Raw genomic sequence first — 123,683 nt, 5'->3', positions numbered from 1 at the left:
ATAACAATACATTTGTAGCCTTACAGAGCATTTGTTTTTTATATGGGGTCAGTGACCCCCTATTTGAAAGCTGGAAAGAGTCAGAAGAAGAAGAAGGCAAATCATTCCAAAATTGTAAAAAATAAAAATAATGAAGACCAATTGAAAAGCTGATTAGAATTAGCCATTCCATAATATACTTAAATGTCAACCACCTCTTTAAATCTCCCCATGGGGCAAGTAGTGAGCCTGGGGGGCTAGATTGGGGGCCAATGGGTTTTCATCTGGTGTCCAGCTGCTCTGATGCTGATTGGGTCCCATTTTACTATAGGCTCCTCCCCAGCAGTAGGGTTTTCCAGATAAGGAGTCTTTCTGTCATTTGGATCTTCATTCCTTTACAGCCCCCCCCCCATGCTAAATATGTTACTTGCAACTTGCAGGTATGGGACCTGTTATCCAGATTGCTCAGGACCTGGGGTTTTCCAGATAACTGATCCTTCTGTAATTTGGATCTTCATACCTTAAGTCTACTAGAAAATCATATAAACATGAAATAAACCCAATCGGCTGGTTTTGTCTCCAATATAATATCTTAGTTGGGTTCAAGTACAGGTATAGGACCTGTTATACAGAATACCTGGGACCTGTGGTTTTCTGGATAATGGATCTTTCTGTAATTTGGATCTTCATACCTTAATCTACTAGAAAATCATATAAACATGAAATAAACCCAATAGTCTGGTTTTGCTTCCAATACGGATTAATTATATCTTAGTTGGGATCAAGTACAAGCGACTGTTTTATTATTACAAAGAAAAATCAGTTTTAAAAAAAATTGGGATTATTTCTTTCTAATGGAGTCTATGAGAGACGACCATGCTGTAATTCTGAGCTTTCTGGATAACTGGTTTCCGGATAACGGATCCGACACCTGTACAAGGTACTGTTTTATTACAGAGAAAAATAAAAGATTCTTTAACATTTTTAATTATTTGATTAAAATGGAGTTTATGGGAGATGGCCTTTCCTTTAATTCAGAGCTTTCTAGATAATGGATCCCTGTGTTTGCACCAAACTGCTCCTGTTCAGCTAATGGGTCACGTCTCCTAGTTTGCTTTAAATATTCCACCCAGACCAGAGATCAGGCAAATGAGTAATAGGTGAGTGTTCAGTTAGTGAGACTTACTCTCCTAATAACTGACAGTTGTACATTAGCCCAGATCAGAGTCATCACTGCTTGTTAGTGTATCAGGCACGTGTGAGTCTCACTGATTGGACAGCAGATGGTGCTGTTTAGTTACTGTTCCCACATTAAAAGGGGTCGTTCCCCTTTAAATTAACTGTTAGTATGATGTAGAGAGGGATATTCTGAGACAATTTGCAATTGGTTTTCATTTTCTATTGTTTGTGGTTTTTGACTTATTTAGCTTTTTATTCCAGTTTACAAGTTCAGCCACCTGGTTGCTAGGGTCCAAATTCCCCTAGCAACCATGCACTGATGTGAATAAGAGACAGGAATATGAATAGGAGAGGCCTGAATAGAAAGGTGAGTAATAAAAAGTAGCAATCATTTTTTTGTCATTTAATTAAGTGGTAGCTGAAGAGGAGGATTTGTCTAGCAATACAAGAAACAATAGGAACTAGTGGGATGTTGTCCCCTTTACATGCCCTCAGTTTGCAGCAGGCGTCTACAAATGGGCCACAAAAGACTCTTCCACTTATTATACAGACATTTAATGCACCCAAAATGCATAAAAAATGGTGCAATTCTAGGACTATTGAGCTGTATTCATGAGGATTTGCGATTTTATACCATGTTTCCCCCCATTATACACCAAAATGTGCTACAGTAACAAAGTAGGGGGGCTGTTACTGACCCTATTCTCAACTGACCAATGGGAGTGACAGGCTCGAGAACAGCAGACAGGGAGTTCTCCTGATTGGCCAGTGGCACACTGGTTTGTGATTAGCTGACCTGTACACAAGCCCATTGAACTATGGTCATTAGTTGCTGCTTATCATTAATGTTTATATATATATATATATTTTTTTTTTTAAATAATGTACCCTCTGTTGTAAAGTATATAGGGAATAATGTAATAACGTGACATGTTGAAAATCATAATTTCTAACAAAAGGGGTACATTATGTTTTATAATACGCAAGCGTTGATGAGTCACGTGACACAAATTATTGTTGGTATCACTAAGCACCGTTTATATAGTGAATAAAGTACCCCCTCTTGTAAAATATAAGGATATTATAAGTTACCGAGGAGTTTCATGACCATATAAAAGTACGAGGCCGAAGGCCGAGTGTTTTTATACAGGTCATGGAACTACATGGTAACTTATAATATCCTTATATTTTACAAGAGGGGGTACTTTATTTATAATACACAAGTTTCAGTGAGTCATGTGACAGAAATGACATCAGAACTCACCGTTTATAACTGATGACATCAGAACTCACCGTTTATAAGGATATAATTTAGAAGATATTCATGACTTTTATGTATTATAAGGATATAACTGAGGAAATAAATTTCTTCGTGTATTATAAGGAGATTATTAGACTTCTGTGGCCTATATGTGACCAATGAAATGGTTTGTGCACAGCAGCTCCCGCCTTTGTTGTTAGGAGGCCATTGTCAGTGGCACTGCACATGCTCAGTGTGAACTCATGAGAAGTTCAGCAGGGGGTTTGAGCTGCTGTTTATTGTTGATGTTGTCTCTTCATTGTTGTCCACTGTTTGCCCTTTCTCACCATTCTCTAATATTTATCACTTCTCTCTCCCCCTCCTTCACGGCTGATCTTCTCACCTCCCTTATACAGTGTGTGAATCATCCCTGCTGCCCTGTCTCCCCCCGTCTCCCCACCCAGTGTGGTTTGTTCCCCCCACTCACCAGCTCACATGTATCTGCACTCTGTGAACCCTTTAATAGAACCACTGGCATATCTGAAAGGATATTTTTATCCCATAACATTTACATTTTCTTTATCAATGTATCATTATCTTTACCCGAAACTATTTTTTTTTAAAGGGGAGGTTGACCTCTAAGTTAACTTTTTAGCAAATTCTTAGCAACTCCTTTTTGATACGTTTTGAATGATTTTCTTTCTTCTGCCCCCTATGGATACCACTAGGAGCCTTGGTTTGATACTTGCACAACTTGTGTGATAAGCTGGTATGGAATGTTGGTGGTTCCTGGATCGTTATTTAATTCTTCTTCCTCTATAGAAATGATTTTTTAGGTTGTCCAGTTGGCAGCCACCATTTGACCTGCAAATATTACTCCTGTGGCCCTGTTGTCCCCTTTCTCTATAGGTTCTTCTAAAGACAATTATTAAGAAGATCAGACAAAGGAGCTTTGTGGGGATCGGGGAGATTAAAAGGCTGGAGATCCAAACAGTTGTCAAGTAGACCCGGTTCCTTTGCGGTTCTGTTCTTGCTAATCTTATACAGACACAGGAGAGCTTAGGGAAGAGCAGAAACGTGTGGGGAACAAAAGTAGGAGAGAATATAATAGACAGAGGGTCTATGGTGGGCTCTGGTTCTTACCGTGCTTATATAAACTGAAAGTTGCTGCCTAGTTGGTATTTATGTTAACAAATCACATCTCCACTCAGTAAATTATACTCATCTCTCTGTAGAACTTGTTTGCCTTCTCTTTCTATAGTTCCTCCAAACCCTTGCCTCTAACCAATACCTCTAACCAACGCCTGCAAACCCTTGTCTCCAACCAACACTTCCAACCCCTTGCCTCCAATAAATACCTCCAACCCCTTGTCTCTAACCAACGCCTGCAAACCCTTGTCTCCAAGCAACACCTCCAACCCGTTGCCTCCAAGCAACACCTCCAAACCATTATCTCTAACCAAGGCATCTAAATCCTTGCCTCCATCCTTACCTCCAAACAATACCTCCAAGCCTTACATCCAACCAATACCCTTGCCTCCAATCCTTACTTCCAACCCTTGCCTCCAAACAATACCTCAAACCCTTGCCTCCAAACAATACCTCCAATCCTTACCTTCAACCAATACCCTTGCCCTCCATCCTTACCTCCAAACAATAATCCAAGCCTTACATCCAACCAATACCCTTGCCTCCAATCCTTACTTCCAACCCTTGCCTCCAAACAATAGCTCCAACCCTTGCCTCTTAACAATACCTCCAACACTTGCCCTCCATCCTATTCCTTACCTCCAATCCTTACCTCCAACTAATACCACCAACCCTTAACTCCAAACAATCCCACCAATCTGAGTATATCCAACCAATACCTCCAAACCTTACCTCTAACCAATACCTCCAACCAGTATTCAGATATTCATAAAACACATACGGATCCTCTTATGCATTTATTAGTAGTCTGTCAATAATGGAAATCTCGCGAACTAGGACCCCTCAGGAGAACCCACTGGAGCAGCTTCTATGCAGCCAGTTGCGCACTGTGCTACAGGATTGCAAAATGGTGGCTGTTTCAGCGCAGTGCAGCGGGGGATGAAGACTTGTTACATTTGAGGCACAGACTCCTGAAACATGACATTCACATGAAGCATTTCCCCATCCAGGTACTACATAGGGGAGGTGTAAGTAGGGTGTGCTGAGGCTTACAGAGAGGGCTGTGGAGATAAAGGAACTGGATCTCATAAGTCATAAATGTCTCACTGGTCTTGCTCTCACTTTACAGGTTGTGAGAAAACCCTTATCCAATTCCCATCTAAGTGCTATGTTGCCTCTCTTTATGGGCCAAACCTTCCTGATAGTGAGCCATAAAGTGTAGGTGAAGGGAATGTTGCAGTGTGTTCGGAGCCTGCCCCATGTGCAGCTTTTGACTAAATATCAAAATCCAGCTGACATATGATATCTTTCTTGTTTAGAAAAGAAACCCTTTCTCACTTCTCTATTTACTCTCCTACCTCAGGTGCCTGCGTTGAGAACAGACTTCTCAGTCGACAGGGAATGATAAACTATTCCCGACTGCCAAGCTTAGAGGTTCTGCAGGGGCAGGTACTGGGAGGATGGTCACTGATTGTATCACCCACCTCTTCAATACTTACACAGCACTCTGTCAAGCTCAGCGCTTTGTTGGATCATTATATAAAGGAGAAGAACACAGACCAGAAGGAAGAACCTTGAGAAGCCGGAATACGTTTGGAAACTGTTCACAAGGCAGTAAAATGAGCTGTACATAAAGCAGCACTTGATTTGATGAAGGTTTTATTAATGCGTTTTCTTAAGGCACAGATAGCTATTCTATTTACAGGGACAGGTTTGGAGTCCTGTGGATCAGAGGCAGTACCTCTCCCTGGTTTAGCAGCAGTGGCCTTTCCCTGAGATCTCACTGTCTGCTTTCTCCTTGATTCTTTGGCAGTCTCTTGCAGTCTCGGGAGTCACTGTTTCATACCAAGCAGTGGTTTTAGGCATAAAATATCAGTGGTCCCACAGCAGTTCAACTAGCACCAGTGCCCTTCCTGCTCGATGCCTTTGGGCAGTGCAAGGCTCTCTTAGCTTTTGTCACTGAGACACCCAGTTGGGTCATTGGCCGTAGAAACTGCAATAAGCCATATCTATGTCCCTTTCAGTCATTTGTGGAGAACCATCAGAGCTATAGGGTGATAATCTCCTTCGTTTGCTGTCTTCATATCCAGTATAAGTTGTGGGATCTCCCCAAAAACAAGATTCTTCCTCCTTCTTTTGCACCTCCAACAGTGGGCGGAGCCAGCCTAGAGGTGCAGGACTGGGTTTGGGGTGATACTGAGCAGGCCCAGCCCATGCTGATGCCAGTGTGTGCTCAGGATAATAACTCAAGGGCGATGGCTGAGGGTAACATTTCATGGCATATGGCGCTGCCATCTTGCCTGCAGGCTCATAGGAGGCATACTCAAGCTGCGGAGCAATGTTCTGTGATGAAAGGTACCATGATGGGGGCTCTTTTTGTTCCACAGAATACAGGCGGCCAGAAGGCAAAGGTTCTTGCAGGAAGTTTGAATAACGGATGGGTGAAGATGGGGTCACACGCTCACCACTAGGTGTAATGCACATCCTGCAGAAAGAAGAAGTTCAGCAATGAGCCCACAATTATGTTGTGCTTCCCTGTGTGACTATTAATGGCCAAATACACTGAATGGCCAGTAACAGATTTATTTTGCAGCCGTGAGATCTTGTCAGTTTTTATGGAGGTGCTTTCAAAAGGTGGGCCCTGGCATAGGCCTCCCATTTATTAAAACTGCCGTGCAATAAGGGTTTTCTTATGACCCTCAACTTTCCCAAGGTCGGCAGAGGCGACTCTCATTCTTTCAATTCTATTCAATCCTAAACTCTCTTATTTAGATCAGGGACGTTTCCCATCCAGGATTCAGTTCAAGGATTGAGCCAAACTGAGTCTGAACACTTGAACTCCAAATGATGTCTTTGGTGCATCTGTAGTTGTGATTCATATAACTGCTCATTTACCTTTCTTATATATTCATGTCAGTGGCGTAACTAGATATTACTGGGCCCCACAGCAAATTATTTTTCAGGCCCCCAAAATGTTTAGAGGTTGACTTGTTTCTCCAATATTTATTGAAATTGTATATGAATTAGGGCCTCATGGGGCCCCTATACCTCCTGAGCCCCCTGCAGCCGCAGGGTCTGCTTCCTCTATAGTTACGCCCCTGATTCATGTGCACAAGGCTTTCCCTCTCTTTCTAATATAGAAGTGATTGTGCTGTTATGGGTCTCTCCTCTATTCATAATTTCATATACCCCCTGATTATTGCCTTGTGCCTAACCACCAGCCCATACCATTCCATGGACACTTACAGGTCACAGTGATCTCGAAATCCTTTGGCGAATGGATTATGATCGATCTTCAACTGCGTGATCTGTATGGAAGATACACCAATCACATATAGTCTATAGTCATCAATTCACATGACATTATACTGTAAATACAGTGCTTATTTAACTCTCCGTACTCACATCTGCATTTTGATAGGCTGTTACAGCAATAAACTGGGTTTCCGGGAAGATAAACGAGTGACTTTGGCTTTCTGGACCCCCAGGGTCCTCTACGCACGTCACATGAAACCGTGGCTGGTACTTGTGCAGGGACTGAAGGACCACCATCTGGGGTGGAACACAGGACAAAAGTCAATAAACAACCCTCCCTCGTGCCTCATTATTTAAGAGCCTAATTTAGGTGTCTGGCACAGTGCTGACAATCAGAACCATGTGAACTGAAATCAGAACCAACGCAGAACTGAATCCTTTGCGGATGCAGGAATCTTCCTGTTCATTTGGATCTCCTTCTTAAGTCTCATTCAAACCTTAAATAAAGCCAATAGGATTGTTTTGCCACTAATGTGGATTCATGCATCTTAGTTACCGTCAAGTACATTATTACAGAAAAAGGAAATCATTTTTTTAAAAATTAGAACTATTTCAGCTCTCTGGAGAGTGGATTTACGGATAATGATTTAAGTAAATGTTAGAAGAGCTGGTTCTTTAGGTTTCTGTCCTACAACCTCCCACTGCTCCTAATTCCTTGTGTCTATAACGTGGCAGATTATGGTAATGAGAGAAACCCATTCAATCCATATAATATATATTTATAATCAATTACTTATTGCTCATTTGTTGCCAAGGGTAACTGCACAATGCGATAGCATGTATTTTATTCAATGAGACTTATCCATACACTATATTTAGGGTGCACTATGGTAGCAAAAGTGTCCAGGCACCCCCATCTTATTACTGGAATTGGTTATTTAAAACTAATCATTTCTAACCCGACCCTAACTCACTCTATTTATCTGCACCTGACCTGCCCCTTCTCTGACATCATCGAAGGCAAAAACAAGTATCTAAACAGTCGCTTCCCTCTTGTTAGTGGTGTTGGAACCGCACGTAGAGAGTTTGGGGAGCAAATATGTGTCGTAGAATCGACCCTGCCCCTCACCTGCGACCTACATTTGGGGACAATTGGTTGCCTAAAGCCCAGACCAATAATCACTAGCCACTATTTGCCACAATGATATTTTCTGACCAAGGAACAGTAACATCAAAAAATGAAATAGTTTTAAAGTAATAAAAATATAATGCAGTGTTGCCCTGCACTAGTAAAACTGGTTTGTTTGCTTCAGAAACACTACTATAGTTTATATAAACAAGCTGCTGTGTAGCCATGGGGGCAGCCATTCAAGCACAGGATACACAGTAGATAACAGATAAGTACTACTATAGTTTATATAAACAAGCTGCTGTGTAGCCATGGGGGCAGCCATTCAAGCACAGTATACACAGTAGATAACAGATAAGTACTACTATAGTTTATATAAACAAGCTGCTGTGTAGCCATGGGGACAGCCATTCAAGCACAGGATACACAGTAGATAACAGATAAGTACTACTATAGTTTATATAAACAAGCTGCTGTGTAGCCATGGGGGCAGCCATTCAAGCACAGGATACACAGTAGATAACAGATAAGTACTACTATAGTTTATATAAACAAGCTGCTGTGTAGCCATGGGGGCAGCCATTCAAGCACAGGATACACAGTAGATAACAGATAAGTACTACTATAGTTTATATAAACAAGCTGCTGTGTAGCCATGGGGGCAGCCCTTCAAGCACAGGATACACCATAGATAACAGATAAGTACTACTATAGTTTATAGAAACAAGCTGCTGTGTAGCCATGGGGGCAGCCATTCAAGCACAGGATACACAGTAGTTAGATAAGTACTACTATAGTTTATATAAATAAGCTGCTGTGTAGCCACGGGGGCAGCCATTCAAAGGAGAAAAGGCTCAGGTTACACAGTAGATAGCAGATAAGCTCTGCAGAACATAATGGTGTTATCTGTTATCCACTATTTAACCTGTACCATATAGCCGTTTTTCAATTTCCGCCATTGCTACTCAGCAGCTTGTTTATATGAACTATAGTAGTGTTTCTAAAGCAAACAGATCCGTTTAACAGTGCAGAGCAACACTACATGATATTTTCATTACTTTAAAATACTTATTTTTTTGGTGTTACTGATCCTTTAAGGAAGGCCCTTTCCTGTTCCAGCACAATAATGATCCCATGAGTATAGCTGGGTCCATACAGAATGGGTTTGCTGAGATGTTGAACACTCAGTATTGACCCAATTGTTTACTTTGTGGTCATTTTTATTCTGCATATTTGACTTTTTTATGCTGTTTTCCGCACTAATTTGAGAGGAGACACTTTATATAAGCTGGCCCAAATGACACACCCTGCAGGTACCTGCCTCACATCAATGCACGCACTTGGGTACCTGTGACACGTTATTGGACGCCCCCTTGTTGTTGGTGAGCTTGAGTTTGCTGAAGGTCACCTCCTGTCGCATCCAGTGGGCGCCTGTGTTTGGGGAGTCGGGGTGTTGGTAGCTCCGGTTACCTGGTTAGGCAGAGGTAAGTGTGTGAGGTTATTGCAACATGTAGTGTATGGTACTGATACATGGTACCTGCCCTAATGGAACATATTAATATCACAGGGTGCAGGTTATTGAAAGTGCTTCCATTCCAACCTGTGGCTACTCCATTCTCCCTTTTTAAGTGATGCCTTTGATTTGATGACATCACTACACCCATATGTAGAGGATTAATGGTCGGCTCTGTGGTCGCCGCATTTCTGCCCCCTTTTTAATGATTCCCCCACGTTTACTAACGCAATGGTCACTCTATGTCATTACCCAGTTTCTACCTGGCATGTTGCCCTCCGCTTTCCCACACTGGATCCATTTTCCTCCCTGGTATCTCCAGTGATTCTGATCGGCCAACACCACATCAACGTGCAGATTGTATTGAGCTACGGGGTCGAGGCCCATCACGCGGAAAGAAAGGAACGGAAACATACGTCTGAAATTCAAAATAAATATAGCGTTGTAAGGATTATGTAATGGTAAAATAGAACTTTGTGTGTATATCCAGTATGAACTGGCATCTTGTAAAATGCACTTTTTTATATAGATGTATATATATAAAATATATATATATATATATATATATATAAAGGGTTAAATATATATATACACACATGCATAGAATAAAAAAGACCTTTTATTCTAATAATATACGTATAGACTATATCCGCAGACATATTAAAACAGAGGGAGACATGCTGTGACCATATATAGACACAAAGCAGAGCTCCAGCATTGTCCACAATGCGTTGTCGAGCGGGTGGGTCTAAACCGCAGGCTTTTTTTTTTATAAAGACATCATCATCTCATCTTCATAAGATACAGTATTTCAGTGGAGGATACAGATATCAGTCGGGCACATGCAACATCTTGTATGTACCTTTCCATAGCAATTACATAGCAAATGTCTTTCAAATGACTGAGGCAGAGTTGCTTAGACTTATAATAGAGGTATGGGACCTGTTATCCAGAATGCTCGGGACCTGGAGTTTTTGGGATAACAGATCTTTCCAATCAATCTTTGTACTAGGTTTAAAAGGCAAAAAGTAGATTTTCTGTGGGTGGCAGCCAGAAGATCCCATCAGTACAACATGGCTTCTCTGGGTGGCAATCAGAAGATCCCATCAGTACAACATGGCTTCTCTGGGTGGCAATCAGAAGATCCCATCAGTACAACATGGCTTCTCTGGGTGGCAATCAGAAGTTCCCGTCAGTACAACATGGCTTCTCTGGGTGGCAATCAGAAGTTCCCGTCAGTACAACATGGCTTCTCTGGGTGGCAATCAGAAGTTCCCGTCAGTACAACATGGCTTCTCTGGGTGGCAGCCAGAAGATCCCATCAGTACAACATGGCTTCTCTGGGTGGCAATCAGAAGATCCCATCAGTACAACATGGCTTCTCTGGGTGCCAGTCAGAAGATCCCATCAATACAGTACAGCATAGCGTCTCGGGTGACAGTGAAAAGTTCCCATCAGTACAACATGGCTTCTCTGGGTGGCAACCAGAAGATCCCATCAGTACAGCATGGCTTCTCTGGGTGCCAGTGAGAAGTTCCCATCAGTACAGCATGGCTTCTCTGGGTGGCAGCCAGAAGATCCCATCAGTACAACATGGCTTCTCTGGGTGGCAGCCAGAAGATCCCATCAGTACAGCATGGCTTATCTGGGTGCAAGTGAGAAGTTCCCATTAGTCAAACATGGCTTCTCTGGGTGGCAGCCAGAACTTCCCACCAGTACAGCATTGCTGCTGAGCATAAAGGCCTGCCAACCACATTGAGGCTGAGATTAAGAGCAATAAGTAGCAAATATACTGCAAATATAAACACAAGGTGTCAGGATGCTCAAAAAATACCTCCTGAAAAGCAAGGTTCTGGCACATAGCACTACAGCGATTGCACATCAAGCTCACTACAAAAGCAAAAGCCTTAAACAGTCCTACAGCAGATGCTTTCATTAGCCCATACTGCTGACGATCACCACTATTATGGTTGATGTTACACTTCTATCATAAACATGTATATAAAAAGATCTATATCTTATATATATATATATTTTTTATGCTCTAATTTTGTTTTAGGAATTATTTTGTGCTTTGAGCAGAACTGCATTAACAAAGCCACCCTCATATGCAAATGAGAAATAATTCTTGTTCTGCTTTTTGCTTTCTTTTCAAAGCTTGTAAGCCACCGCTTTTGGAATGTCAGTTTAGGCAAAGAATTTGACCCCCGTGTAGTTCTGTTCTTTTTCTTACAGATCAGTAGGTTTGATACTTCAAGAGCTTCTTGGTTATGTTCTAGCTTATAAATCGGAGCACACACTGACTCTGTATATATTTGTATGATGAGGGATCGGAGCTTATCCCAAAAATATCTGTTATTTAGTAATGTAATTAAAAGTCCTGCTGGTACTGATTCTAATTACGAAATTCCATTCAATAAGTAACAATATAAAGTAATGCTGCTGAATAAACTCACACCCAATAAAGCACATACAGAGGTTTCGTTTCTCGTACACTCTCAGATGATTATAAACAATCCCAACCCAAGTAAAGTCACTGGCTTTTAACTAGTTTGTTACAAGTTCAAGACTTTTGACTGCCGATAATGCTGGGCTTTGTATCATTTTATATAGTTTGATGATTGACAGATGATAGATAGATAGATGACAGACAGATGATAGAGATAGATAGAGATATAGATGGATGATAGAGAGACATATTGACAGAGAGAGAGATAGTTATAGATGATAGAGCAATATCGATAAATAATAGAGATATAGATAGAGAGATATAGATGAATGATAGAGAGAGATATTGACAGATATATATAGCTATAGACAGATGATAGAGAGAAAGATATAGAGAGCAATATAGATAGATAACAGAGATATAAATAGAGAGTTATAGATAATAGAGCAATAGATAGAGATATAGATGGACGATAGAGAGAGATATTCATAGTTATATAGCTATAGACAGATGGTAGATAGATATAGATCATAGAGAAAGCACCAGGGAGAGATAGAGATATAGAGGAATGATAGAGATATAGATGTATATATAGATAGATAATAGCAAGAGCTAGATTGATATAGATACAGTATATGATGAGAGAGATAGTTATAGAGATAGATGATAGAGATCGATAGGTGATAGAGAGAGAAAGACAGATGATAGAGAGTGATAGATAAAGATACAGATAGATTGGTTTATCTAACTATAGGCAGGTCCAGACTGGCATTCAAAATAGGCCCTGGCTCAGCATGAAGAATATAATATATATATTGTGTGCATTGGTGGGTAATGGGACCTCTTATCAGTGAAGCTTTAAAAAATAGACAATAAACATAATCTTGTTGAGCTAAAACTCCCAGCACCTGAACTTAGGGAGCTGTAGTTCAACAACAGAAAGAGGGGGGGGGGCAAAGGTCAGACATCCCTGATTTATGATTTTTGTTTTTATTTTGGGGCCTGAGTCTTCCTGCATAATCTATGGTCCCCTTCTTCTCTAATTTCAGCCCTGCCGTCGGAGTTGTGCTACAGGGTAAGTGTGAAACCTGTGTGTTTTTTTTTTTTATTATAGAATAAAATGAAAAACCTAATTGTTATACTCGATACTGCTGATAGCATTTTGGTATAGGTTAGATGCTGATTCATTCATAGATGTAATGGTGTTTATATGGCAGTTTGTGATTTAATCTCTTTATTCTATATTAATGCCGTTACGGCAGCAGCATACTGTGTGTCCCCATGTAGTGTCACTGTGTGTGCGTGTGTGTATATATATATATATATTGCTGTGTCACTATTAATTTTATCGCTTCCTTTTAGTCTACTTTTTGTCTGATTGTAACCCAGTCTGCCGTCCACTTTGGTTTTTGTCTCCTGATCTTAGTGTTGCAGAATACAAATCCACAGCAAGGGTTTCTTCATGAAAGTTACAAATGCCAAATCAAATCGGTTTTATTCAGCAAAGGGAATGTACCAGAATTTCTAAAATTAGAAATTGGAAAATGAAACGAAGGCTGAAAATCATCTAAGCGATAGGAAATGAATATATTGTGGCTTGACGTTCGTCTGATTGGAATTAAGAAAAGAAAAACTTTGCGTCAGGCAAGTCATTTCGACAACACTTAGTAAGGATACAATTTCTTTAAAACAGTTGATTCCCTGCTATGGGGAATACATATCTAAGGGTTAAAATTGATCATTTTGTTCCTAATAAATCCTATACAGCTGCGGAGTTATCTTCTGTTTTCACTCTGTGTTCCCCGTGTGTAATTATTATTTAAACAAATGCTGAATATTAGTAGTGAATGACGAAAAAATATACAATAATAAGAAATTGAGATGGTAATATTAGTAACAAGTTATTGTGGAATTATATAATAAATATAATGAAATAGGGGAACAGGATAAAGTAAGGTATCATTTTTAATTTAATGAATAAATATATATATAAATAGTGTGTGTGTGTGTAGTAATGGATTTGTGTGAGTCAATGTAATTTGCAGCTGTGTAGTTCTGCCTTTCTGTGCGACATTGTGAAAATTTGCATTATCGGTTTGATGTGTCGCACTACAAAGTTGTGTGTATATTTGTGTGTACGTGCCGCACATTACAAGGGGACAACAACTGGACTGTGTGGGGTAATAAGGGCAGAAGGGTCTTGTTGTTAAGGTAAATGTACTGTGTGTAATTGTGTGTCAGTGTAGTTGTGTGTTGCACGTATCACTTACCTCCCCTGCTTGGTGATGATCATTTCGGTCTGGTGCTTGTGAAACTTGTCCCATAGCGAGTAGTTAGTGAGGGTGATCTGGATTTTGCCTGATCGCTGACACTCGGGGGCACTACTGGGGTTAGTGGTGGGCAGTATCTGCTGTAGGGACGATGGGTAAGAGTAATTAACGGGTTCTGCCCCTTCTGGTGGGTATTCCTGGTTGTAGGAGCAGCTGCTGGTGGGCAAGAGGCGGATCCTGGGGGGGAATGGGAAAGTGGGGTTCAGGTTGTCCTCTCCTGAGTTGGACTGGCAGTACTTGTGGGGTTCTGTAGGCAGGCTCTCCCCATCTGCTCTGCTCTGCAACTCTTCTCTGCTCTGCATTGCCCCATTGTGCATCTCCGCGGTGTTGTTCTTACTAATGGGACGATGCAAATCTGCTCTGTTTTGTGTTTCTGTTCCGCCATGCAGCTCCACTGCGCTCTGCACATCCTTTGTGTTCTGCATTGCCATTTTGCTCTGCATCTTGAGGATGCTCTGCATGTCTGCAATCTGCAGCCTGACTGCGCTGGGCAGCCTTAATGCGTTCCGCAGCTCCCCTGCACTTTCCATGGGGGCCACTGTAGGCGGGCGAGTTCCTCGGTGCATTCTCAAACTGCTCTGCAGGTAGCACTCCGCTGCACCCATGAAACAAACCCAGAGCTATTGCTCGGCTGGAACTCTCAGTGCTACGCAAGGTGGGTGTCACTTGGGGTCACGTGTGTTTTGGGGGGGGTTGGAATCAACCCCTCCTCCTCCTCTCTGCACCTGTCACTTTCTCCCCATCACTGTGGCACTTGTCACTCAGTCTTTGTGCCCACCTTTCATTCAGCTGTCCCTGCTCCGTCACACTATACCCGCTCACTTTATGCTCCGCACCTTGATACCTTGTCTGTGTCTTGTTCTGCCCCTTACTCCTATGCTACTCTAGTTACTAAAACTTTCTTACTTGGTATCCGACGGCTTTCCCTTTAGCCCCTACTACCTTATTTGTGACCCTATCAGTGACCCTATAACTCTACTCCTGCCACTCAGCCTCTCTCTATTTCAGTCCCGTTCCTGTATGAGGTCTCTATTTCTGCGTGGCTCACTCGCTTAGCCTGCCCGTCCCCAATGACTGTCACTCAGAGTCCCTGTAGAATATGAGAACTTTGTCGCCTCTGATTGGATCTTTTCACCCCCTCGGTGCTGCCCACAGTGACAAGCGAGAGAATCTTGAAGGTAGAAACCACGGTGACTCACTCTTACATGCGCTCTTTTCTTTCTACTCCTTTAATGCATTCAGAGAATAAAAGGAAAAAACAAATATAATTCAAAGTGGCACAGACAGATTTGCTATAGACTGGACCATAATAAACAGAGAATTATTTAATCCTTATGTATAAATTAGCAGCCAGGCACCCAGCATTAGTTACTTACACTCTCAAGGGTTTCAGCCCCTGCGTTGAGCTGTTGTACATTCAGCCTATAGATCAGCTACTGGATCCCCCTACGCTCCACTGTTTTGTACCCACTCCATGCCCACATTCAGAGTTAGTCCCCTTTTCAAGTGCTGGGGTTTATTGCAGATTGAGGTTAAAGGGCAACCTAACGGGATACTGTCATGGAATTTTCTTTTCAAAACACATCAGTTAATAGTGCTGCTCCAGCAGAATTCTGCACTGAAATCCATTTCTCAAAAGAGCAAACAGATTTTTTTACATTTAATTTTGAAATCTGACATGGGGCTAGACATATTGTCAATTTCCCAGCTGCCCCAAGTCATGTGACTTGTGCTCTGATAAACTTCAATCACTCTTTACTGTTGTACTGCAAATTGGAGTGATTTCACCCCTTCCCTTTCCCCCCCAGCAGCCAAACAAAAGAACAATGGGAAAGTAACCAGATAGCAGCTCCCTAACACAAGATAACAGCTGCCTGGTAGATCTAAGAACAGCACTCAATAGTAAAATCCAGGTCCCACTGAGACACATTCAGTTACATTGAGTAGGAGAAACAACAGCCTGCCAGAAAGCAGTTCCATCCTAAAGTGCTGGCTCTTTCTGAAATCACATGACCAGGCAAAATGACCTGAGATGCACCTACACACCAATATTACAACTAAATACACTTGTTGGTTCAGGAATGACATTTTATATTGTACAGTGAATTATTTGCAGTGTAAACAGTGTCATTTAGAAATAAAAACATCATTAAAATCATGACAGAATCCCTTTAAGCAATGCCTTACTTGAGTAAGCCAGCCAAAGACTGAACGGGGGTGCACTTCTAATGGTACACCCACCACCTCTGCTTCACCATGTTTAGCTCGCACTTTGGTGGGTTCAACCCTGGTCATTAGGGAATTAAAGTGTAACAGTGATCAATCATATCAGGGGCCCAGAAAATCAATATTTCATGGAGGTGGGCGGAGGGTTTATTCAATTATTATCACATTATTCATTATTTATTAATAGTCCTGGCCATGTGCCATCATATGCGATACTATTAGAAGCACAAAACAGGAAACTGTGAGTAGGTTTTTCCTAGGGGCTGGAGATGCTTTTCATTTAGCTGGTGCTCATCTGGGTGCATACACTAGCTTTCTGGGGTTGTTTGTGGCACCCCTTTTATACAGGAGGTCTACCAGGATTGCATGTCTTGTTGAGGCTCCCATGCAATAGGGATTGATTATGTAGTATACTGTATATAGCTTGTGGCTGTAGCGGCTTAGAAATGCCCGTAGAGGCTGGAAATGGCTTTGTTTTTGTGCAGTTGGGTATGTGCCATTTTTATGGGCAGCCTACACTTTCACAATCTCTGATTCAGGCCTTCAAAGCTGTTCACAGGCGGAAGGGGTCACCAGCTCGGATTTTGTTGAGGTGTCAGTGACTCTGCACATGCTCAGTGTGGTCTAAGGCATCATGAACCTAAGCTTAGGGGTCATCACTGTTTTTTAGCTGCCATGTCCTGAGAGTTGGAATTAATTACTAATCCGCCTTGTGTTGTGACATTTATATTATCTCTCTCTCTATATACTATTGAAATGCCGGCACTCAAAAAAGCTGTAACTGACTGCCTGGGTGCAATCCTTTAAAAATAGTATCTACATAGTCCTCAAGAAGGAGCACTCACAGGTCTTACAAATAAGTAAAAAAAGTTTAATATAGGCACAAAAACTGACGTCAAAGTGAGAAAGGCTGGTGTTCCAGCCGAAACGTCAGTTTTTGTGCCTATATTAAACTTTTTTGTTTATTCGTAAGACCAGCGAGTGCTCCTTCTTGAGGACTATGTGTGTGTATATATATATATATATATATATATATATATATATATATAAAATACACAAAAGCCATGAATATCTTGTAAATGATATCCTTATAAACGGTGAGTTCTGATGTCATCAGTTATAAACGGTGAGTTCTGATGTCATTTCAGTCACATGACTCATTGAAATTTGTGTATTATAATAAATAAAATACCCCCAGTTGTAAAATATGAGGATATTAGAAGTTACCTCGGAGTTCCATGACCTGTATAAAAACACTCGGCCTTCGGCCTCGTGCTTTTATATGGTCATGAAACTCCTCGGTAACTTATAATATCCTTATATTTTACAAAAGGGGGTACTTTATTCACTATATACATATATATTGTGAGTCAGCCCCTAAGCTCATGTAAGTAACAGCAGCCCAGGGAAAGAAGATGGGGGCTACTAGCGGCTGTGGTTGCCTTGGGTCGGCACTAAACCGCAAAACATAACATGTGCAATATCTCTACTGTTTTACTATTTCTTCCTTAAATTTTAGTTCTTATTTAAAAGCGTTAGATACCTCTCGAATATAAAAAAGATAATCATATGGCTAAAGTGGAAGGTGCTTCATTCCTTTTTCCGTGTGTATGTTTCAGCTGAGAGTGTGCTGTTGTCGGTCGGGTTATGAGAATGATGGCAGTGCCGGCTGTTATGTGGGTCCTACGGCATGTGCAGGAAATAACTACTCCGATTACCGGCGGCTTCCAGAATCTGCTGGTAACATGAGGAGCAGCAGACGGAGGTATACAAGGTCAGTATATTCATCTATAAATATCTATGGGTGCCTGTCAATATCTCCCCACCTTAAAAGAACCTACAGGAAATAGAGATAAATAAATGTGTGTCTTTATGGATATTTATATAGTTACACATCAGAGACATCCGTGCACTTTCATGATGATGGAAACGCATTAAGTCTTAAAGGCTCACCTGTTGCCATGGATGGGCTGATCTGTCGATAGTCTTCAGATTAGAAAGTGAAAGCAAAGTTCCGATTGGTTGCTTTGGATACCTGCAGAGGCACAATTTTTACACGTGTTAGTAAATCAGCCCCTTCTTGTCTCGAGATTCAAGACAACGCTGCGCAATATGTTGGCACTCTAAAAATACATGTTATTAATAATAAAAATAATAATGCACCAGATCACAGACTCAGAAGACAATTTGGAGCATTTTACTGTCACTGATTTCCATCAGCTTTTCCATGAGTGCATTTATTTTAACTTAAAGTGTCTTTACCCCTCAGCTGTCATTACTATTCCTCGCAGCCCAGGAGGTATGTGACCATTCTTCCAGAAAATTTCTTAACTTGTCTTGTGTTTTTTTATGGCAGCTTTTGATATATCGCCAGCCTTGGAGGATGCCAGGTTATATCCAGATGCCCATTGGTCTCCGACTCCAACCTTTGCCCCGAGGATCAGTCTGAGGCACAAGAACTTTTTGTCCTACTCGTGCCATCAGGAAATCTCTGTGACTGTCACCATCCTGAGTAAAAGAAGCCTTTGCTCAGTCATTAGCTTTAACAGCACTAATTAGACATGTTGCCCTACTTCAGCCATGCTTAGTGCAATGAGCACTAGAGATGTGTGGGCTGGACCGATACCCATGGGACCTGTGGGTTTGGGCTGAGCTTGCTGTGCCGTTTGCTGATCATGGGTGGGTTCATGTTGGGCTTTTCTGCCTGCTCTCCCCGCCCTCGACCTTAGACTTCTGCCTTCCAATTTTATAGGCGCGTGCCTACCCGTCCTGCCCTTTTGTGATGTCATCAGCAGGGTGGTTCTATAAAAGGAGGAGGAAAGTCAGGAGTAGGTCCGGGTCCGGATCCGCATATAACTAGGGTTGCCACCCGGCCGGTATTTTACCGGCCTATCCGGTTGTAATATGATCAAAAGGAGCCCTCGGCCTGCCCCCAATCCCCTGCAACTTACCTTTTTTTTGCCTCTTCTAGCGTCCGCGGGTCTCTTTCGCGTGGCCCCACCCCTTTTGACGTCACGCCCCCCAGCAGTCGGTAAAAAAACAATATAAAAGGTGGCAACCCTACATATAACTAGTGAGCACCCTTTTAAAACCCTCCTTATCTGACCCACTGGACTGGTGAGTTTGGATATCAAAGTGGGGTTACTGGTGTGGGTTTGTACGACAGATCCAGTTTGCAGTATTGAGAATGAGGAAGTCACGATAGCCACCAAAAGCGTCTGCATGTGCGATTCATGTTGTTTTACAAAATAATGAAATCATTTTAAAAGGCTCCGCTCGGTGCACAGCAGGTGAGTCATACGGATCGTGAGGGCCCCCTTTTCTATTAAGTTGCCAGTTTGCAATTTTGCCAGACCTTGAAACACTGCACATCACTGTGGCTGTGGTCTGATGAAGTCTTCCTCTTGGTCCCGCCCCTTCTCGAAAATTTCACTAGTGAGTAGGGTTGACACCTTTTCTGGAAAAAAAATACCGGCCTTCCTATATATTTATCTTTATTCCCTATTAATAACATTGGGATCACTGGCCTTCCTATATATTTATCTTTTTTCCCTATTAATAACATTGGGATCACTGACCTTCCTATATATTTATCTTTATTCCCTATTAATAACATTGGGATCACTGACCTTCCTATATATTTATCTTTATTCCCTATTAATAACATTGGGATCACTGGCCTTCCTATATATTTATCTTTATTCCCTATTAATAACATTGGGATCACTGACCTTTCTATATATTTATCTTTATTCCCTATTAATAACATTGGGATCACTGACCTTCCTATATATTTATCTTTATTCCCTATTAATAACATTGGGATCACTGGCCTTCCTATATATTTATCTTTTTTCCCTATTAATAACATTGGGATCACTGACCTTCCTATATATTTATCTTTATTCCCTATTAATAACATTGGGATCACTGACCTTCCTATATATTTATCTTTATTCCCTATTAATAACATTGGGATCACTGACCTTCCTATATATTTATCTTTATTCCCTATTAATAACATTGGGATCACTGGCCTTCCTATATATTTATCTTTTTTCCCTATTAATAACATTGGGATCACTGACCTTCCTATATATTTATCTTTATTCCCTATTAATAACATTGGGATCACTGACCTTCCTATATATTTATCTTTATTCCCTATTAATAACATTGGGATCACTGGCCTTCCTATATATTTATCTTTTTTCCCTATTAATAACATTGGGATCACTGACCTTCCTATATATTTATCTTTATTCCCTATTAATAACATTGGGATCACTGGCCTTCCTATATATTTATCTTTATTCCCTATTAATAACATTGGGATCACTGACCTTCCTATATATTTATCTTTATTCCCTATTAATAACATTGGGATCACTGACCTTCCTATATATTTATCTTTATTCCCTATTAATAACATTGGGATCACTGACCTTCCTATATATTTATCTTTATTCCCTATTAATAACATTGGGATCACTGACCTTCCTATATATTTATCTTTATTCCCTATTAATAACATTGGGATCACTGACCTTCCTATATATTTATCTTTATTCCCTATTAATAACATTGGGATCACTGGCCTTCCTATATAATTATCTTTATTCCCTATTAATAACATTGGGATCACTGACCTTCCTATATATTTATCTTTATTCCCTATTAATAACATTGGGATCACTGACCTTCCTATATATTTATCTTTATTCCCTATTAATAACATTGGGATCACTGACCTTCCTATATAATTATCTCTATTCCCTATTAATAACATTGGGATCACTGACCTTCCTATATATTTATCTTTATTCCCTATTAATAACATTGGGATCACTGACCTTCCTATATAATTATCTCTATTCCCTATTAATAACATTGGGATCACTGACCTTCCTATATATTAATCTTTATTCCTATTAATAACATTGGGATCATACATGATTTTTACTGGCCAGGCTGGTAGAATACCAGCCAGGTGGCAACCCTACTAGTGAGTTTAGCTTAAAGTAAATGTAAGGGCTTGAGTCTGAACCAATAATATTGTACTAATAAAGATTACTGATATGGTGGCCCAACTTATCCCGACAAACAACAATGTACCAGTCTATGCTCATCATCCATTTGAACCATTGGTGGGTTGCGCGGAAATCGGCCTAAGGATTTAGATCACAAGAAACACATGAGAGGAAAAGGTTTTCATTTGTGGTGGGATTTTGGAGGCTTGGTAACTTGAATCATAATTAGGTTTTTTTGATGATTTTCTTAAAGGAATTCTGCCATGATTTTTATGGGGTAGTTTTTTTTATTTCTAAATTACACTGCAAATAATTCACTGTACAATATAAAATGTCATTCCTGAAGCAGCAAGTGTATTTAGTTGTAATATTGGTGTGTAGGTGCATCTCAGCTCATTTTGCCTGGTCATGTGCTTTCAGAAAGAGCCAGCACTTTAGGATGGAACTGCTTTCTGGCAGCCTGTTGTTTCTCCTACTTAATGTAACTTAATATGTTGCAGTGGGACCTGGATTTTTACTATTGAGTGATGATCTACCAGGCAGCTGTTATCTTGTGTTAGGGATCTGCTATCTGGTTACCTTCCCATTGTTCTCTTGTTAGGCTGCTGGGGAGGAAAGGGAGGGGCTGATATAACTCTAACTTGTAGTACAGCAGTTAAGAAGTTTATCAGAGCACAAGTCACACGACTTGGGGCAGCTAGGAAACTGACAATATGTCTAGCCCCATGTCAGATTTAAAATTAAATATAAAAAAATCTGCTTGCTCTTTCGAGAAATGGATTTCAGTGCGGAATTCTGCTGGAGCAGCACTATTAACTGATGTGTTTTGGAAAAAAACAAAACATTTTTTTCATATGAATCCCTTTAAGGATACAAAATCTCGGCTATTTTAGTGAATATGAAGAAATTCATCTGACCGGTGCTCTTTCACTGATTCGTTGATGTGCCAAAAAAACGTAGGGCTGTAGTGGTTTGCTGTGGAAAAGATAGGTTGCCTAAATGAGATGTTAATCTCGTCTCTGCCGAGGTTGCTAAGCGCTGGCAGGATGTGGTGTGCGTAAGGATGAGGGGATTTCGAGCGAGATGGATTGCTGCAACATGACCAGTTCTTAGAAGTCCCAGTAAGAAAGAGAGAGAGAGCGGGCAGCATCATTACTGCTAGCGAAGGGTTACTGGCAATTCCCCCCTAGCAACCATGCATCAATTTGAATAAGAGACTGGAATATGAATAGGAGAGGCCTGAATAGAAAGAGGAGGAATAAAAAGTAGCAATAACAATACATTTGTTGCCTTACAGAGCATTCGTGTTTTTAGATGGGGTCAGTGACCCCCCCCCACTTGAAATCTGAAAAGAGTCAGAGAAGAAGGCACATAATTCAAAAACTATAAAAAAAACGAAGACCAATTTAAGTTGTTTAGAATTAGCCATTCTATAAAATACTAAAAGTTAACTTAAAGGTGAACCATCCCATTAAAGGGAACATTCACGAGCGGCACTGTAGATAAATTAACTTGTAGTATGTTATAGAATGGACAATTCTAAGCAACTTTTCAGTTGGTCTTCATTATTTATTTTTTATAGTGTTTGGATTATTTGCCTTCTTCTTCGGACACTTTCCAGCTTTCAAATAGGGGGGTCACTGACCCCATCTAAAACCAAATACTCTGTAAGGCTACAAATGTATAGTTTTTGCTACTTTTTATTACTTATCTTTCTATTCAGGCCTCTCCTATTCATATTCAAATCAGTGCATGGTTGCTAGGATAGTTTAAACCCTAGCAAACAGATTGGTGAAAGTGCAAACTGGGGAGCTGCTAAATAACTGAAAAACACAAGTAATAAAAAATGAAGACCAATTGCAAATTGTCTCAGAATTTCACTTTCTACATTATACTAAAATTTAACTCAAAGGTAAACAAGCCCTTTAAATAAGAGCTGAGATGTGGACTGACTGGTGATTTTAGAGGTGAAGCATTGCACCCACACTGAGATTCCTATGACTAATAGCACCCTAGATATTGCTTAATTACAACATAGGCAGAACATATTGTCAGCACAAGTCCTGTTCTTTGCTAAGCATTAGGTTTGCTAGGCCTCTCTTATACGGAGACGTCATATACAAATGGTAAAAGTGCTGCTTGCAGGACCCCTGGACTAGCCCCCAATACCATTTCCCAAGGATTTTAGCAGTTCTCTAGGTTAGAGTCCTGCAGCGGGTCGGGTACCTGCGGGTTACCCGCAAAAACCCGTGGTGCCCTGCTGGTTGCGGGTAGAAGCTCCGGGTGCGGGTATAGACGCAGGTTGGCGGTTCTGCAGGTTTACGGGTCGGGCCGCGGATTTTCTCAATAGCAATTTTTACTTTTTCTTATCACGTCTACTTCCGATGATGCCACTTCCGGTTTACAATGACAGCACTTCCTGTTCCTTGATGGTCAGTGGGTCACGGGTCCGGGTTGCGGATAAGGTACTCGTGGGTCGGGTAGCGGGTAAGAATGCAGGTTGCGGATTTCAGGTTGCTGGTACAGGTTCCAAAAAATGGACCCACGCAGCACTCTACTCTAGGTTATTAACTTTCACTGCATTCTCCACCTTGTAATAAAAAAAGGCAGAAAGAATTATTATTCTTTCTGTCTTTTTTATATTTTTTATTATTTTTTGTGCCCCTGATGAAGACCTTTGTAGGTCGAAACGCGTAGGGCGACATGCTGTTGCCATGTGGGGTAACTAGCATGCAATAAATTTTCCTTTTTTTGATTTAACAGAGTGTACTTTCCTTATTTTTTTGTTTCATGCATGATTTATTGGAGACTACCGATGGGCAGCTTCCTTTAGGATTAGCACCTCGCATATATTTGATTTTTTGTATTTTCCGATTTATAATTAAGGAGTGTGCGCCTTCTGCTTTTGATGTTTTGTATGTATTTCTCCACCTTGTGGCTGGATTTATAGGCAATTATTTATAAGAAAAAAACCCCAGTAAAATATAACAATTTGATGTCCTTGATGCTTAGACAACAAGAAATAGCAAGCAAGCTTATTTGTATATTTCGTTTGAAAAAAGACAAACGGTCATCAAGTTCAACATTTGTCTAAATGAAACCTTCCTGGCTGTGAGCTGATCCAGAAAAACCCCAAAAAAAACCCGGGTTCTTTACCTGTGCTTATACAGTTGTTCTATGCCAGAGTACTGTGATTTGTAAAGTGTAAACCACATTCGGTGGTATCACTGTGCTTGAAACTCTATATGGTTTGTAAGTTCACATGCATCCCATATATATAGCAGTGCACTTATCTTGTTTATTAAAGCTGTACATGAGAACACTGAGAACTGCTAGTTAAAGGGATCCTGTCATCAGAAAACATGTTTTTTTCAAAACGCATCAGTTAATAGTGCTGCTCCAGCAGAATTCTGCACTGAAATCCATTTCTCAAAAGAGCAAACAGATTTTTTTATATTTAATTTTGAAATCTGACATGGGGCTAGACATTTTGTCAATTTCCCAGCTGCCCCAAGTCATGTGACTTGTGCCTGCACTTTAGGAGAGAAATGCTTTCTGGCAGGCTGCTGTTTTTCCTTCTCAATGTAACTGAATGTGTCTCAGTGGGACCTGGATTTTACTATTGAGTGTTGTTCTTAGATCTACCAGGCTGCTGTTATCTTGTGTTAGGGAGCTGCTATCTGGTTACCCATTGTTCTTTTGTTTGGCTGCTGGGGGGGGAAGGGAGGGGGGTGATATCACTCCAACTTGCAGTACAGCAGTAAAGAGTGATTGAAGTTTATCAGAGCACAAGTCACATGACTTGGGGCAGCTGGGAAATTGACAATATGTCTAGCCCCATGTCAGATTTCAAAATTGAATATAAAAAAATCTGTTTGCTCTTTTGAGAAATGGATTTCAGTGCAGAATTCTGCTGGAGCAGCACTATTAACCGATTCATTTTGGAAAAAATTTTTTTCCCCATGACAGTATCCCTTTAATATTTGAGATATAACTTCATACCCCCATTTGCCTTTTTCCCCCCTTTTCTTTCTACCCCTGCTCCCGCAGCACAGGTATATGCCAAGTATCTTTTAGAAACTGGGGCCCTGAATCTGGCGTTTTTAGGTGGCAGTTGTAGGTGCACATTCATTCCAATGTGTTTCCCACACACTGTTCACCTTTGACAGTTGCACATGCCATTGAGTTCAGTCACTAGGACTTCCCACCCCCTGAAAATGAAATGGTAGAAAGAGACGTTGTCAATGTGAGATGAGCCTGAGTCATAGAGGGAGCCGCATGTATCAGACCACAGGCCACGCAACGTGCAGCTTCCAACCTTACCCAGCCACCTACTGGAAATCCCTATGAGGAACTGCTCTGTAAGTACAATAATAACAACTAATGCTCTAAAGAAGAACACTCGGTGGTGGTTCTGACAGGCCCACATGTATCAGCTCACAATTGCTTTGCATGTTATGCTTTTCACCAGAATGAGGAAAGGGATTTTGGTTTTGCTTTCTCATCACGGATTCTTTGCATATAAATCTGGTGGATAAATGGTAGAGCCCCCATCAGCTGAAACAATAAAGTCTTCTTCCTTCAGAAGGGGAACATTGCTCCTTACATAGCAGAGTGCAGTTCATTCTAGCAGAGACCGTAGCCCACTGAATGCAGAAGATTATGTTGAGGTCAGGATTCCAGTCTGAGCCTTAAACTAGGCCTAAAGGTTAAAACACTAGGGTGGCAGTAGGTTGGGCAGCTCCAAGAGAGGCAAATCTCTGGGGCTGGCGAGTGCCTTTCATAAAAATCACACCAGCCTGGGTAACTTTCTTCTGCGCCAAAATGTTGCAACCCAAGTATCCCCTGCACTGCCCTGGTTCAACCATAGGGGTTATCTCGAAAAACGAGAGAGGTGTATGGGATACTTGGGGAAACACACAACATGGCCAGGGAGTATATTGAAGAGTTAAGGAAGCTTAGCCTCCCCAAGAAGAGATCATCTAATATAGAATACAATCTATATTCTCCAATGGAAACCCACAGGGGCTCATTTATAAACTGCACAGTGGATTTATTTGCCCTGCGCATGGCTATATTTATAAAGCTGAATAAGAGTGTGCAAACAGAATTGCGATTTTTTTTTTCAAAATAAGAGCTTTTTAAATTACGCCACAACTTTGGTGGAGGATAAAATATTCGCGAAATGGTTAGCAAATTGCAAATTGACGTTACTGTCAACAACAACCTCGCACAGCGGGCGCACTCACGCAAACACCCGTCTCATTTGCAAGCCATTCGAGAAAACGTATTCACAATGCGAATTCAGAAAGATGGGCAGAGCAGTGCAATTTATTGGTGTTCAGGAAAAAGCAGGGGTAAAACTACCATTTGCGAATAAATATGCGCTGCGCGAACTTTATAAATGATCCCCGGAGAGTTTGAATCTATAATTCTCCATTCATTTTTCCATGTTAAGTTATTGTGTTGCGGAGTTGACTGTGATCACGGTTGAGATCTCCAATCTTTTTCCTTTAGTCTCCGCAGTTCACTGGTTGTTCTCCTGTTCCTTCAGCGCTGGTCCTCTCCATGTCAACCTTGTCTGTTTTGCATTGCTGCTCGCTCATCTCTCTGCCAACTTCCTAGCACTCTGCCATCTGCTTCTCAGCTGTTCTGAATTGCCTCCCTGCCATATCAATCAAGCTACAGATCTCCAGTTTGCTCAGCTCCTATTCTTGTGCCTACTCCCTGCCCCAGTCTTACAGCCGCTCCACTCCAGTGTCTGCAAAACCCTACTTAATGTGCTGCGTGATCACCTGTCCTGGTATAACTTGGCCTGTCCTTTGATCTGCTTATGCTTTTCCATTGACTACTTGGCTTGACCTGGCTAAGGACTGCTTTTGTATTAAACCTCCTAATTTGGCTACTTACCTTGCTACATGCCAAATCTTCAATACACTCATGGCCCAGGGGGCGCCTGAAAAAACATTTTATTGCTTGTTAGAAAATCAAGTAGATCAGAACTTACCTTCACAGCTGTCTTCAGCATCTGCAAGATAACAGCTTATTGTCTACTTCTCAAATCTCAGGAACCTATCTTTATGTCCATGCAGTCTTCAACCTTCATCTTCTGGGAAACCTGTGGAAACAGAAAGAGCTGTAACTTTCTTGAGTACTGCTGTATCACAAGCCATTGGATCAGTACCACTTTAGCTGGGACCTCCCCTGCATTATTGCCTTGTAACACATAATGGTATTTTGGCTCCAAGGTATTTTGCCAAGGACAACCCTAGGAATAATTATGTATCTTCTAACAAGCAAACCTATCTGAATATTTTGTAGAATGGGTGCTTCATGCAATGAGCTATTTCCTCTGACTTTTACGTTATCTTTTTCTCCATTTCCTGTTTTTCCACCATGATTCAGCGCTATATTTCTGTCTTCCTCTCACTTTGTTCTCTGACACCTTCCTTATCTTCCTTTATGCTATGCATTATGGTGGTGATGATTCTAAATAATTATCCAGTGTAATGATGAGTAGCAGCACATAATACTTCTGGAGTATTGAGGGCTGTGTCAGTAGGACACTAGAAGTTATGATGGTGGTCTGGAGGAGACATAATAATTTAATATATGTAACTCCTGCCCAAACCAGTATTCTTCTTTCTGTCATACCATTTTAATTGGCTGAGCTTTAATCTGTTGCTGGAATAGAACATAAATGCATCAACAAAATAAAAAACACAACAGAAAATGAGCCTGAATTGGCAGTAAAAAGAAACTAATCAGTGCAAGTAGAGAACCAACAAGCATTTCTCAGAAAGGCCAAAAAGGATAAATACTCCCACTACAAAGACCAACACAACCACATTTCATGAAAGTTAAAAAAAAAATCAAATTTTCCAGGTGTGTGCTTTTTTTCGTATTGTGAGTAATATCCATTTTCATGAGCAGGGTCATTAAGTGAGTCACAGCTCAGTATGGGGAGGGGGGGAATAGCGTCAAGCACACGCGTTTCATACTGACACTTATTCTCATATGTTTCAGCGGCAAAGGAAAACTACAGTTACTAGAATAGGACTAAACTGAAACCCTGCTCATATACATGGAAAGTGAAAGTCAGTCTTTAATAGTATGAAACAGTATTTGTTATCATTTTATACAACAGTTATCAGTGTAGTTTTGTATGTGTCCGTCAGGCTGTTCTCTCCATATCAAACAGTATAGCCCAATATCATATGTCTTCTATTGGTATCTGTAAACAGGGCAGGATTTATAATTAGGCATGGGCCTAGAGGCATATGACAGTGATGGAAGTGGCCCATGACTCCAGGTAAAGATGGTGGGCAGCTCCAGTTTGTGGTCAGTATAGGGCCGCATCAGGGGGGCACAGGGGGTACTGTTGTACCGGGCCATAAAGTGCCCCCATAGACAGTGCCGAACCTCTGATGTCCCAAATAGCCGAAGTCCTGAAGAGCTGAAGTCCTGAACGGAGTTGAAGCCGCACAAAGACCAGGAGTTAAAGTCTCGAAGCTGCGAAAAGACCCAAAGCCACAAAAGGAGTCCACGTTCAAGTCTCGAAGCCACGAAAAGAGTCAAAGCTAAAGACCCAAAGCCACGAGTTTAGTTCAACTGAACACCAATGTGTTTTTTTTTTTATTTTAGTAAACTCTTGGCCACCACTGTATTATTTTAATACTCCATAGGCCCCTTCCACAAATGTTTTCTTAAAAAACATTCTCTGGGGCCCCAATGTTTCTTTTTAACTTGTATGCGGGGCATGGCCACCATTGCTTTTTTAAAAACTTTTATGGGGGGCCCAGAAATTTTTTTTGTATGGGGGCTTGTATGGGGGCCCGCAATTTCTAATGGCGGCCCTGGGTCAGTATGTTAGATAGTGAGGGATGCTACGTCATTGATGCTCTGGGTCATTTGATGTTGGAGGTCTCTGCCATTGTGATGCTGTGGGTTGTTGTGCCATTTGGTGAATTTGGTCACTGTATGGGGTGGTCGTGAAATTGTGGGCATGACTTAGGGTAGGAGTGGTATAAGGAGCTTCAGTGTCTGTGCATACTGACTCCTGAGATGTAAAATAGTTGTGTTTGTACCCAATAACCAACATTAGGAAAGCTTTACAATCACGAAGTTTGGAGAAGAAAGACATATTTGCCCATTCTGAATTGTTCCAAATAGTACTTTCCAATATAGGATTTTGGCTTATTCTGGTAGGGTTTAGTGAACTATAAGAAATAAGATGTATTCCCAATGACATGGACAAAAGGAAGTCGGGCTTTGTTGTGTTCATTCCTAGAATGTTGGTGCAACAAAACTAGACTTTATACATTTAGCCAATTACTAAAGTATTTACAACAGAAGTATCTGCATTTTGAGCAGGCGCCTAAATTGAATACTAAAACAACATATTACTATATAAACACATTTGTCTTATCAGCGGTCCTTTTTTACCAGCAGAGATTTGACTGAATCCTGAATTTGTGGCAGTTCTGATATTTTACTAGTGGTTTTAAGGTTCTGGATTGTTTTCAAAGAGTAATTTAATGCAGCGTGGGGCTCTGGTTATTTTGGAAGAATGAGATCAGAACTGCCAGTGTTGGACTGGGACACCAAGGGCCCACCCAATAAACTTTGACCAGGGGCCACTCTTAGTACTATTAGTCTTCCTTTCCTCATTCAACCTCTTTTCTCCTAGTCACTTTTCTTTACATACTATAATACTATAAGCTATTATTCCATCTATTTTGCCATAGAAATAGGGGATGGCCATGCCAAATGTTTAGCAGTATGAGGGCCCACTGACACATGGGCCCACCGGGACTTTTCCTGGTATCCCTGTGGGCCAGTCCGACACTGAGAAGTGGAAAAAAGAAGGAAGGGGAAGTTTAGAATAAAACAGTAGGGGAAGGAAGGATGGAGAAATTTGAGATTACAAGGAAAATCAGAGCAGAAAAGAGAATGGAATAGGGCTGCTGAGGCTCACAATTGGCCTCTCTGCACTAAAAGAGTTTAAAAACCTGAAAATTTGGTCCTTAAAGGAGAAGGAATACTATTTTCTACTTGGGGGTGACAAGAGGTGGGCACCCCCAAGTGATTACTTTTACTTACCTGACAGCCCAGCAGAAAACCACACTGGCCCGGGGTTCTTGTAGTGAGCACCGCTGAGCGATCCTCCTCCTGCTTTTTCGGTTTTTCAGTTTCCCAGGGCAGACGCAGTAGGATGAAATAGCGGCTTTTTCGTTAAAGTTCGGCTTTTCTCTCTACTGAGGATGCGCAGCTGCGAGAAGACCCGAAGAAGCTGCAAGAGAATCACTCCATAGGGAAAGGCAGAAGAAAAGAGGAGGGAAAAGCCCTCTGATGGGGCACCTAAACCCCTAGTTATGATCAGAATATCATACCCCTATGTTATATTCATTTGTGAACTTAAAAAAAACCTTTGATAACGTTGTAGATTATTGTTTTTTTTATAATGTAAACGAGAAGCCTGATTTTACATTTCCCAGAATTGGCACCGGTTTTATCGGTTTCAGGTGAGCCGCGGTTTTGTTTTTCCCTGGAATTGACCCCGTTATGATTTTACGTTTCCCCACGGTTTCTTGTGCATTTGAATTGATTTATTTTCATACAAAACGGTGAGAGTTAAGGAGAGTCTCTCCTTTGATCGTCATTTGAAAGGAGCATTTGTCTGTTCTATTTGAAATGGATGCTAAAAACTGAACTGCCTTTCATCCTGACTTGAATTTGGCTTTTTCTTTCTGATTTGATATGAATTTTCTGTAAGTTCGGCAGCTCCACCCCCTCCCTTACTATAGTGCGGGGAAGAAACCAAGCCTGGAAACAGCCGCTAGTTGATGACATCACCTCCCACGGTGGAAGCAGAAACCACACGGCCCCCCGAGATGAGTAAGGAGTCCGAGCCACATTTCATGATTATCACGTGATTTCAACAAGCAGGCACAGTAAATAGGAGAGAGCTGATGTCACTCGCACAATGATCCCACTACTGTCACCAATGTCCCGGGGAACTACTGGGACAGACCAACAATAGCCCCTCTTCATTATTTCCACATAACTTCTGTTGTCTTGCATGAATAGTTCATACCCATAATATCAATTTGGAAATTCATTGGCATAAAAGTCCTGCAGAGAAAGTGCTAAATATATATATATATATACATGCAAAAAACAGGGCACATTTACCAAAACACCAGGGTCAGACCGGGCTGGTGGGACACCAGGAAAAAACCCGTTGGACCCCGGCCTCGATCTGCTGATTCAGTCCCACTCCCTGTCCTGGTGCTGCACCCTAACCTCCACCCTGGGACCCCACGACCCGGATAGGGGTAGCAGGGTCTTGACGGTGCGGAGGAGTAGCCCCCTTTTTTCATTGCAGGCTGTGATTGGCTGGAGGGGCCCTGGGCTCGCGGTTACTGTAGAAGCAGCGGTAATACTTACCATTAGGCGTCGGGACGTGGAGGCAGCATCCCGCCCTCCCTCCCTGTAGATGGGTGGTTTAAGTCGCAGTTGGCGGAGGGTACCTTTACAAGGACCCCCAGGGGAAGTTAAAAGGGGGTATTTCATAGTGAGTTGAAGTAGCCTGGGTCCTCATGGGAAGGTAGGCAGCCTGGTTTAGGGCTTGGGAGAAATGGAACAGGAACTATCTTGACAGTTGGGGTACAGCCACCCCACCCCCATTCCCCCGGGTGGGGGAATAATGTTATAAAGGTTTGTTATATAAACGGTTGGTAAAAGGTTAAAATGTTTTACATGTTAATTATTCTTATTACTGTGTCAAAATCAACAACTGAGGCCATCTCTTTCCAAACCAGTGGTGTGTGTATGTATTATTTATGTATTATGTATTATTTGGGGGTAGAAGGTATGTGGTTGGGGCGGAAGGGAAAGGTGCAGAATCGACACTGCACCCGTCATGGCCCTGACAGAGGCTGCAACAAGATAAAATATGGTATGTGCGGGGATACGGCTGGGGCCCCTGAGACGGCAGCCCTGGTGGGCTCTGACCTCCAGTCCGATGCTGCAAACCACACACATTTTGGGGAATGTTTACTAAAAATTATCTTAGGTTAAAACAAAGTCGGCCTAACTCCCACCCACAAATGTAACTCGTTTATCAAAAAAAAACAAGCAGCAAGAAAAAGTCGCAGCAACAAATTCGCGCGTCAGTTCCAATTGTCCGGCTTTTTCTCATTGATGAAAACCAGCACGGATCACGATGTCGAGAAACATCTTGAAGGACATCTGGCGATGGTTACCTGGAATGGTTTGAGATGGAGCATTTTCGGATTCTTATTTTTAGCAGCTTTGAGGAAGGGGATCCCTTATCCAGAAAGCTCCGAATCTTGGAAAGGCCATCTCCCACAGATTACATTTTATCCAAATTTTAAAAAAAGACTTCCTTCTTTTGTGTAATAATAAAACAGTAGCTTGTACTTGATCCCAACTAAGATATAATTAATCCTTATTGGAGGCAAAACCAGCCTATTGGCTTTATTTAATATTTATATGATTTTCTAGTAGATTTAAGGTATGAAGATCCAAATTATGGAAAAAACCCAGGTCCCGAGCATTCTGGATAACAGGTCCCATACCGGTCATTGATCCCAACTAAGATATAATTATTCCTTATTAGAAGCAAAACCAGCCTATTGGCTTTATTTCAGGTTTACATGATTTTCTAGTAGACTTAAGGAATGAAGATCCAAATTATGGAAAGATACGTTATTCGGAACACCCCAGGTCCTGAGCTTTCTGGATAACAGGTCCCATACCTGTATAATAAATCTCTAAAAATTCGAGTTTGCACCCTTTAAAATCTTGACCAGAAAAATTGGAGTATTAGTAAATAGGCCCCTATATATATACATAGAGGAGTAGATGGTGCAACAAAATATACATTTTGACATATAAGAGTATTTTATTTTATGTGTTTAAAGAACAAAGAAACCTAAAATCATGGCAGGGATTCTAGTCAGTCACCCTCATATTCTACTGCCATTACCAAGTACAAGATTACTAAAGATATTTGTGTCCTTGCAGCACAAGGATAATCTGGGAGGTAAAAAAAATGGCTGCAGTTTTTTGGAGGAAGAGGAACCCGGCATGGGGTAAAAGTTGAGCATGTAGAATCACTCTGGGGTGGCAATAATTTGACCCCCAGTTGTCTTTAGCCTTTTACTCCTTTATGCTCGACCTATATTTCCTATTTATGGCATCCTTATTGCTTTGTGTTGGTTTTTAGGGCAGTCAGACCGGGACAGGCTCAGTCATAGGCAGCACATTTAGTGGTTATTTGAAGGGGAAGTAGCTGCAGGCAGGAAAGAGAGTTTTCATCGCGGAATTTCTTCTTAAGAGTTCCAAGTTGATCACAGTGCTCCGTGTGACATTTGCCTAGGGGCATCTACGAATTGACAAGTTTTATCCGTTACGCATCTTTTCCCCCTAAAATTCCAGTGTAAACGCGGCAATGGAAGTTGAGTCCACTGCGAATGCACCCAGCAGTGATGTGCAGGCCAGCCCGATACCCGCAGGTTTACCCACAGGTCGGGTGGGTTCAAGCCGACCTCACTCCCCCCGGGTTTGGGTTGAGCTCTTCTACCTGCTCTCCCCACCCGTAACCTTACACTGCCGGCTTCTGACTTTTATAGGTGCATGCCTGTCCGCCCCAGCTCTTTTGTGACATCATCGGCGGGGTGGGTCTATTAAAGGAAGGTGGGAGTTGGGCAGAGCCGGTCCAACCCAGCGAGGCACCCTAGGCAACCTGGCCGGCCACGGCGTTGGCTTAGTGTGTGCTCAATCACGCATGTGTGAAACTAAACGCATGCGCGCAAACGGAAATTACCAGTGGTAGTCAGGGAGACACAGGACCGGACATGGGGTAGGCGACAGAGCAGGTACGTGCCTGGCGCCCCCTAAGCTTTGCACACTAGACATGTGCCTACTCTGCCTACCCCTAGTTCCGGCCCTGAAGTTGGGTGTGGGAGGGCGCTGATATTTATCAGTAGGTCACCCATTCCGATTAGAAGAAAAGAGGTTCTAGCTAAATATTGGGAAGGGGTTTGTTACAGTGAGAGCTGTGAAGATGTGGAACTGTCTCCCTGAATCAGTGGTACAGGCTGATACATTAGATAGGTACAAGGAAGGGTCGGATGCTTTATTCACCAGTAGCTCCTCCCAGCAGACAGGAGGGAGCCAATGAGATTAGAGGAGGGAAAGGGGTGTTACAGGGAGAGCTGGGAAGTGAATCAGGGGTACAGGCTGATACATTAGATAGGTACAAGGAAGGGTCAGATGCTTTATTCACCAGTAGCTCCTTCCAGCAGACAGGAGGGAGCCAATGAGATTAGAGGAGGGAAAGGGGTGTTACAGGGAGAGCTGGGAAGTGAATCAGTGGTACAGGCTGATACATTAGATAGGTACAAGGAAGGGTCGGATGCTTTATTCACCAGTAGCTCCTCCCAGCAGACAGGAGGGAGCCAATGAGATTAGAGGAGGGAAAGGGGTGTTACAGGGAGAGCTGGGAAGTGAATCAGGGGTACAGGCTGATACATTAGATAGGTATAAGAAGGGGTTGGATGGTGTTTAGCAAGTGAGGGAATACAGGGATATGGGAGATAGCTCATAGTACAAGTTGATCAGGAAGGAATTTTTCCCCCTCTGTGGAACATTGGAGAGGCTTCAAATTGTTGTTTTTTTTTTTGCCTTCTTCTGGATCAACTGGCAGTTAGGCAGTTTAAAATAGAGTTCAAAGGTTGAACTTGATGAACGTGTATCTTTTTTTCAACCTAACTTACTATGATCTGGGGCACGTGAGATTTCGTAGATGCCCCTAGGCAAATGTCACACGGAGCACTGTGATCAACTTGGAACTCTTAAGAAGAAATTCCACTATGAAAGCTCTTTCCGTGAGATAGGGTCGGGTGCAAATTGTGTTTTTCTTGACCCCCACATCTCTCGCACCCAGTATGTCAAAGCAGACACAAATAAGGAGCAAGTTGCTTCTGGCGTTTTCTGTTGCTTCCCTTCCAACGCGCATGTTCAAAATGGTGTTGACATCCGTTTCACAGGTCGCAAGTCTGCTATGCCAGTTGGCATAACTCGCTATTGGAACTCTGGGGCTTCCACCAGATGTAGGGTGGTAGAAGAATCTCAGTATCATTAGGTGCAGTGGCAAATTAGACACATTGGCAGCGATGTGGAAGTTTGGGTGCAAATACCATAATGCAACGTGTCAATTTGTGATCTCCGTTGCTTGTTTAAAGCACCTGCACTAACCCACTCCAGACCAAGTTAGCAGCTTGTTGGCCCATGTATTGGACTAAAATGATGGACTTATATCAGGACGGAGAGTTTTGCATATGGGCGTTAATACGAGCAGTCTACATAGGCCCCTGTTGTGATCCAGTCTTTGATCCACCGTACCGTTTGTCAGAAACACCAGAACCATTCATGGGGCACTATTCCAGTGGCATCTTAAGTTAAATTCACTAGGAAACGTGGTTTTCTTCAAAATAAACCAGGAGAACCACGGCTTTCAATGAAGCCAAAGCAGACCCGTTGAATCCATCTGCAGCGAGTACAGGAGCAAATGACCTTCATTTGGCACACTGAGTGGTTTGCCCGGGGGGTCGGTGCTGTGGGGAAACGTATTTTGATCTGCTAATAGAGAGAACAGGAAGATGGGCAGTCAGCAAAAGTGTGTTCTACCAAGGGTGCCCGTCGAAATGCAGCAGGGAAAGAGTTAAAGATGATGTTTGATAAGCCCTTCTCTAATGATTCTCTGCCTTAAGGTGAGGAAACAGCACAAACCACACACACCACACGCTGTCATCTCAGCCCTGTCCCCTTCCTTTACTCGGCACCCGCTCTCTTCTACTCCCTCTCGGCCCCAGGTCCCAAATATACACCACATGCTCTCGCCCCTTCTACAAATTCACATATACCACTAATTCTCTTAGAAATGATCCATCACACCCCCCTAGAATGCCAATACTAATGGACTAGTCAGTCTCTCTATAACCTTGCCATGGCTCCAGCTCCCACAGCTGCGGATGCCCCTGCATTTGAATTCTTACATCCATAATATAATATAATATATATATACTGTATATATGGGATATATTATATATCCCATAAGTCAGAGCAATCCACATCATCAGTCCCATAGCATAAGGACAGTTTGCATGAATGTATATTGTTTGGATAGACAGGAGAATGGACAGACTGGACTCTATAGAAGTGGTTCCAAAGGGGGACCCAGAGCAGCGGCTGGAGAGGTCCAGCTTGTAGACCAGAGATTTGGGAGAATCTCTGCAACTCTAGATACTCCTGCAAGTCCAGCTTGAGGGTTAATGAGAATGAGGTTTGTGGTGAACATTTTTTTTTTCTGCCCTAAATATTTAATCTGTGGTTGCATCATAGAAACAGCAAAGCTTTCATACAGCTGTAACCTGGGGGCCTTGACCAAATGCTAAACTTCAAAGGGGGGTCCACAACCCGAAAAAAAAGTCTGGAGACCGTTGCTCTTAAGGGATCCATTTTTCTATCTTAATACTGCAAAAATATTATAATAAATAAGGTTTATTTGGAAGGGCGCCAAATGATGGAGTTTAATTTTTTTTAACCCAAATTAACGAAGTAATTATGTAATTTGGGATTAAAGATTTGGACAGATGAGCGGACACCCCATAATTTCAAACAATACAATCTTGCTTAAATGAAAGTGTCGTTACTTTCCTCTATAGTTAGGAGAGTGTTGAGTCGCTGCCTTTAAATTCAGACCTCCAGGTTCCAATAATTTCAATCTGACCCCTTTTTTGATGCATTCAATGCCCCTCTACGTCTCATTTCTTTGTAAGGCTACACATTTATTGTTATATAGGTGTCTCCAGATATATAGGGGCCGATTTATTAAAGTTTGTGTTTGTTTTTTGTTTCCCAGAATAAAACGTTTTAGTTCTAAAAACAGCGTATTCGAATAATTACGCTACACTAGGGATCCACCAAATCTTCTATTTTAGGATTCAGCCGAATCCTGAGTGAAAGAGAAACAGAACCCTAATTTGCATATGTAAATAAGGAGGGAAAGAGAACAGCGAGTGGCTTCCTTGTTTGTGTGACAAAAATATCACATGATTTTTTTGGCTTCGGATTTGGTTTGGCCAGGCACTTGGATTCAGCCGAATTCAAATCCAGCTGAAAAGGGCAGAATCCCGAACTTAAACCTGGATTTGCTGCATCCCTACTCTAAACCATGAAAATGCCAATGGTAGTGGTCCTTATCAAACTGTAAAATCTTTATTTATATCAAGGTTTTTGGGATTTTTTTTTTTAGTCTCTGCCCTAAAATTCTGACTGCCAGGTTACAATAATTTAAATCTGGCGCTTTTTTGATGTATTTAATGCTCCTCTACGTCTCCGGTGTCTCTGGCAAAAATAATCTAAATGCAAGTTCTACACTAAATGGCAGTGTGTTGGGAGTTTCCTTAAATGAGAAGGATCTTGGGGTCTTTGTAGATAACACGTTGTCTAATTCTGGGCAGTGTCATTCTGTGGCTACTAAAGCAAATAAAGTTCTTGTATAAAAAAGGGCATTAACTCAAGGGATGAAACATAATTGTGTCTCTTTATAGGTCCCTGGTGAGGCCTCATCTGGAGTATGGGGGCAGTTTTGGACTCCAGTCCTTAAGAGGGATATAAATGAGCTGGAGAGAGTGCAGAGACTAAGTGCAACTAAACTGGTTAGAGGGAGGGAAGAGTTAAATTATGAGGGGAGACTGACAAGGTTGGGGTTGTTTTCTCTGGGGGAAAAAAGGCGCTTGTGAGGGGACATGATTAGACTTTACAAGTACATTAGAGGACATTATAGACAAATAGCAGGGGACCTTTTTACCCATAAAGAGAATCACGTACCAGAGGCCTCCCCTTCAGACTAGAGGAAAAGAAGTTTCATTTAAAGGAACAGAGTAGGGGGTTCATCACAGTGAGGACAGTGAGGTTGGGGAATGCACTGCCGGGTGATGATTCAGTTAATGACTATAAGAGGGACTTGGATGATTTCTTGGACAGACATAATACAAAGGCTATTGTGATACTAAACTCTATAGTTAGTATAGATATGGGGATATATCATTTATGTGACAGTAGGGAGGGGTGTGTGTATGGGGCTGGGTTTTCATTTGGAGGGGTTGGACTTGATGGTCTTTGTCTTTATTCAACCCAATTTAACTAAGTAACTATGTAACTATGGACTTCCTGTTCCTCACATTTTCTCAACCTTCTAATGAAACTTTGTGGGCTCGGGTCACCCTGCAAAAGAAAATTTTCAGGGCCCCCTTGCATGAAACTGCAGGTCCCCCCACCTGCCTCTTCTTGCAGGCCCACCTCTCCCCTGCGGTCTCAGGGTCTGCACCTTCTACAGTTAGACCACTGCCCCTATTTCTTACTTTCATAGACAGCCAAGCAGTGTTTGCTCCGATTTCTTTTTTTGGTGGAGTGTGAAAAAATCCCTTCTGTGGCCAAGACTGTACCTGCTCTGCCAGGGAATATGATGCTGACATGTTGCTGATAGCTGTGTGCTGGGGGTAAGAGAACCCTGCATATTTCACATTTTGGGTGGCTTCCCAAAAGCCACCCAAGCTTACACAGACGCAAGCTAAATGAATATGTGAAACCCACATCTCTCCCACAGTTCAGTGCTCACAAAGGCTCCCGGGGGCGATAAGTCACACACACACACAGAACCACAGGTGTGACCCGCACTGTGGGCCCATGGTACAGAAACACCTCTCTTTTAAACACAAATTAAGCTAAATATAGAAAATGGCAATCATTTTCCCGACAGGTTATTTAAAAAAATGAGGCGTTAAAGATACAGGATAGTCAGGTGTAAAGGTCCCCATTTTTCTTTGATGAACGGCGATTTTAGTGCAATCCAACCAATCCGTTAAATTATCGCGAGGTGAGTGGGAATCGAACAATCGTGCATGTAACGATTTTTCGTCAATGACAATTGATCGGCCAGGTTAAAAATTTTTCATCGGTCACAGTGAAGTCTATCTATGTTTGCAGGGCCAAGCAGCCAGCTCCCCTCAGTTTTCCTGGCTTCAACGAGACAATATCGCTTGAAATGGTCTTTTTAGTTGATGGACAAATCGTACAAGATAAGCTTGGTCTAAAGCTCCCCACAGACGCGACGTTTCTTCTTGCCGAACTAACAATTTTAGAGAAGTCCGACCAATCCTTCGAAATTATCGTGCGTTTAGTGGGATTCGAACGATCGTACAGCTTACGATTTTTCGGCCGACATCTGTCAGGAAATTGATCGGCCAGGTCAAAAAATCTTTGTCGGTCCCAGTACAATGTATGTATGTCTGCAGGGCCAAGCAGCTCCCCTTTGTTTTCCTGCCAAATTGGTCTTTTTAGTTGATGGTCAATTCGTACGATTGTTCCGAGAAAATCGTGGTCTCACGATGAGGATCGGACATTTAAAAATCTCAACATCTATGACCAGCTTAACGATAACGAAAAGATCTTTTAAAAATCTTTATGGCCAGCTTTAAGAATTGGAGTCCGACCAATAGCATTGATGCTTCTAACAGCTTTTGTATCATAAGAAGGTAGAGCGGGTCCGATTTACAAATGCAAATGCTCAGATCACGCCAACGTTTCCCATTTCTCGAGTGGAATGTTGCAGTTCAAGTCCATTTCCACGGCATTTCTGTTTCAGCCTCCTGAGCAGAAAGAAGACCATGGCATTTACTTCCATTACTTGGATGGCATTTCCATTACAACATTGATATCTACTGCTCCACATTGATTGTAATTTGCACAAGTACAAAAACAATGAATTATAGAGGTGGTTCACCTTTAATGTGTTATAAAATGGCTAATTCTAAGCAACTTTTCAAATTGTCTTCATTTTTAAATTTTTACAGTTTTTGAGTTACTTGTCTTCTTCTTCGTACTCTTTCCAACTGTTAAATGGGGGTCACTGACCCCATCTAAAAAAACAAAGGCATTGTAAGGCTACACATTTATTGTTATTGATGTCTCTGCAGATATACAGGTATAGAGGCATACTTATATAAAAAGTTTGTATTTTTGTTTTTGTTTACTTGAATAAAACTTTTTAGTGCTAAAAATAGTGAATTCAAAAAATTACTCTCAACTAGGGATGCACTTAGGGGCCCATTTACTTAGCTCGAGTGAAGGAATAGAATAAAAAAATCTTTGAATTTCGAATGTTTTTTTTGGCTACTTCGACCATCAAATTGGCTACTTCGACCTTCGACTTCAAATCGAACTAAAAATCGTTAGAATATTTGACCATTCGATAATTGAAGTACTGTCTCTTTAAAAAAAACTTTTACCCCCTACTTCGCCACCTAAAACCTACCGAGGTGCAATGTTAGCGTATGGGGAAGGTCCCTAGCAATTTTTTGGTCGAAGAAAAATCGTTCGATGGATTAAAATTCTTCGAATCGAACGTTTCGAAGGAATAATTGTTTGATCGAACGATTTTTCGTTCGAACAAACTATTTGCGGTAAATCCTTCGACTTTGATATTCGAAGTCGAAGGATTTACATTCGGCAGTCGAATATCGAGGGTTAATTAACCCTCGATATTCGACCATATGTAAATCTGCCCCCTAATCTCCTATTTTAGGAATCAGCCGAATCCTGAATCCTTTGTGAAAGATTTAGCCGAACCAAATCGGAACCCTAATTTGCATATGTAAATCAGAAGGAAGAGGGGGAAGTAGAATTGCGTGTTGAGTGAGCAGTTAAAATTTTTTTTAGCTTCCTTGTTTGTGTGATGAAACGTCACATGATATTTTGGATTCGGATTTGGTTTGGCCACACATTTGGATTTGGTCGAAGCCAAAATCCGGCTGAAAAAGGCAGAATCCTGAACCGAATCCTGGATTCTCTGCAGACTTATGAAGGGTCGAATTGTTAATTCAAATTCGAATTTTTGCTCAAAACTCACAAATTCGAGTTGGGAATAATCCAAAGCCGAAAAAGAGATTTATCATACCTGGACCCTGGGAACAAGTCGAATTCAACTATCGCCACCTAAAACTTGCCTAGTTCATGTAGAAGTCAATGGGAGCGGTCCAGTGATCCATTTGAAGATGTTAATAGCCTTCCTGACATTCGCCTTTTTCTCGAAGAAAAAACTCGATCCAAGTTTAGTCGAATTAGATTCGAGTTTTCTAGTCGGTAATATTCGTTCGAGTTTTAGACTCCTATTCGAATTGTGATTATATTTGAATTTATTAGAGTGAAAAAAAACTCACAAAAACTCAAAATTCGACCTTTGATAAATCTGCCCCTAAGTGTAAAAAGCGTGATATACTCGAATACAAAACTTCGCCATCTAAAAGCCAGCGGGGTCATGTAGAAGTCTTTATTTACATCGAGGTTTTGGGGATTTTTTTTTTTGTTGCTTGTAATCATACGGAAAGTGTTACGAAACTGAGGATTTTGTTGTCGTATTTATATCAGTTCCCTGTTTTTAAAAACATATATTTTGATAAATAAGGAGACATTTGTACTTTTTTCAAAGTAGTCGAGTTTGATCAAACCTTTGAAACGACACAAATCCGAATTTTTGATAAATCAGCCCCATAGTCAATGGCAGTGCTGTGAGTTACGGCTCTTTTTATTGACTGTACAGGGTCTGAGCTTCTTGCTATGCTCCTCTACTGACCTGCTCCTCAACTCTTCTCTCATTATCTCCTCACATGCTCGCATTCAAGACTTTGCAAGGGCTGCACCCCTCCTCTGGAATTCACTCCCACGGTCTGTCTGACTTTCTCCAACCTTTCTGCTTTCAAAAGATCTCTTAAAACACACTTCTTTAGAGAAGCCTCCCCTCACTCTGCTTAAGGGGATACTGTCATGGGAAAACATGTTTTTTTCAAAACACATCAGTTAATAGTGCTGCTCCAGCAGAATTCTGCACTGAAATCCATTTCTCAAAAGAGCAAACAGAGGCTAGACATTTTGTCAATTTCCCAGCTGCCCCCAGTCATGTGACTTGTGCCTGCACTTTAGGAGAGAAATGCTTTCTGGCAGGCTGTTGTTTTTCCTTCTCAATGTAACTGAATGTGTCTCAGTGGGACATGGGTTTTTACTATTGAGTGTTGTTCTTAGATCTACCAGGCAGCTGTTATCTTGTGTTAGGGAGCTGCTATCTGGTTACCTTCCCATTGTAAATATCAAAAACATGCACAGTTTCTCGCTTAAAAACATTTATTGGTGCATATAAACCACAAAAATAACATATCAATATTCAATTCACACACACCACAAAGCAGTGTCTCCCCCCCAGTCTGCCTACCTGTTGTTAGCCACACCCTCCTGACGCGTTTCGCGCTATTGGGCGCTTCATCAGAGTGCTCCTCTGATAAAGCGCCCAATAGCGCGAAACGCGTCAGGAGGGTGTGGCTAACAACAGGTAGGCAGACTGGGGGGGAGACACTGCTTTGTGGTGTGTGTGAATTGAATATTGATATGTTATTTTTGTGGTTTATATGCACCATTAAATGTTTTTAAGCGAGAAACTGTGCATGTTTTTGATATTTACCTTGGTTTAATTGGACCTGTGCACAGTACTCGCTGTATAGACAGCAGCTACCCCATTATTGATTTCTGTTTTACCTTCCCATTATTCTGTTGTTTGGCTGCTGGGGGGGAAAGGGAGGGGTGATATCACTCCAACTTGCAGTACAGCAGTAAAGAGTGATTGAGCACAAGTCACATGACTTGGGGCAGCTGGGAAATTGACAATATGTCTCGCCCCATGTCAGCTTTCAAAATTAAATATAAAAAAATCCGTTTGCTCTTTTGAGAAATGGATTTCAGTGCAGAATTCTGCTGGAGCAGCACCATTAACTGATTCATTTTGAAAACATTTTTTTTATGCCATGACAGTATCCCTTTAACTGCCAAATGCAACACCACATACAGTACCACATTTCTCACCCACTTAATTCTGATTCTGCCCACTCCCACACCTTGTGTCTTATTCCCTTCCCTTTAGATTGTAAGCTCCTTTGCCCAGGGCCTTCGTCACCTTTTGTACCGGTATTGGTTGTGATGTATGTAACTCCATATGTTCTATCTATGTAATTCATGTGATTTAGTTATATATATTATATAATAATAATAATAATACACATTTACTTTACAGCACTGCGAAATATGCTGACGCTATATAAATACATGTTAATGTTATATGAATATTTCTGTTTTTAGGCATAAAAAAAAACCCTCGACCCCCTGTGGAAACAGTGGAAAAAGATAGTTAATCCTCTGAGGGCGGATGGAAGAAAATTCAGATGTGTTGATATGTTAAAGTGAAACTTAGTGGGGGTGGCAGGAATATGTTGTTTCTTTTTACTCCCTCCTGTTCTGAACTTGGCACAGGACGGGTCTATATGCCGGGCAGTGGTTGGGGGCTTTACTTGCTAATTAACTCTTCCCAAATCAACAGTCATCTTCTGATGTGACTTTCTGGAGTCTGCCTACCAGTAAACTTGACCATTAAGGAGTATTTTAGAAGATAACGTGTCAGTTGTTAGCCACAAGCCAGACATGAGAAACACACGACACAGGATCAGGGTCGATCTAATGATACACAATGCCCACATCTTCACATTTACCATCTCTCACACCAATACAACAACCACAAGACTTTTATATATAGAACCTGTGAAGGAGACCGATTAATTGCTCTCAATAAATAACTTGGGAGTTTGTTTGTGCATGTTCCCGGCATAGGAAACGCATTGCGTTGGAGCGGATTGTGAAGATATTTGTAATATATGGGCAAAGTGTGTGTTGGCTGTGCTGGTGTGATACTAGGTCTTTTTGTGTGTCACTGCAGGACCACAGGTACAGTCACAATGAAATGAACACTGACAAAACTTCTTGTAAAGTCTGCCTCCTACCTTTGCTCTTCTCCAACTGATAATTTGTATTTCTGCTGAAACTCCCTTTACTGCTGCTATTGAATATATAGTGAATAAAGTACCCCCTTTTGTAAAATATAAGGATATTATAAGTTACCGAGGAGTTTCATGACCATATAAAATCACGAGGCCGAATAAAATCACGGAGTTCCAGGTCATGGAACTCCGAGGTAACTTCTAATATCCTTATATTTTACAACAGGGGGTACTTTATTTATTATAATACACAAATTTCAATGAGTCATGTGACAGAAATGACATCAGAACTCACCGTTTATAACTGATGACATCAGAACTCACCGTTTATAAGGATATAATTTACAGGATATTCAAGGCTTTTGTGTATTATATATATATATATAGACAAATACAAGAATCCTCTGCACTCAACCCATTATCAATATATTTAAGACAGAGACATTTGTGCTACTGCTACTGAAAAATGCCTTACCCTTTAAACAAAACAGGAATTGTTTGTCCATATATTGCAATATATTTAAGCTGAACAACTACGTCACACTCATCCCATATCTGGCCAGTCCTATACTTAATTTTATCTGATTCATTAAAGGGATACTGTCATGGGGAAAAAAATATTTTTTCAAAATGAATCAGTTAATAGTGCTGCTCCAGCAGAATTCTGCACTGAAATCCATTTCTCAAAAGAGCAAACAGATTTTTTTATATTTAATTTTGAAATCTGACATGGGGCTAGACATTTTGTCAATTTCCCAGCTGCCCCAAGTCATGTGACTTGTGCTCTGATAAACTTCAATCACTCTTTACTGCTGTACTGCAAGTTGGAGTGATATCACCCCCCTCCCTTTCCCCCCCCCCCAGCAGCCAAACAAAAAAACAATGGGAAGGTAACCAGATAGCAGCTCCCTAACACAAGATAACAGCTGCCTGGTAGATCAAAGAACAACACTCAATAGTAAAAACCCATGTCCCACTGAGACACATTCAGTTACATTGAGAAGGAAAAACAGCAGCCTGCCAGAAAGCATTTCTCTCCTACAGTGTAGGCACAAGTCACATGACGAGGGGCAGCTGGGAAATTGACAAGATGTCTAGCCCCATGTCAGATTTCAAAATTGAATATAAAAAAATCTGTTTGCTCTTTTGTGAAATGGATTTCAGTGCAGAATTCTGCTGGAGCAGCACTATTAACTGATGCGTTTTGAAAAAAACACGTTTTCTGATGACAGGGTCCCTTTAAGAATTCTATTGCTTCATTATACATTTTACAAAGGGACTACGTTTTTTAATGGTTTTAAAAATTAGTGGTGAGCACAACTTTCCCTAGTTTGTTTTATATATATATATATATATATATATATATATATATATATATGAATATATATCTATATCTATATATATATATATATATAGATAGATAGATACATACATACATACATACAGTTGTGCTCATACAAAAAATATCAAAGGAATTGAGAAAGCCAATCAGCAGTGTTCAAACTCGAATTAAGAAGTGGAAAATTAGGGGTTGTTGATACCAAACCACGGTCAGGTAGACCAACTAAAATTTCAGCCACAACTGCCATAAAAAATGTTCGGGATGCAAGGAAAAAAACACAAATAACTTCAGGTGAAATACAGGACTCTCTGAAAAAATGTAGGGGCAGATTTACTTAGGGTTGAATATCGATGGTTAATTAACCCTCGATATTCGACTGGCAAATGTAAATCCTTCGACTTCGAATATCGAAGTCGAAGGATTTAGCGATACTCCTACGATCGAACGATTCGAAGGATTTTAAACAGAATATTGTTACCGTATATACTCGAGTATAAGCCGAGTTTTTCAGCCCCCAAAATATGCTGAAAAACTCTACCTTGACTTATACTCGGGTCAAGCGCAAAAAAGGTCGCCGGCGTCTAAGAATAGTCGCCGGCACCTAAGAATAGTGGCCGGTGCCTAAGAATAGTCGCCAGCATCCAAGAATAGTCTCCAAGAATATTCGCCGGCGTCAAAGAATGGTCACCGGCATCCAAAAACGAGACGCTGGCACCTCCAATGGGAGCAGAAACCCTAAATTTTTTGATTGAAACTTACCAGAAGCTGCTTCATTTCTCACCCTAGGCTTATACTCGAGTCAATAAGCTTTCCCAGTTTTTGGAGGTAAAATTAGGTACCTCGGCTTTTACTCGGAACGGCTTATACTCGAGTATATACGGTAGGAAGCCTATGGGGACCTTCCCCATAGGCTAACATTGGCCTCGGTAGGTTTTAGGTGGCGAACTAGGGGGTCGAAATATTTTTTAAAGAGACAGTACTTCGACTATCGAATGGTAGAATAGTCAAACGATTTTTACTTCAAATCGTTCGATTCAAAGTCGTAGTCGAAGGACGAAGTAAGCTATTCGGTGGTCGGAGTAGCCATATTCGACCATTCGAAATTCAAAGTATTTTTTCCTCTATTCCTTAACTCGAGCTAAGTAAATGGGCCCCGTAGTGTAGCGGTTTCAAGATGCACAATAAGGAGGCACTTGAAGAAAGATGGGCTGCATGGTTGAGTTGCCAGAAGAAAGCCATTACTAGGCAAATGGCACAACGTATCCGGCTTACATATGCCAAACAGCACAGAGACCAGCCTCAAACCTTCTGGCACAAAGTCATTTGGAGTGAGGAGACTAAAATTGAACTTTTTGGCCACAATCACAAACGCTACATTTGGAGAGGAGTCAACAAGGCCTATGATGAAAGGTACACCATTCCTACTGTGCCACACGGTGAAAGTTCATCTTTTGATAAATACGCCTTTCAAAATCCAATAGAAATGAATGGAGAGTGGCGGAATTTCACTCTAGAGGACTCTGGTGATCTCTAACTTCACTCTTTGATAAACATACCCCATAGAGAGAAGTGAAGTGATGGAGAAACAACAAACCGTGGGATCCCGGACAGATACTTTAGAGCTGAAAAGAAGCACCACGGATTTGGAAGTTGAAGCTACAGGGTCAGGGCACACAGGCAGATTCATGAAGATTAGTCGCCCAGCGACAAATCTCCTCTTCTTCGGGGCGACTAATGTCCCCGAACTGCCTCCCCGTCGGCTAAAATGTAAATTGCTGGCGGGATGGCACTTGGTGCGATTCATTTTCCAAAGGTCGTCCGAAGATTCCTCGTTTCGGGAAAACAAATCGCTCCGAGTGCCATGCCGCTGGCGTTTTGAATTTTAGCTGGCGGGAAGGCAATTAGGGAAAACTAGTCGCCCCGAAGAAGAGGAGATTTGTCACTGGGCGACTAATCTCCCCGAATCTGCCTGTGTGCCCTGACCCTTAAAGGAGAACTAAACCCTAAAAATAAATGTGGCTTAAAATGCCATATTTTAATTGCAAATCGCCTCAGAATTCCACTCTCTACATCATACTAACATTTAATTGAAAGGTGAAGAACCCCTTTAAAGGAACGGTAACTCTCTTTTTGTTAGAAGACAGAAGGTATTGTAGGGGGTAAAGTCAGCCACAGACCTGAAAAGCCTCAAGCTCTGTAGATCCTCCAGCAGGAGAAGAGGCACCGAGATAACTCCTTAGCGCAGTGCTGAAAATCAGGCCAAACCTCACAAACCACCTCTATATGGGACACCACAAAAAAACTTACTAAAGAGGACACAAAATGTAAACGGCTTACGCTGTATTGCTCTTTTTAAAGCGATGCTGTCATGGGAAAACATGTTTTTTTCAAAATGATTCCGTTAATAGTGCTGCTCCAGCAGAATTCTGCACTGAAATCCATTTCTCAAAAGAGCAAACAGATTTTTTTTATATTCAATTTTGAAATCTGACATGGGGCTAGACATTTTGTCAATTTCCCAGCTGCCCCCAGTCATGTGACTTGTGCTCTGATAAACTTCAGTCACTCTTTACTGCTGTACTGCAAGTTAGAGTGATATCACCTCCTCCCTTTCCCCCCAGCAGCCTAACAACAGAACAATGGGAAGGTAACCAGATAGCAGCTCCCTAACACAAGATAACAGCTGCCTGGTAGATCTAAGAACAACACTCAATAGTAAAATCCAGGTCCCACTGAGACTCCTTCAGTTACATTAAGTAGGAGAAATAACAGCCTGCCAGAAAGTAGTTCCATCCTAAAGTGCAGGCACAAGTCACATGACTGGGGGCAGCTGGGAAACTGACAATATGTCTAGCCCCATGTCAGATTTCAAAATTGAATATAAAAAAATCAGTTTGCTCTTTTGAGAAATGGATTTCAGTGCAGAATTCTGCTGGAGCAGCACTATTAACTGATTCATTTTGAAAAAAACATGTTAACGTGCTTCACTTAAAGCCAATTGCAATTGAATGGCCTATTGGTGGCTCTGGGCAAACGCTCTATTTGCCTATTGTTTAAAGCAGCCCCGTGCCTGGGAATAACGACTGTATGAACCAAGTTGTGTTTGTTCTCAACTCAGTTTCCTTGTAAGTAAAACCTCTGGTCTTTGCTGTCGGTGCAGAGGATATACATAAATATAAGAAACAAGAAAGAAGTTGTATGACAGGAAATATTGGGCCAAGTGATGACTGGGGGGGGGGGGGGGTGAGTTGCAAACACATAGTTTAAAAAAAAAAGAAAAAAAAAAGTGTAACTTCTCTAGTTCTGTCTAAAATGTTGCCTTGTTTCAATACATACTTTTAAACAGCACTTTTAGACTGACCCATAAAGGTACCAGGAGTTTCCCAGTGGAACCAGCCTTAAAAGGTTTGTTCCCCTTTAAATGAACTGTTAGTATGACGTAGAGAGGGATATTCTGAGACAATTTGCAATTGGTTTTCATTTTTTATATTTTTCGTTTTTTGAGTTATTTAGCTTTTTATTCAGCAGATGCAATTTCTGCAAGTTGCTAGGATCCAAATTCCCCTAGCAACCATGCATTGATATGAATAAGAGACTGGAATATGAATAGGAGAGGCCTGAATAGACAGATGAGGAATAAAAAGTAACAATAACAATACATGTGTAGCCTTACAGAGCATTTGTTTTAGGTGGTTCACCTTCAAGTTAACTATTATGTTATAGAATGGCTAATTATAAGCAACCTTTCAATTGGTCTTATTAAAAAATTATTTGCCTTCTTCTGACCCTTTCCAGCTTTCAGATGGGGGTCACTGACCCCATCAAATGCTCTGTAAGGCTACACATGTATTGTTATTCCTACTTTTCATTACTCCTCTTTCTATTCAGACCCTCTTCTATTCATATGTCAGTCTCTTATTAAAATCAGTGCATGGTTGCTAGGGTAATTTGGATCCTAGCAACCAGACGGCTGAAATTACAAACTGGAGAGCTGCTGAATAAAAAGCTAAATAAGTCAGAAACCACAAATAAAAAAAATGAGAACCAATTCCAAATTGCCTCCGAATATCACTCTCTACATCATACTAAGGGGCTTATTTATTAAGGGTCCAATTTTGAATTTGAAAAACTTCTAAATTCGAATTCAAAAAGACCAACCAACATTTTTTTTCGGCAGGATAAGTCCGTTTTCAATCGAATAGATCCATATTCGGCCAAATTCGAATCGTACGAATTGAAGTAATAGCGCATTTGACTGAATTCGAATCAAAGTTTTTCCCCCCCAAAAAAACCGTAGATTTTTCAAAGTCCACCAATTGAATCCGAATAGGTTCTAGGAGGTTCCCCATAGGCTAAAAGAGCAATACAGCAGGTTTTAGATGGCAAATGGATGAAGTTGAATTTTTAAAGATACAGTTTTTGATATTCAAATTTTTGATTTTTTTTCGAATTTTGACTATTCCCTAGTTGAATTACACAAAAAATAGCTCGAAATTCGAATTTTTTGCATTCGAAAATTCACCTCGACCTTTTGATAAATCTGCCCCTCAAATTTTTGATTTTATTTTTTTCAAATTCGAATCGAATTTTGACTATTCCCTAGTTGAAGTACACAAAAAATAGCTCGAAATTAGAATTTTTTGAATTCGAAAATTCACCTAGACCTTTGATAAATCTGCCCCTAAATGCTAAATCCAAGGTGAACAACCCCTTTAAGTGCATAGAGTGCAATTGTGGGCCCCCTTAAACTTCTAAAGAAAGAGAGGTAAGTTTAGGGAGATGGAGGAAATTACAAACACCGGCACAATTTTAGTGTCATTTGGGTAAAATCCATTATTTTGAATAGAAAGCTGAAGACATTTGCATTTTGGCAAAACAATGGGCTGATTTATTAAAAATCAAAGTTGAAATTTTTGGGTCAATTAAAGAAAATCTTGCCAGCATCCATAGTGGTCAAACATTCAAGCTATTTTGAAGTAAAATTTTTAAAAAAATGATTGAATGAAATAATGTCATTTTGGAAGTGATCAAATATTTTCAGTTTCAACGTTTCCCTTAAAATGTTATTTTTTTTTTTTATATCGTATAAAACTTGAATTCGAAAATTCACCTTCCCCTGTAAAACATGTACCTACTCTGTATTAGAATTATAACTGGTTTTGTAAAAGGAAACATTTGTCATTAATATTTCAAGATTTTGGGGAAAAAAAAAGTGTAAACTGATTTTTATCATTGAATATTTCCATTAGCGAATGCAATATTTATAGTGTTGCTGAAATGACACAGAAATGTTGAATAAACCTATTTAGCCTTTTTAAAGAAGCTCATACCAGATTTCTAGAAATTCACGCTAAAATTCCCACAAATTTGTGCACGCTGTTTTTTTTCTGCTTTTAGAACTGAAAAACAATCTAGTTTTTTTTTTTGCTGTCACGGTATAAAATTGCTGACTTTTTACGGGCTTCCCTTGTATCCATCCCATGCAGTGCACCTATGTGTGTGTATGTGTGAACATGGGTGTTTTCCTGAATGAGTAAGAAATAACCACAGCTAAAATGCAATGGCGAGTGCTCATTCTTTTAAGAAGTTTCAACAGAAGTAAATTTTGAAGGGATTTTTTTTTGCAAAATTTATTCTTATGTAGCAACATTGACATACATTATTCTCCGGGCAAATGTTTCTCACGTATTGTCTCTCGTTTTCATGTTTCTTCCTTTATTAAACAATATATAAAAGATACATAAACAAACACTGTGTGGAATGGGGCTACGTATGTATGTATGTATGTACTATATGTATGTACTGTATGTATGTACTGTATGTATATATGTACTATATGTATGTACTATATGTATGTACTATATGTATGCACTGTATGTATATATGTACTGTATGTATATATGTACTGTATGCATGTACTGTATGTATGTATGTACTGTATGTATATATGTACTATATGTATGTACTGTGTGTATGTATGTACTGTATGTATATATGTACTATATGTATGTACTATATGTATGCACTGTATGTATGTATGTACTGTATGTATGTACTGTATGTATGTACTGTATGTATGTATGTACTGTATGTATGTACTGTATGTATATATGTACTATATGTATGTACTATATGTATGTACTGTATGTATGTACTGTATGTATGTACTGTATGTATGTATGTACCGTATGTATATATGTACTGTATGTATGAACTGTATGGGGCACATTTACTAGTGGTCGACTATTGAGGGTTAATGAACCCTCGATATTCGACCGTCGAAGTAAAAGCCTTCGACTTCCAATATCGAAGTAAAAGCCTTCGACTTCCAAGTCGAAGGATTTACCGCAATTCCTTCGTTCGAACGATCGTAGGACAAATCCTTCGAAATGATTCAAAGGATTTTAATTCATCGATCGAACGATTTTCCTTCGATAAAAAAATACTTAGAAAGCTTATGGGGACCTTCCTCATAGGCTAACATTGGTGCTCTGTAGGTTTTAGGTGGCGAAATAGGTGGTCGAAGTTTTTTTTAAAGAGACAGTACTCGAATGGTCGAATAGTGGAACGATTTTTCGTTTGAATCGTTCGATTCGAAGTCGTAGTTGAAGGTCGAAGTAGCCAAAAAAATGCTTCGAAATTTGAAGTATTTTTCATTCTAATCCTTCACTCGAGCTAAGTAAATGTGTTCCTAGGTGTGTACTGTATGTATGTATGTACTGTATGCATGTACTGTATGTATGTACTGTATGTATATATAACTTTGTTCGCTAGATGAATATGCAGCACTGTACAAATTTACACAGGGAGGACAAGCATAAAAATAAATATAAGCATAAATATACAGAGATGGGGAGGCCTTTTTATCAAGATTCGAATTTGTGAGGTTTGAATGGTTTTTTCTAATTCGAATAAAGTCACAATTTAAAAAAAAAAACTAGAACATTTGCATATTTAATAAAAAAATGTGAATGTAAAAAAACTTGATTAAATACAAATGTGTAAAAAACCTGAACACCTTGAATTTGTTGAGTTTATGGGCTTCAAAAAGTCTAAATTGTAAGTTTACAAGCTCAAAAAATTTCTAATTAAAAAAATGGCTTGAACTTTGCCTAGAATAACTCCCATTTATGTCTACATTCGAGTTTTTTATGCTTAATAAATACTAAACATTTGAGTTTTTGAAAATATAACTCAAATTTGTGAGTTTTTGTGCAAAAAAATTTGAAATCGTGGAAAAAACTTAGATCCAAACTTTGATAAATCTTTGATAAATCGCCCCCTAAGTGCCATATGCTACAGGACACAATAGGAAAGAGGTCCCTGTCCTGTAGAGAGGGAACAGGTCGGGTACCCGCAAAGACCTGCTGGTTGCAGGTAGAAGTGTCAGGTTCTCCGGTTTGCGGGTCCCGGTTCGGTCGTGGGTCTTCTCAATGGCGAGTGTTACGTCTTTGTTTCTGATCACGCCTACTTCCAATGATGTCATTTCCGGTTTACAATGACAGCACTTCCTGTTTCTTTATGGCCAGCGGGTCGCGGATCGGGTTGCGGATAAGGTACTTGTGGGTCGGATGTGGGTTTCGGGTTGGGTTTAACAAATTGGTTCCGCGCCTCTAGGAACAGGTTCCCTCTTGTGGGGTGAGTGGGCCAAAAAAACAGGGACATTCTTGAGCCAATAGCTGCAGAAAGGGACTCTGAACAGAAATATTTGAAATGGGTCTGTCCCAACATAACAAGGATGGATGGGAACCTAACAAGGGTGATATGGGCCGGAGAACTTATATATTTTAATACATTTAAAAATGGGAAAATACTAATATTTTCCCCTTAATCGTGCCTTCTATGAATATAAACAACTATTACACAGACAATTTGCAGCCATGGAGGGACAGTTAGGGGCCGATTCACTAAATTCGTAAAAAAAACTTCGGATTTCGAAGTATTTTTTGGGCTACTTCGAGCATCGAATGGGCTACTTCGACCTTCGACTACGACTTCGAATCGAAGGATTCGAAGTAAAAATCATTCGACTATTCGATATGTCTCTTTAAAAAAAACTTCGACCCCCTAGTTCGGCAGCTAAAAGCTACCGAAGTCAATGTTAGCCTATGGGGAAGGTCCCCATAGGCTTTCCTAAGTTTTTTTGATCGAAGGATATTCCTTCGATCGTTGGATTAAAATCCTTCGAATCGTTCGAAGGATTTAATCGTTCGATCGAAGGAATAATCCTTCGATCGTACGATCGCAGAATTTGCGCTAAATCCTTCGACTTCGATATTCGAAGTCGAAGGATTTCAATTCCTAGTCGAATATCGAGGGTTAATTAACCCTCGATATTCGACCCTTAATGAATCAGCCCCTTAATGTGCGGCAAATACCAACCCAATCAGACAATCTGTATTTCCTCTTTGATTTTTTTGGTTACTTGTTGTTATTTAACCTTTTTAGCTCTCCAGTTTGACATTTAAACAGCTCTTTGTTTGTAAGAACCACTGACCCTACGGAGGGAAACGTGGCACTGAGAGTTAAAGGGACACTACCACAAATTACGTACAGCATTCATGTAAATATTTTAAGCTATACTTTATCAATATAAATGTTTTTATAAATAGCTCCTACCTTGAGTGCGCAATGAAAACTCAGAATGACAAGAAATAAATATGTCAAAACCATCAAACTGGAGATTCAATTGTAAATGATGGCGTTTTATTCATAGGCTGGTGATATAGATTGGTTTGATTGGTTTGCAGTAAACGGATTTTTCATTTGGAATGTTTGGATATTCTGTTGATGTGCCACATAAGTGTGCGGAGTGTTTTTCAGTTATACTTTCAATAAAAGAGTTAACACAGGAAGACAAGCAAATGTCAGGCTTTATATGCTGGGCCTAAAATAGACATATATTATTTACAGTATCTGCTTTGCATACAAAAGAAAAATGAAAGGCATTTTAGCCATGGTGCTAATTGTCTTTGTAACTGTCATATCTGTAGAATTCATGCCCCCCCCCCTCAGCTACTTCTCCATTAGGGCAAAGCTCAGTGTGTATGTGTATTGCACATTGGTTTCATATACACTATATATATATATATATATATATATATATATATATATATATATATATATATATATATATATATATATATACCTCTCCACAGTCCGCACTCCTCTAATTCTTCAAACTTTTCCCAACCTTGCCTGGGTGCTGCTCCTGGGGTTCAGTAAAACATGCGAAAAAGTAGTAGCGCACTCCAAGGTCTTCTTTTAGTTAAAATTAATTTTTATTAAATATCTAGAGCCTTTCTCAAGATCAAAGATTTGATCTTGAGAAAGGCTCTAGATAGGAGCCGAAACGTTGATTTTTATGCCACTAATTTAATAAAAATTAATTTTAACTAAAAGAAGACCTTGGAGTGCGCTACTACTTTTTCGCATATATATATATATATATATATATATATATATATATATATATATATATATATATATATATATATATATATATATATATATATATATATATATATATATATATATATATATATATATACAATATACCTATATATACACAATAGGTAACAAAGTGGTTTACCTCGTAAGAAAGAGACATTTCTGGGATCCAAAAGACAAGGCATGTTCAAATGTAAAGGCTGTGCTCAATGTAAATATGTATTAGTTGGTCCTGAGTTTAGTGATAACGAGAATAGGAGAACATATAAAATACGTGGATTCAATACCGAATTTTGTGGTCTATATGCTGGTTTGTCCGTGTGGATTGATCTATGTCGGTGAAACCACTCAGAAAGTCAGAGATAGGTTTTCCCGACATAGATCAACCATCAATGTGAAAAATAGATCTTTACCTGTATCAAGACATTGTACTGATATGGGACACACGTCTGACAATTTAAAGTTTAGGGTAATTCAATATATCCCTCCACCAAAAAGAGGGGGGGTGACCGTAATTTGATATTAAAAAAAAAAAAAAACTGAGGTTCAGTGGATTGATAGGCTAAGAACATTGGCCCCCAGAGGGTTAAACCGAGATTTTGATTTGCACCTATTTTTGTGAGAGCTTTTACCCATGCGATTTGTAAGTATTGATATATATGCTATAATATGCTTTAATACATCTGCCATTGTCATTATATTATTGAAATTAATCTGATGTTGCTATGTAATATTCCCCATGGTTACTAGGACGGTTGTAGGTGTATCCGCTTTCATGTATGCGCGATATCTGGGGATACGCGTATCCATGACAACCGGCTCCGTCGCTTCCGTCTTCATGCGCTAACACGATGTAAGAAATGGACGTTTCTATTTGTTGCACTCTGTGGCAGAGCCGTGCTTGAGAAAGGGGACGGGATGTACCGAAACGTCGCTATTCATATCGACTCTGAACAGATACGTTTGCGGTGTATTGCTCATGAACGACTAACATGTTTTTATTGCGTTTCGAATAAATGCTACGTTTTATTGAAAACGAGTGTGACCCTGTTGGAATATTTATATGCATTTTAGCGGATTGACTCTCCGCTTGTTGGGTGGACGCACCATCTGAAGCGAATCATATATTACTAGGGCAATGTTTTCTTTTTCTGATGTGTGATTTCCAGTGTGGAGTTAAACATCATTAGCATTACCATTGAGGATTTACATTGACCAAATATTTCCTGTACCTTGTGGATGAAAACAAGACCGAATTTGACTATTCTGTAGGGCCTGTAGTATTTTCATACCTGGGCTTTGAGTCCCGTTGTGGCCAGTCTTGATTCAATGTATATGATTTCCACATTTCTGCCGGGTTCAGTGATCTACCCCGTTTTACAGATGATTTGCCTAGCGTCTACTTTATAATGCCATAAAACGACATGGGTGATATAGATGCGACTCGTCTGTCCTTGAGAAGACAAGGGTTTCCTGGCTGAAATGAATTTTAAAATAGATTTTATCCATTTCTCTCCAATGCAGCCTTAGGTTTATGCAAAAATGGGAAGGTAACAAATATGTCAATGACAGGAGACATGGAGAATTTTTAGTGAGCAGCTGAAATATGCCAGTAGAAAAATAATAGGTGTGCCATTAACCTGTTGATCTACTTATGGTGGGTAGGTCGCTAGGATCAGGGGGCCTAACAGACAATACAAGATGAGGGTTTAGCAGATACAAGTAGATGGGACGGGAGTCTTGCATAAATAATACAAGTAGTAGGTATCACTGGCTACACTGGCTAAAGCTGGCCATAGATGTTGAGATTTTTAAAAGATCAGATCCTGATCGTGAGACCACGATCTTCTCGGAACGATCGTACGAATTGACCATCAACTTAAAAGACCAATTTGTCAGGAAAACAAAGGGGAGCTGCCTGCTTGGCCCTGCAAACATAGATACATTGCACTGGGACCCACAAAGCTTTTTTTGACCTGGCCGATCAATTTCCTGACAGATGTCGGCCGAAAAATCGTAAGATGTACGATCGTTCGAATCCCACTAACCGCACGATCATTTCGAAGGATTGGTCGGACTTCCCTAAAATTGGTCGTTCAGCAAGAAGAATCGTGTCTATGGGGAGCTTAAGAATGTGAAAGAGGGAGTCAGTCATAGAGAATGCATGTAGGTAGGTTGGATAAGGGTTAATATATATATATATAATACACAAAAGCTATGAATATCCTGTAAATGATATCCTTATAAACGGTGAGTTCTGATGTCATCAGTTATAAACGGTGAGTTCTGATGTCATTTCTGTCACATGACTCACTGAAACTTGTGTATTATAATAAATAAAGTACCCCCAGTTGTAAAATATGAGGATATTAGAAGTTACCTCGGAGTTCCATGACCTGTATAAAAACACTCGGCCTTCGGCCTCCTACTTTTATATGGTCATGAAACTCCTCGGTAACTTATAATATCCTTATATTTTACAAGAGGGGGTACTTTATTCACTATATATTATACATACTGTATAATAACAAGTAGAAGTAGAAGGGGCCTAACATAAAGAATACAAGTAGCTGGGATCAGGGCTTAGACCAGTGATCCCCAACCAGTAGCTCGTGAGTAACATGTTGCTTTTCAACCCCTTGGATGTTGCTCTCAGTGACCTCAAAGCAGGAGCTTCTTTTTGAATTAGAGGCAAGTTTTGGTTGTATAAAAACCAGATGTACTGCCAAACAAAGCCTCCTATAGGCTGCCAGTCCATATAGGGGCTAGCAAATAGCCAATCACAGCCTTTATTTTGCACCACCAAGTAACATTTTTCCTGCTTGCGTTGCTCCCCAACTCTTTTTTCTTCTGAATGTTGCTCACAGGTTCAAAAGGTTGGGGATCCCTCGCTTAGAGGGAACAAGTAGATGGGAGTATAGCATAGTAATACAGGTTATCAGGGATTAAGAAAGCAAAAGTAATAGTGAGCCAGGCTTAGAGAATACAAGTTGCTTGGGTTACAGCTAATAGGGTACAAGAAGCATTAAATACAGAATACCAGTTGCGGAGATCAGGGCAGCAGGGAGTCTAACATAAAAAATCAGTGGAGATTAGGGCTAAAGGTGGCCATACACATAGGGGGTTATTTATCAAAGTCCCAGTTTATCTCAATATTTTCTGCTACAAACTCCAATCAAATCCGCTGTGGTTTTTTTGCACTTATGTATTATAACATTTGCCCGAAATTTGCTTTTCGGGAAAAAATCTGATTTTTTCACCAGAAAACTTCAAGGTGTTGCACGAAACCCAGCGCACATCAAAAAATCATTGGGACTTCTCCCATTGACTTATAAACCACCTCGACAGGTCTAAGATGCCGGATTTTCAGATTCTGACTTTTCCATCCTCAGGGTTTAATAAATTCCCAAAAAATTTTGTGATTTCATATAAAAAAGAAATCAAGAATTTTTCATGATTTTTGCATTCGGCGTTTGGCAACTAACCCCCATAGAGACCCACCCGATATGCCCACCCTAGGGCCAACGATCGGATCATAATTAAAGCAATACGGGCGGTCGGATCGCAGGACCACATCAACAAACAGATCGGAGGGCCCCACACAATAAGCTCGGTCTGTCGGCTGCTTTTATAGAGGTAGAGTTTTGTTTTATGTAGAGTCAGGGGTCCCCAACCTTTTATACTTGTGAGCCACATTTAAATGTAAAAAGATTTGGAGAGCAACACAAGCATGAAAAAGTCCATGGGAGTGCCAAAAAAAGGGCTGTGATTGGCTGTTTGGTATCCATTATATGGACTGGCAGCCTACAGGAGGTTCTGTTTGGCAGTACATCTGGTTTTTATGTAACCAAAACATATCTGCAAGCCTGGAATTCAAAAATAAGCTCCTGCTTTGAGGCCACTGAGAGCAACATCCAAGGGGTTGGGGAGCAACATGATGCTCACGAGCTACTGGTTGGGGACCATAGACTCTAAGTAGAGGGAAGACTATCATAGAGAATACAAGCTCATTTGTAGAGTGTTTACACAACAATCCCTTTGGGAAGTAACCCCTGTGGAGGCTCAGTGGGAACTCTGTGGTCATATTGTAAATCAAGGGCATGGAAGGAGGTTTTATTACTGAAAATTTGATTATACAATAGTGGTGGGCATTAACAGGTGTGTAGAATGGTGGAATAAGTGCAGCTCTACTATTTTATGTTTGTGCAGCAGAATATTCTGCGCACACCATTTGTTGCCTGTGTATTGATGCTATAAGGGATCAGTGGCTACAATATCCTTTTTTGTACAATCGCAAGGGTAGCAAGACAAACTAAAAACGGATGGTGTTTGTTGCCTACACAGCACAAACCTGAGCTAGAAGCAAAGTTGCATGAAAAGGATTCGGTGCTTTTAGCAGAGCAGGGGGGTTAACATGGGCCCTTAGTATGGTAGGAAGATATGATGTAACTTGTTCTTTTAAGAGTTGGGGACATAAACACTGCAGTTCAGGAAACCAGTACCTAGATGTATAGTGTATAGCAAACCCACAGCTTGGGTGGGGTGGAAGGAAAGGAGGGGAACTGGCAGAAAGGGGCAATAGCCCTTAAGCCGTCATTTTATATGTCCAAAGAGGGATTACTATGATTAGTGGTGGGACAGTGTTGTTATTGATTAGCATAATGTGTCTCACCCCGACAGATTTGAAGGCAATTGAGCCACTAATATTACTGAACTGGATAACTGCAGCCAACATTGGGATAAAAATGGGACTCGTTCGATGTATTTTATTTAAAATTACAATAAACTCCACGGACCCCCAATGACTTGTGTGTTTTGTACGTCAGTAATTGCATTGGTGCTGCGCCACAACTATAGAGCTGTACTACGTACATCATTTTTTCGGTTTGTTGGAATGCCATTTTCTTTGTGAAAGAGAGTGCATTTTTAGCAAGCGAGAAAAGGTTACTAGCGTTAAAGGGGCAGTTCACCTTGAACTTTCAATATGATAAGGACAGTGGCATTCTAAGACAGCCGGCAGTGCTCGTTAGTTTTATTTGTGGTTTTCAATTGTTAAAAGGGGTCGTACACCTTGAAAAAAAGCTGCTGGTAAGATAATTAGAAATTAGGCAAAAACAATTAGAAATTAGTCAGATGCTTTGTTTTCTTTAAGGGGTTTTTAAAATGTTTAATTGTTTTTTTATTTCTAGCCTTTAAGCTTTTGCTTGCTCAGGCATAATTGCCCTAGTAATCAGGCATCAGTCTGTAGTCTAAAATAGAAAGGTAAAGGGTCTGTAAAGATAAATAAAAAATATGAATAGCAATAACATTGAACCCTTGGTTCCTATGGGAAGTGCCCCCCAGGCAGAAAAATTAAAAAACATGATAGAAGCTAGTCCAGGTGAACATACCCTTTAACATTGTATTCGGCAGCTCTCCAGTTTGGAATTATCTGGTTGCTAGGGTCCTACTTACCCTAGCAAACAGCCAGTGGCTTGAATGGCAGACTGGAAGATGGATAGTAGTAGCGTCTGAACAGAAAGGGACATGATATAAATATTGGGCTGAGGAATTGTTAGTTCTGTATAATATTGTATGGCGGTTTACTATTTTTAGGTGCTAAAATGGGTGCAGAATCGCACCATCCTTTTTGTGCTCATCTATACTTGGTGCATGAGGCACAAAATGCAGCAGCAGATGCTGATGAGCACCCAACACATACCTTGAACAGGTGATTTATACAGGGTACAGGGCTCCATTTCAGTGTTTCTCCTATAGGCACATACTTGAATCAAGCGTAATTGGAGGATGTTTAAGTGTATGCCTACAGTATGTCCTGCTATTTTTGCTGCCCCTTCTGTCGCAGGTGAAATTTTTTCCCTATTTAAACACAATTTACAAATGTTTGTGCCTTTGGAAAAAAGTCAGATCATGATTATGTTCTTCTTAATCACACTACTTTACTAAATGAGCCCAGGTTATCTTTGTCATCACAGACATATTTGCACAGATATATCTGCTCAGATTTCGGTCTTGTAAATGTAAGTGCGGTGTTGGTGTACTGTTGTGGTTTAGAGATACAATTTATTGCCTTCCTAAAAATGTAGTTGGAGCTCCCCACAGATCCCTATTTTTGCCTATTTCTCTCTCTCTATATATATATATATATATATATACACTTAGCTGTAACTGCTTGGAGTCATTCAGCGCACATACTAACCGAGTCATTTCTCTGCATGAAGGTATATTTAGATTTATACATACACAGCCTTTCTACAGCAGAAGTACCGAAGCCGAGTTCACGAGCAAGATGGGCTGCAGCATGGACGTCTGTGGTTATATCTGGAAACAATATAAATAAATATATATACATATTAGAACTCCCGGTATGCTCTTTGTATTATACATATATAAATATCAATGGACAATCCACAGTCTATCAGAAATGTGCCGCATGCTGCAAATAGAAAGCAGCTGTTTTTTTTATTTCCATTGTGGTGTGTTTGTTCATTTGACAGAATCTTGGGTGCACATAAAGAGCAGAAAACCGACTCTTTACTGTATAAAATGGCAAAAAAGCTTTATTTTTTCCATACCGTAAAGATATGGCTTTAGAAGTTCCCTTGCAAAAAGAAAACAGGATACTCCTGGGACTTGTAGTAAAAACAAATAAGATTTATTTTGGACTAAAACTCACATATACAAATAAAGCCTTATTTGCTTTTTTTTTTCCACGTGTCCCTTGAGTGCTAACCTTTTGGGGGATCATCTACACCCAGGCAGCACCCTCTCTGAATGGTAAGTGCCGCCTTTAGGAGAAAATCGCCTACTCGTCCAGTTTCTTGATACATAGAAGCTTGACATTTCTTTCTAATGCTAGATATCGAATGCGCATTTTATGTTTTGAGAGTGCCACAAAAAAAACAAAAATGGGGGTGGCAAAAAACCTAGGTGTATAGAAACAAGCACCACGCTTCTCTTTCGAAAAGTTTACGTCAATATTAAATGTCTTTGGGAAATAGTAATCAACCTAATAAACAAGGAGACAAATCGAATACTAGAAGCACCGCATTCACCGATTTTCAAATAATTTGTATAACTATAAAAGCATTAAAAAATGCCATTCAGAAACTTTCCGACAAAATGTTCTGGTGATTGAATAAAGAATTTTCACATTCGGTTGTTTAGAAATCTAAGATGATCCGACGTTGCCTTCAAGGGAGAAATAAAAGTTCTCTAACATTAACTTTTACATAAGAAAAAACTCGACAGCTTTTACTTGCAACTTTTTTTAAATTACATTTTTAACTTTTTGTTTTCTTTTCTTTGATAAATTTGATAAAAATATTCAGTTTTCAGGAGGGTTTTTTTTGCGAAAAATACGCAAGCCCAAGTTTCAGATTCGTGCTCAGATTCAGTTCAGTTAAACACCAATGACCACTTTTATCAACATCATTAACGATGCTTACTGATGGATTTTTTTTTTTTATTTAACAAATCATTTTTGTACTTTATTATCCTAGCATGCATTTTTTATCAGGGATTAATTTCTTTGATTCGTATTAATGCTGCTCTGAGCACTAACACCCAATTAAAATGGATTTTTATCAGGGATTAATGTCTTAGAATCGCATTACTGCTCAGTGCTGCTCTGAGCACTAACACCCTATTAAAATGATTTTTTGTTTTACTTTTTTTTGTGCTTTATTACCCTAGCATGCATTTTTTATCAGGGATTAATTTCTTTGATTCGTATTAATGCTGCTCTGAGCACTAACACTCAATTAAAATGGATTTTTATCAGGGATTAATGTCTTAGAATCGCATTACTGCTCAGTGCTGCTCTGAGCACTAACACCCTATTAAAATGTTTTTTTTTATTTTACTGCACTAAGCAGTTTAACACATTCTAGTAAATTTACATTGGCGAGGTGAAGAAAGACCAGCACTCCATTAAATGTAAAAAGAATAGTATTTTTTGGGACATTTTGTTTGGATGCACAGTTTTTACTTTTTTACATTTAATGAAGAGGCTTTAAAACACACCCACATATGTGAAATATAATAACGTGTGTGCTGCACTCAAATTGTTACTTATTTTGGTAGAACAAAAGGGCTATTGCTTTCATGGCTCAGTTCATTTAGGCTGCATGAATGGAGATTGTAACAAAACCTGTTATAATTAAAAATTGTTCATGCAAGTCTGTTGGTAGTGTGTGCTACTCTACAGCTAGACTACTACTGCAAGTAAATACAGGATACAACTATCTATGCTATACTGCGTATTCACAGCGTAACCATAAAAAACATTTTTAACTTTAGTTGCCCATGTTGCGTGAGATGCAGCAGGCACACACTCATATACACCTACCTGCGCCTATACTCTGTGCGTGCCACTTCGCAAAAACCAACATGTACTGCCTGGACACTGCTCCTTGCATTTCATATAGAAAATCTCATTGTGAAGGTTCAGATCACCTCTCTGATGTGTGGGTCCCTGCACATTATCTTGACTTTTTTTTTTAGTAATCAAAGGCCCACTATAAAACCATTTGTTCGCACTTTGTTTCACACCTCTCCTCCGCACCGTTCAACACGTTCTAATAAATAGAGATGGGGAACTGGCAGGAAATACCTTTTTCTCATAATCAGAAGTGGTTTTGTATGCAAAAAGCTGACAATCTACTGTAAAATGGTTACCCTTTGTCTGCAGTGTCCTCAGTCGGAGACTATAGGGGAGATACGGATAGCTGAATTCACTCTTTTCACACGAGACCTAGCAATGAATGTGAAGAGACAGTAAGTAAAATATTACTTTCAAGTGCAGCATTACCTTCAAAAACAGGTACATGAAATAAGGGCAACGTAACAGTTCAATTTTTGGAGCATGTTTATGCTGAAACCACATACAATTATTAAAATATTGAATGGAAACCAGAACATTATAGTGCGTATTGGGTACCCTGCCCATTCTGGCCAATCCTGTATTCTGAACTATCTTGTATCTCTCAGGATACCCCACATCTAAGGACCAGAATGGAGATGGGCTTAATGAAAAGGTGATGAGTGTCTATTGGCTTGGTATTATTATTAAATGTAAAACAATTCTCAAAGAAGAGGCTGCTCAGTTACAGATCCACATTCGCCCATGGGACCAATCCTTGCAGGCCCCTTTTTTCTATATACTTTTATGAATATTAGTGTGCGAGGATGTGTAAAAATTAGGGATGCACCGAATCCAGGATTCGGTTCGGGATTCGGCCTTTTTCAGCAGGATTCAGATTCGGCCGAATCCTTCTGTCCAGCCGAATCGAATCCGAATTTGCATATGCAAATTAGGGGCGGAGAAGGAAATTGCGTGACTTTTTGTCACAAAACAAGGAAGTAAAAAATGTTTTCCCTTCCTACCCCTAATTAGCATATGCAAATTAGGGTTCGGATTCGGTATTCCGCCAAATCTTTCCAGAAGGATTCGGGGGTTCGGCCGAATCCAAAATAGTGGATTCGGTGCATCCCTAGTAAAAATGAATGGAACCTTTGCATGGGCAGACGTTTTAACCCAATTCCCTTCCCTTAGGTTCCCTTACTAACCCATACCTCCCAACTGTCCCTTTTTCGGAGGGACAGTCCCTCTTTTGACAGCTCAACCCGCAGTCCCTCATTTGTACTGGAAAGTCCCTCTTTTCTCTGCACTGAACAGCCAGAAAAAGAAACAAAGTTTCTCACTTAATTGGCTTTTAGCAGAGAGCCCAGAACAGCTAACAGGTGCAAATAAGATACTTTGTAACAATTTTGAGACACAAAAACACAGTTTAGATAAGGAGAAATATTTTCAAACTTTCAGAACCTGCCAAATTTTGTAAAACGAACATGGTAATTAGGGGGTGTGGCCACAGAAAGGGGTGTGGTCAAAAAATTGCTGCGCTACGTGCGGAGAAAAAAATTTGTCCCTCTTTTTACTTCCAAAATTTTGGGAGGTATGCTAACCCATGAGGGCAGCACTGAACAATGTTCCCCATAGTATATTATGTACCACGTCTATGAATCAGAGAGTAGTGATGGACTTCAAACAAGTTCTTGGAGCTGTTAGGTAGTCAGAAGACCATCTAATTTCACTGGAGGGACTTTATTCTGACTTTTCTTTAGTAAGGTGACTTGCAAGGATTTTAAGTAATAAAAGTGCTTGATGGAAATATTTAAGTTGATCAAGCACTTGGGCCACAGCCCCCTACAGTAATAAAGAATGTGCATGGCGATTTTGGGATAATCAAAAGTGCACTGAAGTTGCCTCCAGCTATTACCATTCATACATCTGGACTGTCTGTAATGTTACCTGCATTTTTACACAGGACAGTTTTAGCTCCAGATTGTAAAATGTTCTAAACATCTAAAATAACATTACAATATACAGATATAACATATACAAGCTCTATTTATCTCTCTATGAATCTATATATGTTGTCTGTCCCTGTTTATTTTAAACAAGCTAATTATTTTACTAGTGATACTGTTCTGTCACTTACCACCCTCTGCTGGTGAAATGACTATATTACTATACACACACTTTAAAGGGATACTGTCATGGGGAACATTTTTTTTCCAAAATGAATCAGTTAATAGCGCTGCTCCAGCAGAATTCTGCACTGAAATCCATTTCTCAAAAGAGCAAACAGATTTATTTATATTCAATTTTGAAATCTGATATTGGGTTAGACATTTTGTCAATTTCCCAGCTGCCCCTGGTCATGTGACTTGTGCCTACACTTTAGGAGAGAAATGCTTTCTGGCAGGCTGCTGTTTTCCTTCTCAATGTAACTGAATGTGTCTCAGTGGGACATGGGTTTTTACTATTGAGTGTTGTTCTTAGATCTACCAGGCAGCTGTTATCTTGTGTTAAGGTGGCCATAGACTCAAAGATCCGCTCATTTGGCGACATCGCCAAACGAGCGGATCTTTCCCCGATATGCCACTAAACTGCGTGGCTATATCGGGGGTAATTCGAGTGTTCGGCCGTATGGCCGAACGATCGAATTACGATGCGCCAAGTGGCTCCGACGGGTCGGTCGGGTAAAAATCCAACCTTTCCGATCGATATCGTGGCCAAACGACCGATATCGGCAGCTTTATCTGCCCGTGTATGGCCACCATTAGGGAGCTGCTATCTCGTTACCTTCCCATTGTTCTTTTGTTTGGCTGCTGGGGGGGGGAAAGGGAGGGGGGTGATATCACTCCAACTTGCAGTACAGCAGTAAAGAGCGATTGAAGTTTATTAGAGCACAAGTCACATGACTTGGGGCAGCTGGGAAATTGACAATATGTCTAGCCCCATGTCAGATTTCAAAATTGAATATAAAAAAATCTGTTTGCTCTTTTGAGAAATGGATTTCAGTGCAGAATTCTGCTGGAGCAGCACTATTAACTCATTCATTTTGAAAAAAATTTTTTTTCCCATGACAGTATCCCTTTAAAGGTATTGTTTGGGTAACGTGTTGTTCTTTATTTTGGTTAGGTAGGTTATCTGAGACACTTTATTGGGAGCATAAAAAAAAGCTGTGGGTAGGTGAGCTGTACGACACACTTCGTTGGGATATGTAAGCTGTGGATTATTTACCATAGGAAGGCACACAAAACATTGTTCAAAGTTACTTAAAACACCCTTTATTTGTCAGAGGTTGCTTGCCACTAGCATGAGTTTACTCCTTTCTGTTTAAATGACAACCAGTTAAGTTGGTAACTATTGTATTATCGACATTGCCTGTCATCATCTACTTGGGACTGTAAGCTCTACGGGGCAGGGACCTCCTTCCCACTGTGTCTTTTACAACATAGCACTTAATCTCTTTGTCCTGATATGAATTCTGTGTATATGTATTGTGCGATTTGTCTTCCTTCTGAATACTTTTATATATATTGTACTTTTATGCATTGTACAGTGCTGCGGCTCCTTAACAGAGCTTTACAAATAATGTTATACATACATACAGCTGAACATTTTGACATACCGTATATACTTGAGTATAAGCCGTCCCGAGTATTAGCCAAGGTACCTAATTTTACCTCCAAAAACTGGGAAAGCTTATTGACTCGAGTATAAGCCGAGTATAAGCCTAGGGTGAGAAATGCATTCTTGGATGCCAGTGACTATTCTTGGAGACTATTCTTGGACGCCGGCGACCGTTTTTGCACTTGACCCGAGTATAAGCCGAGGTAGAGTTTTTTAGCATATTTTGGGGGCTGAAAAAACTCTGCTTATACTCGAGTATATACGGTAATTCCAGTTATTCCTGTCCTAATTGCACTGTTGTGCAAAAGACTGAATTATTTTTATTTGGTCATATTCGCCATCTAGTGGCAGCATTTATTGTTAAATAAAATGTTTGCAGGTTTTAGAGATGAAATAGTAATGTAAGCATTGCATAAACACAGATGTACATGGATGAAATATTCTGTGATCAAGTTTACCGATACAGTACTCACTAATAGAAACAAGATATGTGCCCTACGTGGTGCTAAACTGATTGGGAGCAGGCCCGGACTGGCAATCTGTGGGTTCTGGCAAATTCCAGAGGGGCTGCTATAAGGTGCCATTGAAAGTCAGTATTTAGTGGCTGGTGGGGGATGAGTGGGCCTCTGTGTGGGCTCATTGGGCCTCTGTGTACCTGAAATGCCAGAGCCTATTTTAATTCTCAGTCCGGACCTGATTGGGAGGAGTGTCCTGTGACTGTTTTTTTCCTTCCTTCTCTGCAGTCTCTTTGCATTTGTATCTTCAGTTCAATATCTGTCAATGCAAGTGTGGTTTTCTCTAATTATAATGGGCATCACCTCTGCTTAGGGCAGGTTGTCATTCTTGTCGACCCTTTCTGACTCACTGTGCTGCCTTTATAGTCTGTTAGACCCAGGGACATAGATGCCTTGATCCTGAAAGAGAAAGCCTGGTTTTAGAAGACGTCAAAAAGCACTAAAAATAGAAATTGAGTGTAAAATGCAAAAGTGTTCAGAAGAGTATCTTGAGTATGTTTACTTTTAAGCCAAGTTCAATGTATGGCTGTGCTGGTATCCTTTCCTTGCCTAACACCCTGCTTACAAGAGGGCTCTGCATGATGACAGTGACATCTTCTGGCGGGTTTACAACACATAATATGTAGATGCATTCGTTTCTGATACTTCTCGATGCAGGGGCAATATACATCGTATAGCCATAACTGCACTGCACATTTCAGACAGATGGACAGAGCAGTAACAGAATGCTCCCTTGTAACCGTGTATAAATGTGTATCAATAAACTCTGCAGATCAATGTCTGATAAAGTCTCAGCATTCTGTACGTGAAGAAAATGACCCAGAGTTCATTCATGAGCGTAGGAGCTAAACAGAGCAAGCGTAACAACCAATCAGATATTTGCCTTCATTTTGCTTTTAAACTGGTCGCAATGGGCACCTGTGTGTGTAAATGAGCCCTTGATATGGTTATCATTCTGTTTGGCAGAATTGCAGCAATATTTTCTCCATGTGGGATTGCGGTGTTTGGGGGCGATGGAGAGGCAAGAATAGAAACAGAGTTGGTTTTTAACAGGAAACAAAACAAAAGAGGTATAAATGTCCAAGTGGATGGAGAGTAGAAAAACATATATAGGTGAAAAACTGAGAATCTCACATAGAAGTCCACCAGTAATAAAATAAAAAGTGCTGTACAGGTATGGGATCCGTTATCTGGAAAACCATTCTCTAGAAAGCTCTGAATTACGGAACGGCCATCTCCCATAGACTCCATTATAATCCAGATTTTTAAAACGGATTTCCTTTGTCTGTGTAATAATAAAACAGTCACTTGTACGTGATCCCAACTAAGATATAATTAATCCTTATTGGATGCAAAACCAGCCTATTGGCTTTATTTAATGTTTATGATTATCTAGTAGACTTAAGGCAGTGTTCCCCAACCAGTAGCTCATGAGTAACATGTTGCTCACCAACCCCTTGGATGTTGCTCCCAGTGGCCTCAAAGCAGGAGCTTATTTTTGAATTCCAGGCTTGGAGGAAAGGTTTGGTTGCATTAAAACAGTTGTATTGCCAAATAGAGCTTTCTGTACGTTGCCAGTCCACATAGGGGCTAGCAAATAGCCAATCACAGCCAGTGTCTGACTGGGACACCAGGGGCCCACTCTCAGTATTATTTTCCTTCTCCTCACTCAACCTCTATTGTCCTATTATCTTTTCTTTACATACTGTCAGGACTTACCCTGGTGGTTTAGTGGGCAGCGGGGTCCACTGCCGCTCCTTCGGCGTGGACGCCCGCTGCGCAGCTCCCTCTTCCTCCTATGCCGGTTCCTCTAGGGCGCGTGCGCCGCGCGCGTACATTATTTAAAGGCGCAGTCGCGCTGGCTTGATGACAGCGCGCAATTGGCGCGAATTTCAAATGTATAAAAGGGGAATTTGGCTTTCAGGTAATTGCCCGTTGTTAGGTTCAAATTAGCTTGTTCCTGGGTGCTATTACTTGTGATTCCTGATCTACCGTGTTTGACCCTTGCCTGCCTGATTTACTACGCTGATCTCTGTAATCCTGACCTTTGCCTGTCTGTTAACTCCGAACTCTCCAATCTTGATCCTGCTAGTCTGTGACTATTCTGACATCTCCAATCCTGACCTCTGCCTGTCCATTGACCATTCTACGCTTTCTCTATCCTGATTTTGGCCTGTCTGACTATTCTTCTGCTTGTGCTAGCCCGGCCTGCCTGTTCCTGTGGCTTCCTATCTTCCAGCATCCTTGTAAAACAGTCGTGCCCCATTGCCTGCCAGAACTTATGCCTTGCACCTCTCGTTAAGTCCAGGTGGCATCTGAGTACGCCGAGGGCTCCTCCCGAGGCAGTCACTTAACTGGTGAAGTCGAGCCGAGACCAGGGTGCTTGGCATCTGTTCTGGTGTAGGGTGCCGACGTGACACATACTATAATCTATTGTTCCATCTATTTAGCCCCTTTGTTCTTATAGAAATAGGGAATGGCCATGAAATAGGCCAAATGTTTAGAAGCAAGAGGCCCACTGAAACCTGGGCCCACCGGGAGTTTTGCTGGTATCCCGGTGGGCCAGTCCGACACTGATCACAGGATTCGTTGGTATCCTCAGGAACTATTTTCATGTTTATGTTGCTCCTCAACTCTTCTTACATTTGAATGTGGCTGATGGGTGAAAACAGCTGGGGATTCCTGGCTTAAGGTGTGCAGAAAAAAGAAAGATCTTTTATCCAGAAAAAAAAAACAGATTCCGAGCATTCTGAATAAGAGATCCCATACCTGTATTTAGTTACTTACAGCAAGAGTCAGCTCCTTTGGGGGAGGTAGTGTCTGCCTTGTGTGCCCTGTAAAGAAATAGAAGTAATAAATAGAAGTTACCCAATAAAAGTCTGACTAAGTGCCATACTTAAAATGTAATTTATGTTTGCAATGGCAACTACAATGTGAAATTAAATCATCCATATTCATAGCACCAATGATCTGAATTGTGTCCCTCTCTGGCTTATGATACCGGCATAAAGGACAAGCAGGAGAACTGAGAGGCTGATACCAGACATCAAGATACTAATACCCCAATGACATGCATCCGACTTCCATCTTTGAGAGCACCAGACTGACGTAACCATACACTTTCTGTACTGAATGACTACAATAGTGACTTTGGAAAGGGTTTGGCCCAATAGGGGTAGCGGATGAAGCACAATTAAATGGAGAAACAGATCGCAGGTAACAACTTTACTGTAGGGCCCTGGAACTTCTAATTAGAGCAATGTATTGAGTGATGCAATTATAAGTTCCCTATTGGGTACAGACAGGGCAGCCACAAGGGGGGGGCAGGGGGGAGAGTTGTAGGGGGCCCCGAGGGTAAGGGGGGCCCTGCCACGCCACACTTACTTGATTAGCCGGGGCCCCATCTTTCTGAGAGCTGCTGACTTCGGGAAGGTATGGACGTTTAAGGGGCCCTGGCCACCAATTTTCTTATAATGTGGGGGTGGGGGCCCTGGCCACCAATTTTGGCCACCGATTTTTTTTTTCTCATGTGGGGTCCTAGCCACCAATATTTTTTAATTGGGGGGCCCTGGCCACAAATGTTTTTTATGTAGGGCCTGATCACCAATATCTTTTTATTTTTAATAAACATGTGGGAATATTTTTTTTGTTTTTTTACTGTGTGGTGGGGGCGGACCTGTGGGGTGGGCAGACCTGTAGGTGGGGCTTGCGGTGGGCGCAGCCCAGGGGGCCCAGGAAATTTTGTTGTATGGGGGCCCTGTGATTTCTGATGGTGGTCCTGGGTACAGTCCAAGTATAACTTGTCACAAATTAAAAGAGTTGGCCGGTACTGGGGAAGGTACAGCATGGCTGGACATCTTTGGCTTTCCCCTGATTCATATAGTTCATTAATATATAGGCTGGTATTGTTATATACTATTGGCAAAGGAGGTCCAGATAGGGGAGACTGCCCAAGGCCAGACATATAAGACAGAAAGAAATACAGACAGCTCAACCATACAGATCTGCTTCTCTAGGGACAAACCACTGAATCACAAACCTATTCCCTTTGTAATGTCCCTTTATCATAATGAACTAATGAGGAATGGGACACTTTATTCCCTACTTCAGCATTACAAATTGAAATGGTATTTTTGATTTAATAACCTCCTCTACTGGTAATTGGCATTTTGACAGAGTATAATTATCCTCCTTGTGGCCCGATGTATCCACAGACCGGGGCTATTTTGTAAACATAAAGTATAATATATAGGAAGTAAAACCTGGCTATAGTTACTATCATTATTAAACTGAACTAAAGGGATACTGTCATGGGAAAAAATTTTTTTTTCAAAACGCATCAGTTAATAGTGCTGCTCCAGCAGAATTCTGCACTGAAATCCATTTCTCAAAAGAGCAAACTGATTTTTTTATATTCAATTTTGAAATCTGACATGGGGCTAGACATATTGTCAATTTCCCAGCTGCCCCCAGTCATGTGACTTGTGCTCTGATAAACTTCAATCACTCTTTACTGCTGTACTGCAAGTTGGAGTGATATCACCCACCTCCCTTTTCCCCCCCAGCAGCCAAACAAAAGAACAATGGGAAGGTAACCAGGTAGCAGCTCCCTATTGGTGGCCATACATGGAGAGATCCGCTCGTTTGGCGATGTCGCCAAACGAGCGGATCTCCCTCCGATATGTCCACAAGATAACAGCTCCCTGGTAGATCTAAGAACAACACTCAATAGTAAAAACTCATGTCCCACTAACACACATTCAGTTACATTGAGAAGGAAAAACAGCAGCCTGCCAGAAAGCATTTCTCTTCTTATCAGAGCACAAGTCACATGACCAGGAGCAGCTGGGAAATTGACAATATGTCTAGCCCCTTGTCAGATTTCAAAATTGAATATAAAAAAATCTTGTTTGCTCTTTTGAGAAATGGATTTCAGTGCAGAATTCTGCTGGAGCAGCACTATTAACTGGTTTTTTTGAAAAAATTTTTTTTCCCATAACAGTATCCCTTAAACCTGAATGAAGAATAAAAGGGATGGTTCACCTTTAAGATCATTTTTATAATGTTATAGAACGACCAATTCTAAGCAACTTTTCAATTGGTTTTCATTATGTATAGTTTGTCTTTTTCTTCTGACTCTTTCCAGCTTTCTAATAGGGTCACTGACCCCATCTAAAAAACAAATGCTCTGTAAGGCTACACATGTATTGTTATTACTAGGGATGCACCGAATCCAGGATTCAGTTTGGGATTCGGATTTTTTCAGCAGGATTCAAATTCGGCCGAATCCTTGTGCCTGGCCGAACTGAATCTGAATTTGCATATGTAAATTAGGGGTGGAAAGGGAACTCGTGTGACTTTTCATCAGAAAACAAGGAAGTAAAAAAAGTTTACCCACTTTCTCCTTTCCCGCCTCTAATTTGCATATGCAAATTAGTATTTGGATTCCGTTCGGTATTCGGCCGAATCTTTCACAAAGGATTCGGCCGAATCCCAAATAGTGGATTCGGTGCTTGGGATGTGGGGTTTCCCAGATAAGGGATCTTTTTGTAATTGAGATCACCATACGCTAAGGCTGCTAAAGGACATTAAAGTCATTGCAATATGTACACCAGTGATGTCAGACTGGCAGCCCTGTGGCTGTTTCTGATCTGTGGATTTTGGGGGTTGGTGTGAGTTGCAGGTAAATAACATCTGCAGGTTGGATTTATGTAATTACCTCCCCGTCACATAGGCCTCCAGTCTTCCTGCATTGCCAGAGGCCCCTTCTGCTAAAACTCCAACCCTGGAAGGCCACACCAAAATGCTATTTTCTGTTCCACCCCCCCTATCCGTCCCATACAAAAGGACTTTGGTGCAGTCCTAACCCCACACACAGCCTATGGCTCTACCCTAGTGCACACAGTTTTTATACAGTATCTACACCACACAAACACACAGCCAATGACAATCATCACCTCACACACACAGCCTGTGGTCTAGTCCCTATCCCACCCAAACACACAACCTAAAGGTGCTACAGTCCCTGCCTCACACAAACATACACAAAGCATGTGCTACAGTCCCTGCCACACATAAAGCCTGTGGTAAGTGCTTATCCTACCCAGACTCACAGCCTGTGGTAAATTCCTGCCAGACACAATACACGCAGCTTGTGGTACAGGCCCTACTTCACACTCAAACATACACCCCACAGGCTGTGGTACAGTCCCTATTCACACACACACACACACACACCCTGTGGTACAGTCTTTACCCTCAGACCAGCTCACAGCCTGTGGTACAGTCTATCTCACACACATCATGCAGCCTGTGGTAAATTCCTGCCCAACACAAACACACAGTCTGTGGTACAATCCCTACCTCACACACACAAACACACAGCCTGTGGTACAGTCCCTACCTCACACACACAAACACAGTCTGTGGTACAATCCCTACCTCACACACACAAACACACACAGTCTGTGGTACAATCCCTACCTCACACACACAAACTGTGGTACAGCCCCTACCTCACACACACAAACACACAGTCTGTGGTACAATCCAAACCTCACACACACACACACACAGTCTGTGGTACAATCTGTACCTCACACAAACAAACACAGCCTGTGGTACAGTCCCTACCTCGCACACACACACACACAGAGTCTGTAGTACAATCCCTACCTCACACACACACACAGCCTGTGGTACAGTCCGTACCTCACACACACAAACACACGCACAGCCTGTTGTACAGTTCCTATTCACACACACAAGCTCACAGCCTGTGGTACAGTCTATCTCACACACATCATGCAGCCAGTGGTAAATTCCTGCCCAACACAAACACACAGTCTGTGGTACAATCCCTACCTCACACACACAAGCACACAGCCTGTGGTACAATCCCTACCTCACACACACACAAACACAGTCTGTGGTACAATCCAAACCTCACACACACACAGTCTGTGGTACAATCCCTACCTCACACACACAAACTGTGGTACAGCCCCTACCTCACACACACACAAACAGCCTGTTGTACAGTTCCTATTCACACACACAAGCTCACAGCCTGTGGTACAGTCTATCTCACACACATCATGCAGCCTGTGGTAAATCCCTTCCCAACACAAACACACAGTCTGTGGTACAATCCCTACCTCACACACACAGTCTGTGGTACAATCCCTACCTCACACACACAAACACACAGCCTGTGGTACAGTCCGTACCTCACATACACACAAACAGCCTGTTGTACAGTTCCTATTCACACACACAAGCTCACAGCCAGTGGTACAGTCTATCTCACACACATCATGCAGCCTGTGGTAAATCCCTTCCCAACACAAACACACAGTCTGTGGTACAATCCCTACCTCACACACACACACAGTCTGTGGTACAGTCCCTACCTCACACACACAAACACACAGTCTGTGGTACAATCTGTACCTCACACACACAAACACAGCCTGTGGTACAGTCCCTACCTCGCACACACACAGAGTCTGTAGTACAATCCCTACCTCACACACACACACACAAACACACAGCCTGTGGTACAGTCCGTACCTCACACACACAAACACACGCACAGCCTGTTGTACAGTTCCTATTCACACACACAAGCTCACAGCCTGTGGTACAGTCTATCTCACACACATCATGCAGCCAGTGGTAAATTCCTGCCCAACACAAACACACAGTCTGTGGTACAATCCCTACCTCACACACACACACACAAACACACAGCCTGTGGTACAGTCCGTACCTCACACACACAAACACACGCACAGCCTGTTGTACAGTTCCTATTCACACACACAAGCACACAGCCTGTGGTACAATCCCTACCTCACACACACAGCCTGTGGTACAGTCCCTACCTCACACACACGAACACAGTCTGTGGTACAATCCAAACCTCACACACACACAGTCTGTGGTACAATCCCTACCTCACACACACAAACACACAGCCTGTGGTACAGTCCGTACCTCACACACACACAAACAGCCTGTTGTACAGTTCCTATTCACACACACAAGCTCACAGCCTGTGGTACAGTCTATCTCACACACATCATGCAGCCTGTGGTAAATCCCTTCCCAACACAAACACACAGTCTGTGGTACAATCCCTACCTCACACACACACAGTCTGTGGTACAGTCCCTACCTCACACACACAAACACACAGTCTGTGGTACAATCCCTACCTCACAGACACAAACACAGTCTGTGGTACAGTCCCTACCTCACACACACACACACACAGTATGTGGTACAGTCCCTACCTCACACACACAGCCTGTTGTACAGTTCCTATTCACACACACAAGCTCACAGCCTGTGGTACAGTCTATCTCACACACATCATGCAGCCAGTGGTAAATTCCTGCCCAACACAAACACACAGTCTGTGGTACAATCCCTACCTCACACACACACAAACACACAGCCTGTGGTACAGTCCGTACCTCACACACACAAACACACGCACAGCCTGTTGTACAGTTCCTATTCACACACACAAGCACACAGCCTGTGGTACAATCCCTACCTCACACACACAGCCTGTGGTACAGTCCCTACCTCACACACACGAACACAGTCTGTGGTACAATCCAAACCTCACACACACACAGTCTGTGGTACAATCCCTACCTCACACACACAAACACACAGCCTGTGGTACAGTCCGTACCTCACACACACACAAACAGCCTGTTGTACAGTTCCTATTCACACACACAAGCTCACAGCCTGTGGTACAGTCTATCTCACACACATCATGCAGCCAGTGGTAAATTCCTGCCCAACACAAACACACAGTCTGTGGTACAATCCCTACCTCACACACACACAAACACACAGCCTGTGGTACAGTCCGTACCTCACACACACAAACACACGCACAGCCTGTTGTACAGTTCCTATTCACACACACAAGCACACAGCCTGTGGTACAATCCCTACCTCACACACACAGCCTGTGGTACAGTCCCTACCTCACACACACGAACACAGTCTGTGGTACAATCCAAACCTCACACACACACAGTCTGTGGTACAATCCCTACCTCACACACACAAACACACAGCCTGTGGTACAGTCCGTACCTCACACACACACAAACAGCCTGTTGTACAGTTCCTATTCACACACACAAGCTCACAGCCTGTGGTACAGTCTATCTCACACACATCATGCAGCCTGTGGTAAATCCCTTCCCAACACAAACACACAGTCTGTGGTACAATCCCTACCTCACACACACACAGTCTGTGGTACAGTCCCTACCTCACACACACAAACACACAGTCTGTGGTACAATCCCTACCTCACAGACACAAACACAGTCTGTGGTACAGTCCCTACCTCACACACACACACACACAGTATGTGGTACAGTCCCTACCTCACACACACAGCCTGTTGTACAGTTCCTATTCACACACACAAGCTCACAGCCTGTGGTACAGTCTATCTCACACACATCATGCAGCCAGTGGTAAATTCCTGCCCAACACAAACACACAGTCTGTGGTACAATCCCTACCTCACACACACACACACAAACACACAGCCTGTGGTACAGTCCGTACCTCACACACACAAACACACGCACAGCCTGTTGTACAGTTCCTATTCACACACACAAGCACACAGCCTGTGGTACAATCCCTACCTCACACACACAGCCTGTGGTACAGTCCCTACCTCACACACACGAACACAGTCTGTGGTACAATCCAAACCTCACACAGTCTGTGGTACAATCCCTACCTCACACACACAAACACACAGCCTGTGGTACAGTCCGTACCTCACACACACACAAACAGCCTGTTGTACAGTTCCTATTCACACACACAAGCTCACAGCCTGTGGTACAGTCTATCTCACACACATCATGCAGCCTGTGGTAAATCCCTTCCCAACACAAACACACAGTCTGTGGTACAATCCCTACCTCACACACACACAGTCTGTGGTACAGTCCCTACCTCACACACACAAACACACAGTCTGTGGTACAATCCCTACCTCACAGACACAAACACAGTCTGTGGTACAGTCCCTACCTCACACACACAGCCTGTTGTACAGTTCCTATTCACACACACAAGCTCACAGCCTGTGGTACAGTCTATCTCACACACATCATGCAGCCTGTGGTAAATTCCTGCCCAACACAAACACACAGTCTGTGGTACAATCCCTACCTCACACACACACACACACAGCTTGTGGTACAGTCTGGCAACGTCTGGCTCTTTGTCCTCCTCTATCCCATCTCCTGTTCTCCATTCCTACCCCCTCCCTCCCTCCCATTCTTACCCCTAGGGAGCAGGTCACGTGAGCAGGGGGCGGGGACCGCCCTTGTCTGCCAAAAAAAAGCCATTTTGAGGGAGAGAGAGAGAAAAAAGCAATATAAATATATATATTTATATCAATTCATATCCAGATGGGGATAAAGGAAGAGAAGAGCTAGAGTGAGACAAAGAGAGGAAGGGGGAGACTGAGACACAGCGGCGGGGAGAGGAGGGAATTTGGAGGAATAATCTCACACACACAGTCACACAGACACATATATATATATATACATCACACACTCACACTCAGACACACGGCAGGGGAGGCCGCACGAGCAGCAGCAGCAGCAGGTAAGGACTCGTTATTGATGGTTCCTGTTGTGTCTGTGACGAGATTGTTTATGTCTGTGTGTGTGTCAGTCTGTGTGTGAGTCTGTGTCTAATGGACAGTGTGTGTGAGTCTGTAGAGTAAACACTTGCACCTCCAGTACTCGAGGATACAATGCGCCCCCCTCTCGTCTCCTGTGGCTCGGTCTTTGGCCTGCGCTTTGCAGTTAATGGTGGAATGTGCCACGATCTCCCGGGGGGTGTCCCTGTGCCAGTCAGTGCGTGTGTGTCTGGCGTGAGAGAGAGAGACATTGGGGCACGAGACTCCAGATGTCAATGAGACCCCCCAGCAGTGACTTGTTCTGTCATCTCATTAGTAAATGTCCCCCTCACTCTCTGTCATATCATTCACTGCTCCCCCTCCTCCTATTTATTTACACTCACTCACTGATCTGTACTAACTAATGGGACTCACTGAACTCACTGTCAGCCTGACCTCTGTGTGTGTCTGATATATATATATATATGTGTGTCTATATGTGTCTATATATGTGTGTCTATATACTGGCTATTTACTTCTCTCTTCCTTGCTACTTGCCCTTTACATTTCATTCAACTACAGGCAGTGCTGTAACTTCATCTTACTGGGCCCCAACATATTCATAATTTCACCTAACCCCCTCCTATATATTAATATCTTTAATAATAATATCTTTATTCCCTATTAATAACATTGGGATCACTGGCCTTCCTATATATTTATCTTTATTCCCTATTAATAACATTGGGATCACTGACCTTCCTATATATTTATCTTTATTCCCTATTAATAACATTGGGATCACTGGCCTTCCTATATATTTATCTTATTCCCTATTAATAACATTGGGATCACTGACCTTCCTATATATTTATCTTTATTCCCTATTAATAACATTGGGATCACTGACCTTCCTATATATTTATCTTTATTCCCTATTAATAACATGGGATCACTGGCCTTCCTATATATTTATCTTTATTCCCTATTAATAACATTGGGATCACTGACCTTCCTATATATTTATCTTTATTCCCTATTAATAACATTGGGATCACTGGCCTTCCTATATATTTATCTTTATTCCCTATTAATAACATTGGGATCACTGCCTTCCTATATATTTATCTTTATTCCCTATTAATAACATTGGGATCACTGACCTTCCTATATATTTATCTTTATTCCTATTAATAACATTGGGATCACTGGCCTTCCTATATATTTATCTTTATTCCCTATTAATAACATTGGGATCACTGACCTTCCTATATATTTATCTTTATTCCCTATTAATAACATTGGGATCACTGGCCTTCCTATATATTTATCTTTATTCCCTATTAATAACATTGGGATCACTGACCTTCCTATATATTTATCTTTATTCCCTATTAATAACATTGGGATCACTGGCCTTCCTATATATTTATCTTTATTCCCTATTAATAACATTGGGATCACTGACCTTCCTATATATTTATCTTTATTCCCTATTAATAACATTGGGATCACTGACCTTCCTATATATTTATCTTTATTCCCTATTAATAACATTGGGATCATGACCTTCCTATATATTTATCTTTATCCCCTATTAATAACATTGGGATCACTGACCTTCCTATATATTTATCTTATTCCCTATTAATAACATTGGGATCACTGACCTTCCTAATATTTCATCTTTATTCCCTATTAATAACATTGGGATCACTGGACCTTCCTATATATTTATCTTTATTCCCCTATTAATAACATTGAGATCACTGACCTTCCTATATATTTATCTTTATTCCTATTAATAACATTGGGATCACTGACCTTCCTATATATTTATCTTTATTCCCTATTAATAACATTGGGATCACTGACCTTCCTATATATTTATCTTTATTCCCTATTAATAACATTGGGATCACTGACATTCCTATATATTTATATTTTTCCCTATTAATAACATTGACATCAACCATCATTTTTATGTAAAACAACCTTAGTAGTTACCCCCAGACTGCAGGGTTCTCCATGTAGTGGCCCTCCAGCTGCTCGTAAAGGAGAATTGAATCCTTAATTAAAAACCCTACCCTACATAGACCTTCCTCCCCCCAGCCTAACTGCTCCCCAGAGCAAATGCCCCTAACTTTTTACTTACCCCTCAGTGCAGATTCAGGGATCAGAGTTCACGGCCGCCATCTTCCGGCTCTTCGTTTCTTCTTCTGCACTTCTGTCCACTTCAGCTCATGCGCACCTGAATGCAAGGGCTATAACTGCTGGGGGGCCCCCAGACAGCAGACACAGCATATATATGTCTGGAACCCTGGCTTTCAGGGTTCAGCCATATCCAGGAGTACAGATTTGGCCAAATAGAAAATCAAGTCCAAGAAAAGCACCAGAAAAGCCAACACACAGGAGGATTTACCCGATTTTTTTGTTCAGTTATATATAGGGTTCAAATTTGATTCCTGATAAAAAATAAAAAAAATTAAAAAAAAAAGAGCTTGTATTTCTTCAAATCCCAAACCAAATGCAGGATTTGGTGCATCCCTAATATATATATATATCAGCCAAAAGTGTGCACTCCATTAAATAAGGGGACCTGTCTGGGTGCAGAAGGCTGGAGATAATAAAACATCATATTACACCGCACTCACAGGTCTTTAGTGATGAACAAAAATAAAATTAATTTATTGCACCGACGTCTCAGTCTGGAGCCAATCTCTTCCCGGGATTGCCCACTTTGAGGTGGGGGACATCAGGCCGAACTGATCATGGGCCCTGGGGTCCAATGATTGGATCAAAATGCTGAAAATGCAGGTGGTCGGATCGAGAGCCACATCAATTAACTGACACGATCCTCCATTGGGTTTTTAAAGCTGGCTGATCAACAGATCGGGGAAGCCCAGTTGGAGGGCTCCATTCACTGCCCAATAAGCTGTTAAATTGGTCCGTCATCATCTTATATGGGCCTGTGTATGGGCAGCTTTAGTCTTCTTCTCTACAGGATTATATATTTCCATTCCCAAACACACACTTCTAGTACATTGTCCAGACTTCCCGGGTCATGTCCTCTCCTACCTTGGCCAGATGCCTCCTCTCCATAGACGTTATTCTTATACGTAGTCAGCTTGAGGCTCCTGATAACCCACTGCTTCTATGGGGTAAATTCCTCAAAGAGAACCCTTCATTCTGCATAAATCTCATTAAAGGGCTTGTTCAACTTCCAACACTTTTTTTCAATTCAGATAATTCACCAAAAAAAATAAATACTTTTTCCAATGACTTTCTATTTTCTATGTGAGACAGTTTTTCTAATCTAGAAGTATAAAGTGTCATTTTTCACCTACTAAAGCAGCTCTGGGAAGGGGGGGGGGGTCGCCGACCCTGTAAACTGATCTAAATGGATACATTTAGTTGATCCATTTCTTATTTTTGTCCCTGCTGAGCAGAATCTCTGAGTTTCATTACAGGCAGCTGTTAGACTTGATACAATAGTTACTGATACTCCAGAGAGACTGCTGAGAAATGGATCAACTAATTTGATCAACTAAATGTAGCAACTAAATGTAGCAAATTGTAACAATTCAGATGCTTCTGGATCACCGAGTTGCCAGACTCAAACACCAGAGTCAGGGACATTTAAAGGGATACTGTCATGGGGAAAAACATTTTTTTCAAAATTAATCAGTTTATAGTGCATTTCTCAAAAGAGCTTAGATTTTGGAAAAACCACAAATAATGGAAAGTGATTGGGGAAAAGTCTTTATTTCTGGGGAACAATCTGAAACCAACTGAACTGAAAAAAGTGTTGGAAGGTGAAGGACCCCTTTAATGATGTGTATGCAAACACCTTGCTTAGTCACGTCACCCCGAGAACAATCGCAACTGTCACGTTTGTGCCACCGTTTTCCCTACAGAGACTTTAGTCCTTGCGGTGCGGCTAATGGATCTCCGTAGGGAAGAGCTTCACTTGCCTTCATTAGTGCTGCAAGATCAGACGAGTAATTTAATAGAGAGGAAGCTGCAGGAATAGTAAACAACAGCAAATAAACAGGGGGAAAAACTGTTCTAAAACGGTTAAAAATCGGCTTCTTTAAAGGGCAAGCTTTTCAGTGGGCGGCCAACGTGGGCCTGGTCTGGTCGTTTGTTTTGCATCCCACTCCAGACATGCTATCGTATATCCCTAATAATATTTTTAATTTTGGGCAGAGCCAAGTTTTTTTTTAATCTCTATACAAGAACTGGTTCCTGAAAGAGTTGTTGGCAGGGGCTCGTGGGGAATGGAAGCCTTCCAGTAATTAATAAAGAACGAGCTTTCTCTCTCTCTCCCGTACTATGGCTGAGCTTACACCCGGGCGGCTGACTCAATAGAGGACTGATCCTAGAATTGCGGCTTTATGTTGAATATTTTAATTATGATTTTGTTGGAATGAAAGGCTGGTGGCACACGGGGCTGTCGGGAGTCACAGTGGTTTCTCTGGGGGATCTTTATATATATGATTGTCAGCAGTAGGATCATAGTTATAGTATTGCTAGTGATTACAGGGAATGGAAACTTCTAATCAGGGTGTATCACTGACGACCTTAAATGGGTGGTTCAGCTTTACGTTAACTTTTAGTATGTTATAGAATGATCAATTCTAAGCAACTTTTCAATTGGTCTTCATTATTCATTTGTTATAGTTTTTTAATTATTTGCCTTTTTCTTTCCAGCTTTCTAATGGGGGTCACTGACCCCATCTAAAAAACAAATGCTCTGTAAAGCTGCAAATGTATCGTATTGCTACTTTTTATTACTCATCTTTCTATTCAGGCCTCTCCTATTCCAGTCTCCAATGCATGGTTGCTAGGGTCATTTGGACCCTAGCAACCAGATGGCTGAAATTGCAAACTGCAGAGCTGCTGAATAAAAAGTCAAAAACCACAAATCATAAAAAATGAAAACCAATTGCAAATTGTCTCAGAATATTGGTCTCTACATCTTACTAACAGTTCAACCCCTTTAAGGCATATATTGTTAGCACAACAGCAGATCATGGCTCACATTTTCAGTTGCGTTGTGTCTCCATTGGCTTTGCTTGCTCAATCCTAAATCCTCTTGTTTGTAAAAATCCAGGGTTTCGTCTTTTTTTCACCGGCAAGATGCATCGTACGATGCGGATCAAGATGACGGAGCTCAACCCGCACTTGATGTGCGCTCTCTGCGGAGGCTACTTCATCGACGCGGCAACAATCGTGGAGTGTCTGCATTCCTGTAAGTCTGATATTTCCTTTATACACCGTACTGGTCTCATGGCAACTCCCACCCCATATCTGTCTCCAAGCAGCACACTACTTGTCTCCTGTCCCTTTAAGAAAAGTCCCTTATCTGATATTCCCTACTATTCTCCTTATGATCTAAGGGTGCAAAATGCACAGAATCTCCCCGTGTTTCCACTAATTGTGTTATTATTGTCTTTTCTTCTTCAGTCTGCAAGACCTGTATCCTACGATACCTAGAAGCACACAAGTTCTGCCCCATGTGTGACTCCCAAGTCCATAAAGGGCGACCCCTCCTCAGTATCAGGTGAGAAACTAAAAAAATCTGAACACTAGGAGGGCTATGAACTAAGATTAAAGGTTAAAGGGATGTTCACCTTTGCATTAACTGTTCGTATGATGTAGAGAGGGATATTATGAGACTATTGGTTTTCATTTTTTATTATTTGTTGTTTTTGACTTGTTTAGCTTTTTATTCAGCAGCTCTCCAGTTTGCAAATTCAGCAGTCTGGTTGCTAGGCTCAAAATTATCCTAGCAACCATGCATTGATTTGAATAAGAGACTGGAATATGAATAGGAGAGACCTGAATAGAAAAATGAGTAATATAAAATGAAATGTGTAGCCTTACAGAGCATTTGTTCTTAAGGTGGAGTCGGCGACCTCCATTTGAAAGATGGAAAGAGTCAGAAGAATCAATCAAAAACTATTTAAAAAAATTAAGACCAATTGAAAAGATGCTTGGAATTATTAGTTATTTAGCTTTTTATTCAGCAGCTCTCCAGTTTGCAATTGCAGCCGTCTGGTTACTAAGGTCCAAATTCCCCTAGCAACCATGCATTGATTTGAATAAGAAACCGGAATATGAATAGGAGAGGCCTGAATAGAAAGATGAGTAATAAAAAGTAGGAATGCACCAAATCCAGGATTCGGTTCGGGATTCGGCCTTTTTCAGCAGGATTCGGATTCTGTCCGTCCGAACCAAATCCGAATACTAATTTGCATATGCAAATTAGGGACGGAGATGGAAATTGCATGACTTTTTGTAACAAAACAAGGAAATAAAAAATGTTTTCCACTTCGAACCCCTAATTTGCATATGCACATTGCAGATTCGGATTCGGTTCGGTATTCGGCCGAATCCTTCATGAAGGATTCGAGGGTTCGGCAGAATCCAAAATAGTGGATTCGGTGCATCCCTAATAAAAAGTAGCAATAGCTTTACAGATGGGGTCGGTGACCCCCATTTGAAAGCTGGAAAGAGTCAGAAGAAGGCAAATAAATTAAAAACTATAAATAATGAAGACCAATTGAAAAGTTGCATAGAACTGGCCATTCTATAACATAATAAAAGTGAACAACCCCTTTAAAGAAGGATAATGCTCCTGTATTATAAAACAAAGGATATTATTAGTGAAGAAGGAGATCCGTGAATGTATAAAGGCACAAGGCTACAGAGCAAATCTATTGATAGAGGTTTTGGAACTCCCAGCTGCCTTCTAATTAGGGATGCACCAAATCCAAATTTTGGATTCAGCTGAACCCCCAAATCCTTCGCGAAAAATTCGGCCGAATACCGAACCAAATCCTAATTTGCAAATTAGGGATTAGAAGGGGAAACATTTTTTACTTCCTTGTTTTGTGATAAAAAGTCATGTTATTTCCCTCCCCGTCCCTAATTTGCATATGCAAATTCAGATTCAGTTTGGTTGGGCAGAAGGATTTGGCCGAATCCTGGATTTAGTGCACCCTTACTTCTAATAACCTGTCATGTGATATGAATGACATCACTAAGCACTAGTTATAAGGATATACTTTGCTGGTTACACGTTTGTATTCTAGATGTTTGTGCTTTTATCTTAATGTTTAATCTCTTCAGGTCAGACAAGACATTGCAGGACATTGTGTATAAACTTGTCCCCGGGCTGTTCAGAGGTGAGTGAATGTACTTATCTATGGGTGTATGTGGATAAAAGCTTTTATTTACTGGACAGAGGTATATGCATAGCGGCAAACCAATGTAAGTAAGGCTGATGTCACGCTGGGCTGATCGTAACCTGGTCGATAAGGCAACGGAAAACCTAGCAACCAGATAGCAGCTGCAATTCCAGTTGCCAAACCAAAACTGTAAATACTTTAAAACCATAAAAGAATTAAGATTGTAAATTGTCTTTAAATGCTGCTGTCTACATCCCATTAAAAGTTCATTTTTAGGTGATCTTCCGCTTTATATACCACATATATCTGAAGATATCCTGCAGAATAGCTGCGAGCTGGTTAAAGGGGATTATTATATAATATAAATAACAGGTGCCCTTTAAGTGATGGCTGAGACCCTGACTGGGTAATACTGCAGGTAACAAGCAGTGGTGTAACTAGTAATTGCTGGGCACCCCCACATAAAAGAAAACTTTGAGGGGTAATTTATCAACACTGGACAAATTTGTCCATGGGCAGCAGGATTTGGATTCAGCCGAACCAAATTGGAATTTTTTTCCTTTGAGGAAGGAAGTAAAAAATGTTTTCCTCCTCCCACCCCTAATTTGCATATGCAAATTAAGGTTCGGTATTCGGCCGAATCTTTTGTGAAGGATTTGGGGGTTCGGCCATTTCCAAAATAGAGGATTCCGTGCATTCCTAGTAAATAGGGTTGCCACCTTTTAATAAAATTTCCACCGGTCGGGTGGTGGGAATAAAAGGGTGGGCCGTGACTTAAAAGGGGGCAGGTCATAATGTAAAAGGGGGAGGAGCCACATCGAGAGACAGCCAGAATGAGGCAAAGGCGTATGTTTTGAGCGGATTGGGGCCGGATCAAGGGCTTTTGTTCAGGGTATTACAATTTTGCCGGCAGCTACATTTCTGGTAAATTTATAATACCGGCCTTGGCAGGTGTTTAACCAGCTAGCCCTAGCAGTAACCCATGGCAACCAGTCAAGTGGGGTCATTTATCAACACCGGGCAAATTTGCCCATGGCCAGTTACCTACGTATAGCAACCAATCACTGATTAGCTTTTTGAAGCCAGCTGCAAGTAGAACAATGAATGCTGTGATTTGATTGGTTGCCATGGGTAACTGCCCATGGGCAAATTTGCCCAGTGTTGATAAATGACCCCCAAGTAGTTTCATTCACAGTAGTTCAACTGCAGCTGGCTGAAGAAAGCCAATCACTGATTGGTTGTTCTATCATGGGCAAATTTGCACAGTGTTGATAAATGTCCCACCAATGAGTTCAGTTCAGCAGCCTCTCCTTATTGGCCCGGGACCCTCTTTTGATTCATTGTTCCTTCCGCACTTTCTCTCTCGTGCAGGTGAGATGAAGAGGCGGCGGGATTTTTACGCTTCTTACTCGCGTTCAAAGGGTAAGTAACACTACAAGGAAAGTTGACCTTGAAATCTACCATCTAAGCAACTTTGCAGTTGGCCGTTTACTAACAATGTTAAAGGGTGAAGTATTTCTTTAAGTGTAAAACCAATCTGATCCACAGACCGTTCAAGCACAGAGCAAGGGCAGAACGTATCGGAGTCCGGAGAAAGTCCAGCGCAGGAGGAGCAGAACATCAGTCTGTCCATCCAGTTTTCTGAGGATACCAGGTAAGTCTCAATGATGAGACCACAGACTAAACCATAGACTCTCTCCAGCCTTATTACAATCACTCTGATGTTATGGGAATAATACCTGAATCAAGGGCATGTGTTACAGCTGCTAGAAGCCATGTTTCCTACAGCCTTTGCTTAGAGACCCTTCAGGTTTTAGACACTTTCTCCAGAAAAGACAAAATGGTTTGAATTGTGCAAAATCTGTGGGAAGACCTGAAGTTGGCGAAGCCATTAATATATCGAGATGTCAAGTGTTTGTGTATTTCTAAACGTGTGTTTTCCTCTGCCAGGGATGAGCTACAAGATCCTGTGGAAAGTGAAGACTTGGAAAAGGTAAGAAAGGTCACATTTAATGGAAGAGGCAAAACAATATATATAGAAAGGTATTTAAAGGGGTTGTTCCCCTTTAAATGAACTGTTTGTATGATGTAGGTAGAGAGTGACATTCCATGACAAATTTCAGTTGGTATTTATTATTTGTGATTTTTGAGTTATTTAGCTTTTTATTCAGCAGCTCTCCGGTTTGCATTTTGTTTGCTAGGGTCCAAATTCCCCTAGCAACCATGCACTGATTTGAATAAGAGACTGGAATATGAATAGGAGAGGCCTGAATAGAAAGATGAGGAATAAAAAGCAGCAATAACAATACATTTGCAGCCTTACAAAGTATTCGTATTTTTAGATGGGGTCAGTGACTACTTTGTAGTAAGTGCGTAAAGGGTTGGTTCCCCTTTAAGTGAACTTTTTTTTTTTTTAGTATGTTCTAGAATGGCCAATTCTATTCAACTTTTCAATTGGTCTTCTTTATCTTAGGTTTTTTTTTTTTAATGATCTGCTGTCTTCTTTTGATTCTTTGGAAAGAATCAAAAGAAAGAAGATCATTAAAAACAATAATAAATAAAGACCAATTGAAAAGTTGCTTAGAATTGGCCATTTCATAACGTACTAAAAAAAAGTTCACTTAAAGGGGAACCACTCCTTAAGCACTTAATACAAAAAACATGTGGCAGGTAAAGCATGGCGCTAAAAATGTATTGGGTGATACCGACTTTCCCCCTTCCATTGTTACACTCATTGGCCAACTATAAAACATTAACTAAATGTGTTGAGACACAGCACTGTTTACGTGACGTCAGAGGGAATTTCTTACCGAACATTTTCTCTCAATCAGAGGAACAGTCTGCGATTCTTGCGCTGCCCGGCCGCCATGACGATCACTCATCTCGCCAAATTCTTACGGAACAAGATGGACGTCCCCAGCAAATACAAGGTAGGAGCAGACGTGACTTATCGCTTTGGGTGCAGCAGCATTACCACTGTATTGTTCCCTCTTCCTAAATCAGGGGGTGCAATGTTCTCTGAGGCATCGATGCTGAGAGCTGTAGTTCAGTAACAGCCGGACTCCCAAGGTCCCGATTGATTACACTCTCTCTCTCTCTTCAGTTAACACATTGCACTTTTCAGGTTGAAATTCTGTACGAGGAGGAGCCGCTGAAGGACTATTACACACTCATGGACATTGCGTATATTTACCCGTGGGGACGGGTAAGTACCCGGGAACTTATTTGTCTGTCTCTTAGTCACATGGGTCTCTATTTCGTCCTTTTTCCGTGTCATTAATGTAGAAAATGAAATTTTTGGAGGCACATTCATCTAAGGTCGAATTCTTGTGATATACCGTATATACTCGAGTATAAGCCGAGTTTTTCAGCACCCAAAATATGCTGAAAAACTCTACCTAGGCTTATACTCGGGTCAAGCGCAAAACCGGTCACCGGCGCCTAAGAATAGTCGCCGGCATCCAAGAATAGTCTCCAAGAATATTCGCCGGCATCCAAAAACGAGACGCCGGCACCTCCAATGGGAGCAGAAACCCTCAATTTTTTGATTGAAACTTACCAGAAGCTGCTGCATTTCTCACCCTAGGCTTATACTCGAGTCAATAAGCTTTCCCAGTTTTTGGAGGTAAAATTAGGTACCTCGGCTTATGCTCGGGACGGCTTATACTCGAGTATATACGGTAATTAATTTTTTGAACTCGGATGGATGGAATCGACCTGAAAACTCAAATCGAATTTGATTCGAATTTTAAAAACTCGATTTTCTCCGAAAAAACCCCAAAAAACTCGAATGTCAGTAAGGCTGCAAACGACTCCGAATTGATTCCAGGAATTCGGCAGGTTTTAGGTGGCGAATAGTCGAGATCGAGTTCTTAAAGGGCCAGAGTATGATAAATCTCGGAAATCATATTTGAACTTTTTAAAAAGACTGGAATTTGAATAACTCCCTAGTCGAATTTGACAGTTTTGACCATAAAAAATTTAGAAAATTCCGTCTTGTTCATAGGCTGCATGTTGGTACTTTGCTTTTCCTTCCCAGAGATCATTGTTAGGACAGAGAACTGCATGAAGTGTGTATTTCCACTCACATACGATAACTATGAATAAGCCGTACCCTCTGTATAGCACTGAGTCATATAACATGGGCATTACTTTCCCCCGGTCTCATCTAATACCCGATCCTTACACAAGAGGGTCACGTTTATTTACCCCAATGCTAGATCACTAGGAAGTGGTTTCTTTTCAGGTATATATTGTATTTATTTGTACCCACTGGGGTGCGCGTAAACTTCGTTGCAATGAGCAGCTCATTCTCACTCACAGACCGGTCCTCTTCCTCTCAAGTATCGGGTCCAGCCTACCTGCAAGAGGTTGAGGTTTAGCCGCCCACGAAGCCTCCTGGATCTTAATCGTGGGACGACATCCGAGGGGGATTCCACCAGTGACAAGGCTAGCAGCCCCGCTCCTGTTCCCTCCACATCATCCTCTCTCCCCAGCCCTGCGACCCCATGCCAAGGCTCCCCGAACCCCAACACTGAGCTCCCTCCTCCCTCTGCTCTCCACAATGGCCATTCTGCTAGCCGAGGCCGCAAGGTGGGACTCAATGGAGTTCCTGGACCTCCTCTCACCTGAAAGCCTTGTGCCTCTGCAGGTTTTTATATATATATATGTACATAGACAAAAGGACTTGGTTATTTTCTATGGACAAAACAAGAGTAATTTAATCCTGACCATTACAGAATTCCTGTTTTTTGTTGTTTTATAATTTATAAATAAAAGGGGTGCAGAGGCAAGGACCCTTCCTACTTGTCCCCGGACATATGGCACAGCTCCATTTGCTTTTAACAGAGATCCGTCCCGTGACCCCCTGCTCATTGGATTTTCATTTTGGTGGACAATTCCCTTCTTCATACTCATCTTAACCCTCTTAATAGTTTGTTCCTCTGATGTGGGTGGGATTTTGGGGTGTCTCTTCCTGTGTATCCAAAATAAAGTGATACAAAGTGTTTTATCCTTTGATCTTGCTGTCGACATTGTTGTGTTTCCACCTGTGATGATTAAAGGGAAATGCACCCTCCAGTCTGTACACACAGGGTTTATTCATTTCTTTTTCCTCAGGTACATAGACTTGCTCACACCACTAGCACCTACAGGGGCTTAAGGTAAGGGCACAAGCTGCTATTGCAGGAGATTAGTCGCCCAACTACAAATCGCTTCTTCTTCGGGCGACTAATCTCCCCCAACTGCCTTCTCGCCGGCTAAAATGTAAATCGATGGCGGGAAAGCAGTCGGAACGCTTCGTTTTCCAATGTTGCCTCACGAGGAAACTTCGGGCGAATTTGGAAAGCTGAAGTGATCTGACTGCTATCCCGCTGGCGATTTACATTCTAGCCGGCGGGAAGACAGTTACGGGGAGATTAGTTGCCCAAAGAAGAGGCGATTTGTCAATGGACGACTAATCTCCCGCAATAGCAGTGTGTCTCTGCCCTTAAATGTGGAAACTTCGGAAAGCTGAAACGATCAAACTGCCGTCCCGACAGCAATTTACATTTTAGCCGGCAAGAAGGCAGTTCGGGGAGATTAGTCGTCCGAAGAAGAACCGAGTTGTCACTGGGCGACTAATCTCCCGAAATAACAGCGTGCGCCCTGACCCTTATAGGGGATGTTCACCTTCCAAATGCTTTTTTTCAGTCTAATTGTTTTCAGATTGTTCACCAGAAATAACCACTTTCATTTACTTTTTATTTTTTAGGGCAGAGGCACACGCTCAGATTCGGGGAGAGTCGCCCGGGCGACAAAGTGCTCCGAGTGCCATCCCGCTGGCAATTTACATTCTAGCTGTCGGGAATGCAGTTTGGGGAAATTAGTGGCCCGAAGAAGAGGAGATTTGTTGCCCAGGCGACTAATCTCCCCAAATCTGAGCGTGTATCTCTGCCCTTACAGTTTTTCCAAAATCTAAGGGTAAAGTTGAATGTCGGTGTCTCTGGTGTTAGAGTCTGACAGTAATTCAGGTTCTAAACTGTTACAGTTTTACAACATTTAGTTGTTACATTTCTCAGCAGCATCTCTGGAGTATCAGTAACTATTGTATCAAGTCTAACAGCTGCCTGTAATGAAACCCAGAGATTCTGCTCAGCAGGGACAAAGATAAGAAATGGATCAACAAAATGTATCCATTTAGATCAGTTGACCGGGTCGGTGACCCCTCCTTCCCAGAGCTGCTTTAGTAGGTGAAAAATGACACTTGTGGGTATAATATAGAGGGCACTTTCCCTGCACCAGAGGTTGGTTTATATTTTAGATGTATGGGCTGCTCAATGCTGCCCCTGTCAGAACATGTAGAACGTGCACCTACCCCTCCGTAGGTAATAAGTCTGACTTCCTCTCTGTTTCCTCATGTTCAGTTTTTTGTTTATCTCTTTCAGCCCAAACCCTGAAATAAAAACATCAATCAATGAGGCGAGATACAACAAAACCGGACAGTTTATTTAAACGAACATTGGGGGGGGGAGAAGAAAAAAAAAAAGTTGGGGTCACGTACACCCTCTAGTCAATAACAGGGATGAACACGGAGAGGAAAGAGATGTAAAACCTGATTCTGCTACGCGTATTTATCATACAATAAAATAATTCCACATAAATTAGCTAGACCAGTAAAAAATAAAACCCTAAAACAGAGAGTTTACCCAAACATAAGCCTTTAATATGTTGTAGCCTGGGCTGCTGTCACTTACCTGCGCTCTAGGGACTGACTCGCTATATACAGTATATTTACAATGATTAGTAATTAACTCCGGTTACGTGGAGGCGCAAACACCAGTGCAGTCTGCATCAGCCCCATAGCTTTAAAGGGGTAGTATGTTATAGAATGGCCAATTCTAAGCAACTTTTCAATTGGTCTTCATTATTTATTTGCCTTTTTCTTCTGACACTTTCCAGCTTTCAAATGGGCGTCGTTGACCCCTTCCAAAAAACAAAATGAATGCTCTGTAAGGCTACAAATGAATTGTTATTGCTACTTTTTTACTCCTCTTTCTATTCAGGCCTTGTTCAAATCAGTGCATGGTTGCTAGGGGTATTTTGGACCCTAGAAACCAGATGGCTGAAATTACAAACTGGAAAATGCTGAATAAAAAGCTAAATAACTAAAAAAAAACACAATTAATAAAAAATGAAAACCAATTGCAAATCAAATCACTCTCTACATCAGGGGTCCCCGACCTTTTTTACCGACATCACATGTAAAAAGAGTTGGGGAGCAACACAAAAGCATGAACAAGTCCCTTGAGGTGCTAAATAAGGGCTGTGATTGGCTATTTGGCAGCCTCTATATGGACTGGCAAAGTCTCTACTTGGCCCTATACTTCACTTTTATGCAATTAAAACTTGCCTCCAAGACTGGAATTCTACAATGACCCCTAAGCTTAGCCAAGAGCTCACTGAGCATGTGCAGAGCCACTGACACCCCTAAGATGGAGAATTTTGAGGGTACAGGGCCTCTGCACCCCTGGGCTAGTACAATATATAAAATACAGCATTCTCAGGCCACATTCTTTCTCTACAACATACAAAAGGTTGACGTTTAGATAAACTGCCCTGGGAGGAAGGGATGTGAGCACACAGGTTTCCTATTTTGGGTTTAGCAAACCAGGATTGAGGAATATTCAAATGAAATCTGCCCGACCACATAATAACGTATGGAAATGGTGCACGGAATGTTTCCCCATGATTAGTAATGAAATGTATCCGTATCGGGGGGCATCGTCCATGCAAGTTTTGCTCAATAGTGACAAATTTGGGCAGCCATGCTTAGTCACTAGTGATGGGCAAATAAATTCGCCTGGTGAATTTCCGAGTTTCGCTGCCTGCAATTAAATTCGCTTATTTCCCTCTAAAATTCACCGGTGAAAATCCGCCTGTGTCAATTTCTGATTTTCACGATTTTTTCGTGAAAACTTTCGAATTGCTTGATTTTTTGTGAAACGCTCTAATTGCTCGATTTTTTAGTGAAAACGTTATAATTTCACGTTTTGTTTGATTCATGAATTGCTTGATTTTAGTTAAAACTTTCGAATTGCTAGAATTTTTGTGAAAACATTCGAATTGCTCAATTTTTCCCATTAAAACGTTCGAATTTCACGATTGTTCCATTAAAATGTTCAAATTTCACGATTTTTTTGTGTGAAAATGTTTGAATTTCAAATTTTTTTCGCGAACTTTCCAATTTCTCGTTTTTTTTCCCAATTTTGCGGTAGATTCACCAATGTTTCGGCGAAGCGGGACAAATTCGCCCATAACTATTAATCACCTGTAAAGACTTGTTCCCTGTCCTTTATGGCTGCTGCTTCCCTGGTTTGTCTTGGTACGGGGGCCCCAGTAGGTCAAAATGAAATGTACAATTAATGCAGCAGTCAAGCAAAATACCCAGCCCAAAATATACCCCCGAGTGTGCGCACATCCAGCTACAGTCACTGCAGTCCTGCTCTCTGTACAAAGCTATTGCAACATCGAACATACAAAAATCTCCTGCCCCAACCAAGGTTTTGGGGGGCTTAGTTTTTTTGTAAGCATTTTTTTTTTAAATTTTAATATGAAAATATGTAAAAAGAAAAAACAGAAAAGTGGCGACTTGCCTTTAATTCTGGAATCTAAGCATGGAGCCAAAAGCTGCCGTCGCATGAAAACTGAACACAGAAGGAGGCCCATGGCCGGAAATGTCCAACCTTATCCCACTGTATTATTTTTGTCCTCCTTCAATAGTTACCTGTCATGGGAATAATCGGGGGCAAATCTAGGAACCCCAAATTGCAAGTTCCAGCTAGAGATGCACCGAATTCAGAATTCGGTTCGGGATTCGGCCAGGATTTGGCATAATCCTTTTTCCGTCTGAACCGAATCGGAATCCTAATTTGCATATGCAAATTAGGGGCGAGGAGGGAAGTCGTGCGACTTTTTGTCACAAAACAAGGAAGAATAAAATGGTTTTGCATATGCAAATTAGGATTCGGTTCGGCAGTTGGCCGAATCTTTCGCGAAGGATTCAGGGGTTCGGCCGAATCAAAAAATAGTGGATTGTAAAATTGCCCTATGTTTATAAATTAACCCTAACATCACATGACTCTTAACTCCTTCCCTGCCCAGTGTTTATTAGGAAGGGCCCACTTTGTGTTTGCATGTAGGGGTGTTAGGAGATGCAGTCAGAGCCCAGTCTATGAAATGTTATTGGACCACCTTTTCCCATCACCTCCCCAAATGATATGTTAGTGGAGGGCGAGTATGGTACATGGATGTGTATGTATTGCCCAGATTCACTGCTGATATATATATATAACTCGGCAAGCTACGGAATATAAAAATAAAGAGAGGATGAATCCTAAACCCAGTATACTACATCTGAGATTCTGATACCTAACAGTACAAACCTTTTTTTTTTTTTTTGATTGTTGGTGTTACTGGCCCTTTAAACAAGAGAATTGCTAAAAACATTCATTGCTTGGACTGGGGGTGATCAAACAAATCTGCCCCCACACATTGAAGCAGGACTGGAATTTTCTAGCCGAGTGGAACCCAACTGTTCCACCTGCCACTGATTAGAATGGAAATCCACATGACAGTTGGCAGAAAATGCCCCGTGAGATTTTTTTATTTCTTCTTGGCACGAAGAGCTGGGCAACACTTGATATTAGCACATATATATAGGCAGAAATTGTAGCTCTGGTGTACTAAACGGAGGGCTGCACTAGGCTTCCCACATCATTGCTCACTATAAGGAGATGCCCCTGTAGCTGCCAATCGATAGCAGGTAACTAGATAAAAAGGTGCCCACAGCATGGTGCCTGCTAGATCCAAGCCATCCCTCCTATTAAAAGAGAAAGAAATGGGAGAGGCTGAGGCCTTTAGTAGAAGGCCGGGAGGTTCTAACGCTACATCTGTACAGAACAGTCATTGAAATGCGCAAAGCGACTTTCGGAAGGTGCTTAAAGTGGTACGATTTGGTTCTCCTACCGTGTGGTTCTGTCCACAGCCTTTCCCTTTATCCTCATCGATCTCCTGATCTCTCAGTCTTAAAGGGAAATTTCCTGGCATTACCATATTCACACTAAGAAATAGGGGATATTTTCCCTTTAAGGCGGTAGCCTGCAAGGAGATCCCTAAAATCCAGCACTATCGTCCTCTAGCTTGCACTACAACTCCCAGCATCCTCTGCTGAAGTTCTGAACTCAGGACTAAACTCCTTTACTACGGTGAAAGCTTTGGACTCTATACACAACTACCCGACAGAGGACCCCCGACGAGGCAGGGCTGCTCTGGATATCGACATTAAAACATAAAAAAAAACGGGCGGGTCTTGTGTACGTAACGATACACAGAGACAGTGCAAAAGAGAACTGAACGCATTGGCGCTCTTCCTTCATTCGGACTCCGTATCAAAAAGGTGCTTTAGGCTCCACCCCTGGCGCCCGACAACGGAAAAAGTCAGGTGGTAGAGTCGGTAAAAAAAAAAAGCGAGGAAGGGCGGAACGGACGCACGTAGTTTTACCTCAAAGTGCCGCATTTATATTTTTAAAAATGTATAAAGGGCGACTGTGACCTCCTGTGGGTAAGAAGAAAGGTCAGAGTCACAACAGTCTGCCTGTTATTGTGTATGTATTATATAATAATATATATAACACACACGCTATCCTCTAGCATAGAAACACACAGAGACGCAGAGCGCTCCGCATATACTCAGTGTGTAGACGCGAACAAAGTGCTCTGCACCAGAAAAATCCTTTAGAAGGAAATGAAATATTTTGCTCAGCGTGAAACTCAAGTAAAAACACACAAATATATACACACGCTTTATACACACGGATTCCTCGGCGGGATATTCGCTATGTATTCTGCGTCCCGCCGAGATCTCGTGTGTCCCCTTTTCCTGGTGCCACGGGCAGAGCTCCACTCTCCTGCAGCGAGGGGGGTCCTATGGGTGTCGGCCAGTGCCAGGGACTTTGGTTTAGCTTTTGTCGTGGTTGGTGGGAGTCTTCTCAGCCGCTCTCTAGGAAACAAAATGGAGCACAGGGGTCAATAAACATAAACAGAGGCACATGTCAATTTCAGAGCTGGGGGAATGTCAATATTAGGGATCAACTACACCCTCCTTTTCTGGGTTCAGCAGGATCCCCAGGTACAGATTCAGCCGAATACAGAACCAAAGCCAAAGAGGGGTAGAAATTGACAGCAATTTTTTATCATTATATAGGCTTTGGATTCTTAGTACTCCAACTGATCCCGCCCTATTTATCAACGACGTAAAACACGAAAGGAAGCCTACGTGGGTCACATGACAAAGATATAAACGCTTCTCCATAAATCAAAATAATGGTATTAAAGGGGTTGTTCACCTTTTTTTTTTGAGTCAATTTCCATTTGGTTTTCATTTTTTATTATTTGTGGTTTTTGAGTTATTTTAGCGTTTTATTCAGCACCTCTCCAATCAGCTGTTTTAGCAAGCTGGTTGCTGGGGTCCAGATTAACTTAGCAACCATGCATTGATTTGAATAAGAGGCTGTTATATGATTAGGAGAGGCCTGAATAAAAATAGTAATAATAAAAAGTAGCAATACATTTGTAACCTTACAGAACATTTGTTCATCAGGTGGGGTCAGTGACCCCCATTTTAGAGCCGTAAAGTGCCAAAAGAAAATGGCAAATAATTTAAAAACAATAAATAATGAAGATCAATTGAAAAGTTGCTTAGAATTGCCCATTGTATAACATACTTAGTCAACTTAAAGGTGAACCACCCCTTTAAAGGGGAAGGAAACCTAGTCAGCACAAACCATCCAACCCCCTCCCGTTTGCTGCCCCCCCTCCCTCCTCCCCCCTGGCCTACCCGTCCCGCTGGGCAAATGCCCCTAACTTGTTACTTACCCTTCTGCGCAGGTCCAGTCCAGGGAGTTCACAGACGACATCTTCTTCCACGCGATCTTCTTCCTGCTGTGAACGGCGCATGCGCAGTAGGATCAGTTCGCCGGTACGATCTACTGCGCATGCGCTTGACTTTTGGCGCATGCGCAGTAGATCCGTACCGGCGAAATGCTCCTACTGCGCATGCGCCAAAACGCCGTTCACAGCAGGAAGAAGATCGCGTGGAAGAAGATGTCGTCGAAGAACTCCCTGGACTGGACCTGCGCAGAAGGGTAAGTAACAAGTTAGGGGCATTTGCCCAGCGGGACGGGTAGGCCAGGGGGGAGGAGGGGGCAACAAACGGGAGGGGGGGTGGGGGGGTTTGCGCCGACTAGGTTTCCTTCCCCTTTAACAACAAGAAAGGTTCTCCATGGCCTAAAAACTTACTGCTGTTTTCGATACCCCCCCCTCAACTGGGGACCCCAGGAAGGGGGGGGCCTGTGCAGTGAGAACAGGTGGAGCAGGTGATGATGACATTGCAGTGCAAGTTGATGTCACAGGAAGCAAGGGCGGGGCAGGTGGTGATGTCATTAGGCGCTGCAAGTCCCTCCTCTGCTGGATGTGCTGGACCAGCTGATACAAGATGCTCTGTTGTTCCTAAAGGGACAGACAAACAGCTTTACCATATGGGAATATTAGGGATGCACTGAATCCACTACTTTGGATTCGGCCGAACCCCTGAATCCTTTGCAAAAGATTTGGCCGAATATCGAACAGAATCTGAATCCCAATTTGCATATGGAAATTAGGGGTGGGAAGTTGAAAACATTTAACTTCCTTGTCTTGTGACAAAAAGTCACGCAATTTCCCTCCTGCCCATAATTTGCATATGCAAATTAGGATTTCGATTTGGGACGTCCAGGCAGAAGGATTCGGCCGAAGCCGAATCCTGGTGAAAAAGGCAAATCCCGAACCGAATCCTGGATTCTGTGCCTCCCTAGGGAATATATATGCTGTAGCTGCCCATTACTGTTGTATATAGTGAATAAAGTAGCCCCTCTTGTAAAATATAAGGATATTATAAGTTACCGAGGAGTTTCATGACCATATAAAAGTACGAGGCCGAAGGCTGAGTGTTTTTATACAGGTCATGGAACTCCGAGGTAACTTCTAATATCCTCATATTTTGCAACTGGGGGTACTTTATTTATTATAATACACAAGTTTCAGTGAGTCATGTGACAGAAATGACATCACTACTCACTGTTTATAACTGATGACATCAGAACTCACTGTTTATAAGGATATAATTTACAGGATATTCATGGCTTTTGTGTATTATAATGAAATATATTAAGGTGTCTGTACCGTGGAAAGATGTGCAGACGTGATCTGCTGGACGAGGTGTCGTTGCTGCTCTGACAGGGAGTTCAGGTTGGCAAAACTGCAGGAGACAAATGAAAACTAAGGAAGGCAGGTGTGAAGGACAAGGGGGTGGGGTGATTATATGGGGTGCAAAAATGGCAAGATGGGTGGGTGACTCCATTTCTCTTTCCCACTTCCTTAGGTAATTCTGCAATGCTTACCTGGCTGGTATCTGTGCACTGGCAGTGCCACTGAGCAAAGGATTCTGGGACTGGCCCGAGGCCCCTTGTAGACCTCCATTTACAGCTCCCAGAATGCCATTCAATGTGAGGGTTCCTGGGCTGCCCGACAATGCCCCTAGGAATGGAAAGGCTGCAAGTGTGGAAGTGGCAGAAGCTCGGGCCAGTCCAGTCATGAGCTGCTCTGCCCCTAGAGATGAAAGCTGGGTGCCCGTCTGGCTCAGAGGACCTGGAGGAGGAGGAGGAGGAGGAGGAGGGGTGCTGTGCAAAGACAAACAGGAGCTACTTCTGCTGGGGCAGCCTGAATGTGGATCCTACAGAGGTGAAGAAATAAGGAATTGGTGAGGGAAACTGGGAAAAGATAAGAGGAATTATACTAGAGTTATGGAACAGTTTTCAATGGGCACGTGAGATTTAAAGGAGTGGCAAGGAACATTATTTCTGACCACTAGAGGAGCTGTTGTATGTAGAATGTCTTAGTAGCGGCAGAAGAGTATAATGGAAGATCCAATGGGCAAAAGAAAATATAGAGAGGAAACAAAAAGCTTGACATTCACACATATGTCTTTGCCTATGGGAGAGAAATGAAAACGAATGATATGACCCTAATTAAAGTATCGGCTGTTCTCCATCTCACCTCCGAAGATGAGCTTCCCTTAGAAGTTGGACTTTTACTGCAGAGAGACTCTTGGGAGCCCACTGAAACACAATAGGGGAAAAGATCTTTATATGGGTTAATATAAAAAGGGACTACAATGCACGTGTGCTGCAGACAAGCTTACCGAGGTGTGTGCTGAAATGGGGCAAGCTTGGGGGGAATGGGCACGAGAGCTGAACGTTGAGCAGCTGGAGCTTCTCCTTGCGAGCCGTCAGTGTCATGATCTGGTCTTGGAGAGAGCGATTCTCCTTCTGCAGAGCGTGCAGGGCCTGGAGCATGTCTACAACTGCAACACAATGATACACTCAGGCAGCGTTTGTATATGTGCAGCACAATGATACACTCAGGCAGCGTTTGTATATGTGCGGCACAATGATACACTCAGGCAGCGTTTGTATATGTGCAGCACAATGATACACTCAGGCAGCGTTTGTATATGTGCGGCACAATGATACACTCAGGCAGCGTTTGTATATGTGCGGCACAATGATACACTCAGGCAGCGTTTGTATATGTGCGGCACAATGATACACTCAGGCAGCATTTGTATATGTGCGGCACAATGATACACTCAGGCAGCGTTTGTATATGTGCAGCACAATAATACACTCAGGCAGCGTTTGTATATGTGCAACACAATGATACACTCAGGCAGCGTTTGTATATGTGCGGCACAATGATACACTCAAGCAGCGTTTGTATATGTGCGGCACAATGATACACTCAGGCAGCATTTGTATATGTGCGGCACAATGATACACTCAGGCAGCGTTTGTATATGTGCGGCACAATGATACACTCAGGCAGCGTTTGTATATGTGCAGCACAATGATACACTCAGGCAGCGTTTGTATATGTGCGACACAATGATACACTTAGGCAGCGTTTGTATACGTGCGACACAATGATACACTCAGGCAGCGTTTGTATATGTGCGGCACAATGATACACTCAGGCAGCGTTTGTATATGTGCGGCACAATGATACACTCAGGCAGCGTTTGTATATGTGCGGCACAATGATACACTCAGGCAGCGTTTGTATATGTGCGGCACAATGATACACTCAGGCAGCGTTTGTATATGTGCGACACAATGATACACTCAGGCAGCGTTTGTATATGTGCGGCACAATGATACACTCAGGCAGCGTTTGTATATGTGCGGCACAATGATACACACAGGCAGTGTTTGTATATGTGCAGCACAATGATACACTCAGGCAGCGTTTGTATATGTGCGACACAATGATACACTCAGGCAGCGTTTGTATATGTGCGGCACAATGATACACTCAGGCAGCGTTTGTATATGTGCAGCACAATGATACACACCAGCACATTCACGTGACACCAGGAGGCAGAGTATATGCATCATACACGGTCATGCTACACGCTAACAATGGTGCCCCCGTCCCTAGCTGGTTTTATTTAGATCTTACTGTTAACCCCCGCCTCGCCGTGCTTCTCCAGGAGCTGCTCAAGGTTGGCCGTAGCATGCGGAACACTCTCATTCTGACTGCAGGGGACGCTCGAATCAAAGAGAGGTGGCAGGCTGCTGATGGGTGACCTGTAGAGGCAAGAAGAAGAGGCAATTTAGGCATCTATGGTGGGGGTACTTTATCATAAAGGAGGAGTTTTGCTATATCTGATCATGTTGGAGCTACTTAATACAATTCCCTGCTAGAAATATGATTCTGTTATTTCATTCAGACCAAAAAAGGCAACTTGCGACAATATTATCTAACCCCTAAGAGTTGAAACTTCGGGCGATTTCAGAAATTGAAGCGCCACGAGTGCATTAGCGTAGGCAATTCTTCATTCAAGCAGGCGGAAGGCAGTTCGGGGAGATTATCGCCACGCAGAAGAGGCAATTAGTCGCCAGGCAACTAAATCTCCCCGAATCTGCCTGTCTGCCCCAACCCTTAACCAGTAAAAGCTCTTTCATTTCAACAGGAGGAGCCATATTTGCTCTAGTATCTCTAAATTTGAGGCCTTACTACTTACATAGAGGACAGGCTTTCTCGGGGGGAACTCCCCCTACAGACAAAGCTGCAGTCTTCCAGTTCAGGTTCTAAAATTAAGAGGAAATTTACCATAAGTTACAAAAAGTGCAAGAAACAGAGCGATTGCTGCAGTCAGTCACCTGTGTTCTAGAATCAGTTCTAGGCCCATGCCTGGCATTACCTGGGCGTCTCTTGGCCTGACTGAGAAGAGGAGGCATGGAGAGAGGGCTTCCAAATATGTGAGAGGAGGGAATACTGAATGTGGAACCAGCCAGAGAAAAAACCTGTTGAGAAAAGGAAGAGGTTACTTAAAGGACCAGTAAGTTAAAAATCCACTCATCTATCCAGATCGCCTTTTCGCCTTTTGGGAAAGACAGTGTACATCCGGAAGCAGCGTTTTCTAATGGTGTTTTTTTTTACAAAGCATTAAGCATAATACACTTTCTGCAAGATCTGTAGGTGGAAACGGGTAGGGTCAATTTCTAACTTTAAAAAAATGGTGTTACTTGTTCTTTAAGAGGCAAAACTTATTAAGGAGAACAACAACTGATCTTCTCACTGATGTTACGGCTGGCCCTGCTATGGAGAGCCGCATGAACACAGCCCACTGGTTGTCCATGCCCCATAACTGTATCATATTATATATATATATATATATATATATAACTTTCACACACAGGATTAATACAGCAGGCTGGAGCAAACAGGTCTCCCGAATACTGACCTGCGTAGTTGAGGTTGAAGAAGATGGAGCAATTGAGCAGCCTCTGCTGTATGGAGGGAGGGAACTCTGGTGAGACAGAAGGCTTGACGGCAGAGGGGTGCTGCAGGCTGCTCTGATGGAAATGGGGTCCTTGTTACTGGTGTAGATACCTAAGGAGCGTACAGGATAGGGTTAAGAAATTTTCCAAGCCCAATATACACATTACTAGATTCCTGCCTAGATGTATGTATGTGTGTAGTATATATCCAGTAAGTACATATAAGACATGTAGCTTAGACAGCAGAAAACAGGATTTTTTGATACTCACCGTTAAATCTGTTTCTCTGTAGTCGATAAGGGGGACACAGGGACAGATGGGGGTTAAGCTCCACCCTCTAGGAGGCAGGACACTTAGAATAAAAAAGAAAGGGGCGTGCCAAGACCATGGCTTAACCCAACCTAGTAATAAACCATTCAGTTAGTACCAAAGCGACTGCTAAAGATAAACAAGAAACTGCAGAACTGGTAAACAGGAAAACATTTCACTTGTGGACCAATAGATCCAACTCGCTGAAGGGCGGGAAGCCCTGTGTCCCCCTTATCGACTACAGAGAAACAGATTTAACGGTGAGTATCAAAAAATCCTGTTTTCTCTGTCGTCTCAAGGGGGACACAGGGACAGATGGGGACTTAACAAAGCAGCCCCAACAAAAGAAGCAGGGAGGGAGCGAGACAATGACACATTATTGCACCACAGAGTGCAACACCTTACGACCAAAGGAGGCTTCGGCCGAAGAAAACGTGTCGAGACAATAGAATTTTGTAAATGTGTGGACAGAAGACCAGGTAGCCGCTCTGCAGATCTGGTCCAAAGAGGCCGAGTTGCGCCATGCCCAGGAAGCTCCCACTGATCTTGTAGAGTGGGCTCGAACACCTTCTGGGGGCGACTTACCTTTGGCTAAATAGGCCTTCGCGATGGTTTCCCGGAGCCATCGGGCAATAGAAGACTTGGACGCAGCCAAGCCCCTCCGAGTCCCTGTGGGCAGAACGAACAGGGACTGTGAACGGCGGAAGGACTTGGATCTGTCCAGATACCACCGGAGCGCTCTGACTACATCCAAACCATGAAGTCTTCGTTCCTTGTCATTCTTGGGATCCGGACACAGGGACGGTACCACAATCTCCTGGTTGATGTGAAAGGACGTCACCACCTTGGGTAGGAATGACGGAACCGTGCGGAGTACGGCCTTGTCTCTGTGGAAAACAAGGAAGGGCGGATCACAGGATAGTGCGCAGAGCTCCGAAACTCGTCTCGCAGAAGAGATCGCCACAAGAAAAACCACCTTCCGAGTGAGCCAGTCATCGGAAACTGATGCTAGAGGCTCAAAGGGAGGATCTAAGAGAGCATCCAGAACAATATTGAGATCCCAACTCGGAGTCGGAGGGCGGAAAGGAGGGGCGACATGAGCCACTCCTTGGAGAAAAGTACGGACTGAGTCATCCAAGGCCAAACGGGATTGAAGCAACACCGAGAGAGCTGACACCTGTACCTTCAAGGAGCTGAGTTTCAGGCCCAACTGCAAACCCCTTTGAAGGAAGGACAAAACTCGAGGGATGACACAGTCCATGAAGGAAGAATCAGCCGAGGGGACGGCGGTTTCCCTGCACCAGGTCCAGTAGTTACGCCAAACTCTGTGATAGGCCTTGGAAGAAGTAGCCTTGCGGGACTTCAACATGGTGATGATAACATCTTCCGCTATCCCCTTTCGTCTCCAGATGGCGGCCTCAACAGCCATCCCGTCAAAGCGAAGAGGCCCGGATTGTGATGAGCAATGGGGCCTTGAAGAAGCAGGTCGGTCCGCGGAGCCAGCCGCAGAGGTTGTGCGACGGACATCTCCTGAAGATCCGAGAACCAAGTTCTCCGGGGCCAAAAAGGGGCTATCACGATCGCGGTGACGTGAGACTGCCTGATCTTTTTTAGCACCCGAGGAAGCATGGGAAGAGGAGGGAAGACGTAGGCGAGGTCGAAGTGCCAGGTCTGTGTCATGGCATCTATGCCCACTGCCAGAGGATCGCGTGAGCGAGCGAAGAAGTTGGGCACCTTGCGATTGACTCTGGACGCCATTAAATCGATCTCGGGAACCCCCCAATGACGGACGATCTCCGCAAATGTTTCCGGGTGAAGCTCCCACTCTCCTGAATCTAGGAGGTGCCGACTGAGAAAATCGGCCCTGGTGTTGTCCACTCCCGGGATGTGAATGGCGGAAAGCCTTACGGAACTGGCCTCCGCCCAGAGTAGAATCTGTTGCACTTCTGCCAAGGCGGCCTTGCTGCGGGTTCCACCCTGTCTGTTGATGTATGCGACGGTTGTGGAATTGTCGCTCTGCACCCGAACAGCCTTGGCCTGGAGGATGTGTGACCAGTGTCGGAGAGAGAGTTTTACCGCCCTTAGCTCCAGTATGTTGATGGAGAGTTTGGACTCCTCGGGAGACCATAGACCTTGTGCGGACCGACTGTCCCACGTTGCTCCCCAGCCCTGAAGGCTGGCATCCGTGGTTATCACTAGCCAATCCGGAGTCGCCCAGGACTGTCCCTCTGACAGGCTGGATGGTCTGAGCCACCAAAGGAGAGACTCCCGTGTCGAGCTGAGAAGTGAGATTCTCTGCGATAAGGGTCCCCCTTTCCATGTGGTCAGAATGTTGGATTGAAGCGGACGAAGATGCAATTGTGCGAAGGGGACCGCTTCGATCGAAGAAACCATGAGTCCTAGAACCTTCATAAGTAGATGAATGGTGGGCCTGGCGGTCCGAAGTAAGAGTTGCACTTGAGTTCGGATCTTCTCCTGTTTCTCCGAGGGGAGACTCACTCTCTGCGTACGAGTGTTGAACTCGAGACCCAGAAAGGTCATCCTGTGACTGGGAATGAGATTGGACTTCTTCCAATTGATGGTCCATCCGAAGTCCTGTAGTAGAGAAACGGCCTTCTGAAGATCCTGTTCGCTCTTGTCCTTCGTCCTGGCCTTCAGGAGCAGATCGTCCAAGTAAGGCGTCACCGATATGCCCTGGAGACGTAGGGCTGCTGCGGACACCGCCATGAGCTTGGTGAAGACCCTGGGGGCTGATGAAAGACCGAAGGGGAGCGCCACAAATTGGTAATGTCGATTCTTGAAGGCGAACCGCAGGAACCGGTGATGAGGTGGCCAAATTGGGACGTGGAGGTAGGCATCCTTGATGTCCAAGGACATCATCCACTGATCTTGTTCCATCCCCCGTATCACAGAGCGAAGGGTTTCCATTTTGAATTTGACCGATCTGATGAATTTGTTGAGAAACTTGAGATCCAACACCGGTCGGAAGGAGCCGTCCCGTTTGGGAACCAGAAACAAATTGGAGTAGAACCCTGAGAATTTCTCTGGAGGAGGCACTGGGATGATTACTCCACTTTGCTCCATCTTGTGGACACAGTCCAGGAAGGCTAGAGCCTTGGCCGAATTGGTAGGAAGTCTGGACATGAGGAACTTCCGAGGAGGGAGAGAAGAGAAATCCAGATGATAACCCTCTGATATGATCTCGTTTACCCAGGCATCGGAGGAATGCTGGAGCCAGACCTCCCGGAATTGCAGTAGTCTGCCCCCTAAGGACTGCCGCGATTCCGGAGGGGGTGCCCCGTCAGCCTGAGGCAGACTTGTCGGCAGAAGTCTTGTTGTGGAATTTGTTAGTCTTCCATGAAGGACGTCCCTTGTCTGCTTGTTTGGAGCGAAAATTGGAGCGTCTGGGAGGACTGTATCTTCTAGAAAATCGGGTAGATTGACCCCGAAAAAATCTGGACCGGCGGGGCTGTGTGGAAGGCTTGTTCTTAGACTGAGGAAGAAAGGTGCTCTTGCCCCCTGTGGCCTGAGAAATGATTTTTTCAAGTTCCTCACCAAACAGTCGTTGCCCCTTGAAGGGGAGCGAAGTAAGGGATTTCTTAGAGCTAGAGTCGGCTGCCCAATTCTTAAGCCACAGGGTTCGACGGGCCGCTACAGCTAGAGCTGAGGTACGCGCTGTGATCTGTGCGGTATCGAGGGTGGCGTCTGACAGATAGGCGGATGCCTCTGCTATAGAACGCACGGATTCGATAAGGTCGGCCCTGGGAACGCCGTCCTGAATATCGGAGAAGAGAGATTCAGCCCATGCCTGGATGGCTCTGGCCACCCAGGCTGACGCTAGAACAGGGCGAAGGGTCGACCCTGCGGAAGAGTAGACCGCTTTAAGGAAACCCTCAAGACGTCTGTCAGATGGATCCTTAAAGGCTGCCGCGTCGGTAACGGGTAACGTCGTGGATTTAGACAGTCTGGAAACCGGGGCGTCCACAGTCGGAGGCATTGACCACCTGTCCACCAGATCCCTAGTAAAGGGATAGGACTTCGAAAATTTCCGAGAAGCCTGAAATTTCCGTTCAGGGAAATTCCACTCGTCTTGAACAATGTTGATAAGTTGTTCATGGGAAGGAAAACAGAGAGAAGACTTGTGTTGTCTCTTGAACAGGCTGGACGTCTGAGACTGTTGTTCCGAGGAAGGAGAGACCTTAAGGACCTCAATGACCCCTTGAATAATACGGTCAATGTCATGCTGAACATCGCGGCCCGCGGTCTCCTCACTGTCCTCCCCTGCTTCCGAAGAAACTTCGGAAGGGAGAAGTTCACCTTCGGAATGAGAGGATTCCCCTCCTGAAGCAGAGTCCTCAGACGGGGTCTGGACACTAGAGTGCCCCTTAGACTTCTCTGATCTCTTGCGCTTGCCGCTGGATTTGTGGTCCAGTTTGGCAAGAGCTTTACCCAGAGTATCTGCAATGGAAGGGAGATTCTGCAAAGAAGCTAAGGACTGGGAAAGCTGAAGCGCCCAAAGAGGGGCTGGAGGTTCCGTAGAGGGTCCAGGAGAGGGATCTGGAAGAGAAACCTCTGGATTGGGGGACCCAGAAGGGGCCGCCGGGGAAGTGTTGCCACTAAGATCAGGATTGGCAACCGTGGCAGAAGCGGAAGACAACCCCTTTTTGCAAGATTTGCAGAGGGGCTCCCCTTGACCTCCTTGGATTTTGGTCTGGCATTTTTTGCAGGCTAAATAGGTAATCTGTGCTGCTGCTTTTGCTGGTGCTCTCCCCCCAGCCCTTGGGAAAAGTCCCCCTGACTTACCCTCTGCCATTGAAGCAGTGTCTGTGGTACCTGCTGAATGGTTGTAGAAATTCTGCTTTGAGTCAGAAAAAACAAGGGCTGCAATGCGCTATAATCTGGTAACCGAAGGGTTAACCTATGCGCGTCCTGTAGGGAGAGCTAGTCCGCTGCGCTGTGGTCCCCCTGAAGAATCCTCCCTGAAGTGCTCTGATGCGAGGAGTAGGCAGAGTGAGAGGAGTCGGAGGAAGTCGGAGGAAGTTAACGCCTCCTAAAAAGCGCGCCTAGCCATGCGTTCCACCCAGAGCGCAAAAAAAAACAAAATGGCGCCGGAACGCATGGGGCTGGAACGCATGGCGCTGGAACGCACGGCGCGTCTCTCTTTTTCACCGCACCACGAGGCAGGCATGGTGCGCCTTAGAATGAAAATAGCGGTGGAAACCGCAGGGAGCAGTGCAAACAGAGGGGAGGTATAGAGAAGGCGTCTGTCAAGCAAGACAGAGTTCCTGATAAGGGGGAGGAGAGCCAGCATAGAGAAACCCATTAGACAGAAGGGTCATACTCACATTTTTAGCCGCACCGGTTAGGCCCTCTGCTCTCCCATCACGGAATGCAGGAATGCCTGGAAGACAAGTCGGTATAGCTTAAGCTAGATAGTGACTCCGGTGGGCATCCCACGTAGGAGGCACACCACAAAGGATACAGGTAACCCTGTTCCTGATGAACACCTCATTTGCCAGTATCCTGGCAAAATAATTCTTGAGATGAATTTGTCCATCCTCCTTGGAAGCAGGACACTTAAAAACTGAATGGTTTATTACTAGGTTGGGTTAAGCCATGGTCTTGGCACGCCCCTTTCTTTTTTATTCTAAGTGTCCTGCCTCCTAGAGGGTGGAGCTTAACCCCCATCTGTCCCTGTGTCCCCCTTGAGACGACAGAGAAACAAAGTTTGAATACAGACATAGCAGGACAAATCTATTAGCAGTCGCAGCCCATTCGGAGAGAGAGAGAGAGAGAGAGAGAGAGAGAGAGAGAGAGAGACAGAGAGAGAGAGAGAGAGAGAGAGAGAGTGACAAATGCATTCAGGAATAAGCACATATACCCACACGCTGTATGCAGGCACACATACACAGAGCCGCCCTTTACCGGAGGAGAGCAGAGGGGACTCGAGGCTGACACTGTGCAGAGAGGAGTGGTGGGTATAGTGCCGAGGTGGAGCAGTTAGGGTGGGGGGTGCGGTGCTGTGAGAAGGATTATTTTTGCTCCCTCGAGGCCGACCGGGACCATGTCTGCTGCCCTTCTTGTTTCCCTTGTGTTTTTTCTCCCTAGGTCCTTCTGCTGCTTCCCTGCTCCACTTCTGTGGTCGATGTTCCCCTGGAGTTGGATCCCATGTGCGAGGGTTTGGGCTGGGGTCAGTGGAGAAGCGCATTATGGATCCAAAGCTAGAGAAAGTCAGTTCTGGGGGTGATGTAGGCGTTTGTTTGGAAGGACCTCCTCTTTCCTCGTCATCATCCTCTTCCTCTTCTTCCTCATCCTGTTCCTCCAGCTTAGGAAAGGTGATGAGGTCCGGAGTAGAAGAGGCACTACTACCTGTGGGTTGAGATCAGGTATAAGCAGCGGACACAGCCGCACTAACTGATATAACATTAATGTCAGAAACAAAAGAAAAATATGTGGCAGAAGATATGAACACAGGGTTGAAAGAGTCATTGCTACTTAGCCTGGAGTAGGAGGGAGTCATATGTGGGTTACTTTTTGCTGGGAGGAAAAAGTCTGGGGAGTTACCTGAAGGAAGGGGCCCTCCAGTTCCAGCTAACCCTTTTCCACCGGTTTTGCGACCTTTGTGGCTTGATGGTTTTTTTACTTTCACTTCTGATCTCATGACCTCTGGGCTGTCTGTACTTGTCTCATGCTGTTTGGGAATAAATGAAGAAACGATCAAATGAAAACAGCTGTGACCTGAGGAAGAAGCAGAGTGCAGTGTTGAACTGGCCCACTGGGATCCGACACCAGGAAAAGTCCTGGTAGGCCAAGGTGTCACTGGGCCCTCCTGCTTCTAACCTTTTGGCCTATTTCATGTTAATTCCCTATTTCTTTATGGGAATAAAGAGGATTAATAATGGAAGAATAGAGTATAGTATGTAGAGAAAAGAGACTAGGAGAATAAAGAGGTTGAGTGAGGAGAGGAGGTATAATAGTATAGTATAGTATAGTATAATGGTATGCCAGTCCGACACTGGCAGAGTGGGACAGGAGCTGAAGCAATTAAGGAAGAAGCAGTGGGTGATGGAGCAGTTCAGGGTGTGGGAGCAGCCAAGCATGGAGTTGTGGGGGTTGGAGCAGCCCAGGATGTAGTTCTGGGTGTTGGAGCAGCCCAGGATGGAGTTGTGTGTGCTGGAGCAGCCCAGAATAGAGTGATGTGTGCTGGAGCAGCCCAGGATGGAGTGATGTGTGCTGGAGCAGCCCAGGATGGAGTGATGGGTGTTGGAGCAGCCCAGGATGGAGTTCTTGGTGTTGGAGCAGCCCAGGATGGAGTTGTGGGTGCTGGAGCAACCCAGGATTGAGTTGTGAGCGTTGAAGCAGCCCAGGATGGAGTTGTGGGTGTTGGAGCAGCCCAGGATGGAGTTGTGGGTGTTGGAGCAGCCCAGGATGGAGTTGTGGGTGTTGGAGCAGCTCAGGATGGAGTTGTGGGTGTTGGAGCAGCCCAGGATGGAGTTGTGGGTGTTGGAGCAGCCCAGGCTGGACTTGTGGGTGCTGAGGCAACTCAAAATGCAGTGGTGTGTGTTGGAGCAGTCCAGGATGGAATTGTGGGTGCTGGAGCAGCTTAGGATGAAATGTTATGTGTGAAGCAGCTCAACATGAAGTGGTGTGTACTGGTGCAGCCCAGGATGGAGTGGTGTCTTGGAAGAAGAAATGGTGCAAGTAGGAGCAGCCAAGGTAAGTGTGCTGTGCTCTGGAATCATCCAAGAAAGGGGTGCATGTGATGAATCAGCCAAGCAAGAAATGGCGTGTGCTGGAGCAAGCAATGAAAAGTTGTTAAGCCCCCAAGGAATAAGTGTTGCACAGAGAACAGGACTAGCTGTGTGTATTCAAAATAAGATGAAGTCAAGGAGTTAAGCGACACTAGCAAACAAATCAATCAACACTGGCACCTTCTCGGCCGGTACAGGCAGCAGCGAGGGAACAGTTAAGTGGCCGGGGGAATCGTGGTGCTTGCGGTGCTTTACTCGCTCCTTATCTTTGTGACTCTGTAAGAAAGAGACAACAATATCATTCCAGTACAAAGCAGAAGCAATGCACCAATAAACAGAAAAAAACAGAGGAGGGATGTTGTATGAAAAGATCGCACTGTAGTGTATCAGCGCTCACAGACAAACCGAAGAAACGTATCTGCTCATATAAAGCAAAGGGCAGGCAATGTTAATTGCAAACTTTTATTTTAGAATGTATATGTCTCCATCTTAAGGTGAGCTACTGTTTTGAATGGCAATTGCACAGGACACAGCCGTATACAAATGTGCAGTTGAGTATGAAGCCAATGGATTGGATCCTGTCATTGTACGGCTCTTGCCGAAAATATAATTTCATACACACCTTTTTCTGTCTCTCTCTAAACAGGAGGGATTTATCCAGGGAGGGGGACCCCGAGCGACTGCATCGGCCTGGGACAAACGGACAAGGAAGTCGGGAGACCTTCTAATTAATGGGACAAAAAAAAGAAACATAAGCCACATATTATCAGACCAATGAGAGGGAAAGGGGTTGCAACAAGATGCACAGTTACTGAGTATTTGAAATGCCAAGGCCTATTTTCACTCTCAGTCCTGATGTGCCTTCTGGGTTGGAGTGGAGTGATTTAGTACATTAGAGCTGAAATCCTGTTGTAAAAATTTATGAAATGGCTCTTAAATTTACCAGGAGCACCCCAGGCAAACTTGGGGGCAATGCTGTCTGAGTCAGGTTGCTCAACTTCCCACATGGCTGGAGCCTGCCTTTAAAGGAACAGTTCAGTGTAAAAATAAAATCTGGGTAAATAGATAGGCTGTGCAAAATAAAAAATGTATCTAATATATTTAGTTAGCCAAAAATGTAATTTATAAAGGCTGGAGCGAGTTTATGTCTAACATAATAGCCAGAACACTACTTCCTGCTTTTCAGCTCTCTTGCTTTCCACTGATTGGTTACCAGGTAATCACCAATCAGTGGCTTGAGGGGGGAGTCACATGGGCCATAAATGTTGCTTTTGAATCTGAGCTAAATGCTGAGGATCAATTACAAACTCACTGAACAGTTATGTCCCATGTGGCCCCCCTTATAGTCACTGACTAACTCAGAGTATCTATGATATCTGTATCAATAGAATAAGATGTCATTATGTGATATATGTATCAATACAATATATGTATCAATAGAATAAGATGTCATTATGTAATATATGTATCAACAGAATATATGTATCAATAGAATATATGTATCAATAGAGTAAGATGTTATTATGTGATATATGTATCAATAGAATGTGTATCAATAGAATAAGATGTTATGTGATATATGTATCAATAGAATATGTGTATCAATAGAGTAAGATGTCATTATGTAATATATGTATCAACAGAATATGTGTATCAATAGTATAAGATGTTATTATGTGATATATGTATCAATAGAATATATGTATCAATAGAGTAAGATGTTATTATGTGATATATGTATCAATAGAATATATGTATCAATAGAATGTGTATCAATAGAATAAGATGTTATGTGATATATGTATCAATAGAATATATGTATCAACAGAATATGTGAGGCCCCCGGTTCCACAAGAGAAAATGGGAATTGGTGACAGTTTGGGGGGGGGGAGCACATACCTGCGGGTCTCGCACCATCTTGTTAAAATGGTATTTGCAGTATCCGATATATTTGACATTATCCACCTCTTGAGCTTCTTCTTCGCACAGCAGCCCGGCCATCTGAGCACTGACATAGACAGCAGGGGGGATCCATATTACAGACAAACACTTCCCCTTTCATAATCTCACATGCAAAAGCCAAATTGTTGTTCACCTTCCAACACTTTTTTCAGTTCAGTTGGTTTCAGATTGTTCCCCAGAAATAAAGACGTTTTCCAATTACTTTCTATTTTCTATGTGCGACTGTTTTTCTAATATTGAAGTACTTTCTAAAGCAGCTCTGGGAGAGTGGGGGTCGCCGACCCTGTAAACTGTTCCAAATTGATACATTTAGTTGATACATTTGTTATCTTTGTCCCTGCTGAGCAGAATTCCTGGGTTTCATTACAGGCAGCTGTTAGACTTGATACAATAGTTACTAATACTCCAGAGATGCTGCTGAGAAATGGATCAACTAAATGTACCAACTAATTGTAGCAAAATTGTAACAGTTCAGAGTCTGCACCTGAATTACTGAGCTGCCAGACTCAAACATTCAACTTTTAACTTGGATTTTGGAAAAACTGTAAACAAAATGGAAAGCAATTGAAAAAAAGTCCTTATTTTTAGAGAAAAATCTGAAAATAACTAGACTGAAAAAGTGTTTGGAAAGTGAGCATCCCCTTTAAAGGAGAAGGAAAGGCTAAAAGTAAGTGAGCTTTATCAGAATGGTCTATATAAATACAACAGTAACCCCTCAAAGTAATGCTGCTCTGAGTCCTCTGTCAAAAGAAACAGCACATTTCTTTCCTTCTATTGTGTACTCATGGGCTTCTGTATCAGACTAACTGTTTTCAGCTTAAACCTCCAGGGCTAGGGCTTGAGCATGCTCAGTTTGCTCCTCTCTTCCTCCTCCCCGTTGTAATCTGAGCCCAGAGCTATGAGTGAGCAGGGAGAGACGCAGGAAGTGATGTCACAACAAGCTAATATGGCAGCTGCTATCCTAAACAAACAGAGAGCTGCTAGAGCTGGTTACTCAGGTATGGTAAAGCTTTATACAGAATAAATATAGTGTTATAGCTTGTACTATTGTGGCTTATCTATTGGCAATAAACTGCCTCTGTAGCTTTCCTTCTCCTTTAATAGACCCATAAGCACCAATGCTCCGCACGAGGCTCCACCTTCTTACAGCATGCTCCTCCTCCCTCTACATACTCCCTATATATCCCATGGAGCAGGATAATCCCCCCCATATCCCCTATCTCCACCTTCACAAACCACCCCACCAACAGTAAAAATTGTTCATCTCACCATGTCACATGGAAGGCTTGCCGGCAGCCATGTTTGTTGCAGGTCATACAGGCCCCAGACGCTGCTCTGCTCTCCCTTCCCTGATCCTCACAGATGTAGCAGGTCTAAGGAGGACAGACAGACAGACGTTGGATCCGGTGTGAGGGGAGACACAGTATAGGAGTGGAGGGAGGGGATATTTTAAAGGGGAAATGTACCTTACTATAGCGATCGTGTGGCACATACTGCAGCACAATGGGCTCCATGGTCAGAACATTGGCAAACTGGACCTCTGGGATATAGAGGGCGCACACAACATGCGCCCAACCTGGGAGTAACACAAACACAAGTTACTGGAGAAACATAACAACATTTATTACTCTCCTTTTAGTATGATCCAGAGAGGGATATTCTGAGACAATTTGCAATTGGTTTTCATTTTTTATCATTTGTGGTTTTTGACTTATTTAGCTTTTTATTCAGCAGCTCTCCAGTTTCAGCCGCCGGGTTGCTAGGGTCCAAATGACCCTAGCAACCAAGCACTGTATATGAATAAGAGACTGGAATAGGAGAGGCCTGAATAGAAAGTAATAAAAAGTAGCAATAACGATACACTTGTAGAGAGAGAGCATTTGTTGTCTAGATGGGGTCAGACCCCCCAAAAAAGAAGGCAAATAGTTAAAAAAAAAAGTGAAAATTGATAAGATGCTTAAAGGTGGGGTTCACCTTTAAAGGGGTTGTTCATCTTTAGTTAATTTTAAGTACAAAGTAGAGAGGGATATTCTGAGACAATTTGCTATTGGTTTTCATTTTTTATCATTTTTGTTTTTTTAATTAGGGATTCACTGTATCCAGGATTCAGTTCGGGATTTGGCCGAATCCTTGTGCCTGGCCGAACCAAATCCGAATTTGCATATGTAAATTAGGGGTGGGTTGGGAAATCACATGACTTTTCATCACAAAAGAAGAATGTTTTCCATTTTTGCATATGCAAATTAGGATTAGGTATTTGGCCGAATCTTTCACTAAGAATTCGGGGGTTCAGCCAAAGCCAAATAGTGGTTTCTGTTCATTACTATTTTTGAGTTATTTAGCTTTTTTTTCAATAGCTCTCCAGGTTCAGCAAGCTGGTTGCTAGGGTCCTAATTAACCTAACAACCATGCACTGATATAAATAAGAGACTGGAATATGAATAGGAGAGACCTGAATAGAAAGAGGAGTCATACAAAGTAGCAATAACAATACAACGTGAAGCCTTACAGAGCATTTGTTTTTAGATGGGTCAGTGACCCCCTATTTAAAAGCTGGAAAGAGTCAGAAGAAAAAGGTAAATAAATAAAAACTATAAATAATAAAGAACAATTGAAAAGTTGCTTGGAATTGGTCATTCTATAACATACTGAAAATTAACTTTAAGGCGAACCACCCCTTTAAGTTAAAGGGATACTGTCATGGGAAAAGATTTTTTTTTTCAAATGAATCAGTTAATAGTGCTGCTCCAGCAGAATTCTGCACTGAAATCCATTTCTCAAAAGAGCAAACAGATTTTTTTATATTCAATTTTGAAATCTGACATGGGGCTAGACATATTGTCAATTTCCCAGCTGCCCCCAGTCATGTGACTTGTGCTCTGATAAACTTCAGTCACTCTTTACTGCTGTACTGCAAGTTGGAGTGATATCACCCCCTCCCTTTTCCCCCCAGAAGCCAAACAAAAGAACAATGGGAAGGTAACCAGATAGCAGCTCCCTAACACAAGATAACAGCTGCCTGGTAGATCTAAGAACAACACTCAATAGTAAAATCCAGGTCCCACTGAGACACATTCAGTTACATTGAGAAGGAAAAACAGCAGCCTGCCAGAAAGCATTTCTCTCCTAAAGTGCAGGCACAAGTCACATGACCAGGGGCAGCTGGGAAATTGACAAAATGTCTAGCCCCATGTCAGATTTCAAAATTGAATATAAAAAAATCTGTTTGCTCTTTTGAGAAATGGATTTCAGTGCAGAATTCTGCTGGAGCAGCGCTATTAAATGATGTGTTTTGAATAAAACATGTTTTCTGATGACAGGATCCCTTTAACGTAAAGGTGAAGCGCCCCTTTGAACTCAGCAGCCAATGAGCTTACCTCCGTTGTCCGTTCTCTTCAGCGCCCCGTCTTTATGTGGGCACAAATCGCATCTCTAGGAAAGAGGGAGAAAGCCAAGATGTCTGGATGATTTCCCAGGAGGAACACATCATTACAGTCCCATATGAATGAGATATATTTGTGTACAATGTAAAGAAACACTCACCACCCGGGCGGCTCTCTCCTGCGACTCACATTTACGGCAGAACCAGGGACCAGAGGGCACCTGTACAATTCCATAGCAGGCTGAAAGAAAAGCACAAACCCCCCTGTGATTATTAAATAAGAATAAGACCAGTTATATCAATGATTCCCAGCCTTCACATCAGGAGACAGAAAGAAGCTGCCATGCCGATTGCACGGATAGATGGCTCATTGAAAACAGGGCAGGGATTTTTATTTCTGAAAATAACAGGTGATTAGCGAAGGGGGTCACTTAGAAATCAACCCCCCATAATGGTTCCAGAGTCACCTCTTTTATAGGGGTTGTTCACCTTTGAAATAACTGTCAGTAGGATACAGAGAGGGATATTCTGAGACAATTTGTAATTGGTTTTCATTTATTATTATTTGTGGTTTTTGACTTGTTTAGCTTTTTATTCTGCTCTCCAGTTTGTAATTTCAGCCATCTGGTTGTTAGGGTCCAAATTCCCCTAGCAACCATGCACTGATTTAAATAACAGACTGGAATATGAATAGGAGAGGCCTATCATGACTTCTACATGAACTGGAGTTCTTTTTGATTCTGACTTTTAACACCCTCGGGGGGGTTGAATAAATCCCGAAAAAAATTCAAGTTTTTTTTTCACTAAAAATTTGGATTTTGTAGTAAAAGAAAACTCAAATTTTTTGATTTTTTGGCATTCGAACTTTGATAAATAACCACCTTAATCACAGGCTCACAATAAAAGAGAGAGAGAGAGAGAGAGAGAGAGAATAAAGTAGCCCCTCTTGTAAAACATAAGGATATTATAAGTCACAGAGGAGTTTCATGACCATATAAAAACACAAGGCCGAGTTTTTCTATACAGGTCATGGAAATCTGAGGTGACTTCTAATATCCTTGTATTTTCCAAAAAGGGGCACTTTATGGGGTATTTGCACCTGAGGAAGAGGTTGGTCCCCGAAAGCTTGTGCCACAATGTCTGCAATAAACAAGATGAAGGCTTAATCCCCTGTGTGAATAGGTGTGCTTCTTCCCCTTATATAGCTTGGCTACTTTATTTATTATAATACACAAGTTTTAGTGAGTCATGTGACAGAAATGACATCAGAACTCAACGTTTATAATCGATGACATCACTAGTCACCGTTAATACATATAATATAATACACAAAAGCCTTGAATATCCTGTAAATTATATCCTTCTAAATGGTGAGTTCTAGGGGCAGATTTACATAGGGTCGAATATCGAGGGTTAATTAACCCTCAATATTCGACTGCCAAATGTAAATCCTTCGACTTCGAATATCGAAGTCGAAGGATTTACCGTATATAGTTCGATCGAACGAAAATCGATCGATCGAACGATTTTTCTTCGGCCAAAAAATTGATTGAAAGCCTATGGGGACCTTCCCCATAGGCTAACATGGCACCTCGGTAGGTTTTAGGTGGCGAACTAGGGGGTCGAAGTTTTTTTTAAAGAGACAGTACTTCGACTATCGAATGGTCGAAAAGTCGAACGATTTTTAGTTTGAATCGTTCGATTCGAAGTTGTAGTCGAAGGTGCCAAAAAAAAAACATTCGAAATTCTAAGTTTTTTTTATTCTATTCCTTCACTCGAGCTAAGTAAATGGGCCCCCTGATGTCATCAGTAATAAACGGTGAGTTCTGATGTCATCAGTTATAAACGGTGAGTTCTGATGTCATTTCTGTCACATGACTCATTGAAACTTGTGTATTATAATAAATAAAGTACCCCCAGTTGTAAAATATGAGGATATTAGAAGTTACCTCGGAGTTCCATGACCTGTATATAAACACTCGGCCTTCGGCCTCGTACTTTTATATGGTCATGAAACTCCTCGGTAACTTATAATATCCTTATATTTTACAAGAGGGGGTACTTTATTCACTATATAATTGACAAGATATTCAAGGCTTTTGTGTATTAAATGTATATATATATATATATATATATATATATAGGGAGCCACCAAAGTGACTGACACACCTGACAGCCCCAGATCTCACACCCACGTCTGGTTTCCTGGCATGTCGATATCCTCACACTCACACGTGAATCAGACACAAAGTGAGCAGAAGACAAAGGCCACATCCGCATTTAAGAGAAACCCGTCTCTACATCAAGCACAAGTCTTATCTCCCATCTCTGCACCCGTACCACAGCCCTCGCACTTACACACCCCTCGTCTACAAATAACCCAAACTTTATCTATAGGGGTCATTCTGGGGCCCCCGCCCAACAGCTACACTCACTTTCTCACAACTGGCCCAGCAGGGCACCCCCATAAACCCTACATGCGATGCATCCCATCTCTGGGCACAGGGAAAATGAATGTACACGCATGTATATACATATACGTATTAGGGATGCACCGAATGCACTATTTGGGATTCAGCCCAAATCCTTGGTGAAATGATTCGGCCGAATACTGAACTTAATCCGAATCCAAATTTGCATATGCAAATTAGGGCCAGGAAAGGAAAAAGTGGAAAAATTATTCTTTTGTGCACGCCCCTAATTTACATATGCAAATTCGGATTCGGTTCGGCAAGGCACAAGGATTCGGCCGAATCCTGCTGAAAAAGGCTGAACCCTGAATTCGGTGCATCCCTAATACGTATCATGTCCAAGACGAGTCTTAAAGAGAATGTCAACACCATTAACTTTGCAATTATTGTGTATGGTTTGTAAGTTGTTTGTATTGCAATCAAAGGAGACATTTTGTCTAAAAAATAAGAATGTATCAGTGCATTATACTCATTTAGATATAGAAGAATTGTGCTTCAAAAAGTAGTCTTTCAGACTGATTTATTGAATATTTCTGCAAAACCCCTAATAATCCCTCCCTTCTCTTCCACTTGCTGCTCCCTGAATTCCCAGGCTGTGCACTCAGCTCCCTGCACTGTAGGACAGGAACCAATCAGCAGCTAGCAGGACCTGATAGGGAACTGAAGCCTGTCTGTGCTTGAGTGACTGCAGGGCTGTGATTGGCTGTCCCCCCTCCTACTGTGTTTCTGGCAAGGACCGTTAGGACACGCCCACCCCTCATTTGAAACACAGACAGGGACCAGAGACCATCTATAGGGAGCTCCAATAAAGGGGCAGTCTCCTTTAAAAGCACCGATCGTCCCTTTCTGTTCTCATCAGAAAGTCGATACAATGTACCTTCCGATTAACAGACCCGTCTTTGCTGCTGGGGAAGTCAGACTTTTACAACAATGTTTCAAAAAAGTAAAAAAGCAGGAGTTAAAGGGGTGCTTCCCCTCGAAGATAACGTTATAGAATGGCTAATTCTAAGCAAATTTTCAATTGGACTTCATTTATTATTTTCTATAATTTTTTGAATAATTTGCCTGACTCTTTCCAGCTTTCAAATGAGGGGTCACTGACCCCATCTAAAAAACAAATGCCCTTTAAGGTTACAAATGTATTGTTATTGCTACTTTCTATTCCTCATCTTTCCTATTCATATTCCAGTCTCTTATTCAAATCAATGCATGGTTGCTAGGGGAATTTGGAGCATAGCAACCAGACGGCTGAAACTACAAACGGGAGAGCTGCTGAATAAAAACCTAAATAACTAAAAAAAAAACATAAATAATAAAAAATGAAGACCAATTGCAACTCTCTACATCACACTAATAGTTCATTTAAAGGTGAACAACCCCTTTAAGCAAATTCTATAGCAGTTGTTTTTACCAAAGCTCTGATATTGGAAAGTTGCTTAGAATTTTGTTTTCTTTTATCAGGCAAATGTTTATTTCTGGGTTGACTTGCCCTTGCAGGCATTAGATTAGCTGATTTTCCAAAAACTGGTACAGTGTATAAGATTTACTATGGTTGCTAGGGGAAGACATCCTAGCAACATTGTTGATTCTGTGGGGGGTGAGATCTTTACTGTTTGTTTTACAAATCTTTTTTTAATTTTTTGTCCCAAATCCAGTGTGGCTGCTAGAGTGATTGACCCAATGCTGCAGGACAAAGAAATAAGAAGGTGAATAATTGGAGACAATGAAAGTGAAAGCCCCCAGAATACAGAGTGGAGTTTGCAGCTCAGAGGTGAGGGGGGTGAATGGAAAGGCACAGCCCAGCCGGGCGAGGAATCTATTCAATGAACACTGACAAAAGGGGAGAGAATACTTGCAATTGTACAATGTATATGTCATTGCCACGACAAACACCTACTGAACTACAACACTCAGCTGCTGGCAAGTTTTGGCCTCTTTCTGCATTACCCATTATATAATTACCAATAACTTCTTCTTCTTCCCCACCATATATAATCATTTCGCCTATGCTTCCCCATTATATATAATCATTTCCTCTACCCCATTATATATAATCATTTCCTCTTCCCCATTATATATAATCATTTCCTCTTCCCCATTATATATAATCATTTCCTCTACCCCATTATATATAATCATTTCCTCTTCCCCATTATATATAATCATTTCCTCTTCCCCATTATATATACTGATTTCCTCTTCCCCATTATATATAACCATTTCCTCTACCCCATTATATATAATCGTTTCCTCTTCCCCATTATATATACTAATTTCCTCTTCCCTATTATATATAATCATTTCCTCTTCCCCATTATATATACTCATTTCCTCTTCCCCATTATATATAATCATTTCCTCTTCCCCATTATATATAATCATTTCCTCTTCCACATTATATATACTCATTTTCTCTTCCCCATTATAAATACTCATTTCCTCTTCCCCATTATATATACTCATTTCCTCTTCCCCATTATATATAATCATTTCCTCTTCCCCATTATATATAATCGTTTCCTCTTCCCCATTATATATAAATAATCGTTTCCTCTTCCTCATTATATATATATATAATCATTTCCTCTTCCCCATTATATATAATCGTTTCCTCTTCCCCATTATATATAATCATCTCCTCTTCCCCATTATATATAATCATTTCTCTTCCCCATTATATATAATCATTTCCTCTTCCCCATTATATATAATCATTTCCTCTTCCCCATTATATATAATCATTTCCTCTTCCCCATTATATATAATCATTTCCTCTTCCCCATTATATATAATCATTTCCTCTTCCCCATTATATATACTCATTTCCTCTTCTCCATTATATATACTCGTTTCCTCTTCCCCATTATATATAATCATTTCCTCTTCCCCATTATATATAATCATTTCCTTTTCCCCATTATATAATCGTTTCCTCTTCCCCATTATATATATAATCATTTCCTCCCCCCATTATATATACTCTTTTACGCTTCCCCATTATATATAATCATTTCCTCTATGCTTCCCCCGACAAATACTATGCTTCCCCATATAGAATAACTTCCCCTTTATATATATATATATATATATATAATCACTTCCCCTGTGCTTTGGCCATTTCCCAGAAGCAGAATTCATCACGAGTGCAATATCTGCTGGTACTATGAATGCCGAGAGGCAGCTACATAGTATACGGCCTGACAGTCTGAAAAAACTTGTAGCATTGAACTCTATGTGTCTGTTCACACAGGTAACTGGGGCTCCTGGATGTGACACGGCCTCAGTACAAGTGACAGTAAATGACAATAAACAAGTGACAGTAAATGACAGTATCACAGATACAGTAGAGAGAATGAGGCAAGTGATAGTGTGTATAATAAAGAGAACACTAAGAGCTGACAGGGACAAGCTATATACAGATAAATATAGATTTATACAGATATAAGTGATGCCCAGGGCCCTATGCTGCTGCTGCTGCTGCTGTTGTTAGTGGAGCACAAATGCACATCACTAAGGTTACACACACCTCTATCAAAGGGAGAATGTCAGGGCCCATATGGACTATGTTTATGTATAGTGTATATGTATAGTGTATATGTATAGTGTATGTGTATAGTGTATGTGTATAGTGTATAGTGTATATGTATAGTGTATGTGTATAGTGTATGTGTATAGTGTATAGTGTATAGTGTATATGTATATGTATAGTGTATGTGTATAGTGTATGTGTATAGTGTATATGTATAGTGTATGTGTATAGTGTATGTGTATAGTGTATATGTATAGTGTATGTGTATAGTGTATAGTGTATGTGTATAGTGTATGTGTACAGTGTATGTGTATAGTGTATGTGTATAGTGTATGTGTATAGTGTATGTGTATAGTGTATGTGTATAGTGAACAATGTAAAGTGTATATGTATAGTGTATAGTGTATATGAGTATAGTGTGTATATGGTTTCTATGTATATGTGTATATATAGTATATATATATAGTGTATAGTGTATATGAGTACAGTGTATATACAGTTTATATGTACAAGTGTATTACAGTATATGATATAACCGAATGGCTGAGCCGAGCTGTTTCTCTGACTGGTGAAACAAAGTATCAGGAATACTAGTTGTGAGCCACAGAGGATGCTGGGAGTTGTAGTGCGGCTGCTGCTGTCAGTTAGCCCCTCCCCCCGCTCACCTTGATGCACCGCCACGTTACAGCCGTGCCCGTCGCAGTAGACAAGCGGGTTTTCGGCCCAGCCCCTCTCGTCCGAGCACACGCAGCAGCCTCCAACCATCTCCTTCATCCTCCCATGGAGCCACCGAATCTCTCCCGGGGCCGGGCGGCCGACCAGCCGGGGCCACTACGCATGCGTCACCCGCTCCACACAACCTGGGGGAAACAAAGACACTGCGCATGCACCGGCGCTGGCAAATCGAGGTTGAGCGCACACACGGTGAGGCGCATGCGTCGGCTGTCATTGCTTTACGCGTGCGCAGTGGGAATCTATAGCCTCGCTGTGCATCGGCAGGTGAAAAGATTCCTCGCAGTCGCCACCAGATGTCGCTGTTCCCGTGTCACCAAGGTAATAATGTGTCTGTGCGTTCCCTTGTTTTGGTTGTTCCCCTTTAAATTAACTCTTAGTATGATGTAGCGAGTGATATTCTCAGACAACTTGCATTTCATTTCCATTTTATTATTTTGACTTATTTAGCTTTTTATTCAGCAGCTCTCCAGTTTGCAGTTACATCCATCTGGTTGCTAAGGTCCAAATTCCCCTAGCAACCATGCTCTGATTTCCATAAGAGACTGGAATATGAATGGGAGAGGCCTGAATAGAAAGATTAGTATTTTGACTTATTTAGCTTTTTATTCAGCAGCTCTCCAGTTTGCAAATCCAGTAATCTGGTTGTTAGGGTCCACATTCCCCTAGCAACCATGCATTGATTTCAATAAGAGACTGGAATAGGAGAGGCCTAAATAGAAGTATTAGTAAAAAGTACTGAAAATTATTTTGGGCTATGGGGGCAGTATTTACCCCCTTCACAATTAATTATTTAATATTAATAAGCAAGTAAAGTATATACTGGGGATCTTTCACTGGAGAAGCTTCCTGCATATAAACTATACATTTATGTACAGCAACACCATCAGTGGGGGAATATGGGGGTCCTCTGGTGGATGAGGCCCTGTAAGGGCTACAGGATTTTGGGGGTGCAGGGTTTGGGCAAATCGTGGGCTTGTTCTGGGTGTAATGGGGTGTGACTGGCATAGAA

The 123,683-nt window shown here is 42.0% G+C and overlaps 3 protein-coding genes across 5 annotated transcripts; 1 reads left to right on the top strand and 2 right to left on the bottom strand.

The window, feature by feature from the left end:
- Positions 1-5,189: 5,189 nt before the first annotated feature.
- Positions 5,190-74,135, bottom strand: tbx21.L (T-box 21 L homeolog). Of its 2 annotated transcripts, XM_041576497.1 has the most exons (13): positions 73,456-74,135; positions 70,524-70,570; positions 68,040-68,135; positions 63,918-63,993; positions 61,482-61,559; positions 27,487-27,597; positions 18,403-18,484; positions 14,164-15,450; positions 9,708-9,862; positions 9,280-9,401; positions 6,953-7,099; positions 6,794-6,855; positions 5,190-6,032 (listed from the first exon to the last, which is right to left on the bottom strand). In XM_041576497.1, exons 8-13 carry the CDS (start codon positions 14,826-14,828, stop codon positions 5,525-5,527), a joined length of 1,659 nt encoding a protein of 552 aa, XP_041432431.1. In that variant the 5' UTR covers positions 14,829-15,450; positions 18,403-18,484; positions 27,487-27,597; positions 61,482-61,559; positions 63,918-63,993; positions 68,040-68,135; positions 70,524-70,570; positions 73,456-74,135; the 3' UTR covers positions 5,190-5,524. The 2 variants fall into 2 exon arrangements, with proteins under 2 accessions (XP_041432431.1, XP_018090236.1); XM_018234747.2 differs by lacking the exons at positions 63,918-63,993; positions 68,040-68,135; positions 70,524-70,570; positions 73,456-74,135 and adding an exon at positions 63,589-63,804.
- Positions 74,136-78,083: 3,948 nt separating this feature from the next.
- Positions 78,084-90,638, top strand: pcgf2.L (polycomb group ring finger 2 L homeolog). Of its 2 annotated transcripts, none has more exons than XM_018234238.2 (10): positions 78,084-78,407; positions 83,537-83,677; positions 83,893-83,989; positions 85,561-85,616; positions 86,991-87,041; positions 87,168-87,273; positions 87,570-87,612; positions 88,451-88,549; positions 88,744-88,824; positions 89,943-90,638. In XM_018234238.2, exons 2-10 carry the CDS (start codon positions 83,566-83,568, stop codon positions 90,249-90,251), a joined length of 954 nt encoding a protein of 317 aa, XP_018089727.1. In that variant the 5' UTR covers positions 78,084-78,407; positions 83,537-83,565; the 3' UTR covers positions 90,252-90,638.
- Positions 90,639-96,447: 5,809 nt separating this feature from the next.
- mllt6.L (MLLT6, PHD finger containing L homeolog) lies at positions 96,448-122,889 on the bottom strand. Its single transcript, XM_018234746.2, is given in 22 exon segments — positions 96,448-96,657; positions 97,956-98,165; positions 98,877-98,952; positions 99,095-99,426; positions 99,750-99,811; positions 99,895-100,056; positions 101,211-101,338; positions 101,776-101,842; positions 101,956-102,058; positions 102,499-102,647; positions 108,770-109,213; positions 109,409-109,535; positions 110,776-110,871; positions 111,218-111,319; positions 112,495-112,603; positions 113,827-113,930; positions 114,024-114,133; positions 115,935-115,989; positions 116,101-116,180; positions 122,605-122,731; positions 122,733-122,804; positions 122,806-122,889. Coding segments are annotated over 22 exon segments (2,826 nt in total). The 5' UTR covers positions 122,875-122,889; the 3' UTR covers positions 96,448-96,615.
- Between the last annotated feature and the right edge of the window lie 794 nt (positions 122,890-123,683).

Source organism: Xenopus laevis, chromosome 9_10L, assembly GCF_017654675.1.
Source record: "Xenopus laevis strain J_2021 chromosome 9_10L, Xenopus_laevis_v10.1, whole genome shotgun sequence".
Classification (NCBI taxonomy): Eukaryota; Metazoa; Chordata; class Amphibia; order Anura; family Pipidae; genus Xenopus; species Xenopus laevis.
This window is presented reverse-complemented; position numbering and strand designations above follow the sequence as displayed.

What these genes read in the sequence shown, in the direction of transcription:
- tbx21.L (XM_041576497.1), bottom strand. Translation starts at nt 14,828, where the DNA reads ATGGGTGCAGCGGAGTGCTACCTGCAGAGCAGTTTGAGAATGCACCGA. An exon ending in ATCATCACCAAGCAGGGGAG is followed by an intron (nt 9,863 to 14,163) that starts GTAAGTGATACG and finishes TTTGAATTTCAG; the next exon opens with ACGTATGTTTCCGTTCCTTT. An exon ending in AGCGGAGGGCAACATGCCAG is followed by an intron (nt 9,402 to 9,707) that starts GTAGAAACTGGG and finishes CTGCCTAACCAG; the next exon opens with GTAACCGGAGCTACCAACAC.
- pcgf2.L (XM_018234238.2), top strand. Translation starts at nt 83,566, where the DNA reads ATGCATCGTACGATGCGGATCAAGATGACGGAGCTCAACCCGCACTTG. An exon ending in CGACCCCTCCTCAGTATCAG is followed by an intron (nt 83,990 to 85,560) that starts GTGAGAAACTAA and finishes TAATCTCTTCAG; the next exon opens with GTCAGACAAGACATTGCAGG. An exon ending in TTCTTACTCGCGTTCAAAGG is followed by an intron (nt 87,042 to 87,167) that starts GTAAGTAACACT and finishes TCTGATCCACAG; the next exon opens with ACCGTTCAAGCACAGAGCAA.